Source organism: Oncorhynchus clarkii, chromosome 18 (assembly GCF_045791955.1).
Source record: "Oncorhynchus clarkii lewisi isolate Uvic-CL-2024 chromosome 18, UVic_Ocla_1.0, whole genome shotgun sequence".
NCBI lineage: Eukaryota > Metazoa > Chordata > Actinopteri > Salmoniformes > Salmonidae > Oncorhynchus > Oncorhynchus clarkii.
In genome coordinates this window covers 12,576,845-12,721,023 of record NC_092164.1, presented here as the reverse complement: position 1 = coordinate 12,721,023, position 144,179 = coordinate 12,576,845, and the positions used below count along the sequence as shown (strand labels likewise).

The 144,179-nt window shown below is 43.3% G+C and overlaps 2 protein-coding genes across 3 annotated transcripts; both read right to left on the bottom strand.

Moving 5' to 3' along the window:
• Window positions 1-28,224: 28,224 nt before the first annotated feature.
• On the bottom strand, window positions 28,225-33,008 carry LOC139372446 (uncharacterized). 2 transcript variants are annotated; one of them, XM_071112162.1, is made up of 5 exons: window positions 32,714-33,008; window positions 32,010-32,117; window positions 31,621-31,919; window positions 31,137-31,363; window positions 28,225-28,890 (listed from the first exon to the last, which is right to left on the bottom strand). In XM_071112162.1, exons 1-5 carry the CDS (start codon window positions 32,778-32,780, stop codon window positions 28,788-28,790), a joined length of 804 nt encoding a protein of 267 aa, XP_070968263.1. In that variant the 5' UTR covers window positions 32,781-33,008; the 3' UTR covers window positions 28,225-28,787. The 2 variants fall into 2 exon arrangements, with proteins under 2 accessions (XP_070968263.1, XP_070968264.1); XM_071112163.1 differs by having other exon boundaries at window positions 28,680-28,890; window positions 32,022-32,117; window positions 32,714-32,899.
• Window positions 33,009-38,190: 5,182 nt separating this feature from the next.
• Window positions 38,191-128,850, bottom strand: LOC139373007 (filamin A-interacting protein 1-like). Its single transcript, XM_071112955.1, has 6 exons — window positions 128,520-128,850; window positions 79,873-80,205; window positions 78,530-78,703; window positions 77,912-78,090; window positions 42,845-45,659; window positions 38,191-38,662 (listed from the first exon to the last, which is right to left on the bottom strand). Exons 2-6 carry the CDS (start codon window positions 80,191-80,193, stop codon window positions 38,462-38,464), a joined length of 3,690 nt encoding a protein of 1,229 aa, XP_070969056.1. The 5' UTR covers window positions 80,194-80,205; window positions 128,520-128,850; the 3' UTR covers window positions 38,191-38,461.
• Window positions 128,851-144,179: the final 15,329 nt, after the last annotated feature.

Sequence of the window (144,179 nt, the reverse complement as noted above, 5' to 3'; positions counted from 1 at the left end):
GTTTCACCTGTCCTTGTGCTTGTCTCCACCCCCTCCAGGTGTCGCTCATCATCCCCAGTGTTTTTTTACGTGTGTTTTCTGTCTCTCTGTGTCAGTACGTCTTGTTTGTCAAGTCAACCAGCGTTTATCTCCTAGCTCCTATTTTTCCCAGTCTCTGTTTTTCCTAGTCCTCCTGGTTTTGACCCTTGCCTGTCCTGACACCGAACCCGCCGGCCTGACCATTCTTACTGCCCTGACCTCGAGCATGCCTAATGCCTTGTACTGTTTTGGACTCGGACCTGGTTACTGAACCCCTCCTTACCTTTCCTGACCTCGAGCATCCCTAACACCTTGTAGTCTTTTGGACTCGGACCTGGTTACTGAACCCCTACCTATCCTGACCTCGAGCCTGTCTAACGCCCTGTACTGTTTGGACTCTGACCTGGTTTATGAACTCTCACCTGTACCCGACCTGCCTTTTGCCTACCCCTTGTGTTATAATAAATATCAGAGCTCAACCATCTGCCTCCCCTGTCTGCATATGGGCCTCGCCTTGTGTCCTTATACTGTTATTTCAAAACAGAGGTTATATTGTGCTGGGCATGACACAAGCACTATCAGTTTTCTACCCATAATACCCATGGTGACGTCTGGTTAACACCGTTATCTCCCTGAAGGAGACACATCAACAATCAGCATCATTAGTGTCTACTGGGTCTATATGAATGACCTACTGTATGTTGGGCTATACACTCACAAGAATCAATACGAATAATCCAAATGGAGTTGACATAACAGAGTATGGATAGCAGGCGTTCCCTATCTCCAATCTATTTCCAGCAGTAAATCATTCACCCACCGAGGCTACAAGCAACATTTACCACTTTGTAACAACATGGAAGGATAATGAAATAGAACATATAAATGTAGTTACACTGCGTGGATGGGAGGGAGATATCAATATCTCAGACCCTCCTGGTTGGTTTCTGCAGGAACACTCTCCTGTTCTCTATGGCTGGGAGTGAGGAGGTAGGTTCTCTATCTCTGCAATCATAATCAACATTGATTCGACTACACTACATGCACGCCAGCATGGATTCATCTGAAGGGAGACTACCTAGGTTTTCATCTTTTCTTATTTGGAATCTACCTGCAAAATGCAGACAGGATACGTGTGATCCCAGATTCATATTATTCAGGAAAATGTACAGTGTAGTAATCTACAACTTTCTTCAGGCTTGCAGTGACCTGTATCTACTTATTTGTGGTTGGTGGAAAAGGATTAGTGATAAGAAAACACATTAAAATGCTATAGGGTTACATCCTGCAGCTCAGGTGAAGAATAGAAAACTCCACAAAATACCCCAAGACTAATGTAGGTTTCTGAGTTTCCTGGAAGCCATAACTGAGATATACAACATGCCGCCAATGACCGTTCTCAGCTTGTAGTTGTCTCTAACTTACTCGTTTTACACCTCCAGTGTTAATTGTCACCTATTTTAGATTTAGTTTTAGGCTTAGTCTTTATGACTAAAACACTTTCTGATCTTAGTCACATTTTAGTCATTTCATCCTTCTTAGTTTAAGTTATGATGGGTCGTCAAAAACTCTGGACAATTTTTGTCTAGTTTTAGTCAGTCATTTTAGTACTATTTTAGTCATTGTAGCGTTCTTCTGTTTTGTTAAATAGTTCATACAAAGCTCTAAGTTAACTTCCACTCCCTTAGTCACAGCCATTTCAGTCACATAATAGTCAGTGCAATCTTTTCTATGAAATAATTAGGCTAATATTTAAGCTACCTGTATGTGCACATTCAGGTGGCCTTGTCCAACTAGGCCTACGATCCCCTTGTATACTTTAACTGGCAACATTGATATTGTGGCAGATTGTAACCAATGCCAGCCATAATTAACCATATAACACTCCCCATCGTAACCATCAAGGGGGTAAATAACTGGTTTTCTGAGAAAAGGGGAGAATTGAAGCTTCACAGAAATGGCAGAAATATTACTTGCACTCCTAATATTCAACAAATACCATTTGATTTTCCCAGAGGAAAAAAGCAACCTCAACCCGCATTTACGGACTGCAAGAGACCGCATCAATGAACAACAGCGCACATGGGAAAATAGAGCTTCTGATGAGATCAAAGCAAAAATAGCCTACATGAAAGTAAGAGGGAGAGTAATCATTATTGTTTCTAGTTCAGGTTAGTTACTCGTGAAGTGTCCTTGCTTTGCATCAGTTCAAAAGATTGATAAGTGACTGAAGAGACCGCCTGGGAGCTGTGTGGGAAAACCGCGTAGATCAGCTCAATCAGACCGCGCAACTGAAAGATCTTAATTAATGAGAGGATTGCATTACATTCTGCATGCTTGCTTATGATTGGACAAAACAGATGAAAAGGAGCATGTCCATTAGGAATTATCGTCTAGTCACATTTTCGACAACTAAAATGAAAAGTAATTTGTATTAGTTATCGTTTTTTTCCAGGGTCTCCTCTCATTATCATAATAGTTTTGGTCAGGAAAAAGAGGTGATTGACAAGTATTTTTTGTCGTAGTTATTGTCGACGAAATGATATCAAACTGTATCAAACTGACCGACTAAAGGTTACAAATACTTTAATTTACACAACAAACCCCCAGCAAGCTTAGTAATTAAAGCAGTGCAGTTGACAAAGCCCCCATGGTGGAGCTGAGGTCATTCTCACTGAGGTGGGATAGCTGATAAACACCTTAAAAGCCCAAACATTAAGCCTTTATTTATCTATCAGCTCTCACCATGAGAGAAGGTACAGACCCATATGCTGTGGCCCAGTGAGTTCTAGGTATGGAACCATAGGGCAGAGCATTCTCTCTAGCAGATGTACAGAGTGTAATTACTGTTCACAAAGGGGGTTCTAGCAGCACGCTATGGGCCTCAGGTCCTGTCCTACACAGCCTTTCTCTAGGAAGAGCCCTCTGGGAAAGAGCCCTGATGGGGTGGGTTGAGTCCCTGTGCCCCCTGTCACCCTCTGCCTCATGCTGTCAGATATGTAGATGACCTTTGACCCCCAAAACGGTCCCTAGATGGAAACAGGGCATATGTGCCACTACCATCATGTTCAGTAGCAGGGCCATGTTTTGTAACCGTATGCTGGATAACGTGGAAAGGCAGCAGAGGCAGTCAAGAGAGGCGATTTACAAGGTAATTGGGGTGCAATTTTAGGAGAACATGACAGATTTGTGAGTTTAATGATCATAGAATGTTCAGCATTTTAGTCTGTCATCTAATTTGAAATGGTTAGACATTATGTCCAAATTATTACAAGGCAATTGATTTAATGTGAAGCTGCAGAGCCAAAAGTCTGGTTTCTGACTACAAATGCATGGTGGTTGAAGCTGGTTTCACCATACATTTTTTTTTTTACTTCAACATAGCCTACATAACCATGAGTTATAGTCTATGGAACTACACACAACTTGGAGGCAGTTGAAGTAAAGACACATTTGAACTGTATCCTTTCAGTTTCTCTACTAGTATAACTTCCATTTTCATTAGGCACTTTTATGGCCCTGTTCCCAGGTGAAAACCCCAGTAAGGTATGGCTGTTTCCTCCCCTAGTTATTAATCAAACAACAATCCTTCTAAAAGAACCCATAGGGCGGAATGCTCTATTCCCCCGACTACGACACTCCACTGACCAATTTCCCATCAGGCACAGTGACTCACCCCCGTGTTCGTAGAAGCTGCAGCGAGACTTTATTACCTCAGCACAGGCAGACAGGGAGTCATAAAGCTGACAGGTGTGATAACTCGTCCCCACATTGTCAGGGTGGAGCGAGGGATGGGACAAAGGTGTGATGGGGAAGGGCAGGAAGTGATCATCTTTGGAGGTGCTGAATGGTGCTGAATGGTCCAGTGACACGCCGCTGCCATGCGCCAGCCAGGGTCTGATAGAGTGAGAGAGCCGTGGACAGTGATGGGTGACTGAAGGGGAAGCGTGACAGATCAGATCCGGCTGCTATGGGAATGTTCCAAATGGCACCCTATTCATTCTCTATATAGTGCACTACCATGGGCCCTGGACAAAAGTAGTGCACTAAATAGGGAAAAGGGAGCCATTTGGGATGCAAACCTATATCTCCCGTTGTTCCTCCTCTGTAGAGTACAACCGTCCTCTGGGTTGGCACTGGGGAAGCACACTCACAGGCCCTGTGCCAGGTTCTACCCATTCTACCCTCTGCCAAACCCCCATCTACAGTCTCAATGAAACTGTACAGCCACTGTGGGTTTGGCTACAGTTTTAAAAGGTAAAATTAGCCTAACATTTTGTCATCAATCTACTTCAACAATAACAAATGGATAGGTAATGTAGAAGCTTTGTGACTGTCTTCTTATAACTAACTAATGACGACCTTGAAAAGATAATCAACTAAAACCTTAAAGATGCACTATGAAGAAATTGTTCCGCCATTTCCTGATTTCTACAATTCAAATATTCGCCTAATTTCAGTTTATGTGACAAAACACGCAAGTCAAATCAAATCAAATCAAATTTATTTATATAGCCCTTCGTACATCAGCTGATATCTCAAAGTGCTGTACAGAAACCCAGCCTAAAACCCCAAACAGCAAGCAATGCAGGTGTAGAAGCACGGTGGCTAGGAAAAACTCCCTAGAAAGGCCAAAACCTAGGAAGAAACCTAGAGAGGAACCAGGCTATGTGGGGTGGCCAGTCCTCTTCTGGCTGTGCCGGGTGGAGATTATAACAAAACATGGTCAAGATGTTCAAATGTTCATAAATGACCAGCATGGTCGAATTATAATAAGGCAGAATAGTTGAAACTGGAGCAGCAGCACAGCCAGGTGGACTGGGGACAGCAAGGAGTCATCATGTCAGGTAGTCCTGGGGCATGGTCCTAGGGCTCAGGTCCTCCGAGAGAGAGAAAGAGAGAAGGAGAGAATTAGAGAACGCACACTTAGATTCACACAGGACACCGAATAGGACAGGAGAAGTACTCCAGATATAACAAACTGACCCTAGCCCCCCGACACATAAACTACTGCAGCATAAATACTGGAGGCTGAGACAGGAGGGGTCAGGAGACACTGTGGCCCCATCCGAGGACACCCCCGGACAGGGCCAAACAGGAAGGATATAAGTATAGTATAGTGTAGAGAATGATTGTACCATCTAAACCGCTGTGAAATATATTTTCTATAAGCAAAAATATTGTATTTTCAGCTGTTTGAAGCTGGTGTACAAAAAGGAAAGTAAAAGACGCAAAAACGAAACTAAAGAACGAGAAGCATAGAACTAGTGCACATAGAAAAGATCTACAGCTTCTTAGACTTGCTTTCAATAAGAATGACTGATCTATAACACACATTTCTATGTGAATTTGGTCAGGTTACATATTGCAGCTTCGACAACAGTCTTGGGGGCCGAGGTGGGTGGAAAAAAAGGTTGGATGACTTTGATAATCTCTTACATCTAGCCTACATACTTAACAAGCTATGCAACAAAGCAAAATGTCAAGTATATATTTTGATCTCTATCAGTTTATATTTATAAAACATTAATAGAAGTGCAAGGATTTACGGCAAGTGAACGTTTTTGATTTAAAGGTCATTCTACTGCCAAATGTCAAAATGGCCAATCGTTCCTGGGAGGCCATCATATCGTATTCATGGATCTCTGTATAACTTTGTGGCTGGGAGGCAGTACTGTCAACCAGAGCACAGACAATAACGTATTGCTGATGTAGATCACAGCCAGCCAGCACACAGCCACTGCCCTCTACATGAATATTTTATCTCATACATACAGTGGGGCAAAAAAGTATTTAGTCAGCCACCAATTGTGCAAGTTCTCCCATTTAAAAATGAGAGAGGCCTGTAATTTAAATCATAGGTACACTTCATGTCATGTTGTGTCTTGTCTCTGTCCTTTCCCTTCACCCTGTCTCCCTCTGCTGGTCGTTGTTAGGTTACCTTTTCTCCCCCGCTTTCTCCCAGCTGTTCCTTGTCTCCTCTAACTACCCATTCACCCCGTTTCCCACCTGTTCCCTTTTTCCCTCTGATTAGGTCCCTATATCTCTCTCTGTTTCTGTTCCTGTCCTTGTCGGATTCTTGTTTGTGTTTCATGCCTGAGCCAGACTATCGTCATGTTTGCTGTAACCTTGTCCTGTCCTGTCGGAATCTGCCGGTCTATCTGAGCCTACCTATGTTTGGTTATTAAAGAAGCTCTGTTAAGTTAGTTCGCTTTTGGGTCCTCATTCACTCACCATAACAGAAGAATCCGACCGCGAATGGACCCAGCGACTTCGGATCCTCTCCACTCAGCCGTCGGGATCCAGGGAGCGATGCTAGGCAGACACGAGCAGGAAGTGTCTGCTGCTCGACATGCCGTTGAGACCCTGGCCACCCAAGTCTCCAACCTCACAGAACAGGTTCACCATCTCCGCCTCGATCCACCGGCCACTTCCAGGGCTTTCGAATCTCCGGAGCCCAGAATCAATAACCCGCCGTGTTACTCTGGGGAGCCCACTGAATGCCGCTCGTTCCTCACCCAGTGTGATATTGTGTTTTCTCTCCAGCCCAACACTTACTCCAGGAGCACTGCTCGTGTCGCCTACGTCATATCTCTCCTTATTGGACGGGCTCGTGAGTGGGGCACGGCAATCTGGGAGGCAAGGGCTGAGTGTACTAACCAGTATCAGGACTTTAAGGAGGAGATGATACGGGTTTTTGATCGATCTGTTTTTGGGGAGGAGGCTTCCAGGGCCCTGTCTTCCCTATGTCAAGGTAATCGATCCATAACAGACTACTCTATTGAGTTTCGCACTCTTGCTGCCTCCAGTGGCTGGAACGAGCCGGCTTTGCTCGCTCGTTTTCTGGAGGGTCTCCGCGCCGAGGTAAAGGATGAGATTCTCTCCCGGGAGGTTCCTTCCAGCGTGGATTCCCTGATTGAACTCGCTATTCGCATTGAGCGACGGGTTGATCTGCGTCACCGAGCTCGTGGAAAGGAGCTCGCGTTCTCCGTTGCCCCCCTCTCCGCATCACTACCATCTTCCTCTGCCGGCTCGGGAGCTGAGCCTATGCAGCTGGGAGGTATCCGCATCTCGACTAAGGAGAGGGAACGGAGAATCACCAACCGCCTCTGTCTCTATTGCGGTTCTGCTGGTCATTTTGTCACTTCATGTCCAGTAAAAGCCAGAGCTCATCAGTAAGCGGAGGGCTACTGGTGAGCGCTACTACTCCTGTCTCTCCTTCAAGATCCTGCACTACCTTGTCGGTCCATCTACGCTGGACCGGTTCGTCAGCTTCCTGCAGTGCCTTAATAGACTCTGGGGCGGAGGGCTGTTTTATGGACGAGACCTGGGCTCGGGAACATGACATTCCTCTCAGACAGTTAAGGGAGTCCACGGCCTTGTTCGCCCTGGATGGTAGTCCTCTCCCCAGGATTCAGCGTGAGACGCTACCTTTAACCCTCACTGTTTCTGGTAATCATAGCGAAACCATTTCTTTTTTGATTTTTCGTTCACCTTTTACACCTGTTGTTTTGGGCCATCCCTGGCTAGTTTGTCATAATCCTTCCATTAATTGGTCTAGTAATTCTATCCTCTCCTGGAACGTCTCTTGTCATGTGAAATGTTTAATGTCTGCTATCCCTCCTGTTTCCTCTGTCTCTTCTTCACAGGAGGAGCCTGGTGATTTGACAGGGGTGCCGGAGGAATATCACGATCTGCGCACGGTGTTCAGTCGGTCCAGGGCCACCTCTCTTCCTCCACACCGGTCGTATGATTGTAGAATTGATCTCCTTCCGGGAACCACTCCCCCCCGGGGTAGACTATACTCTCTGTCGGCTCCCGAACGTAAGGCTCTCGAGGATTATTTGTCTGTAGCTCTTGACGCCGGTACCATAGTCCCCTCCTCCTCTCCCGCCGGAGCGGGGTTTTTTTTTGTCAAGAAGAAGGACGGGTCTCTGCGCCCCTGCATAGATTATCGAGGGCTGAATGACATAACAGTTAAGAATCGTTATCCGCTTCCTCTTATGTCTTCAGCCTTCGAGATCCTGCAGGGAGCCAGGTTTTTCACTAAGTTGGACCTTCGTAACGCTTACCATCTCGTGCGCATCAGGGAGGGGGACGAGTGGAAGACGGCGTTTAACACTCCGTTAGGGCACTTTGAATACCGGGTTCTTCCTTTCGGCCTTGCTAACGCTCCAGCTGTCTTTCAGGCATTAGTCAATGATGTCCTGAGAGACATGCTGAACATCTTTGTTTTCGTTTACCTTGACGATATCCTGATTTTTTCACCGTCACTCCAGATTCATGTTCAGCACGTTCGACGTGTCCTCCAGCGCCTTTTAGAGAATTGTCTTTTTGTGAAGGCTGAGAAGTGCACTTTTCATGCCTCCTCCGTCACATTTCTCGGTTCTGTTATTTCCGCTGAAGGCATTAAGATGGATCCCGCTAAAGTCCAAGCTGTCATTGATTGGCCCGTCCCTAAGTCACGCGTCGAGCTGCAGCGCTTTCTCGGCTTCGCGAACTTCTATCGTCGTTTCATCCGTAATTTCGGTCAGGTGGCCGCTCCTCTCACAGCCCTTACTTCTGTCAAGACGTGCTTTAAGTGGTCCGTTTCCGCCCAGGGAGCTTTTGATCTCCTCAAGAATCGTTTTACATCCGCTCCTATCCTTGTTACACCTGACGTCTCTAGACAGTTCGTTGTCGAGGTTGACGCGTCAGAGGTGGGCGTGGGAGCCATTCTTTCTCAGCGCTCCCTCTCTGACGACAAGGTCCACCCATGCGCGTATTTTTCTCATCGCCTGTCGCCGTCGGAACGTAACTATGATGTGGGTAACCGCGAACTGCTCGCCATCCGGTTAGCCCTAGGCGAATGGCGACAGTGGTTGGAGGGGGCGACCGTTCCTTTTGTCGTTTGGACTGACCATAGGAACCTTGAGTACATCCGTTCTGCCAAACGACTTAATGCGCGTCAGGCGCGTTGGGCGCTGTTTTTCGCTCGTTTCGAGTTCGTGATTTCTTATCGTCCGGGCTCTAAGAACACCAAGCCTGATGCTTTGTCTCGTCTCTTCAGTTCTTCAGTAGCCTCCACTGACCCCGAGGGGATTCTCCCTGAGGGGCGTGTTGTCGGGTTGACTGTCTGGGGAATTGAGAGGCAGGTAAAACAAGCGCTCACTCACACTCCGTCGCCGCGCGCTTGTCCTAGGAACCTTCTTTTCGTTCCCGTTCCTACTCGTCTGGCCGTTCTTCAGTGGGCTCACTCTGCCAAGTTAGCCGGCCACCCTGGCGTTCGGGGTACGCTTGCTTCCATTCGCCAGCGTTTTTGGTGGCCCACCCGGGAGCATGACACGCGTCGTTTCGTGGCTGCTTGTTCGGTCTGCGCGCAGACTAAGTCCGGTAACTCTCCTCCTGCCGGCCGTCTCAGGCCGCTTCCTATTCCCTCTCGACCGTGGTCTCACATCGCCTTAGATTTTGTCACCGGACTGCCTTCGTCAGCGGGGAAGACTGTTATTCTTACGGTTGTCGATAGGTTCTCTAAGGCGGCTCATTTCATTCCCCTTGCTAAGCTTCCTTCTGCTAAAGAGACGGCACAAATCATCATCGAGAATGTTTTCAGAATTCATGGCCTTCCGTCAGACGTCGTTTCGGACAGAGGTCCGCAATTCACGTCTCAATTTTGGAGGGAGTTTTGCCGTTTGATTGGGGCTTCCGTCAGTCTCTCTTCCGGCTTTCACCCCCAGTCTAACGGTCAAGCAGAACGGGCCAATCAGACTATTGGTCGCATCTTACGCAGTCTTTCTTTTCGCAACCCTGCGTCTTGGTCAGAACAGCTCCCCTGGGCAGAATACGCCCACAACTCGCTTCCTTCATCTGCGACCGGGCTATCTCCTTTTCAGAGTAGCCTCGGGTACCAGCCTCCGCTGTTCTCATCTCAGTTCGCCGAGTCCAGCGTCCCCTCCGCTCAGGCTTTTGTCCAACGTTGCGAGCGCACCTGGAAGAGGGTCAGGTCTGCACTTTGCCGTTATAGGGCGCAGACTGTGAGGGCTGCTAATAAGCGTAGAACTAAGAGTCCTAGATATTGTCGCGGTCAGAGAGTTTGGCTCTCCACTCAGAACCTTCCCCTTAAGACGGCTTCTCGCAAGTTGACCCCGCGGTTCATTGGTCCGTTCCGTATTTCTCGGGTCATTAATCCTGTCGCAGTTCGACTTCTTCTTCCGCGATACCTTCGTCGCGTCCACCCGGTCTTCCATGTCTCCTGTATTAAGCCCGTTCTTCGCGCCCCCGCTCGTCTTCCCCCCCCCCCCCCCCATCCTTGTCGAGGGCGCACCCATCTACAGGGTCCGCAGGATTTTGGACATGCGTCCTCGGGGCCGTGGTCACCAGTACCTTGTCGATTGGGAGGGGTACGGTCCTGAGGAGAGGAGTTGGGTTCCCTCTCGGGACGTGCTGGACCGTGCGCTGATCGAGGATTTCCTCCGTTGCCGCCAGGTTTCCTCCTCGAGTGCGCCAGGAGGCGCTCGGTGAGTGGGGGGGTACTGTCATGTTGTGTCTTGTCTCTGTCCTTTCCCTTCACCCTGTCTCCCTCTGCTGGTCGTTGTTAGGTTACCTTTTCTCCCCCGCTTTCTCCCAGCTGTTCCTTGTCTCCTCTAACTACCCATTCACCCCGTTTCCCACCTGTTCCCTTTTTCCCTCTGATTAGGTCCCTATATCTCTCTCTGTTTCTGTTCCTGTCCTTGTCGGATTCTTGTTTGTGTTTCATGCCTGAGCCAGACTATCGTCATGTTTGCTGTAACCTTGTCCTGTCCTGTCGGAATCTGCCGGTCTATCTGAGCCTACCTATGTTTGGTTATTAAAGAAGCTCTGTTAAGTTAGTTCGCTTTTGGGTCCTCATTCACTCACCATAACACTTCAACTATGACAGACAAAATGAGGAAAAAAAATCCAGAAAATCACATTGTAGGATTTTCAATGAATTTATTTGCAAATTATGGTGGAAAATAAGTATTTGGTCAATAACAAAAGTTTATCTCAATACTTTGTTATATACCGTTTGTTGGCAATGACAGAGGTCAAACGTTTTCTGTAAGTCTTCACAAGGTTTTCACACAGGTTTTCACACTGTTGCTGGTATTTTGGCCCATTCTTCCATGCAGATCTCCTCTAGAGCAGTGATGTTTTGGGGCTGTTGCTGGGCAACACGGACTTTCAACTCCCTCCAAAGATTTTCTATGGGGTTGAGATCTGGAGACTGGCTAGGCCACTCCAGGACATTGAAATGCTTCTTACGAAGCCACTCCTTCGTTGCCCGGGCGGTGTGTTTGGGATCATCGTCATGCTGAAAGACCCAGCCATGTTTCATCTTCAATGCCCTTGCTGATGGAAGGAGGTTTTCACTCAAAATCTCACGATACATGGCCCCATTCATTCTTTCCTTTACATGGATCAGTCGCCCTGGTCCCTTTGCAGAAAAACAGCCCCAAAGCATGATGTTTCCACCCCCATGCTTCACAGTAGGTATGGTGTTCTTTGGATGCATTCTTTGTCCTCCAAACACGACGAGTTTAGTTTTTACCAAAAAGTTATATTTTGGTTTCATCTGACCGTATGACATTCTCCCAATCTTCTTCTGGATCATCCAAATGCTCTCTAGCAAACTTCAGACGGGCCTGGACATGTACTGGCTTAAGCAGGGGGACACGTCTGGCACTGCAGGATTTGAGTCCCTGGCGGCGTAGGGTGTTACTGATGGTAGGCTTTGTTACTTTGATCCCAGCTTTCTGCAGGTCATTCACTAGGTCCCCCTGTGTGGTTCTGGGATTTTTGCTCACCGTTCTTGTGATCATTTTGACCCCACGGGGTGAGATCTTGCGTGGAGCCCCAGATCGAGGGAGATTATCAGTGGTCTTGTATGTCTTCCATTTCCTAATAATTGCTCCCACAGTTGATTTCTTCAAACCAAGCTGCTTACCTATTGCAGATTCAGTATTCCCAGCCTGGTGCAGGTCTACAATTTTGTTTCTGGTGTCCTTTGACCGCTCTTTGGTCTTGGCCATAGTGGAGTTTGGAGTGTGACTGTTTGAGGTTGTGGACAGGTGTCTTTTATACTGATAACAAGTTCAAACAGGTGCCATTAATACAGGTAACGAGTAGAGGACAGAGGAGCCTCTTAAAGAAGAAGTTACAGGTCTGTGAGAGCCAGAAATCTTGCTTGTTTGTAGGTGACCAAATACTTATTTTCCACCATAATTTGCAAATAAATTCATTAAAAATGTGATTTTCTGGATTTTTTTTCCTAATTTTGTCTGTCATAGTTGAAGTGTACCTATGATGAGAATTACAGGCCTCTCTCATCTTTTTAAGTGGGAGAACTTGCACAATTGGTGGCTGACTAAATACTTTTCTGCCCCACTGTATATGCCACAGTGCCCTCAAACACATGATCTTCTTTCCTCTTGCCCTAGCAGTAACATATGAATTATGCCTCTGTCAGGAGATTTGGCTAAAGACCATATTTTTACCCACCAAGCACATACACTTACACGTAATAGCATACTATCATAATATCCAAATGCATGCAGGCTATATAGCCTTTATGTACAGTGTACCTCTCAGGGGGCACAGATAACTGCCTGCTTGTATCAGCACGAACGCCCCTAGCTCCGAGGCAGAGACAGATGACACACCTCCAGACCCACCGTCAGTTCATTTACCTCCAGAATAAAGATTCAGTACTCTATTTTGTTTCTGTGGTGTTTGCCAGAGGTCCTCTGTTTTGCTCAGGGTTAAATGAATTAAATGGGCGTATCGCCAAACCACTGTAGCTCCAAACCATAAGATATTTGCAGCCCCTTCCCTCCCAAGGCCTGGAGAAAGAGAGATATCGGGTTGTGTGAGTGTGTTTATCGCTTTGGCTGTCGGTGGCTCTGTGGGAAAAGTTTATCATGCCAAAAGAAGAGTAGTCTGCAAGGGCTTTCTTTGGATACTAAGAGGGTCAGTCTGCAAGGGCTTTCTTTGGATACTAAGAGGGTCAGTCTGCAAGGGCTTTCTTTGGATACTATTCTGTATGAACGGAGAAATAATATTAAGCAAGAAGCTATGTTTTTCTGATGAAACATGAAATAGTCTCTCATTAGAATCGTTCTAGTATAGAATAGTACATGATAGTACTATGCCTTAGTTATCGTTCCTCAGACATTTCCCCAAAGACATCATGGAGTTGAGATCAACATCCATGTAAAGAAGAAAGCAATGTTAACATCAATGTAAACAAGTCAGTTGACTAAAGTGCGTTCCAAATACACTGAGTCTACAAAACATTCTGAACAGGATGTGATTACCTTGTGAGTTAAGCAGGTGTGGGTCATAGTTGAGGAAGGGTATAGGCAGTATGGCTTTTGATTGAATAAAACATTACAAATGTATCCAGAGAAATGTGTCAAACAGTGACTAACAATATAGACTAGGGACACCTGCTCTTTCCATGACAGAGACTGACCATTTGAATCTTGGTGAAAGTGATGATCCCTTATTCATGTCACTTGTTAATTTCACTTCAATCAGTGTAGATGAAGGGGAGGAGACGGTTTAAATAATGATTTTTAAGCCTTGAGAGAATTGAGACATGGATTGTGTCTGTGTGTGATATTCAGAGGGGAATGGGCAAGACAAAACATTTAAGTGCCTTTGAACAGGGTATGGTAGTAGGTGCCAGGCGCACCGGTTAATGTGAAAAACTACAGACCTGCTGTATTTTTCATGCTCAACAGTTTGCCGTGTGTATAAAGAATCGTCCACCACCCAAAGGACATCCAGCCAACTTGACACAACTGTGGGAAGCATTGGAGTCAACATGGGCCAGCGTCCCTGTGGAATGCTTTCGACACCTTGTAGAGTCCATGCCCCAATTCAATGATCGTAATGTTTTGTACACTCAGTGTGTGGTTTTTCTACATTCAGTAACCTAACTACAAACGATTTATTTAATTGAAGAAAATCCATCAGAGCGCCTCATTCATAAAGATGTAGCAAACGTCCCTGTAAGTCATCAGACAGCAGCCAGTACAGTCAGTACCAGTGTGCCCATGAGCTGCATGACTGCCTCCGTCATGGGTGGCATACGGAGGCACTGCGTCCACCAGGTGGCCCACACATCTGGCTCATTACCTCTCAGCTACCACCATGACTCTCCACCGCTCTGACAGCCTGTTGGAATAATCTCATCAGGACCAAGGAGGCAGGGAGGGAGTCACACACTGTCATCGTAACATGCTGCTGTCTGAAATGTGCTGGAGCAGGACAGCGAAGGCAGCCATGTGCAGACCGTGCAGTGGGAATGAGTTTACATTCTTGTGACGTAAGAACGAGATGGACCTTAATCATACTTTTTCAGATAAGTGATACAATTAGGAAATAGCCATAATATGACTGATTTAATATGGCTTCCGACAGTCGTGGACTCAGAGCTCTAAAAGACAGGAGAAGAGGACGTTAGACGTTAATTGCTGTTGTCTGGCTGACTGTCACTGTCAGTACTATCAGGTACTATCTGATGATGATTTTCTGGAACAGGGATGGGCAACTTTGATATGTTTGGGGCCCACAAAAAATCTGAACTCGCGCTGCACACACACACACACACACACACACACACACACACACACACACACACACACACACACACACACACACACACACACACACACACACACACACACACACACACACACACACACACACACACACACACACACACTTCTGCTCTAGAAGGACTGTTACCAGGACTCCAGTCTATATATAACGTGATGATCCTCTAGAAGGACTGTCACCAGGACTCCAGTCTATATATAACATGATGATCCTCTAGGACTGTCACCAGGACTCCAGTCTATATATAACGTGATGATCCTCTAGAAGGACTGTCACCAGGACTCCAGTCTATATATAACATGATGATCCTCTAGGACTGTCACCAGGACTCCAGTCTATATATAACATGATGATCCTCTAGGACTGTCACCAGGACTCCAGTCTATATATAACATGATGATCCTCTAGGACTGTCACCAGGACTCCAGTCTATATATAACATGATGATCCTCTAGGACTGTCACCAGGACTCCAGTCTATCTATAACGTGATACTCCTCTAGGACTGTCACCAGCACTCCAGTCTATGTATAACGTGATAATCCTCTAGGACTGTCACCAGGACTCCAGTCTATATATACCACAATGTGCTTCTGACCGAGGTCAGCCTTGTTAGCTTATTAGCTCTAAGCACTAACCTCATTAAGGACAGAGTCCTCTGCCTTTACCTTCCAGCACCCTCTGCTGACTCTCCGGTCACCCTAAGGGGACGCGATGGCCCCAAGTGCCGCCAATCCAACCTGCGTTTTCTATCCACCATAGTTACAGCGTTGAGGCAAAACTGCTGTCACGGCAGATTTTTCATGCATACAATATTCCAGCTACAGCCACTGCCTTTAATCCCAGAGAGAGCGAGAGGGCAAGAGGAATTCTGATGATGGATTACCACTTCCTGTCATATACTGTAGTACTAACTAGACCCTGGCTATGAGCACGAGCAACAATTTCAAACAAAGGCACTCAGTGAATACAGAATACAGCATACAAGACGAATGTGACTGGAATATCTGGAATACACTCCTACTACTACTACAGATCCCTGCTGGTTTCCTGAAATAGCCTGGTTTATTTCAATGTCAACAGAGTTATGCCTCCCTATGAAGATTGACACTGTCGACTCCAAAATGTCACACCCCTGATATGTTTAACACAACTTCTACATCCTTTGAAATCAATAAAACACTTTAATTAACTGAAAATCTAATATTGACTTCCCATACAAGCCATAATTCAGAAATGATGAGGACCGTATTCCAGCATGCATGCTTTTCCTTCTCTGTATGCACAGAAAGCTAAACCTGGAACATCAAACATTCAGCATATCAACACGGTATGTGGCGACTGCACCTCATTCCTGTGTATACCCTCATTTAGGGCCGTAATTCGATGTTTGATCAATTGCATAATCCTATCAGAACACAGCAGGACGGGCTAGTACAGCAGGGCGAATGTGACAACAACAATGGTGTCAAGCGCCAGTACGATGACAGATCCTCTATTTATCACAGAGATAGAAAGAGAGAGATGAGGTGAAATGGGAATGTTGTTGTTCCGTCCCTGGCTGTCTCCCCAGCCCCAGCTTCACTCCCCTTGCTTCAGCCTCTGTGTCTGTCCATGCCCTCCTGGCTCCTGTTTAAACTGGACTGCTTTTGTCCTTAAATGACAGGAGCTGCTGATGAAGCTGCTCCTAAATAAAGAACGACTAGTGTAATGAATGCTGGGCCTCCTCCTTCCAAAAACTGCATTACAGGCTCTAATGCGCTCCCTTGTCTGAATCAGTCTATCAGCTAACCTGTTCTCAGAGAGTGAATTAAAGATCCAGAGAAGAATTAAAGATGATATTGGAGGAGAAGGGGTTAGTCGGAATGAGGGAGGGAAGAAAAGCCAATGAGAGAAGCATCGAGACTCACCCAGGGCAGGTACACGACCCACGACCCCGGCCATGACCTTTTAAAGCCTTTGAAATGAGAGGCGAACAGCACTCCCTCTATGTTGAATGGTTCATTTCTCTGTCAGCAGGAGAAATCAGCAAGATGGTGATAGTCAGAGAGATCCCTGCTTCCACAGACTCCAAAACAATCTTGAATGTTCTCAACTTATTTATTAATTAATTAATTTGCCAGGGTCCATGTACAACATGTCATTGCACCAGATTTAGCTTGATAGCTCATTTTCATCTGTAATCCCTGGGCAGAAAGCAATCAGCATCAATACATCATTACAATGCTACAATACACTGAGTGTACAAAACATTAAGAACACCTGCTCTTTCCATGACATGGACTGAACAGGTGAATCCAGGTGAAATCTATGATCCCATATTGATGTCACTTGTTAAATCCACTTCAATCAGTGTAGACGAAGGGGAAGAGACAGGTTAAATAAGGATTTTTAAGCCTTGAGACAATTGTGATGGATTGTGTATGTGTGCCATTCACAGAGTGAATGAGCAAGACAAAACTGCAAGTGCCTTTGAATGGAACGGGGTATGCTAGTGGGTGCCAGGCGCACTGGTTTGTGTCAAGAACTGCAACGCTGCAGGGTTTTTCACACTCTGTATCAAGAATGGTCCACCACCCAAAGGACATCCAGCCAATTTGACACAACTGTGGGAAGCATTGGAGTCAACATGGGCCAGCATCCCTGTGGAAAGCTTTCAACAATTTGTAGAGTCCATGCCCTGACGAATTGAGGCTGTTCTGAGGGCAAAATGGGGGGATGCAACTCAATATTAGGAAGGTGTTCCTAATGTTTGATATAGTCAATGTATATATATCTAAATATATAAGAATAGCAATACCTAGGGAAGACAATTTAGTGTGAATGCAATTATATTTTTGTGAAAATAGATTATTCATCTCATCTGAAACCATGCATTTTCTACTCAGACTAGGCTGTAGACATACCATAAATCTTTCACAGACTCCAAAACAATGTCTACACAATGTTCTCAGCTTAGTGACGCCTGATGAAGACAATTGGGACAAAATGTGGACCAGAACTAGTATCTCTTGTTGTTGATATAACTCAGACAGTTTTATTGGGTCCTTCAGACACCAACTAAAGTACTGTTTTCAAACCAGGTCATCTTGCAATGAGAAAACAGGCCTATAATAGGAAAATGAGCAATGGTGAATTGTTAATTCATTATCCCAATGAATTAGTGATTGAGAGAGGGTGAGATACATGAGGCACATGAAGAAGAGGGGCTGCAGATGCTCCCTAGTGCTCAGGGGGCTCAGAGCAAAACAAACACACGCGGTTCTCACACACACACACAACCCATGTCACAAAACCAACCTCTCCCACTCCATTTCAGAACACTTTTCTTTGTGTAGGGCACCAGGTTACTAGATGTCTTTCACCAACACATGTGTAAGCCCAGTGATATAACTCTGGATGCATCACACAAATAACCATATGCATATTAAATCCCTTCTTCTATCCATATGACGTTTGTACTCTTAGCGAGATATTGTCCGTTTCAAGTTTAATCTTTGAATTTCAACTTGAATATATCAACTTCCTTCCATCTCTGCAGGGCAAACATACAAGCAGGAGCCGGGAGAATACTGTACATTTAGAAAATAAAAATGTATTCTGGGAAGTGTGTTTTCTCCCCCTCAAGGAACGAAGCAAAAGTCTTTAAAAAGACATCCCAGGATTATCTGGACAGGCCACAAAGAAATGTCTCTGGAGTGAGAATATTGGGCATCCTGTCTTCTGACACACAATACTGCCAAGGGAAGGAGAGGAGTCTGACAGTGGCAATAAGAGCGCATCTCCTCCTTCTGCTATCAATATGTACAGCTGGTAAAAAAATAAAAACGTGTTTATGCTTTGACAATAACACTAGGATTGGAAACCGCAGAGCATTTTGTAAAAAAAAAAAAGCAACTGCAAGAAGTGCAAGTTTTTATTTCATTATTTAGGCACACAGACTCTGATATGGAACTGGGTTTCTATGGATAATGATGTATGTGGCTTTTTGCACCTCCAATAAAAAATGTATTGCTCTTCAATACAAGAATACATCAAACCTGACGCACAGGTCAATGCTAGATATAATGTCCTCCGTAAATGTCTTCCTTACCTTTAACAACATCAGCATAACAAATACATGATGTAAATTCGATAAATAATGAATGATTATCAAACAGCAGTGGTGGAAAAAGTAGCCAATTGTCATACTTGAGTAAAAGTAAAGATACCTTAATAGAAAACGACTCAAGTAAAAGTGAGTCACCCAATAAAATACTACTTGAGTAAAAGTCTAAAAGTATTTGGTTTTAAATGTGTTTAAGTTTCAAAAGTTAATGTAATTGCTAAAATATACTTAAGTATCAAAAGTAAAAGTATAAATCATTTCAAATTCCTTATATTAGCCAAACCAGACGGCACGATGTTCTATTTTTACTTATTTACGGATAGCCAGGGGCACTCTCCAACACTCAGACATAAATGATAAACAAAGCACAAACTAAAAAATACATTTTTAACATGTTTTTCAAAATAAAAACACAAGTAAAAGAGAATTATAATTACAAAATGTAAAAAAGCATTTGCGTTTAGTGAGTCAGCCAGATCAGGTAGTAGGGATGACCAGGGATTTTCTCTTGATAAGTGCGTGAATTGGACCATTTTACTGTCCTGCTAAGCATTCAACATGTAATGAGTACTTTTGGGTGTCAGAGAAAATGTATGGAGTAAAGAGTACATTATTTTCTTTAGGAATGTAGTGGAGTAAAAGTAAAAGCTGTCAAAAATAGAAATAATACAGTACAGATACCCCAAAAAACGAATTAAGTAGGACTTTAAAGTATTTTTACTTTATGTACTTTACACCACTGTCAAGCAGTGCATTAGCCAATAACAGCTGTCAATTGGGGCTGCATGATTATGTGGAATTAAGGAGGAATTTTACCTCCGTCGCTAAGCACGTCCATTCACCAGCTGACTCGGGCCTTGTTTGGTTTGCTATTAGTTGAAAATCTTCCTTAACTCAGCACAGGTTGTGTGGAGCATACCGAAGAGACTGCCTCCATCTGTGAATAACAGTACTGGACACACAAAGGCTGGTACGTACGTTCACATAGTACAGTAATAATTGGATATTAAACTGATTATGGCAGAAGGCCGAGTATGGCAATAGTCACCTTACTCTGCTTTTCTTAATCGTCGTATGGTCAAAATCGAAGTAAGCATACGACGACTAAAATACCTGGTTTTCTGATCAATTTTTCAAATTATTAGGACAAACAAACACTAATCGGCGTTCCAGCGGTTTGATCTGCGCATATGCTAGAATCAGACAAGCGCTCTCTAGGGCGAATGAAGTGAGTTCGGAACAACTGAATGTATGAGTCTTAGAAGTAGTTTTCACATACACGCTATATATGTCCGAACTCAGAATCAAATATGCTTCCCAAAAATAGCATGGACGCTGTGGTAAAACGTTTATTTTGATATGGCGATTTTCTGCATTTATCAGTGCCATCATTTAGCCTTATTTCAGATGTGTCCATTTAAACAAGATTATTAGGGATTTTTTTTCTTGCAAGCATGTAAACGTTTTAATCGAACTATTATATGAATCTGACTATCCACAATAATTGCATTATTGTGTGCATGTTACGGTACTCGGTAAATCCTCCTCGTATATATGTAACAAGTATCCCTTTTGGTAATCTCTTGTGGACAGACTACGCAAACATAAATGGTACCGTAGATATGTCATGATACAACGGGATGCGCGCAATAAAGAGCAGCATTAGTTCCGATCCTTAGATTTTCGTCACTGGTTATTTGGAGAAATCCCGATTTCGCAGGCATTAGCATCTTTTGAATTAAGGAAAGGGTTCCGATGTTCTTTCTCTCTCTTCTCTTAACACGTATGGACCCAGAATTTAATCGAGCATCGGACCAATTACGCAATACTTTCGTTCTAGGTTCATTTAGGCAACATGCACTTCTTCCTCAACTAGATGGGATGGCTGGAGGAGACGCGTGTTATTCTGCGGTAGTTTGGTACCACAGATGGGACCGATCTGTCCTAATCAGATGCCTGAGCTGGATTGACTGTACATCTCTGGTGTTTGTTGTTAACATGCGGCACAGGCCTGCACGAGCACACTTGCACACAAAACACAGCCTGCAGTACGGGAGGCAGTGCACGTGCACACTCAATGTGACGTTCTCACAAATCTACCAATGTGGATGAGAAGAAAAAATAACTGAAAAAGCATTTCTAAAGGGTATTCTTCTGAATCCAACCAGCCTTTATAGATTAATGATATCAAATGTGCCATACTCTTGACATCAGACATCAATCTATGTCAAGTCTAATGAATCCCAGTCTATAATTATACTGCATGTTATATTCAGAAAGCCAAAACACAGAAACCAAAGTCTTGAAATAAAATTTAAATCAAGGCGAACAAATACAATCTCATGCAATTCCTTGTAAACTTCTCAATATATCTAAGAGTACCCTCTTATCCACAGCAAATCATCAGTGCATTCAGTACAAGTTCTTCACAGCATTAACAATAGTGCACTAGCAGTGCAGAAGTTCTTCATGTTAAATACCTAAAGTCATAACTTAAATTGTTATTTTATCTTTCTTTTTTGATAGACATTTCCTAATTTCCGCAGTTGACATGAATTAGCATGCTATCTAATATCCTCGTCATCACATTAAGCTGTCTGAGCTTGATTTGTTGAAAAATGACACACTCATGTCAGATCAGTGTCACAGATGAGCAGCTAGCGTTGCCTTACTCCCCACGGTAGAGCAGAGCCAAGTAACAAAACATACTTGTGTGTTAAGAGTAAACCCATGGAAGAAAGACTGACTGCCAGACATCACTGATTGTTTGGCTTGTATTCATGTTATCCTCCTGATGGCACTGACACGGATAGAGAATCAGCTGCCAGCCCCCTCTCTCTCTCTCTCTCTCCCTCTTCCTCTCTTCTGAGGAGTAGGCACTGATCTGCCAGAGGACCCTGTACCTCTCTCCGTTTATCTGACAGTTGATCCTCTTCCTCTGGGCACTGCCGCTACTGCCTTCCATCTGTGGAGGCCACCGTCAGGACAGGACAGACATGTCACTGTGGCATGGCGACTGGGGAGGTCCCGTGCAGAGCTGCTTGTGATTTAGAAACTTGGCCTTGCCAGAAACCCTCCTCCTCACATTAATTTGTCATGCACAAGTTCACCACTCAATGCACACACACATACACCCCCCCCCCCCCAAAAAAAAAGGAGATCTCAAGAAATTATAAGCAAAATGGAAAAATACAGGAAGCACAAATGATTGCCCAACAGGGAGAGAACGATAATCCTAATCAATATACTACTCTCCTCCACCCACCCAAATCACTAAGCTATAATCGTCACACTTGCCCGTATCATTCAGCCAGCACTGGATGGTGATATGATGTAATATCACCAAGGGAAATTCAGATTCTTCCCTGATTCTTTTGTCGGTTCTGATAGGAGGCTACGTCAGGGAGAGAGGACTTCCATGTAGACGGAGAGTAAACAAAACCTTACGACTGAAACACAGTGACTCTGTCTGTCGGTCTGTCTCCAGGGCTTTGGTCACAGTCACTTTTCTCATTTCTAACTTGTCAGACTCGACTTCATCTTTTTTTATCGCCATTGAAATCCCCATTCGCACCACGAGGCGCTGGAGCAACTTGACAGTGCAAATATGACAGTAACACATTTGGACCGAAGAGCAAAGAGAATGTATACAGACACCACCACCAAGGCCTACTGAGACTGTAGACACTGGAGCCTACTACAGCACATATTTAATAGACACTATATCAGTGTTCTATATCTATGCTGTCTGTTACTACATATAAGCTTCAAGAAGTGAGAAAGTAATCCACCTATGCCATGTTGTATAGAGGCTAAATCACAATCTCCATCTTGGCCCATGGGGCAGTAATATAGAATGAGGGTTTATTTCTGTGTCACTGCGGTCGGGTGAGACTGAGTAAGTACACCTTTCTTTCTTCCGTGCAGGTGAGTGTGTGATAATAGTTTGTGCAATCCAAGGCTGCTGGAGATAATGCCTGCAGGACCCTGGTTAATTTGCTGTTGCCAGTGATGTGTTAAATGGCCATCTGTGAAAAGGTGAGAGCCTCAGTAATGACTTCCTGTATGGATGAGAAGGAACGGTGGAGTTTGGGGGGGGGGTATCACACTTGATGTTCCTGGTAAACTGGTATCATACTCACTGTATAGGGCAAGTTGAAACTGCATGCATTTGTGCCACTGGCGCTACACAACCAGAACTGTCAGTCAGACTTACTTCCATTGATATGGCTTCATGGGGAATTTGAGAGTGAGTTTTCTGTGTTTTCTGGTTCACTAGCCACATTCTTTAATGATGGTTAGTTTATACAAATATATGCAGCATATCTATTTATGATTTAGAGCTCAGCAAAAATTCAGCAAGTAATTTAACCATTTCCAAAATCCCAGAACTAGATCAAATGCATAGTGAGGAGTTATTACTGCACATGTTTTACTGGCCTTACCTCACCAAGTATAGTATAGATTGAAAGGGCCACATCAGCCATACTCAGGCACTGCAGTTCAACTCCAGCCCTGTATTTAAGGGTATTATGCTGGTCACCTCTGAAATAGAGTTCTCCCACCTTAGAGAACATTCACCAGTGGATAATTATCCCTAATCATCGCCTCAACAAGCCTACTGTGTAATTTTACAGTAGTTACTTTGGACAGCTACAGCTAGCTAGCATTCTGCTTTCAGTTTGATCAGCAATTCTCTGTGCAGGTTTGGTCACAGCAAGGTCACACCAGATCAGCTTCAGTATTCAACGTTTGTCCAAGTCCCCAGGACGTTGGGAGATGCCTTTAATGCATCCACTAGGGGCAACGTGAGCGCCTATTACCATCTGGTACAATGGTTGCCAACTCCAGTACTCATGTACCCCCAACAGTACACATTTCTATTGTAGCTCCGGACAAGCACACCTGATTCAACTAGTCAACAAGCCCTCATTTAATATATATATATATTTTTTATTAAAACCTATTGTTTTTATTTCATCTTTGGTCATGCTGCTGCTCCCCCTATGATCATTCCACTCCACCTCCTCAACAGTCGTCACTCTGCCTCCACACCCAATGAAATCAAATCAAATTTATTTATATAGCCCTTCGTACATCAGCTGATATCTCAAAGTGCTGTACAGAAACCCAGCCTAAAACCCCAAACAGCAAGCAATGCAGGTGTAGAAGCACGGTGGCTAGGAAAAACTCCCTAGAAAGGCCAAAACCTAGGAAGAAACCTAGAGAGGAACCAGGCTATGTGGGGTGGCCAGTCCTCTTCTGGCTGTGCCGGGTGGAGATTATAACAGAACATGGCCAAGATGTTCAAATGTTCATAAACGACCAGCGTGGTCAAATAATAATAAGGCAGAACAGTTGAAACTGGAGCAGCAGCACAGTCAGGTGGACTGGGGACAGCAAGGAGTCATCATGTCAGGTATTCCTGGGGCATGGTCCTAGGGCTCAGGTCCTCCGAGAGAGAGAAAGAAAGAGAGAATTAGAGAGAGCATATGTGGGATGGCCAGTCCTCTTCTGGCTGTGCCGGGTGGAGATTATAACAGAACATGGCCAAGATGTTCAAATGTTCATAAATGACCAGCATGGTCGAATAATAATAAGGCAGAACAGTTGAAACTGGAGCAGCAGCACAGCCAGGTGGACTGGGGACAGGAAGGAGTCATCATGTCAGGTAGTCCTGGGGCATGGTCCTAGGGCTCAGGTCCTCCGAGAGAGAGAAGGAGAGAATTAGAGAACGCACACTTAGATTCACACAGGACACCGAATAGGACAGGAGAACTACTCCAGATATAACAAACTGACCCTAGCCCCCCGACACATAAACTACTGCAGCGTAAATACTGGAGGCTGAGACAGGAGGGGTCAGGAGACAACAGGCCCTCACACCACTGGACATTTATTTGCCACAGTTATTATTATGTACATAGTGCTATTTCTATTGTGTGTTACGACCATTTTCATGATTTTATTTAACTTAGTCCTGCATGTTGGAGCTTCAAATTTAAGATTTTCACTCTACCCTGCAACCCTGTACATGTGACTATTCAATCATCTGAATCAATGAGTTGTCTGGGGGCTACAACAACAATGTGTGCAGTTGGAGATACTGGAGTTGGGAACCACTGGTCTAGTAGTCTCAGAGGATTGCAGGTTCAATCCCAGGGCTGGAGTTGAGAACCACTGGTCTAGTCGTCTCAGAGGATTGCAGGTTCAATCCCAGGACTGGAGTTGAGAACCACTGGTCTAGTCGTCTGAGGATTGCAGGTTCAATCCCAGGGCTGGAGTTGAGAACCACTGGTCTAGTAGTCTCAGAGGATTGCAGGTTCAATCCCAGGGCTAGAGTTGAGAACCACTGATCTAGTAGTCTCAGGGGATTGCAGGTTCAATCCCAGGACTGGAGTTGGGAACCACTGGCCTCAGAGAATCACAGGTTCAATCCCAGGGCAGGGCACTCGTTTTCATTTTTTCTGTTTCTAACCTATCCCAAACCTTAATCAGTCGGAATGAATGTCTAAACTTAACTCCCAGACAAACATTGAATACTGAAGTGAGATCTTATTGGTAATTTACCTTCCACTCAACCAAATCCTTCATGTGATGTGCCTGATATAAATTTAAATGGAAAATGGCACTTGCTGATTTATTGAGAATACAAAGTGTGTTTGACTGATTGGGTTTCTACCTTGTTCCGTTTGATGGTGCGATTTCATTGAAACTAAATTGATAATTGAAAAGTTGGACTGTAAGAAGCAAACAAAATATAACCGTATGGGATCCTGCTTATCTGCCTCAATTGTTCAATACAGAACATGACCTCTGAATCAGAATCTAGCATGGGAGTGTTTGAGTCAGAGTAATGACATTGTAGTCCCAGGGGGGAAATTCTGGGTTGATGCATGAACTAATTACATGCTTATAACACTATTTTACAAGGGAAATATTTTACAGCACCTGATTGCAAAGCGAATAACGAATAACATTTTTTCAAAACAGTCCAAAAATCTGTAAAAAAGGCTTTAACATGCAAGTGTTGATTTCTAGATCATTCAGCACAAATCTTTCTAAGGAGCGTTGTCACTCAGCTCGAGTGTGTGTGAGAGAGAGAAGGGGACTGCTGCCCGTACTGTGTTTTGTTCGATGGGCCACTCTCCTGGAGAGAGGAAAAGTGAGGACACACTCGCCAAAAGCGTTGTCCCCAGTCAGCCATGAAAACAGCATCAGTGTTCCTGCTGCTAAGCTGCCAGCGCTGAAATGAGACTGTCTAATGACACAATGCCATAGGAAGGCTCAGGTCAGCAGCCCTGCCTAGGCCCTCACAAAGGGCAGCCTGCCGTGTCACTTCAGCTGGCCGACCCACCCTCCACACAGGGACAAATGTGAAAGGACTGAGAATGTCCCCATAATCATCTCTACCTCTCAGAGTGGGTGTTATTACTCAACAGGGACCAGTTTCTGTTTCTGAAAAGAACTGCATGGGCAGGTAATGATCAAATGTCTTCATTATTTTTTACCAATATAAGACAAAGTAACAAAATATCATGAAGGCAATGGTCTGAGCTCTAAACCCAACCGTCAAGCTCCAAAACATTCCAAAATAGTTTTTGATGTTTAACATGCAGTCTAACTTTGTTTGCTCCCCAGGTCAAATAAGCCAGGTGCTCATTAATATAGAAGGAATTAAAGATGCGAGAAGTTATTATTTACAAGTTGGAGATTTTTAACAAGGTTATTCTTTCGTTTTGCTTTCCAGTCAGAAACACGGCTGTCAGATCGTCTCCAGTTCTCTCTCCCCAGGTGGCCCTGAGGGCTGGATACTCAGACAGCAACAAGAGCCCTCACAATTCATCCAAATGCAACAGTCAGCCATGGTTCTCAAAAAGGAAGGTTGGTACAGGACTGTACATGGTTCATAAACACAGGTCAATGTTGAATGTGAAAAGGGCAGAACGATAATGAAATGAAAACTGCACTTTAAAAAAATCTACTCATTGTTCCATTTTACTTACTGACAGGAGTAAACAAATTATGTAGCAAGATTACATTTTCCAGTAGATGGCCAGTTAGAATCAAACTCCCAGACAGGAAATGTACATTTTTCTGTATCACCAGTGTGCATTGAAGAGCGCTCTCTCTATCCCCCCATCCCAGCTTCATACAACCAGCGCATGGCTGTCTCATTGGGAACGCCAATTAGAGTTAAACTGAAATGTTCTGTTAGGAGGGTATTGTGATCAAGGCTGCAAACAATGGATAAATAGCCATCTCCACATGATTGGCTGTCAAACTGATTTATAAGGAATTCGTAAAGAAAATCCCCCCCATGCTCATCCCGATGTCATTATTTACTTCTTAAACCCTTAATGATTAATTAATGTACTTATTTCTTGGTTCAAAAATGCTCCTCTAGACTTTACCACAGAGATATAATATGAGATGGATATAATGGAATTACATTGTGAAGGAATACATAGAAGTGAAATAGCAGCAATGCTGCAGAGTACTTGGGTTGTCTGAAAACACAAGCCACCAAATCCTTGCTTCCTCAGTCCTTACCTCAATATACTTCTCAAAGCAAATGAGGGGGCGCTCCTGCTCCTCCCCAGAGCTTGGAGGAAACAAGGATTTAGGACAGCTAGGAACATTTTCAGACACTATTATGGATGCTGAGGAAACGAGTGTTCTGATAATTAAGCAGTTGCCAAGGACACTGATAACACACTGCAGAGATGGCAACACCCTCCTGTGTCCTGCGATGTACACTAATCACAGTGTTTGAGAGTGTGAACACAAGGCTTCATCTGCTGCAGGATAGAATCATCTTCCTTCAGATTGCGCTTCCAAAAAGCAATGAATGTTACTGCTAGAACTGGATGTACTGCCACACATCTGGTGATGAAGCTTTTCATGTAAGAGTGTAAACGAATTAGCGGGCAAGGCTAGATTTCATTCCTCATTTGTTCAGCATTAACCATTGGGTATTTCTGAATGCCAGTGTACTGTGCTGGGTTTAAACAAGAGGTTGGAGCTCAGGATAAATCATGTAACATTGGCTCCACACAGTGGTGGCACAGGGAACAGGAAAATCAGACAGTCACTGAGTAAAGGGCAACCAACTATCTCGCAGTGCTCAGCAGAAAACATTGAGGAACATTCTGATGGAAATATATGAAGTTAATTAGAACAAGGTCCCAGTGGCGTGCAGACTGAGGAATCATGAATAGAACTGACGTGTCGCTGTCCCACTTCTATTGCGAGGAAGTATCGCTAATGTTGATGAGATGCCTTCAGTCAAAACAAGAAGAAAATGTTATTCCCCTCACATGCTTGCACTGAACTTCTTCTGTCCTCTGAATGAGACAAAATGCAAGGGGAGAACCGGCGAATTAATTCAGTGACAAAGCAGGTCTTCAATGTCTCAAAACGGTAAATCAGTGTCATGTGTTTTAGAGGAGACAAAACCAGTAATTCACAACAGAATGTTGAAAAAGTAGAATTTTATTAAATTAGATTCTATTTTATCAAAATGTCAAGTTTCCAGGATGAAGAAAACAGTGCAACAGTTACTTTAGACAAATATTTACAAAACAGGTAGCATTCAGCCAAGTTGAAATAAGGCAGCTGTTTCATGTATCTTGACATTTTTCAACACATCCACAAAAACATCCCCCACATAAAACATCTTGGTGAAAAGGACAGTTCATCATTTCTCTGACAGCCTTTCACATTTTAAAGGCCATTTCATAATTTCCTTGTGATAACATTCAATAGTTCAATGGCAATAAACACATTTTACAAAACAACTTAAATACAAAAAGCTTAAATTCATATTTTAAAAAACAGCGTACCAAAATGCATCAAAGCTTTCTCTTATATTTACTGTAGGGAATACTGTAGGCAAGGCAAGGGGGAATAGCGCAACACAAGGCAAGGATACCAAACATAGTTGAATGGCAACCACTGATATACGCTGTTCAATAGTGCAACCCCCTAGACTTGGAAGCCGTGCTGATTGTTGTCAGCTGATCTTAGTGTTGGCCATTTCAGCGGGTGTTCATGGAACAAACCTGTGCTTCGCCGAGGCTTCTCTCCAGCTCCTGAATAAAAGGAGAGATCAACTGACTGTGCAGCTGTGCCATTTTAAACCTGAAGGAAAGAGTTATAGAAAATAAGAGTTGAAAGGAGCAGTATTCCCACTGATTTCTCTTCACAGTTGGCAAGAAAAAGTATACGAACCCTTTGGAATTGGTCATCAAATTTGATTTAATCTTCATCTAAGTCACAACAATAGACAGTGTGCTTAAACTAATATACACATTGTTTCTTGTCTATATTGAATACATCATTTAAACATTCAGTGTAGGTTAGAAAAAGTATGTGAACCCCTAGGCTAATGACTTCTCCAAAAGCAAATTGTTGTCAGGAGTTGGCTAATCTGGAGTCCGATCAATGAGACGATTGGAGATGTTGGTTAGAGCTGCCTTGTCCTATAAAAACAGACAATTTGAGTTTGCTATTCACAAGAAGCATTGCCTGACGTGAACCATGCCTCAAACAAAAGAGATATCAGAAGACCTAAGATTAAGAATTGTTGACTTGCATAAAGGTGGAAAGGGTTACAAAAGTATATCTAAAAGCCTTGATGTTCATCGGTCCACAGGAACACAAATTGTCTATAAATGAAGTGCAGCACTGTTGCTACTCTCATTTGGAGTGGCCGTCCTGCAATTATGACTGCAAGAGCACAGCGCAGAATGCTCAGTGAGGTTAAGAAGAATCAGCTAGACTTACAGAAATCTCTGGAACATGCTAATATCTCATCTGTTGATTTGTCTACAATACGTAAAACAAGAATGGTGTTCATGGGAGGACGAAGCTACCGCTGTCCAAAAAAAACATTGCTGCACGTCTGAGGTTTGCAAAAGTGCACCTGGATGTTCCACAGCGCTACTGGCAAAATATTCTGTGGACAGATGAAGCTACAGTTGAGTTGTTTGGAAGGAACACACAACACTATGTGTGGAGGGGGGGGAACTCATCCCAACTGTAAAGTATGGTGTAGGGAGCGCCATGGTTTGGGGCTGCCTAGCTGCCTCAGGGACTGGACAGCTTGCTATTATCGCCGGAAAAATTAATTCCCAAGTTTTATCAAGACATTTTGCAGGAGAATGTAAGGCTCTGTCCACCAATTGAAGCTCAACAGAAGTTGGGTGATGCAACAGGACAATGACCCAAAACACAGAAGTAAATCAACAATAAATCAACAACAGAATGGCTTCAACAGTAGAAAACACAGCTTTTGGAGAGTCCTCACCTCAACCCAATTGAGATGCTGTGGCATGACCTCAAGAGAGAGCTTCACACCAGACATCAATAATATTGCTGAACTGAAACAGTTTTGTAAAGAGGAATGGTCCAAAATTCCTCCTGACCGTTGTGCAGGTCTGATCCGCAACTACAGAAAACATTTGGTTGAGGTTATTGCTGCCAAAGGGTCAACCAGTTAATAAATTCAAGGGTTCACATACATTTCCCACCCTGCACTGTGAATGTTTACAAAGTGTGTTAAATACAGACATGAAAACATAATCGTTTGTGTGTGATTAGTTTTAGCAGAGTGTTTGTCTATTGTTGTGACCGAGATGAACATTTTATGACCAATTTATGCAGAAATCCAGGTATTTCCAAAGGGTTCACATACTTTTTCTTGCCACTGTAGGTGTACTTTACTCCCGGTGTTTCCATTAGAAAAAGTTGTGCTGGTCAAATGTCCAAACATATTTCAATTTGCCAGACTGTGATGCCAATGTGCAGTTTCTCTAGAGAAAAATCAGATCAAGCACAGGCTGGGCGATGTAGTAGGAGGTTGTAATTTCCAACAGGCCAAATTCTACATAGTTCTGTGCAGAAAACGTGGTGATTAACTACAATGAGCATAATCCATTTGTCCGGTCTGCGTTTTTACACGAGGTAATAAAACTAGAATCCATAATGTTTCTAGGCGCACTGGTGTTTCTAAATTAGAATTCCAGGCCGCACAGCAGAATATTTAGGGGCATATGTGAGTAAAATGGTCACACTGTGGAGCCTTGAACCAGTATCAGGTAATACAGTGTTGCAAGTTTGCTATAGCAAGAGGTCAAGAGGTAACAGGCAGAGTTGACAGACTAGAGATACGATAAATAAAAAAAAACAGAACCAACCTCCATGCATAGCCAAAGTGATTTTATAGAGCATATTTATTTTTAAAAATGTTTTTATTTATCTGGTTTTATGCATTTTTACCATCCAAACGCTGCCAATTCTCAGTCAACGGAAACAGTTTAAACTCAATAGTGTTAACAATTCAAGCATGACCTGTGAAAAGGTTCCAAAGAAAGGAGGACTCTTACCTCCTGTGCAGCTCTATGGCTTTGCTGAGGTCTGGGCAGTAGTGCTGTAGAGCTGTGATGCAGTGTGCTGCCAGCATGCTGTAACACTGTTCCCTCACCAAATTGTGGCTGCTGGTGTCCCACTGTGGCAGCTCACTGGTGTACCTCCACGCCACTAGGGCGTGCTCCAGAGCAGACTCCCACTCCTCGTTCTGCAGCAGCAGCTGACCCCACTCCTGGCAGGAAACCTGGGAGGAAAAAGACAAGGTTCGTTAAAACACACAGCAGGTGATGCAGGTAGTACCAATCACCATGACAACCCAGAATTTCTAGCTATTAAACCATCTTAAAAGCACTTTAGTCAAACAATCAGCTTGAATAAGAGTGTAAATCTTAAATGAAGTATATTATTTACTGCAAGGGGATTCAACATCAGGTCAATTAACTGAGTTACATTCACATAAGGGCAACTTAAAGAGCATCAAACAAAAATGTTGATACTCACTTTAAACACCATCAGGTGTGGATATGCCTTTCTGTAACAGTGTGCGTCTCTGTTGGACCCCAGGCGTGAGTAGGGTATAGATCTGTAGACATTGGTCTTTTTCAGGTGCAAGTCCTCCTGTAACGGCTTCAGGTCTGTAGTGAGGGCTCTGGGCTCCTGCCTTTGCCCCTGTTCTACTAGGATGAAAGATCTTATGAGCTGCACAAGCTGCTGGTTGGACAGGGGTGTCTGGTTGTCTTCCATTCTCTCACTTTGGGCCTCACTCCGACTACTCCCTGTTCTGTATATGGCTGGGTCCACTGCAAAACATACACCACCGTATTGGTCACAGGCCAACTAATATAAGACTAGAAACTGAATGACATGATCCATTTAATTTGCTTACTAACATGAATGCCCACGTTTTGAGTTGCTGGTCAGGTTTCTGCCTCTAGAAGTGGTTGAGAATGGAGCTATGCGTGAACTTAGAACCTCCAGGTAGGACCTTCTCATTCGAGCTGCAAAAAAACATTTGGCATAACTTTAGAGTGCATTTGTGTCTACTAACGTTACAGGATCATAGTTAACCCAGTTACAATATTCTTCTAGTTGTACTAGAAAGGAAGGCAGATTCAATGTTTTGGTACTTGCATAAAACAAAACTGGTAATGTCTTGCTGAATTAATAACTACAAACAGCTCACCCACAATCTTTATTACTTAGCTAAATGTCCAATATCAGCTCGTTAACGAGTTATAACTAGGTAAAGTTGTTAGCAAAAGCTAACAATGGGTACCATGTTGTGTCAATGCAATTGCTAACTCAAAGCTGGCTAACTAGCTAGTTGCCCACATAAGTTAAAATTCACTTATTTCCAATATTAGCAAATTGACACAATTGGTTTGTTCAGACTGTGTTTTATTGGACTTTACTGGCTGACTTCATTGTTATGATTCAACATATTTAGAAAATAAGGTAGCCGCTACTTAGGCACATTTTTTCCTGGCGCGCGCTTACTTTACCAAGGACAGCTGTTGTGATGCTGCAGTGGAGGGAAATGTAGCTGGCTAGCCAGCTAACGTGACCTACTTAATGAAGTTGAAGTCAGACGTACCTGCAATTTTCGGCTGTGGAGCTGGGATTTCCATCAGGGCACGTCTTGAGTGACACATAGTTGCCATATTAGATACTTTGGGTCAAAATGACAGACCTCTTGCAAAAAGTTTGCCAGTTATGTTGTTAGCTGTCTAGCTAGCTAGGAAACTATCTAGTAGTGTGCAGCCAACAAAATGTGAAGGTTGTACTAATAACACGCAGCTACCGCATGCCAAGTACCTAAAATAAATGCCATAAAAATTAAATAGCTGCTGACAAAACTTTGCAAGGCTGTTCTCCCGCGAATGTATGACAAAATACTGCCGCAAGAATTTAGCGCGCGGACGTGGTTCATTACCCATCAACCTGATTGGTCAATGTAGAAACAGGCGCATGCATTTTTATTGGCGAATGGGATCTTGAATTGCACTGTGTTGAAATACCAAAAATAATAACTGCTTGAATACAGTAGGCCGACACATGTACTGTTGTGAAATAGGATTTACGTATCCTTTTGTGAAGTGGTTGAAGTCTGACATATCGGCAATTTTTGGCTGGAGGATAGTAAGCTAGCTACTTTATAGCAAAAATACATAGACTTGCAAACATTTGACCAGTTCTGTTGTGGGCGACCATTGATGCACTTTATTTTAATAACATACAGCTGCCAAGTAGCAAACAAATGACAAATGTATTACGGTAATAGTCATTGCTATGAATTTAAAACATATTCTGTTGGGTTTATCGGAGGTTGGCATCCAACGTTATGAAGCATTACCTCCACCTACTGTACTGGCCTCTTACGAAAAAAGATTGCAGTAAGAGTGCAGTATAACGGCAGTATGCAGCAAATACTGCATTCAAAAGAACAATATTTTTATACTGCAGTAATTTTGCAGTGGAACTGCAGTTAGAGTGCAGTATAACTGCAGTTCAACTGCAGTTCACTGCATTTATTCTGCAATTGCCCCGTCCAAAATACCACAGTCGACTGCAGTTACTGCACTTTTACTGCAGTTTCATAAATTCAATCTTTATTTGTAAGGGGCCTGTGGGCCAGAGGAACTAAATCCTACCTGCCAGGCCCTTTTCTCTTAAAAAAGATAACAAAATATTGGAGACTGTATATCTGCCACGCTGATCCTCAACACAGGGGCCCCTCATGGGTGTATGCTCAGATCCCTCCTGTACTCCCCATTCACCCATGACTGCATGGCCAAGCACGACTCCAACACCATCATTAAGTTTGCCGATGACACAACAGTGGTAGGTCTGATCACCGACAACGATGAGACAGGAAGGAGGTCAGAGACCTGGCAGTGTGATGCCAGGATAACAAACTCTCCCTCAACGTGACTAAGACAAAGGAGATGATTGTGGACTACAGAAAAAGAAGGACTGAGCACCCCCACCCCCAGAATGGGGGCCCCGACCCCCATTCTCATCAACGGGGCTGTAGTGGAGCAGGTTGAGAGCTTCAAGTTCCTTGGTGTCCACATCACGTACAAACAATTTACATTTTTTTTTATTTCACCTTTATTTAACCAGGTAGGCCAGTTGAGAACAAGTTCTCGTTTACAACTGCGACCTGGCCAAGATAAAGCAAAGCAGTTTGACACATACAACAACACAGAGTTACACATGGAATAAACAAACATACAGTTAATAATACAGTAGAAAAATTATATTTACAGTGTGTGCAAATGAGGTAAGATAAGGGAGGTAAGGCAATAAATAGGCCGTAGTGGCGAAGTAATTACAATATAGCAATTAAAGTTGGATGGACTATTTACAGATGGGCTATGTACAGTTGTAGTGATCTGTGAGCTGCTCTGACAGCTGGTGCTTAAAGTTAGTGAGAGAGATATGAGTCTCCAGCTTCAGTGATTTTTGCAGTTCGTTACAGTCATTGGCACCAGAGAACTGGAAGGAAAGGCGGCTAAAGTAGGATTTGGCTTTGGGGGTAACCAGCGAAATATACCTGCTGGAGCGTGTGCTACGGGTGGGTGCTGCTATGGTGACCAGTGAGCTGAGATAAGGCGGTGCTTTACCTAGTAAAGACTTGTAGATGACCTGGAGCCAGTGGGTTTGGCGACGAGTATGAAGCGAGGGCCAGCCAACGAGAGCATACAGGTCGCAGTTTTGGATAGTATATGGGGCTTTGGTGACAAAACGGATGGCACTGTGATAGACTGCATCCAATTTGTTAAGTAGAGTGCTGGAGGCTATTTTGTAAATGACATCGCCGAAGTCGAGGGTCGGTAGGTTTTACGTGGGTATGTTTGGCAGCATGAGTGAAGGATGCTTTGTTGCAAAATTGGAAAGCCAATTCTAGATTTAATTTTGGATTGTAGATGCTTAATGTGAGTCTGGAAGGAGAGTTTACAGTCTAACCAGACACCTAGGTATTTGTAGTTGTCCACATATTCTAAGTCAGAATCGTCCAGAGTAGTGATGCTGGACGGGCGGGCGGGCAGGTGCGGGCAGAGATCGGTTGAAGAGCATGCATTTAGTTTTACTTGCGTTTAAGAGCAGTTGGAGGCCACGGAAGGAGAGTTGTATGGCATTGAAGCTCGTCTGGAGGTTAGTTAACACAGTGTCCAAAGAAGGGCCAGAAGTATACAGAATGGTATCGTCTGCGTAGAGGTGGATCAGAGAATCACCAGCAGCAAGAGCGACATCATTGATGTATACAGAAAAGAGAGTCGGCCCGAGAATTGAACCGGGTGGCACGCCCATAGAGACTGCCAAAGGTCCGGACAATCATAGTTCAAACACACTAAGACAGTCATGAAGAGGGCACGACAACACCTATTCCTCCTTGGGAGACTGAAAAGATTTGGCATGGGTCCTCAGATCCTCAAAAAGTTCTACAGCTGCACCATCGATAGCATCTGGTTGCATCACCGCCTGGTATGGCAACTGCTCGGCCTCCGACCGCAAGGCACTACAGAGGGTAGTGCATACGGCCCAGTACATCACTGGGGCCAAGCTTCCTGCCATCCAGGACCTCTATACCAGGCGGTATTAGGGGCTTTGGTGACAAAACGGATGGCACTGTGATAGACTGTGACGCCAAGGACTCCAGCCACCCTAGTCATAGAATGATCTCTTTGCTACCGCACGGCAAGCGGTACCGGAGCGCCAAGTCTAGGTCTAAACGGCTTCTTAACAGCTTCTACCTCCAAGCCATAAGACTCATGAACAGTTAACCAAATGGCTACCCGGACTATTTGCATTGTCCCCACCCCACCCCCCATTTTTACGCTGCTGCTCCCCTGTGTTTATTATCCATGCATAGTCATTTTACCTCTACCTACATGTACATATTACCTCAATTACCTCGACTAACCGGTGCCCCCGCACATTGACTCTGTACCGGAACCACCTGTATATAGCCTTGCTACTGTTATTTTATTGTTGCTCCATAATTATTTGTTATATTTCTATATTTCTTTCTTAAAACGGCATTGTTGGTTAAGGGCTTGTAAGTAAGCATTTCACTGTAAGATCTACCTACACCTGTTGTATTCGGCACATGTAATAAATACAATTTGATTTGATTTTGTTTCTAATGATGTTCTACTGAGTATGCTCTTTAAACTCAATTCCTCTACCCCCTTCTCCCTCACACTGGATCTCTATTTCCCTCTCATACTGACCACACTATCAGTACATGCTCCACTATCTCTGTTTCCTGGCAGTAATCACACCTTCCTGTGGTTGGTGACTAGAGGGAGCAGGTTAGCAGAGCATTTGAGCTAAACCTAACCCTTTTTCTAACCTTAATCTAAGTCTTCCAACCTGCCACGTTAATTATCCTAACCTGCTGCGTAAATTATCCTAACCTGCTGGGTAAATTATCCTAACCTGCTTGGTAAATTATCCTAACCTGCTGGGTAAATTATCCTAACCTGCTACGTTAATTATCCTAACCTCCTGGGTAAATTATCCTAACCTGCTACGTTAATTATCCTAACCTGCTGGGTAAATTATCCTAACCTGCTACATTAATTATCCTAACCTCCTGGGTAAATTATCCTAACCTGCTACGTTAATTATCCTAACCTGCTGGGTAAATTATCCTAACCTCCTGGGTAAATTATCCTAACCTGCTACGTTAATTATCCTAACCTGCTGGGTAAATTATCCTAACCTGCTACGTTAATTGTCCTAACCTGCTGGGTAAATTATCCTAACCTGCTGGGTAAATTGTCCTAACCTGCCGGGTAAATTGTCCTAACTTGCCGGGTAAACCCCTTCCCCTTCCTATCACATTTAATGTCTTATTCAACCTGCAGTGTCCCACCCTTAGCCTTGTAAAGATGTCCTCCTCTCTTCTCTCTTCTTGCCGTCCTCCCCTCCCCAACTTTCCTTTGTACTTGGAATAGATGCCTGCCCTTAGTGTTGCTGTTCCACTGCTCCTGCCATCTCTGCACCACAACTGTCCTTATTACTCCCTTAAACCTCTTCCTTGCTAATCGGCACCTCCACATCCACCTCCTCTCTCCTAAGGGCCTGTTTAGCCAGCACATCTACTTCCTCATTCCCTTCCACCACCACACGGGCTGGGAACAAATCCAAACCTATCTGGATACCCATCTGTCTCACCCGGGCATGAATTTGGAGTACCTCATATAACAGGTTGGAGGCTACTGCTAAGAAAACTTCACAGATAATCTGCATCTCCCGCAAAGAATGAACCACGCAGGTGTGGTTTTCTGATCAGACTGCCCTTATTACTCCTGACCCATTAAAATGATTTGTCATCGTCGAAACAGGTGTGTGCTTTGCAATTGGAGGATCATTTACACAGTGGTGAAATTCTGTGATGGAATACTGTGAGAATTACCAATTTTTAAAAAACAATTATTAGCTTGCACAATTCATATTCCCACCAGATTGGGAGTTTTTTTTATGTCCCATATTTCAGGCAGAGCAAGCTGGGTTTCTTATATATAACATAAAATGTAAATGTGTATATATATATATGTAGGTATAAAAACAATATTTATTGATAACCAATTAATAGTCTGATCATTACATTTCAGAGATCATCACTGAGGAGGTCGCATTCAACATAAAATACCAATAATACACATGTACATTATTGAAACTGTTGATAGCATTCCTTTTTTTTGCCACTCATAGAATTAGACTAAATAAGTAGTGGATGTAAATTAGATAGGTCTACCACATTAAAATAGCAATACAGTTCATGTTTCAAGGGGATAATACACATTCATATTTTAATGGTATTAGTAAGAACAGTAGCCTAATATATATATATATATATATATTAGGCTACTGTTCTTACTAATACCATTAATACCATATATATATATCATAATTGATCAATTACTGCAATTACTGCTCACCAGGGGTGCAACTTTAGTTTTAGAGGTGGGGGGACATGATATATATATTTAATTTTTTATTTTTCCTACCCAACCACTCCGAGGCGTCCACATGGTCCTAAAGTACACCATTGCCTCGTTTTGTATCACGTTCCAATTATAAAACTGGGGACATTTCCCCGTCCCCCGTCCCCAGTAAAAGTTGCACCCCTGCTGCTTACACAGACAGATCAGTTAATTTTTATTTGTGAAACACGTATGCTAGTTAACCTAGGCCTACTCATCTTCCTATTTTGGTGTTTTCATTATCAATACCGAGGCACACAAAAGCAGAAGTCTTTGTAGCAACAGGAATACATCATAATTGAGATCATAATGTGATGATACATCCAAGTGTGTGACGTTATATTCTAGTGGGGCGGTTGACCACATTTAGGTTTTTGGCTGCACTCGTGAGTACCCTGCAGCGTCTTCTCTGAGGAGAGAGCTGTCTGGGGCTGTACTTTATTGCTCGGCCCTGGATTGACCGCACTGTTTGTTCCTTTTGTACTGTAGGCTTTGGGTTTGGGGATCCTGGTTGGACCTGGGCGTCGGAATGCTTCCAAGGGGATCTGAGAATAGACAGAGAGAAAAAAGGGATCAATATCCTTACGATATGTAACTGTAGGTTGTTTATCAAACTGACCACAAGATGGTGCCAAATTATGTTTTTTGGCATACAGTAGCAAATATCTAGCAATTTTTGACAAAACACATTACAAAATAAATCACGACATGCTTATTAAGACATGTACAGGCTCATGTATGCATGCAGAATAACAAGTAGACTAATAAAACAGTACTCTTTAAGTAATGCTTTGACCATTTTTTCAACACAACCGACCTCTGTAAAGAATGGAACTTAAGAAATCCATGATTCCCTTTCTGAAACCATCTTTGGAGTTTATAGAGTTATTCAGACACAAGTAATTGTTTTGCTCCCAACGAAGGCTTATAAGAGAGAGTGGGGAGGGAAAATGTTTGGAGACAGGTATTGGATGTGTTTTAGCACCAACTGCCAAAACAGTCACAGGAAATGTCTCCCATGGGGTTTGCATCACTGCATTGTTTACTGCACAATCAGCTTAAACTGTCAGCTAATGCTCCTAGCGCTCCGTCTCAGCTCTGCCAGAAGGTGATGTCACCATAGGAGCTCTTCATGTTTGTTATCGCTTTGCGTTTAGTTTAAACCCCTCTCTGCTCAGTCTAAACCCCTCTCTGCTCAGTCTACCCCACTCTCTACTCAGTCTAAACCCCCCCCTCTCTCACTTTGCTCAGTTTAAACCCCAGTTATTGCCCAGTTTAAACCCCTCTCTTTCTGTCCAGTTTAAACTCCTCTCTCTCTCTGCTTAGTTTAACCCCCGCTCTCTTTCTCTGCTCAGTTTAAACCTCTCTCTCTCTCTCTCTCTCTCTCTGCCTAGCTTAAACCCCACTCTCTCTCTGCTCAGTTTAAAAACCACTCTCTCTCGGCTCAGTTTAAGCCCTACTCTCTCTTTCTACTCAGTTTAAATCCCTCTCCCCTCTCTCTCTTTCTCTCTGCTCAGTTTAAACCCCCTCTCTCTCTGCTCAGTTTAAACCTCTCTCTCTCTCTCTCTCTCTTTCTCTCTGCTCAGTTTAAACCCCACTCTCTCTCTACTCAGTTTAAATCCCTCTCTACCTCTCTCATTCTCTTTCTCTGTGCTCAGTTTAAACCCCCCCTCTCTGCTCAGTTTAAACCTCTCTCTCTCTCTGCTCAGTTAAAAAAAACTCTCTCTTTCTCCTCTGGCTTTAATGTAACTGCATGTGAGACTAGAGGGATGATGATGAGGGCACCTAGAGCAAAGAAAGACAAGAAGGGGAATAGATGATGATGACTTCGTCCCAAATGGCACCCTATTCCTATGGGCCCTGGTCAAAAGTAGTGTGCTATATAGGGAATAGGGTGTCATTGGGGAGGCGGTTCATCATGCACATTAAGGCATTCTCCCAGACCTGTTGCGCAACATAGGTTATTATACTGTAGTTTTAAACGTTGCAGCTTATTTCATCACTCTTTCTTTCTCTGAGGGAGAGCTCTTGTGAGACACTCCAGTTACATGCCGAAAGCTATTGAGTGAATCTACCTAGTCCAAGGAGTGAGTGGTTAAACGCTGTTAAAGACCAACTGTAAGTGAGTGTGTTTAAGTGTTTTATGGTTTCAAAGATTAATTCTGAAACGTGCAATGAACCATGTCCTTAAATCCATGCAGGACATAAATTTGAAATGTGTTTTGAAAATGAGGTTAATGGACCAGAAAATCTGTGTGGGTCATGTCAGAGGGCCATGTTGATTTTACACGGAATGACCTTTAATTATAAGCCTCCTCCCTTTGGAGGCATGCAACAGGAGTACTAGAGTAAGCACTTCCTCTGCCACGGACAGACCAGCCTGCAGTTCACTAGCCCGGCCTGCATTCTGCAATACTGGCAAAGATGCACAGTTGTCTCCATGGCAACAAAACACAGGATTTGTTTGGTGCTTGGATTGTGGTGCGAGACACTATTTCACAGCACACTACTGAGCCTCAGTATCCTCTTTAGTTCACAATATGAGGCCTTTGTTTGAAATGGGCCCTGCCTTGTCCGTTTATTTTCCTCTCCTTGTTCATTGGGCCTATCGGTCAAGGTGTTTGGATACCATTGTGATGATGACCGTTATTGTAAACTACACATGAATCCCATCAACTCCTAAACTAGCCTGGGATAGGCCAATGCAGGGTCGCCAGAAACCGCTTTTCAGGGATACAATATTTTCAACCTAACTTCTGTTTCCCCTGAATAATGGATGTGGGAACTCCGCTCAGGCGTCTTTTTACGCCTGCTACATTAGGTTAACCTGTGATGTACACTGACGATTAGTCTCGCCTCTGATTGGCTACTGTACTTTCTGTATTGAAAAACAGCACAGTGGATGGATGGTGCTGTGTGATTGTATAGCTTACATAGACCTTAGATTTATCTGACATGCCAAAGGTCATGCGTCAAGTGAGATATAAAAAGGGAAAGGGTGTGTCAGACTATGAAGCCATCATCCATACTACTTGCACTTTGCTCTCAGTCGATATGGACTGTGATGTTATTTTTACATCAGAACATATGATCTGCCTGGCTCAAACAATGACCTCACTAGATGTGAATAAGTACGATCAGATAGATAATGACATGGAGGATATTTAAGGACACAGCTGCTCTGATCCCTTGAATGAATAGCATCTTGTTTAGCCTACAAATTATTCTTGGGCATTGAGAGATTGGGATCCTGTTTCCAAATGTCAATGCTCCCAGCCTGAATCGATTTAAAGCTTGACATAGACACCTCTTTATAGTGATACAGAGGGTATTTGGATTGGGTGTGCATTTTCACATGCATGAATGGATCTGACACATTTATGCTTCATTCAGGTGAGCTTTATATTACCAGTGTCACTCAGAAGTCTCTTCGTGATAAGCCAGTGCTTTGAGTGATGAGTGTGGTTTTTCTTCATTCCTCTACTGCAATCTATTTGCATTGTTGTGTAGGTTGCATGATAATTTGCCATTAAAACAACTGTATGTATTTGCAAAAGAATCATACAACACTATGATGAACGTAAAGAATATTGATTCTAATTGATGCAGAGAGTTGCAGCAAAGAAACATCCACTTGGAGAAGACCCTCAACAGTTAAAGCACCTCTCGTTCGTCCAAGCTGACCTACATGGACTTTCCATGGTATCATTAAAGAGGAACTTCAAATTCACTCATGCTAGTCTTTACTCTTGGTAACTGGGTTTTTGTGTTTGGGATAGAAGGAGAAGCTATGACATCACCAGCCTATGAATTTAACTCAGCCAAGAAAACACATGTCAGAATTCCCTGGCCTCCCCCCCCCCCCCCCGTTTTCTAATAAATTCTGGATGTTCACACAAGAGTTCTTCTGAAAGTCCTGCTAGTAAAAAACATAAATTAAGTGTCTCTAAAATGTCCTATTCATTGTATGTGTGTGTCTTGATGGTTGAAGGACAATGGACTGCTATCAGTAGTTGTATTGATTGAATACTATTTCAAATGGTTAAGGTAGCACTTGAAATTAGATCACAATGAACAAATAAAATATAAAAACTAGAAGTTAGAAAACATGCATAAATAAAAAACATTTAAATATATATTTTAACCTTGAAATATATTCCTAATTTTCATCATTCAGCATGCAGGGTTTACCACTTCTGAATGAGTAAATGAAATATGCAAGCATGGATGACAAACTAAAACATAACTTTTGCACACTTTAATATTTAGAAAATAAATCAGCTTAAACAAAATGCAAGTTGTGTAATATGAAGTTTAAACACAATTGAAACGGTCCATCAGTGAATAGTCTTAGTACATGATATATTTACCAAATAGCATATACAGTAAAGTTACCCCGGTGTTCAGTAAACGTTTCTTACTACAAGTGCCTTCAAAGGGTTATTGTTCTGTTTTGTATTTGAATGACAATTCATGCATGCAAACATCTTTCCAAACAGAACCGAACAAACAAACAAACCCCAATCACAAACAGAGAAGTGGTTAGGTAGGGCATCTCTTCATACAGATCAAGTAAAATGGAGGTGGATGGATCAAGATCGGATGACTAGGGACTGAGGAGGTTGGGTTGGGATAGGTGGTACTAATGGGAGACGGACAAACTAGGGTTTACTAATGGGGTGAGGTCTCTTGGGATGGGGAATCAGTCAATCATAGGCATTACTTACTGTAATTTGTGAAGGCTTTTTGATTGGGGTGGATGTTGGCTTTATAGTGATGCTACTTGTGATTTTGCTGTTGCCTTTGACAGGGGTACCATTGGATAATACAGGAGATCTCTGCTCCTGTCCAGGTGAGTAGCATGGGCTCACAGGCTGGGGTGTAGTGTTTAAGCTCTGAATGAAGGGGCTCCCTAAGTGAATGTGGATTTTGTTGTCCTCCGTGGTGATGACGTTGGGGCCGGAGCTGTTGGACCTTTGAACCTGCCAGCTGCTCTGCCTCTCTGGTGTCACCCTGAAGACTGCATGACCTCCCATGACCTCTACTGGCTCCGTGGACAGGGACCGGTCAGGAGTGCCTGTTGTGACCGACACGATCTGGATGGGTGACATAGCCCTGTCTGGTGTGACCGACCCAGAGGAGTCTGGGGTCATCGCTCTAGAGTATGTGGTCATGGTGAAGGGAGATATGGCTCGATCAGGAGTGCAGGGGGAACCATCTGACGAGGGGGACCTTTGAGCTTTGTTTCTGGTAGTCGGGGAGATGGATGCGTTCTGAATTATGGTGATTCTTTGTTTGGGTGGACCTCCGCTTGTGGGGATGACTGCAGTGCTGGTGTATGACTGGGTGTTTTCTGCGGTGGGGCTGGTGATTTCTAGCATGGCCATGTTATGCCCGTGGTCTGGGGTTACCTTGATGTGCAGTGGTTGCCCGGGGCTGTGTGTAAGAAACACGTCTCCTTGCTGCACATGGTTCCCATTCTGTCTGGGAACCTGCACTTTCCCATTGACTGGGTTGTGGCTTTCTTTGGTTTTGAGAAAGGGGACTCTCCTGATGTTGTTGTTGAGGTTGTTGACATTGTTGAAGAGGGAGGGGTTACATTGGGCGAGGGGCAGCTCATTGTTGTAGTTTGGATCGTCCTCAGAGTCACTCTCTTCGTACAGTTTTCCGTTCACCACGGCCCGCTCCAGTGGGGCGATGCTCTTGTAGTTGGGTCGAAGGTGGTCTGCTAGATCTGTCTGTACCTCCTTGGTGCACACCTGTAAGTCTGAGAAACGTCTGCCATTCATGCCTGGGCGGAGACTTTTGCTGAAGCGACGGTATCGCTCCAGCTCCCGATTGAGGGTCTCCATCTCTCTGGCCAGTTCTTTATTTTTCACCTCTTGCAGAGTCAGTTTTCTTTGCAAGGTGGAGTGATCGTTTTTCATGCGACAGATGTTTTCCTCTGTGCCCATATATTCATGGATCTTCTCTTTTAGGGCCGCCACCTCTCGGGTCAGATGACTGGACTTGGCCTCTTCCTCTTTCAGACGCCTGTAGAGGATGTGCTCCTGGTTGGACTCTTGCTTCTCTGCCAGTTGGTACTTTAAAAGCTCATTTCTGGATATTTCCAACTCCTCCATCAAGGCCTTTGCTCGCTCTTGTTCCCTGGAGTATCTCTTCTCCATGGACTCAAACTCATCCTCAGTCTTCAACAAGTCGTCTTCGACAACCTTCATATCTTTAAGTTTTCGCCTCAGGCGCTCAACTTCCTGCGTAAGGTCTTTGACTTTGTAGTCCTCTTGTTGGGAGCGGTTGGCGATGGGCGCCTTGATGTTTTCCTCTTTGGCTTTGTTCCTCAAGAATTCCCTCTCTGCAGCTTCCAGTGAATGCAACCTCTTCTTCATCATGGTAACTTTGGACTGCAGGTCGTTGCTCTTTTCCTCCTCGGCTTGGAGCTTGGCCTTGAGTTCATCCCTGTCCTTGGTGGCGCCACACATTTTCTCCTCAAGCTCAGCATTCGACCTTAGGGCTTTCTTGCTCTCCTCGATAAGCTTCTCTGTTACTGTTGTGACTTTGTCCTGCTCAGCTTGCAGTTTGCCAGTGCTGTTATGGTCCTTGTCCTCCATCGCTTTCAGTTTCTCCGCCATGGTCTTCCTTTCATCCACCAGCATGACCGTCAGCGTCTTCAGCTTGGTGAGGTCTTCCTTTAGTGTAAGCTCTGTCTTCTCCAGCTGAACCTCCACGGCCTCCAGTTCTTTGACCCTCGCTTTCAGGATGTCCATCTCCCTGGACAGAACATTTGACACTGTCCTCTCTTTGTCCAGATTGCATTTTAGCGCGTTGCACTCCTGTTTGCTCTTGCCGAACGCATCCTCTAGTTTCTCCAGCTCCATGATCCTGTGGTTCAGCTTGTCCACATCAGCCTTCAGGCTACGGCTTTGGCTGGCTTCCTTCTCCAGCTTCTTGTTGAGGTCCCTGCACTGGTCCTCCATTCTGACCAGCTCCTCGTCCTTCCCCTCCATCTCCAGAACCCTTTTCCGTAACTCCTCCACCTCATCCATGAGGCTGGAGTTGCCACATTCCCCACGGCTGATCTTGTCCCTCAGCTCCTGGAGCTCGTCCTCGGCCCTCCGGAGGGTCTTGTTGGTCTCCTCCAGTTCATCCAGCTGCCGGCTGAGTGTGGACAGTTTCTGCTTGAGCTGCCGGTTCTGGGCATCCTCGCTGGTCAGTTTGGCTGTCATGGTCTCCTGTTCCTGGTGAAAGCGACTGGATTGGTCGCCTAGCTCTGTCTCCAAGCGAAAAACTTTCTCCTCCCCCTCTTGCACCTTTGCATTAGCAGAGCTCAGCTCTTCCTGGGTGTGGGAGGCGTTGGCAGTCAGTTCCTGGACCTTAGCAGTCTGTTGGGTCAATTGCTCTGTGAGGCGCTGCTGCTCGTCCACGACCATCAACGCAAACGACTTCAGCTTGGTCAGCTCCTCCTTTAGGCTGGTGACCTTCTTGTTGTTCTCCTCCTCTTTCCTTTCCTGATAGGCCTTTTCCTGGTCAATGAGCAACTTCAGTCTGAAAGAAAAACACAAGAAGAAGAGAAAAAGTTTGAATAAAAAAGAATGTTGAACTTTTCACTGATACACACATTGGTCAACTGACACATGGGTGGAGAAGGTGATGGATGACACAGGGAGCAACATAACACGACATCAATAATATAACATAAACAATATACAGTGTATCAGCTTGGTAGAAAATTGTCATTCGTTGTTTGCTTGTGAAGTATCAAATGTGTCTAATTCTTATTCCCAAAGTGCCATCGGGCCTATTATTAGTAGGAATGCAGACACACCATAAACACTCATGGGTGTCACATTTGTCTGACCATACTGAATGGATTTCTGAAGGGGTTTGACATTTTATGTAATGGAAACTTTAACAAATCATAAATATAACTGTGCTAACTTTCCCAAGTCGGTAGCCTGACATACACTTGCAGTGTGTTCCTTTTAAGGTCCCCCGATAGCAGTTAACTCTCATATGGGTTGGAAACTCTACACGCCATAGTAAAAGTCCAAAATAGTACTTCTTACAGTCCATTTGTATAGGAATGACTATCTAGATTACCCTTATTAGGATTTGCATGACTGATTACTGATGTCCTGTATTGTTTATCTACTGTTACTTGAAAGAAGAAAAATAATAGAGAATGGACTAAATGCAGTGTTTGTACTGTGTGAGGATGTTCCCTCCAAATGCACTCTGATCTTTGGCTGTGGTGGCTAGACTTTTCTAGAATGCTGAATGTTTACCCTGACCCCTATCTGACAAGAATACTCCCATCAGTCCCCATCAAACTGTAGACTAAACCCGTATTCAACCACACTGCTGTTTTTGAAATGTCCCAGTGAATACAGCCCTCTTTCAAGCACCTACCCTGCTTAAAGAAACAACTAAGCTTATATTGCAGTTATTTTAACATCTAGAGTGATATTGAGTTCATAGTGTGTACTTGTGAGCATGTGTGTAGGTGTATGCCCAGTGTAAATGTACAGTCTACTGTATATACAGCATATGTAACAGAATCACGGGGGAAGCTGGGGTCACGGTAGCTGGCAGGGCATGCATCGCACCGGGCCAGTGTGCCTCCGCTCCAGGCAGTGTCGGAGGGGATGTTATGACTGCTGAATGTGCAGCTGCCAGCGTGCTAGCACAGATGTCGCATTGGCATGGAACAATCCCCTAATTAAGGGGTTCCTCTACTACCCCCTGCCTCCCTCTCTCTCTGGTTATATATTTAAAGGAATCCCCCCTGCTTCCAGAGGCAATTACAGCCTGGCTGGATAAACAGAGGGCCTCTCTCAGGGATCACTAATTACACCTAGTCTCCTGTAGAGGAACATGATGTCAGCATGGTCGCTGGTAGAACTGGGGCTAAGGCAGGTCCATGGTAGGGCTGGGGCTGTCCTATGCCCTATGATGTTAATCCCATGATGTTCCACATGTTCCACATGCTCCACTGTGCCAGAGATCTGATGATCAAAGCTGATCAGCTTGAAGTTGATGTACAGTAGGAAAGCATCAGATGGGGAGGAGTTTGTAAAGGCCTCTAGTGTCCCACTGAGAAAGTTCACAATGGGAATGTGTGGTAGTCAGTTCTACAATATTCTAAGACATGTCTTTCTGGCAGAAACGATCATTTAGAAAAAATCATCTAAATCATGATATTCTATTAACATTGCTGAGACGTCAGGGCAGAGCAGAGGAGTGGCAGCCATATAAAGGCCTGCAAATGTAGCTAGAATGTAGCTAGAGCTAGACTGCTTTATTTGTATCCTTGTTTACTCTAGCAGTTATCTGCGCTAGCCAGTTATGCTCCGTTTTCCCAGTGATGTAATCAAACCAGAACAGAATGTGAGCCGAGGTCCTGCACTTTAGACTCTGCTAGTTAGCACAAGTCATCCTGGTTTCCCCATTTTTAATCACAGAGGGTTACATTGTGAAGATACATTATGGAAACAGAAGATACATTCAGGGAAACTTCCATGTATAATTAATCAGGTGCTTGAGATCAGCCAAGACATTGTAGGCTATATGATGTCTCTGGAGAGGAAGTACATGTGTTCCCTAGGATCCTAATCGCTTGACATGAGAATACTGTGTCCCTCCTAAGGGACAGTCATTGGATTCTGTTTCCCATGGACTCAGAATTCTGCTGGACTAGTGGGACTTGACAATCGAATAACACAACTTGGGAGAGCAGAAGTTGAACTGCCAGTGAGTCAACTGTGACGATATGGTTGAAAGGGGAATACGAGGGGCTTGAAGGCTACCACTTGAAATTCTCAACGTTTGCCAATGAATGATGTACTAGTTTACCCAGTTCATCCTTATACGGCTTTACCATCAAACTTGGTTATACAAGATGTCAGCTGCAGAGAACAGCGACTTTTGACTCTGACTTTGATTACAAGGTACGGTAAAGGCCACACTTGATTGGACAATTTATTTTATCACTGCCAATTTTCCAAATAGAGTCAGTCTGTCTAAAACGGTACATTCCCATAAGGAGTTTCTATGTCATGGAAAATAGAGTGATGCCTTCTGCATGGTAAGCAGTTAAGAAATGGGTGTGGGTGCAGATGGCTATTAACCCAAAACCAACCATTCACCTACTGACCTCTTCTGAGCAACATCAGCATGCAGAGGGGAAAACACACACACACAGCCGGCAGCAGGATGTCACCATGCCCACCATTATGGCGAAGGCCACAGAGGGCTTTTCCTCACATTTAAATAAGCAGCTGTGGCCAGTGTCCTCAGAGCTGGAAACTATGGCTCAGACTCTGTAAACAGTGCTGCTGCTGAGATGATACAGGACATGCCAGTATTCTGTGTGTATGTTTTAGAAGTCAATGTCCAAGACAATGCCCTTGTTATAGGTCAATATCCTGCTCTTTCCCTTAAAACACCAGATTTGATTTGACATTTATATTAACAGGGAGTCTCATTGAGACCAAGGTTCTAGGCCTCTTTCACACAGGAGCATACACATAATTTACAAAAGACATTATAAAACAATGATCTGTTCATGTTAGTGTAAATAGATAGAAGCAGTCAGTTTGTTAGGAGGATTATTCCTGGAATGCTTTATGAAAGAGACATAGGAAGCTGGCCAGCATACGTCCAGCAGAGGGCAATCAGTAAGCAGTATGGGCTCATAAAATTATAGGCAATATTTGTATGCCTTCAGTTGAATGACTGTGCTAGTTAAATATTTTATTTTTAATAGTTACATTTTAGGGGTTTAGCTGGCTATGCTGTATGTTACACAATCAATAGCTCGTCAAAAAAAAAATATATATATTTTTCTGGTTTTTGAATTCATTATAATATCTGAGTTTATATTCAAACTTAACTTGTTGGATCATAAATGTATCACTCAGAAGTGATTCATTTTTCACAGGAGAGCAGGTTCAAATAACAATGACCATCTTTTTGATTTCACCATGCACATTTCCCCCGGATTCTCACAGACATTAGAGTGTTGTGTGAGTGTTGAGTGGCCCGTTCAACTACACTTAGGAAATGAACCACTGAATTACCCATAGCTTTAACTCACACACGGAATCAGCTTCTATCAATGTCCTCCCTCAATGGTACATTTGAAAATCACAATTAGGGAATAAACATTGTGCACAAATTGTTACAATATTTAGTTACTGTACTCGGCATCCGTTTAATTGTAATCACAGTTTCCAAAATACATTTTTTTCATGAACTTGTTGAATGAAACCATGATTTCCAATAGATTGCCTATAATTGTATCCCAAAAGACACAACTTTCCCAGAGTCAGATATCAATTCTTTACACTAACCCAACTGAATGTCAATATCAAAGCTGTACTTTCCCCCTTGCACTCAGTCACAGTGCTCCATAACGAGCCAACAGAGCAGCTAAGTCGAGTTAAAATTGCTTTGCCTCCTACCTGTTCCATAGGTCTGTCTGGTGGCAGCCTCAGTGATTGAAGCTCATTATGTTGCCGTACTCTCTCTGTCTCTCAGCTCTCACACAGCGGTCTGTGATGTGGACATTCCAGCAGGGAGACCAAACAATAAGATATGTCTCACTGCATGCTCCCTGCCTATGGAGCATTACATCATCAACATGCCCTTATATGGAACTTTGTGTTGTACAGCCTCCCTGCCTCTCAAAGGGGTGTGTACTCTAGTGTGTGTGTGTGTGTTGTACAGCCTCCCTGCCTCTCAAAGCGGTGTGTGTGCGTGTGAGAGAGAGAGATTCTTTGCATGTGGGCTTAAGCGTATGTGTGTGTGTGTGTTTGTCCACCTAGGTGTGGCGTGGGCCTTAAAACAAGAACAGAGAGGAAAAGTGTTGAGTGACGTCTGTAATGTGTGAAATATCTGCTCTCTCTGGTCTGTCTATACTCCAGAGGCAGAGGGTGAGGAGAGACAAGCGATTTAGGTTACAACTTTTCCTTCTGACTTTCCTCAGTAAGAGTGATTGATTCAACTGAAGAAAAAAAGCCTAAATTAACTTGACCGACAACCGTGTTTAGTAAGGAAATCTGTGTGTGTTTGGAATTTATTATTGTAATACACTATTAGAGCCGAACCAAATTAGAAACATGCCAAACATTTGCATGCAACACTTCACACAATCAACAACACAAACATACCGCAACAGTGTATGACACCACTAATCCATAATGTTGGATTGTCTGTAAGACTGTTATTAGGGACTGCTAATCGAGTGCTGTCTGGACTTTTATGGCCGGGATTTCAACATGACCGTTCATCTAGAAACGATCCTCACATTTACAGTACATCTCACAATTCACATTTACAGTACATCTCACAATTCACATTTACAGCCCTTGGTATTATCACAGACGGCTCATTGCTCAGTCTATTCTACAGTGTGCCTATCTTTCCCTTGATACCAAGACTCCTCTCTCCACACACAAGCAAAAGTATAGATTCACACTAAATAGCTGGCAGCGAACTACACTCAAACTAAGCTAGTACCCAACTGCATTAAGGTCAGCGGGCCAAAATACTGGATATAGCCTGCTAATAGTGATCATTGAGTAAATGATCCTCCCGTTTCGGTTCAATGTCCCTATTGTCGTCGGACAGAACATCAGCTGTTCGCTGAAACAATGGAGTTCACAGCATCAGCACGAACGTAACATGACATCAGTCATCCTCGTTAGGAGGAAACACTGGGACATTTCCTGTCCCAAAATCCTCTAAATCAGATGTCACAGCTTCACAATGGGCGCCAAAGCTTGGTTACCAAGCTGTAGGAAACGAGGAAATACTGCCAAGACAATATAGAATAGAGATGTCCATGGAAGGCCAGAGAGCAAGGAGCCAAACAACCCCCTCCCTCCTTGTTAGTGGTTTGAAAATGGCAGCAACCACAATGAAACAAATACGTCATTTGACACGGTGCGATCCAGTTTCATGAGAACATTTTGTGGTGATAACCCAGATTATACAACGGACCGAAGAACCAAATACTGATTACATTTCACTATGTCATGATCTTTCTAGAATTTTTGTAACAATTTGTTTGTTCTTGACGTAAACACATTCCTTCATTTAGAAAGCCCAATTAGGGTTTGTCTATTTCTGAATCTGTACATTTCCAACACATCCTAGACAGAGTGCTCCCAATCCCAGATGTTCTTCATTGAACATGAAAGTTGGCCACACAAATGTGTTCTATGTGAAGCATCTGCCAAATTATAAATAGTGGAAAAACAAATCCCCGTTTTATGTAATGTCTTGGTACATGAGTCTTCCTCTGATACTCCGAAATGGAATGTAGAGTATTATGAATCAGCTAGATTGAGAGAAAATGTGTGGTTTCAGAGAACATTTCCCATGAACACACAATCTTAGAGCTACATGTGTATCCACGGCTCCCAAAGTGTGTTGTCCTGTGTTGTCTATGACATTTTCGTATATACAGTACATGATTTGTAAATAATTTATGTAGGTATTTTAAAGGTAAAGGTCTTTATCAGGCCTTTGTAAGACATGATTGGTTCAAGTGACCTTCTCTTGAGACTTGCCAAGTGAATAAAACCAAGCCACAAGTTCTATACCATATAGGAAGAACCACCATGACCCACCATTTGGGAATCAAACCGTGCCCCGAGATGACAAATGGACTCTCTCTCTCCTGTTAGTGCTGTGGGAGTATGTAGACTGTTAGTGCTGTGGGAGTATGCAGACTGTTAGTGCTGTGGGAGTATGCAGACTGTTAGTGCTGTGGGAGTATGCAGACTGTTAGTGCTGTGGGAGTATGCAGATTGTTAGTGCTGTGGGAGTATGTAGACTGTTAGTGCTGTGGGAGTATGCAGACTGTTAGTGCTGTGGGAGTATGCAGACTGTTAGTGCTGTGGGAGTATGCAGACTGTTAGTGCTGTGGGAGTATGCAGACTGTTAGTGCTGTGGGAGTATGCAGACTGTTAGTGCTATGGGAGTATGCAGACTGTTAGTGCTGTGGGAGTATGCAGACTGTTAGTGCTGTGGGAGTATGCAGACTGTTAGTGCTGTAGGAGTATGCAGACTGTTAGTGCTGTGGGAGTATGCAGATTGTTAGTGCTGTGGGAGTATGTAGACTGTTAGTGCTGTGGGAGTATGCAGACTGTTAGTGCTGTGGGAGTATGCAGACTGTTAGTGCTGTGGGAGTATGCAGACTGTTAGTGCTGTGGGAGTATGCAGACTGTTAGTGCTGTGGGAGTATGCAGATTGTTAGTGCTGTGGGAGTATGTAGACTGTTAGTGCTGTGGGAGTATGCAGACTGTGAGTGCTGTGGGAGTATGCAGATTGTTAGTGCTATGGGAGTATGCAGACTGTTAGTGCTGTGGGAGTATGCAGACTGTTAGTGCTGTGGGAGTATGCAGACTGTTAGTGCTGTGGGAGTATGCAGACTGTTAGTGCTGTGGGAGTATGCAGACTGTTAGTGCTGTGGGAGTATGCAGACTGTTAGTGCTATGGGAGTATGTAGACTGTTAGTGCTGTGGGAGTATGTAGACTGTTAGTGCTGTGGGAGTATGCAGACTGTTAGTCCTGTGGGAGTATGCAGACTGTTAGTGCTGTGGGAGTATGCAGACTGTTAGTGCTGTGGGAGTATGCAGACTGTTAGTGCTGTGGGAGTATGCAGACTGTTAGTGCTGTGGGAGTATGCAGACTGTTAGTGCTATGGGAGTATGTAGACTGTTAGTGCTGTGGGAGTATGCAGACTGTTAGTGCTGTGGGAGTATGCAGACTGTTAGTGCTGTGGGAGTATGCAGACTGAGACACATGTTTGCGTAATACTCAATCCATGCCTGGGGCCTGAGTACCTGACACATATGACATCACTAGTCCCTTAATCAAATCCGTATGGCTACTATGGTCTGTCTGTCTGTCTGTCTGTCTGTCTGTCTGTCTGTCTGTCTGTGTCTGTCTGTTTGTGTCTGTCTGTTTGTGTCTGTCTGTCTGTCACGGCAGTTGGAATTAAAAAGCTTAAATTTGGACTCCAGACCAAAGCACAGATTTCCACCGGTCTAATGTCCATTGCTCATGTTTCTTGGCCCAAGCAAGTCTCTTCTTATTGGTGTCCTTTAGTAGTGGCTTCTTTGCAGCAATTCGACCATGAAGGCCTGATTCATGCAGTCTCCTCTGAACAACTGATGTTGAGATGTGTCTGTTACTTGAACTCTGTGAAGCATTTATTTGGGCTGCAATTTCTGAAGCTGGTAACTCTGATGAACTTATCCTCTGAAGCAGAGTTAACTCTGTGTCTTCCTTTCCTGTGGCGGTCCTCATGAGAGTAAGTTTCATCATAGCGCTTGATAGTTTTTGCGACTGCACTTGAAGAAACTTTCAAAGTTCTTGAAATTTTCCGGAGTGACTGATCTTCAAGTCTTAAAGTTAATGTCTTCTGTATACCACCCTTAACTTGTCACAACACAACTGATTGGCATTAAGACGCATTAAGACGGAAAGAAATTCCACAAATTAACTTTTAAAAAGGCACACCTGTTAATTGAAATGCATTCCAGGTGACTACCTCATGAAACTGGTTGAGAGAATGCTAAGAGTGTGCAAAGCTGTCATCAAGGCAAAGCGAGGCTACTTTGAAGAATCTCAAATATAAAACACTTTTTTTGGTTACTACATGATTCCATGTGTGTTATTTCATAGTTTTGATGTCTTCACTATTATTCTACAATGTAGAAAATAGTCCAAATGTGTGTGTGTGTGTGTGTGTGTGTGTGTGTGTGTGTGTGTGTGTGTGTGTGTGTGTGTGTGTGTGTGTGTGTGTGTGTGTGTGTGTGTGTGTGCGTGTGAATGTTCACATCAAATCAAATCACATTTTATTTGTCACATACAAATGGTTAGCAGATGTTAATGCGAGTGTATCGAAATGCTTGTGCTTCTAGTTCCGACAATGCAGTAATAACCACCTGTACTGACCTCGCCTTCTGGATGATAGCGGGGTGAACAGGCAGTGGCTCAGGTGGTTGTTGTCCTTGATGATCTTTATGGCCTTCCTGTGACATCGGGTGGTGTAGGTGTCCTGGAGGGCAGGTAGTTTGCCCCCGGTGATGCGTTGTGCAGACCTCACTACCCTCTGGAGAGCCTTACGGTTGTGGGCGGAGCAGTTGCCGTACCAGGCGGTGATACAGCCCGACAGGATGCTCTCGATTGTGCATCTGTAGAAGTTTGTGAGTGCTTTTGGTGACAAGCCAAATTTCTTCAGCCTCCTGAGGTTGAGGAGGCACTGCTGCGCCTTCTTCACGATGCTGTCTGTGTGGGTGGACCAATTCAGTTTGTCTGTGATGTGTACGCCGAGGAACTTAAAACTTACTACCCTCTCCACTACTGTTCCATCGATGTGGATAGGGGGTGTTCCCTCTGCTGTTTCCTGAAGTCCACAATCATCTCCTTAGTTTTGTTGACGTTGAGTGTGAGGTTATTTTCCTGACACCACACTCTGAGGGCCCTCACCTCCTCCCTGTAGGCCGTCTCGTTGTTGTTGGTAATCAAGCCTACCACTGTTGTGTCATCCGCAAACTTGATGATTGAGTTGGAGGCGTGCGTGGCCACGCAGTCGTGGGTGAACAGGGAGTACAGGAGAGGGCTCAGAACGCACCCTTGTGGGGCCCCAGTGTTGAGGATCAGCGGGGTGGAGATGTTGTTATCTACCCTCACCACCTGGGGGCGGCCCGTCAGGAAGTCCAGTACCCAGTTGCACAGGGCGGGGTCGAGACCCAGGGTCTCGAGCTTGATGACGAGTTTGGAGGGTACTATGGTGTTAAATGCTGAGCTGTAGTCGATGAACAGCATTCTCACATAGGTATTCCTCTTGTCCAGATGGGTTAGGGCAGTGTGCAGTGTGGTTGAGATTGCATCGTCTGTGGACCTATTTGGGCGGTAAGCAAATTGGAGTGGGTCTAGGGTGTCAGGTAGGGTGGAGGTGATATGGTCCTTGACTAGTCTCTCAAAGCACTTCATGATGACGGAAGTGAGTAGTTTAGCTCAGTTACCTTAGCTTTCTTGGGAACAGGAACAATGGTGGCCATCTTGAAGCATGTGGGAACAGCAGACTGGGATAGGGATTGATTGAATATGTTCGTAAACACACCAGCCAGCTGGTCTGCGCATGCTCTGAGGGCGCGGCTGGGGATGCCGTCTGGGCCTGCAGCCTTGCGAGGGTTAACACGTTTAAATGTTTTACTCACCTCGGCTGCAGTGAAGGAGAGTCCTCAAAGCGGACAATACAGTGCCACTGACACGGCCCGCAACCAAAACATGCGGACTCTCCTTCACTGCAGCCGAGGTGAGTAAAACATTTAAACATTAGAGTGTGTGTGTGTGCATGTGAATGCTCGCATTAGTGTATGTGTGTGTGTGTGTGTGTGTCTGTTGCCATTTCTGGGTGCAGGTAGCTGATAATAATTACCTCTCAAGTGTTTGGACTGATGCTGCTACTCTGGAGTGCTTTGGAGGAGGATGTTTCCAATGGCTGTTTCACAGGAAGCACAGAGGATTTCAATGCCTGGGTCCTGGGGCCATTACAGACATAGGTCCTGAGACCTGGGGCCATTAAAAGGTCCTGGGGCAGTTACGGACAGAGGTCCTGGGGCCATTGCAGACACAGGGCCTGGGGTCATTACAGACAGAGATCCTGGGGCCTGGGTTCATTACAGACAGAGGTCCTGGGGCCTGGGGCCATTACAAACAGAGGTCCTGGGGTCATTACAGACAAAGGTCCTGGGGTCATTACAGACAGAGGTCCTGAGGTCATTACAGACAGACGTCCTAGGGCCATTACAGACATACGTCCTGGTCCTCTTACATACAGATTAGTGAGGATCTGGCAGGAATAATAAGCCTTCCTCTGCACCCCAAATGTCACCCTATTCCCTATAAAGCAGAGTGCCCTGGTCAAAAGTAGTGCACTATATAAGGAATACACACTACAGATGGGCATGCCCCAAGTGTGGTCAGTCGGTTGAAGAGTACTTCAGCCACTAAGCAGCTATGGCTTCCTATGAGAGCACACTGCAGGGGAAAACACACTACTTAGGCTACATAACATGCTATTTTCCTATAGCTCTGGCTGGCCACAGTCTCTACTCCCTATCCTCAGCCAGTGATTAGCGCAGTGTCTGCTTTGCTCTGGCTTCTTAAACTGTATAGGAAGCACGGTAGCGATAAGCAGACATTACTAACAGATCTGGGTCTGCCTGGGCGATCCTTAGATCCAGATCAGCTGTGTCTAACTAGTTGCTCGATCGAATCCCCGAGCTGACAAGGTACAAATCTTTTCTTCTGCCCCTGAACAAGGCAGTTAACCCACTGTTCCTAGGTCGTCATTGTAAATAATATTTCCTCTTATCTGACTTTTCTAGTTAAATAAAGGATAAACATTTAAATATCTATTATTAATCCTTGGCCATATCCTCCTGGATTATCAGGAATCTCAGGTTATCACAGATCTAGGATCAGATTACACAACCCTAAATCCCAACCTTAACAATAAAGAGCATGAAATACAGTTCCCTCAGAAAGTATTCATACCCATTGACTAATTCCACATTTTGTTGTTAGTCTGAATTCAAAATGGATTAAAAAATATATATATATCACCCATCTACACACCCCATTGGCAAAGTGAAATCATGTTTTTTGGCATTTATGCACAATTAATGAAAATGAAATACAGAAATATCTAATTTACATATAGTGCCAGTCAAAAGTTGACACACCTACTCATTCCAGGGTTTTTCTTTATTTTTACTATTTTCTACATTGCAGAATAATAGTGAAGACATCAAAACTATGAAATAACACACATGGAATCATGTAGTAATCAAAACACTGTTAAAGAAATGAAAATATATTTTATATTTGCGATTCTTCAAAGTAGCCACCCTTTGCCTTGAGCTTTGCACACTCTTGGCATTCTCTCAACCAGCTTCATGAGGTAGTCACCTGGAATGCATTTCAATTAACAGGTGTTCCTCGTTAAAAGTTAATTTGTGGAATTTCTTTCCTTCTTAATGCGTTTGAGCCAATCAGTTGTGTTGTCATAAGGTAGGGGTGGCATACAGAAGATGGTCCTATTTGGTAAAATACCAAGTCCATATTATGGTAAGAACAGCTCAAATAAGCAAAGAGAAACGACAGTCCATAATTACATTAAGACATGAATGTCAGTCAATGCTGAAAATTTCAAGAACTTTGAAAGTTTCTTCCAATGCAGTCAAAACAACTATAAAGCGCTATGATGAAACTGGCTCTCATGAGGACTGCCACAGGAAAGGAAGACCCAGAGTTAACTCTGCTGTAGAGGATAAGTTCATTAGAGTTACCAGCCTCAGAAATTACAGCCCAAATAAATGCTTCACAGAGTTCCAGTAGCAGACATCTCAACATCAACTGTTCAGAGGAGACTGCGTGAATCAGACCTTCATGGTCGAATTGCTGCAAAGAAACCACTACTAAAGGACACTACTAAGAGGAAGAGACTTGCTTGGGCCAAGAAACACAAGCAATGGACATTAGACTGGTGGAAATCTGTGCTTTGGTCTGATGAGTCCAAATGTGAGCTTTTTGATTCCAACTGCCGTGTCTTTGTGAGACGCAGAGTAGGTGAACGGATGATCCTGCATGTGTGGTTCCCACCGTGAAGCATGGAGGAAGAGGTGGGATGGTGCTTTGCTGGTGACACTGGAATTGATTTAGAATTCAAGGCACACTTAACCAGCATGGCTACCACAGCATTCTGCAGTGATACACCATCCCAACTGGTTTGCGCTTAGTGGGACTATCATTTGTTTTTCAACAGGACAATGACCCAACACACCTCCAGGCTGTGTAAAGGCTATTTGACCAAGAAGGACAGTGATGGAGTGCTGCATCAGATGACCTGGCCTCCACAATCACCCGACCTTAACCCAATTGAGTTGGACCGCAGAGTGAAGGAAAAGCAGCCAACAAGTGCTCAGCATATGTGGGAACTCCTTCAAGACCGTTGGAAAAGCATTCCATGTGAAGCTGGTTGAGAGAATGCCAAGAGTGTGCAAAGCTATCATCAAGGCAAACGGTGGAAGAATCTAAAATATTTAATTTGTTTAACACTTTTTTGGTTACTACATAATTCTATGTGTTATTTAATAGTTTTGATGTCTTCACTATTATAGTAAAAATATTGTAAAAAATGTTTGTAAAAATAAAGAAAAACCCTTGAATGAGTAGGCGTGTCCAAACTTTTGAATAGTACGGTAAGTGTAATGGTCGTCGGTGGAAGAAGGTGAGGACCAAAGCGCAGCGTGGTAAGTGTTCATATATTTTAATTAAGTAATAGAACACTGAACAAAACAATAAACGACCAACGAACAGTCCCGTAAGGTGAATGACAAAAAACACTAAACAGGAAAATAATCACCCACAACTCAAAAGTGAAACCATGCCTAAGTATGGTTCTCAATCGGGTACAACGATTAACAGTTGGCTCTGATTGAGAACCATACCAGGCCATACACAGAAATCCCAAATCATAGAAAAAGGAACATAGACAACCCACCCAACTCACGCCCTGACCATACTAAACAAAGACATAACAAAAGAACTAAGGTTAGAACGTGAGAGTACCCCCCCCCCCCCCCCCCCCAAAGGTGCGGACTCCGGCCGCAAAACCTGAACCTATAGGGTGAGGGACTGGGTGGGTGTCTGTCCGCGGTGACGTGGACCCCACTCCACCATAGTCTTTTTCCGCCTCTTTAACCGCCTCCATGGCCCCTTTAGAGCGGCGAACCTCGCCGCCGACCTCGGACTGGGGACCCTAGCAATGGGTCCCGAATGGACGGGAGATTCCGGCAGCACCGGACAGGCGGGAGACTCCGACAGTTCCGGAGTGAAGGGTGATTCCGGCAGCTGACTGACCGGCGGCTCTGACAGCTCCTGACTGGCGGGCGGCTCTGGCAGCTCCTGACTGGCGGGCGGCTCTGGCAGCTCCTGACTGGCGGGCGGCTCTGGCAGCTCAGGACAGACGGGAGACTCTGGCAGCTCAGGACAGACGGGAGACTCTGGCAGCTCAGGACAGACGGGAGACTCTGGCAGCTCAGGACAGACGGGAGACTCTGGCAGCTCAGGACAGACGGGAGACTCTGGCAGCTCAGGACAGACGGGAGACTCTGGCAGCTCAGGACAGACGGGAGACTCTGGCAGCTCAGGACAGACGGGAGACTCTGGCAGCACTGGACAGGCAGGAGCACCTGTAGGGAGGATACGGAGAGACAGCCTGGTGCGGGGGACTGTCACCGGAGGGCTGGTGCGTGGAGGTGGCACCGGATAGACCGGACCGTGGAGGCGCACTGGAGGTCTCGAGCACCGAGCCTGCCCAACCCTACCTGGCTGGATGCTCCCTGTAGCCAGGCCAGTGCGGCGAGGTGGAATACCCCGCACTGGGCTGTGCTGACGAACCGGGGACACCATGCGTAGGGCTGGTGCCATGTACCCCGGCCCGAGGAGACGCACTAGAGACCAGATGCGCTGAGCCGGCTTCATGGCACCTGGCTGATGCCCACTCTAGCCCGGCCGATACGAGGCACTGCTATTTACCGCACCGGGCTATGCCTGCGCACCGGGGACACCGTGCGCCTCACGGCATAACACGGTGCCTGCCCTGTCCCCCTCTCTCCACGGTAAGCACGGGGAGTTGGCTCAGGTCTCCTACCTGACTTAGCCACACTCCCAGTGTGCCCCCCCCGATAAATTTTTCGGGCTGCCTCTCGGGCTTCCAACCGCGCTGCCGTGCTGCCTCCTCATACCACCGCCTCTCGGCTTTCGCTGCCTCGAGCTCTGCCTTGGGGCGGCGATACTCTCTCGGCTATACCCAGGGTCCCTTGCCATCCAGGATCTCCTCACATGTCCAGGAGTCTGGAGATCGCTGCTGCTGGCCGTTATCACGCTGCTTGGTCCTTTGGTGGTGGGTGATTCTGTAAAGGTCGTCGGTGGAAGAAGGTGATGACCAAAGCGCAGCGTGGTAAGTGTTCATATCTTTTAATTAAGTAATAGAACACTGAACAAAACAATAAACGACCAACGAACAGTCCCGTAAGATGAATGACATAAAACACTAAACAGGACAATAATCACCCACAACTCAAAAGTGAAACCAGGCTACCTAAGTATGGTTCTCAATCAGGGACAACGATTGACAGCTGCCTCTGATTGAAAACCATACCAGGCCAAACACAGAAATCCCAAATCATAGAAAAAAGAACATAGACAACCCACCCAACTCACGCCCTGACCATACTAAAACAAAGACATAACAAAATAACTAAGGTCAGAACGTGACAGTACTCAATACATGTTAGAATCATCTTTGGCAGCAATTACAGCCATGAGTCTTTCTGGGTAAGTCTAAGAGTTTTGCACACCTGGATTGCACAATATTTACACTATTATTTTTTTAATTCTTCAAGCTCTGTCAAGTTGGTTGTTGATCATTGTTAGACAGCCAATTGTAAGTCTTGCCATAGATTTTCAAGTTGATTTAACTCAAAACTAGGCCACTCAGGAACATTCAATGTCGTCTGCATAAGCAATTACAGTGTATATTTGGCCATTTGTTTTAGGTTATTGTCCTGCTTAAAAGGTACATTTCTCTGTCAGTGTCTGATGGAAAGCAGACTAAACCAGGTTTTCCTCTAGGATTTTGCCTTTGCTTAGCTCCATTCTGTTTCTTTTTATCCTAAAAAAAAACGCCTTAGTCCTTGCCGATGTCAAGCATACCCATAACATGATGCAGCCACCAACATGCTTGAAAATATGAAGAGTGGTACTCAGTGATGTGTTGTGCTGGATTTGCCCCAAACATAAGGCTTTGTATTCAGGACATAAAGTAAATTTCTTTGCCAAAATGTTTGCAGTTTTACTTTAGTGCCTTCTTATTTTGTACAGGCTTCCTTCTTTTCACTCTGTCATTTAGGTTAGTATTGTGGAGTAACTACAATGTTGTTGATCCATCCACAGTTTTCTCTAATCACAGCCATTAAACTGTAACTGTTTTAAAGTCAACATTGGCCTCATGGTAGAATCCCTGAGCGGTTTCCTACTTCTCCGTGAACTGAGGTAGGAAGGTCACATGTATATTTGTAGTGACTGAGTGCATTGATACACCATACAAAGTGTAATTAATAACTTCACCATTCCCAAAAGGGATAATCAATGTCTGTTTTTTTTACCCATCTACCAATAAGTGCCTTTATTCATGAAAACCTCCCTGGTCTTTGTGGTTGAATCTGTGTTTGAAATTCACTGCTTCACTGAGGGACCTTACAATTATCTGTATGTGTGGAGTACAGCGATGAAATAATCATTCAAAAATCATGTTAAACACTATTATAGCACACAGAGTGAGTCCATGCAACTTGTGTTCAAATCCCCGAGCTGACAAGGTACAAATCTGTCGTTCTGCCCCTGAACAGGCAGTTAACCCACTGTTCCTAGGCCGTCATTGAAAATAAGAATTTGTTCTTAACTGACTTGCTTAGTTGAATAAAGGTAAAATAAAAAAATAAAAAATGTGACTTGTTAAGAACATTTTTACCCCTGAACTTATTTAGGCTTGTCATAACAAAGGGGTTGAATACTTATTGACTCAAGACATTTCAGCTTTTCATGTTTAATTAATTAATCATGTTTAAAAAATGTGTATTGTGTGTATGCAAATTACCAAAAAACCTAAATGTAATCCACTTTAAATACAGGCTGTAACACAACAAAATGTTGAAAGAGTCAAGGAGTGTGTGTACTTTCCGAAGGCACTGTAGATCAGACTCTGGACCAGCACCTGCTACCATACACATGGTATAAAGGCTCTGATCATAAACGTATATGTTGTGTATCAACCTGCATTATTTAATAGTAGTCATGTATCACTCCAGAGACTTGTATTCCAGTCATCTTTCATACGCTCCAGATGGAAACTTCTATATGTCTGATATATGGAGATGACCTGCTCCTGAACCTCAATGTCTTTCCCTGGCTGTCCTATCCCCATGAATATGAACCCAGGACTGATATGCTAGGCCTAGCTACTGTAGGTAGAACGATAATTCAGTAAACCTCAAATATGCTGTTGCTAAGCGTTAAATCACTGGTTGCCTTTGTTATTTACGGTTTGGGAAAAGGTGCTAAGGAGGGGAAGCTGCTATTTAACTTGTACAGACACTCCCTTCCACCCCTACTGCTGTTCTAAGTGTCTAGTGTTCCTTCCAGCAAGGTCCCAGCTTGAAACAATACAGGGCTAGGATTAGTGCAATTAACATACCTGCACTTCAAAGTCGAAAAACACCGGAGCTGTGTTAGATTACAGCTAACATAAGCAACACTTGTTAAACGCAAGCGACCGGGGGCTGCAGCTGTAGCCTGGCACTAAAGTTGTTCTTAATATAGATATATCCGTCATTTCCCTCTGCACACATCATCTATAAACAGTGTTCAGTGATTATATACAGCGGAAATGGTTTCCTAATCCATGGTTTCATTATTTTGCGATGCAACGGTGGAAGAATCCACAGGCTATGTCCCCACTTAGGAAGTAAATATGCCCCCCGTGACACAACTTCATCGCGTAGCTATTTCAAAACAACCCTGGACCGTGGGGATACTTCTGTCTCTTCTCTGGAAACAATTCTATAATTAGATTTAAACATGACTTGTTCTACAGAAGAAGTAACCAGCATTAGAACAAGACTTTTACTTTAATCAGACACCCAAGAGAGAGCCAGGTCTCAAGAAAACAACCCTATTCTACTGTACATCTGTTATGACCCCGACAAGGTGGGGTCAGATTGTGGGCTGTTTCCCATGAATAGGCCTCTGATGGCACATTAAGGCACGTCAATGACAACCAAGGGATCGCTACAGCATCACTTCACATGCTTTATTACAGGACTTGTCCACTCCCTAATCCTCCCTAGACCCTGCCTTATCATTCAGCTGGCTAGTCAGGGTTTCCGTTACAGCAAGCCAACCAACTGCTAGCTGGAGCTCTGGGTTGAACCCACTGGCCTAGACAACAGATAAAGATGTGAGTCTGTGTGTTGACCAGGAATGTAAATGATGGTGATTGGGGCTTTAGCGACACTCACTGGAATTTACTTAGCAGAGACTCTTGACGGCAGATGACAGATTTCTTCTGTGGTGTGTGTGTATATATGTGTGTGTTTAGGTTGAGATTGTGGCTCATTGTGTCTGACTGAGAATGACATCATCCCCCGTCCTGGAGCTTCCATAAGGGATGAGAGGAAGGAGAGATGGGAGGATGGGAGGAGGAGTGATGGGAGGATAGGAGGGATAGGAGGATGGGAGGAGGGCTGTGGTTTGGGATCCTGGTTAGTTGGAGAGAGTTCACTCTATTGTCTAGTTGCTTCCTGTCCAGGCAGCTCAGCTCTCGTTGAGTGTCGGAAACACCCCCATCACCACGGCCATTATCTCTCCCTCATTGAATTCATCAAGCTTTCCTCAGCATGAGGCCTGTAGGCCTGATAAACAAGACATGGTGGACGTCACTACTACAGGCCCATGTCAGGGACTGGCTGACATAGACTTAGTGTTGACTTTAAATTAAATGAGAGCTTCCCTTGCACTCAACTCACACGGCCCATGTTGATGCCGTCATCGTCTGGGCCAAGACTGTTCTCACCTCAGCGACAAGACACAACAGATGGTTTGGATCTGTCTGAACCCTTGGGGTCTCTACAGTGGGACATCTTGGAGAGATGAGAGAGAGATTGTAGAGTGGCCAAACTAGCCCAGCCCAGCCTAGGCCATCTGGCCCCTCCCAAGTGTGAAGGAAGACGTATGGAGGAAGACATATAGAGGAAGACTTTCAGGTTTGATTTAAAGGTCTGCCATTGAGCCTAGAGCAGAGTTACCGTAGTCAAGTTAATGCACGTTGTCTACAAACAGTTATACCCACAATTTCAAATAGGATATTCAAGTTTGGACACTTCTACGGTGCGGCGGTGCCAAACGGAACCGAGCCAAAACTTTACCGGCAGTCACAGAGCCTAAAAGCTACATCAGATTTGGTCTTTGTTATTTTGGGTAATCATAAAACTGCCAGTAATACATGGGAGCTTGAAACGTGAGATCATTATGTTCTTTGTTTTAACAATGAGTGTGCTTTAAAATATGAGGTCATACTATACTTATATTAAATTAGAGATCCAGGCACAGTGTTTATGCACAGGGTTTTATTATCATGTGCTTGCTTGTCCACATCGTTCCTACCTTCTCTCTAGCTACATACTGAACGTTTATGAGTATTGGAAAAAAACCTTCCCTGCTGTCATCCTGAGGATATAGAACAGGGAGGAGCAGGTGGAGGAGGAATGATGTGTAATGTCCTCAGTCTAACCCTACACTTGTAAATATGATGATAATGTCTTGGTATGTGTGGTGCTAACTTGTTGCCATGGTTAAAACTACATCTGGATCCCAAGTTGCAGAAGTACTGTAGTATCTATGGTACATGGTAACAACAAACGTTACAATAGTGTTCTCTACGTTTCAGTTTACGGGCCTACATTTTGTGTCGATTGGAAGCATTTTCTTATGACTTGAGGGAGGCTGAAATATTGAATACAAGAAACACAAAAAAGTAACCAAAGACTGTAAACCCCTTGATATAACACCACTTCAACCAGCAGCATCCCTGATAGAGACTAACAGTGTCAGAACCTGACTTGTGTTCAGCCTCCTCACTCTGACATTGATCCTCTCCAGTTCACTCTCTCACTAAGCCAACTCTATGGCCTCTTCAACTCACTAGACTCCCGCATTAACTTCTTTTGAGCCCCCCCCCCCCCCCTAAAAGGCACCTCTTTTATTACCAGAGGATTACCTGGGGGGTGACCCCCACACATTTATCTCCAGATATTGGCTCCCTTTGCTCTTGCTGCTTGATACAGTCTGCCAATATGTTTTTCTGTGGAGGGAGAGAAAAGTAAAGTAAGGGGGGAGTTAATGGTACTGTAGATATCTGATCCTGTTCACTTCCCCCTGGCCTCATGTGCCGTTGCTGTATCCTTTAATGTTACACAAATTGCCCTCTCAGGTTTCTCTAAACCTGTGGTAAACTGTACCCCTCCGAAACGCTCATAACATCAAGAGAATAATATGAGATCTGCATCAAACACCGACATAATACGATAATCACACACAGTATGTTGCTTATTCGTTCATGTAGAAAGATAGAATGGCTGAGGGTAGAACAGGTACTTGATTATTCACTTGAAATGGTTGCTCAAAAGCAGTTGTGCCAAGGACGAATTTGCTAACCACCATTTTGTAATTAGATTATGTTTCTGGGGGGGATGTTGTTTTTCTATAGTGCTGCAGTTGATGGAAGTAGTCTTTCGAGTTGTGTGGCCTTTAAAACTACTATAATTAGCCGCTCCAGCCATTGGGCCTGCTGTATACTTGTTCAAATTGACTGAGAACTGGTCAAGTCTCTGGATTCCTGTCGTAAAAAGCCTGGATTTTGTTTTATGTTGAGCCATGGGTATTCACACGATTTGAATTACGTTTCTGTAATGTTCTCCAAGAAGCTTGGTGGGCTTGTAAAATGTTAACGTGTTTTAATTTAGTGCTTTTACACCTTGTCCACGTGGCTTTTGGCTTTTTTTTTTCTTCAGTTTTTGCTACATAGAGGAGTTTTGCCATTTTGAATATGGACGGATTTCACAATCGTCTTCATTCCTATGACCTTTAGAATAAATGGAAAAGGTCTTCATCAGTCTTCACAGACACCTGCATTGGGCCAGGCCAGGAGAAGAGGAGGGAGACATTTCAGACACTACAGAGTTTCTTATTTCCCTGGTTGAAACATCTCATCAAAGCCTCCAAGGTGCATTGTGACAGGGTGGTCCCTGTGACAGCTCTTCATTGTTTCCTGCCAAACACCAAGTCTAGTTTTACAGTTTGGTTTCTATATCATGACTTGACATCCGACCACCTTCAGTCTCGATAAGTTCTCCCAAGGCTTCAGGATATGGCCTTGAATTAATCTCTCCCATTTTAACCACAAACTATTAATCTGTCTTATTGTAACCACAAACTATTCATCTGTCCCATTGTAACCACAAACTATTCATCTGTCCCATTGTAACCACAAACTATTCATCTGTCCCATTGTAACCACAAACTATTCATCTGTCCCATTGTAACCACAAACTATTAATCTGTCCCATTGTAACCACAAACTATTAATCTGTCCCATTGTAACCACAAACTATTCATCTGTCCCATTGTAACCACAAACTATTCATCTGTCCCATTGTAACCACAAACTATTCATCTGTCCCATTGTAACCACAAACTATTCATCTGTCCCATTGTAACCACAAACTATTCATCTGTCCCATTTTAACCACAAACTATTCATCTGTCCCATTGTAACCACAAACTATTCATCTGTCCCATTGTAACCATAAACTATTCATCTGTCCCATTGTAACCACAAACGATTCATCTGTCCCATTGTAACCACAAACTATTCATCTGTCCCATTGTAACCACAAACTATTAATCTGTCCCATTGTAACCACAAACTATTTATCTGTCCCATTGTAACCACAAACTAATCATCTGTCCCATTGTAACCACAAACTATTCATCTGTCCCATTGTAACCATAAACTATTCATCTGTCCCATTGTAACCACAAACGATTCATCTGTCCCATTGTAACCACAAACGATTCATCTGTCCCATTGTAACCACAAACGATTCATCTGTCCCATTGTAACCACAAACTATTCATCTGTCCCATTGTAACCACAAACTATTCATCTGTCCCATTGTAACCACAAACTATTTATCTGTCCCATTGTAACCACAAACTATTCATCTGTCCCATTGTAACCACAAACTATTTATCTGTCCCATTGTAACCACAAACTATTTATCTGTCCCATTGTAACCACAAACTATCCATCTGTCCCATTGTAACCACAAACTCAACCCCTTGTCTCAGTTTCAGACAGTCTATTCTTCTTGGACTTGCTACATTTCAAAGTCGACACTTGTAAATTCCCTGTGTTAGTGAGGGTGGGTGGGGACATGTTAGATAACAGTTATTAGCAGACTGACCTAGCTTGCCTCTAACAAAGGGCTGCATTCACACCAAACAAGTAAACAAACTTGATGGCGGACCGTGTCGAGTCTGCGTCAGCAGCCGAATTCCCGTCAAGGAAAAGTAAATTGAACCTCCATCCCCATAAATGTTAGTAATGAACAGTTACCACCTCAAAATTAGCATTTTCCTAACTCTTTGCGCAAGTTACGAGGTCGACTTTAGATTTTACACAAAGTTAATAAAACTGCGTTTACACACAGTGTGTACACCACATTACCTTCCATGTTGATGGGAGAGCCCCATGAATAATAGCAGATACAAATCGAACTCTGACTCATTGAGGACGTAACACAACATGGTCTTGGAACGTTGCTCCTGGTATATGGTGAACGTTGCTCCTGGTATATGGTGAACGTTGCTCCTGGTATATGGTGAACGTTGCTCCTGGTATATGGTGAACGTTGCTCCTGGTATATGGTGAACGTTGCTCCTGGTATATGGTGAACGTTGCTCCTGGTATATGGTGAACGTTGCTCCTGGTATATGGTGAACGTTGCTCCTGGTATATGGTGAACGTTGCTCCTGGTATATGGTGAATGCTCACGTTTACATCTGTGGAATAGAAGTATGTCCAATGATCTGAAGTAAAACAAATCAAATCATATTTTATTTGTCACACGCGCCGAATACAACAGTGAAATGCTTACTTAAAAGCCCTTTCCTCTATTTTCTTAAAACTGCATTGTTGGTTAAGAAAATGTTTACTAAAAAAACTAAAGTAAAAAAATGAAATAAAAGTAACACAATTAAATAACAATGATGATATACAGGGTCAATGTGCGGGTGTACAGGTTAGTCCAGGTAATTTGTACATGTAGGTAGGGGTATGGCTTAGAATTCATTGGTGTTTGTAACAATACAGAGTTGTATTTTTTTTTTTTTTTTGTATTTAACTAGGCAAGTTCGTTAAGAACAAATTCTTATTTACAATGATGGCCTACACCGGCCAAACCCGGACGACACTAGGCCAATTGTGCGCGGCCCTATGGGACTCCCAATCACCGTCGGTTGTGTTACAGCCTGGAATCGAACTAGAGTGTCTGTAGTGACGCCTCAAGCAGTGCCTTAGACCGCTGTGCCAATCAAAATTAAGCAACACACAGCACTTGATATAAACCATTAGACCTTACATCAGGGGCAAGTCATGTCACAAGCCCCTTAACTCTGGTTGTTCTGAGAGATCCAGCCCCCTGGCTTGTACAAAACATGTTCGTGTCTCTTTTGGCATGTGTTGTTACTGACTGCTGAATGTCATTTGACATCATAGAACACAGAATGACACAAGATTGCAAATATAATTCCTCCGAAATGATTTGCATGAAATGCCACTGTGATTACGGTCAGATGCCATCAAAACACAAAGAATGTTTGTTTGCCACATCCCAGTTTGAATGAAACGTTTTCACAATTCAGCCAGACAGAGAGAGAGCCGTCCGGCCCGGAGAATGGAGAATGCATTCACCTCGACAAGAGATTTCAACTGGCAGCTCTGGGCTCCTTTCCCCCCATAATTCACTCACTATCTTGACACCATGTTGGCGGGAGAGCATGAGCAGCTCCAGCACATTGTACAGACAGACACAGCTGCTGCTGCCAGCCTCAGAGACGTCATGTTCAAGTCTACGTCCAAAAGGGCACCCTTTTCCCGTTATAGTGCAGTATACTTGGGACCAGGGTCCATAGGGCTCTGGTCATAATTAGTGCACTATATAGGGAATGGGGTGCCATTTGGGACGCAACAACCTTCAAGCTGTCAGTCGCTTCCTTCCAGCCTGACAATATGAAAAGAACTTCCTTTACCCGTGTCGTGCCAGCCATAATTTAAGAGGTACTGTGTAGGCTATCCACTCAAGCAACTGCTACAGAGAGAGAGAAATCAGATCGCTGGTAAAAGTATCCTCAACATGTAATTCCTGGCATTTTTGCTCCTCTGTTGTAAATGAAGACTCGTCTTTACTCATCAGATTCAATGGAGGCAGAACATGGGGAAGACATTTCAGGCTTACTGGTGTGTTAACTGCTAGATTTCCTTCTCAAAGTTCCATTTACTTTTTGGAATACCTCTGGGGGAGTGGAATGAAACCCTAATAGCTGGACACACTTACGCAAGGGAGGAATCCATTTATACAAGGGACAGTGACACAAACCTGGCAAATCATAACTGGGCTTAAATTCCCTGAAAGTTGGAGAGTTTTATACAGTACATCAAAATGCAGGAGGATAGGAGTGGGAGGCATCGTTCATTATGCAAAGCACTGATGTGCTTAATCATCCAAAGTAATACACTCTCTCTCTTTCTCTGTCTCACAGGGGGAAAATAGGAGCTGAGAGTAGAGTATGTACTCTGTGGTCTGCCAGGCTAATCACTGCATTCTGTCAGAGATATGTAATCACACGACGCCATACAATGACGGCTCCCGGACCTAATAGGCCCACACATTTACAGAGGTAACGGAGAAACGTCTGACAGCTCCGCACACTGAGAAAAGCACTTACATGTCGTAAAAATGGCCTTTAATCATTATGTCCAAGGTTTTAGTTATAGTTCACCTCCTAGACACATTACTGGTTGAGGTTCAGCTAGGTACTGTACTGTGGTAAAAATATGACCATCATTATAGATCTTGTGTATTGAGTACAGTGCACTAAAACTGTCCATTAGTTGTGCAGTGGGTTTTTTAACAGGCTTTCTCATCACACTATGTAACCTGGTGGGATCTGCTTCAGTTCTATTAGAGGCAGACCATAGTGGATCACACGGATCAAAGCGTTGGTCGTGAATTAGCGTGAATTATTATGTGGATTATAATTAAATTGACATTTTTTGTAGGGGTTGATGCATTTTTCTTAAGGGAAAATCAAGTCTGAAATTTCAAAGTGCAAATTACAAACTTTAGAATCCTCTTTAAACGTCCCCTGGTTTAGGTTTTAGGTTTGATTTATTCACACCAAAGAAAAGAAGTGAAAGACAAAACAGTAGAGATAAAACAAAACGGGTAAAAACGGTGTGCAGGTGAGGTATGAAGCCCAAAAGGGCTTATATGAAAACCACACCATAACTTTAAGTACAGCAAAAAAAGTTTGCAACAGGGTGATCAAATGAACTGTAAAGACAGAAAAGAAGAGAGAGAAGTGGATTTCCCCTTAGGTTCCATATTTAGTTGAGTTTGTAGCTTCAGCCACCTCAAGAGGATACGTTTCTACCTGAATACACACTGTATCATGTGAACTGCCATAAAACATATATACAGGCATTTCAAGTTCACACAAGAAAGTATTCAGAGAGGAAGTCATAAAACAAACCACATTAACTACAATAATCGTCTAACAAGTCTGGTTAGTAGGTATGGTCTTTTCGTACGAAAAAAAGCAGTATTCTTGTGAATGAGAGTTTACAGAGGATGAATCGTAGGACACTGACACAACTCTCACACTTGCAGAAATTCTGAATGCACTGAATCACTTAAGCCAAAATTTCCTCAGTCCCTATTTCCCAGTAGTGGAAGGTCAAAGATGTACTGACACAACCGGAGCCGAGTTCCAGCCCGTTTTGTTTGGACAAAGCACATCGAGGGGAGTCTGTGTCATCTGTGTGTTTAGAAGGAGTTGGTGAATATGTCATAGCTGTGTGATGATTCTGGACCTCACCACAGTTCCTGTGGTTGGGCCTTAGAGCACACTACTACACACATTTCAAACAATGTCTCCCCTTCAGACATGGAAAACAAAGTCATTGAGAGTTTGCTTACTGCAAGCGTGTGTGTGTCTCTGCTCTTCTCCTTTCCAAGTCCATGACCTCTATGTTTGCAACTCTTTCCACATCAAAAAGCAGAGATGAACGATCATAACATTTTTTACATTCCAATTAAAGATGGTTTCATGTTTCTTTTATCTTATTCCTTGCTGGGGATAAACATTTTGCTGGCAAGTCACAACATTCTGTCATGTTTTCTCTATACCTTCAGCTCTACACTGAAATTACAAACAGGAATGTACTGCATGCGTAAGTGTAGCAAAGCATCCTGGGAGCCGTGGCAATACAGGTGTGCTATTCCTTAATTAAAGTCATGACCAACTGTTAAGAGTCTAGGCTGGATGCTCTTTAATCTAATTGGTCAGCAACATATGATTCATCACTCTGCTGCCTCTAGTAGTTAATGAGAGAGTAATAGCATCTAAAATAGATAGTCAAGATGTGACAGGGGATCCTGCTTGTGCCTGTACCAGTAACAGCTGGATGATGACTTCTTAAAACATAGTCCTGGACATTTGTAGTCGATCCTACCCTGAAGGTGTAGTCATACTGAGAGAGGTATGCTGTTCCTGCTCATACATTATAATGGAAGCAGATCAAAAAGCCCCAATGTTATATCTTCGAGAACTGAGAAGGACATGCGTCCCAAATGTACCCTATTCCCTATAGAGTGCGCTACTTTTGACCAGAGCCCATTATGGGGTCCTGGTCAAAAGTAGTACCCTACATAGGGAACAGGGTGCCATTTGGGATGCAGGTAATAATAAGCATCACAAGGAATGATGGAATGGCAGTGGAATGTTCCAGATGCACCTGAATGATGTAATCATGACAGGGTCAGTGGACCGGCACACTGAGCCCCTGTGTGTGAGATGGGACTGTAGAGATGTAGAGAGAGAACACCTATCCATCTTACTAGGCTGTCAAACCAATGACCAGAGCGATACTTTTTCATGAGAAACAGCATTTCTGTCTAAAGGTATAGTCACCCACTAACAAGAAAATAAAAACATCCAGATTTGCATATTAACATATTAGTCAACCAAATTAACCTTTCACTTTTCAAACCCAAAAGAGACAGAGTGAGCTGAAGTGCCTCGGTGCTGTACATTACACACGTGTTGAAGTCATGTTTCAGGCAACATCTGCTGACGGTTAGAGTGCTCAGTGCTACTCTGCTCTCACACCCCACTACTGCCACACACAAACACACTGTACACTGTAGTGAGGTCCTCAGGCCTGGACATGACTCGATAGCCAATTAATCAGAGGGGGCTGCTTGACCTCTATCAACCCCCCCAAACCCTCTCTCCCCCTTAACTCCCAGATTAACGTGCTATATGAGCTTTCCAGGACCAGGAAGGGTCACCCAACAGTTGGAGGCTCAGTGCCAAAATAAAGAGGGAGAAAGAGACAATGAGAAATGAAATGAGAAAGAGAGGAGGAAATGTAGGGAGAGAGAGCGAGAGAGAGAGGAGAGAGAAGAGAGAAGGGGAGCTCTGGTGTCTCGTCTGTTCTTAAATCCCTACACATAGCCCTCGTAGTATGTAATCACACTCGCTGCTTGCCAGCAGGGTCCAGAAAGGAAATGACAGCATCCAGCGAAAATGCATCATACAACAATGGATTAACGGGCATGAAATGAAAAACTGGTGCTGCGCAGTGCTCTTCAAACGGGTGAGCTATGGCCAAGCTTTAGTGCTGAGATCACAGAGGCTATTGTCGCTCTCTTCAGACCAGTGATATTTGGTTTGTCCATCTACATTCTGTGTGTTCTTGCTGTTTTGTGTTTCTGCCCCCTGTGATTATTTTTGGGAATGGCTGTCTTCAAAACAGAAGCTGCCACACGACGTATCAGGTCCTGAAATGGGACAACTACTACAGTTACAGTATCTATTGAAATTGTTTTTTGCTGTAGACATCCAAGACAGTCGAAGAGAATGTTTCCATTTTGAGCAAAAAGGTTTATGATGGTTTAAAGAAGCCTTTTTACCCCCTGGTTCATGTCCATGTTTGGTCCAAATGGTAAACACAAGACAAGAAAGCAACACACATGACAGTCTGTGTACGTGCTGGTGGGCTGTTGAATGCCAATACCAAGTGACTCTACTGTTTCTTTGTCCAGGTCCAACTTTATTTAGTGATTTTGTTTGGCTTGAATAAACACTGTTCGTCATACATGCTACTTATTAAGTATTAAATGACACAGTCTTAATGGAACAGAGCCCTTCAGTAATCTTAAGGGTTGCTTACTCTCTAGACATTTGATAGTTTGTAACAGCATAGGATAATATCATAATTACCCAGAATTCAGCCATGTAAAAAGAATCAATCTTCTGAGGATAGTCTAGACCAGGTATTCCCAAACGGGGGTTCCGCGCAATGCCCCCGGGTTTAGGCCAAATACAAATGTGTTTCACATTTTTATTAAATTAGAATTGAAAACTCTTCACATTTTCAAACAGTCCATTTGTATTTTCCAATGGGGCTATACATTTGATTGAGGTTTTTTTCTCACCTGAGTAACCTCGTTTCACTGCCACAAATAAAATTAAACCACCTCGTGTTCAGCGAAATAACAACACAATGTCAAATACAGGTAGCCTAGTCAAATAATTAATATCCAATCACATTAACCGTTAGTCTCTCGCGGGAATTCCACTAACGGTCCGTATTAAGCCAAACGTAGCTGCTGCTCATTCTGTTTGCTCGAAAATGGATAAATGGTTAAAAAAGTAAGGCCCACGTCCATAGAGACACATACCAGCTCTACTAGTAGTACTGCTACTACCAGCAGTACTACACCTGCACCTGTCGACGACACAAGTTGTTCTGCTTCCACGAGCACATCCAAAGCTAGCATCAGTAATTCTATATTTGTTGTTAGCCCAGCTAGCATGGACACTGACAGTTGTGAATCTGATGCAGCCGAAGAGCTACTGCCTCCTTACCCGGGAAAGCACCGAACAACAGACCGGGACGTTGGACTATCGAAGAGGCGCAAATATGATGAGAAGTACAATGATTTGGGTTTAACGTATATTGGGAGTAGTGCCTTTCCTCAGCCACAGTGTGTTATATGTGCAAAGGTACTATCTCACAACTTGATGAAACCTTAACGCGCCGACATTTAGAAACAAAACATGCCAATTTGAAAAATAAGCCGCAGGAGTTTTTTGAGCGAGAATTAAGACAACTTTCAAGTAGTAAGACATGTATAAAAGCAACAGATACCATTAATAAGAAGGGGCTAGAAAAGTCTTATATGGTGAGCTACCGAGTGGCTAGGACAGGCAAGCCCCATACTATTGTGGACGACTTAATTCTTCCTGCTGCCGCGGGTATGGCTGGGACAATGCTGGGGGAAAAGCCCCCAAAACTATATTGACAATGTCCTCATCAAACAACACTGTTTCACGACACATCAGTGACATGGCAGGAGATGTTTTGAAACAAGCCAGCATACAAGCCAGTGAATTCTATGCGTTAGAGCTGGATGAGTCAGCATACGTGGCGGGCCTGGCACAGCTCCTGGTATATGTCCGTTACGTTTATGGGGGGGCAACTAAGGAAGACACCCTCTTCTACAAACCAGTAGAGGATATTTTTAAAGTACTGGACAGCTTTGTGACATCAATTGGACTTTGGTGGTCAAGATGTGTTGGTATCTGTAATGATGACTCAAAGCCATGACAGGAAGACATAGTGGCGTGGTAATGCGCGTGCAAGCAGTTGCTCCTGACACCACTTGGGTACACTGCAGCATCCACCGAGAGGCTCTTGCTGCCAAAGGAATGCCTGACAGCTTGAAAGACGTTTTGGACCCAGTGAAAATGGTTAACTTTGTTAAAGCAAAGCCCCTGAACTCTAGTGTATTTTCTGCACTATGCAATGATATGGGCAGTGACCATGTAATGCTTTTACAACATACAGAAGTGAGCTGGTTATCAAGGAGCAAAGTATTGACGCATTTTTTTACATTGAGAGACGAGCTTAAAGTTTTCTTTACTGACCATAATTTTCACTTGTCTGACCGCTTGCATGATGATGAGTTTCTCACACGACTGGCCTATCTGGGGGATGTTATTTCTCGCCTGAATGATCTGAATCTAGGATTACAGGGACTCTCCAAAACGATATTCAATGTGCGAGACAAAATTGAGGCTATGATTAAGAAGTTGGAGCTCTTCTCTGTCTGCATTAACAAGGACAACACACAGGTCTTTCCATCATTGTATGATTTCTTGTGTGCAAATGAACTCAAGCTTACGGACAATGTCAAATGTGATATAGCGAAGCACCTGAGTGTGTTGGGTGAGCAATTACGCAGGTACTTTCCTGAAACGGACGACACAAACAACTGGATTCCTTATCCCTTTCATGCCCTGCCTCCAGTCCACTTACCAATATCTGAAAAAGAGAGCCTCGTCGAAATTTCACCAAGCGGTTATGTGAAAATTTAATTTAATCAGAAGCCACTGCCAGATTTCTGGATTGGCTGCGCTCAGAGTATCCTGCCTTTGAAAATTGCGCTGTGAAGACATTGCCCTTTGCGTACCTATGTGAGAGTGGATTCTCGGCCCTCACTAACATGAAAACGAAATACAGGGACATACTCTGTGTGGAAAATGATTCCCACGAGCCGGGTTGTGACAAAAACTCACACTCATTCTTATGTTTAATAAATGCATTGTATAGCGTGTGTGTGGCAGGTTTACAACGATGGCAAAAAAACTACATTTGAGAGTGCGCTGACCCTGGTGCTAGAGGGGGTACGCAGCTGGAGGTTGAATGTTTGAAGGGGTAAGGGACTATAAAATGTTTGGGAACCACTGGTCTAGACAAACAACCAGGGATTAGATGAGGTAAAACAACACCTCAGAGACACCCACCTTTACTCTACCCTTGTTCCCCAAGCACTTCACTTGTTGCTCTAGTTCTGCTCCAGCCGGTCTCTGAGCGAAGACAGATGACGAAGGCAGACGTAGAAGAAAACTTTCAGCTTTACTTTCTTTACAGTTTACTCACTCAAACCCAAATCTGGATGTCCTCTAGTCTACAAAGCTATGGCCAAACTTTAGTCATTACCATGGCGACCTGACATCTTGTTGAACATGCAGTATGATTAATGCGCTTTTCCTCCTAGGCCATTGTGTTCTTTCTCTCACGTATAAATCTTTCACCTTGTTCTCACAGAGTAATTAACGTGAACCCTGGACGGAGGGATATTTATCATGGCACTTCAACACTTCCTGACACACTCCTCCGAACCGTGACTGAGCCCAGTGCTGCAGGCCCAGGCCGCCAAGCCAAACACACCGACCAACCCAGAGAGGTTCTGATAATGCGGTCATCATAATTAGGGCACCTCACTCTGGACCGGGCTGATGGCCAAATCTCTCTCTCTCTCTGAAGTGATTTGGTGGACGTGTGAATGAATCTGGCTGAGGCAGCAGGGGCGGCTAGAGGGAGAGATGGATGGAGGGAGGAGGTCATACTATACCTGTATGGTACAGTCTAGTCCGTTTTACACAGATTTACAATGATAGATGTCTCTACAGGAAGGCATAGCCTCAGTCAGAAGGTGAACTCCCTGTTAGGGCTTGAAAGTTCTCTGTCAGGGTGGATACACTTAAGCCAGATAAAGACATTACTATTGACACAGAGAATCTGACAGAGTACGTGTTTGCAGAGAGAGAGAGAGAGAGAGAGAGAGAGAGAGAGAGAGAGAGAGAGAGAGAGAGAGAGAGAGAGAGAGAGAGAGAGAGAGAGAGAGAGAGAGAGAGAGAGAGAGAGAGAGAGATGTTGCTTATAACAAGGGCAAAGGCAGTTTAATTTTGGGCCAAGTCATCGAATTTGACTTCAACACACCCGATCTGAACACTATGGTCGAGTTTCTAAGTACCAAAATGAGTCTGGGTCATGTTTGAGTTACGACACAATTAATGTCTATAATAGGGGACCTCTGTACTCTGTCCGATGGTCTGTTAATGTGTATAAAGTGTAATGTAGTGTTTTTTTTGGACCTCCTTGGCATGCCCATTCATTTGCTGTAATATTATACATAGAGTATATTACAGTTCAATTATCACAGTTGCAGAACCCTGGATGAAAGCTAAACGTGTGTAAAACGGGGAACCTTCAAGAAAGTGTTTCTCTGTATGTAACTACAGTCTGCTATTCATAATGTCCTTCTAAATTCCAGGTAAATACCAGCCAACCGTAAAGAACACGTATTACTCTAATATCTAGCCTACACAAACATCAGTAGGAGTCTGTCTATAGCAGCTATTCAGGGTTGGGTTATTGTTCTTTGGAAGCCAATGAGTAAAGTTTCTTCTGGCAGTATGCATCACTGTGTCGTCTTACGACAACATGTCTCAACACAACCTGGGTTATAATACAGCCACGTCATTTATAAGGGGATTACCAATCAAAGGCAACCTGATACTGATGTATTGAATTATTTATCAAGCGTTTGGTTTTAAGCCCCTCCTTTCTATGTGAAAACAGTAAATACAAACCATCCATAGAGGTTTTGGCATGTAGGTGTTCATTTCAAGATCATTCATTCAACACCTTGAGGAGCCTTTCTGAGGAGCGTGCTCAGCTCTTGAGTGTGTGTGTGTGTGTGTGTGTGTGTGTGTGTGTGTGTGTGTGTGTGTGTGTGTGTGTGTGTGTGTGTGTGTGTGTGTGTGTGTGTGTGTGTGTGTGCGGGTGTGTGTGCGTGCATCCGTGTGTGTGTGTATATGTGCATACATGCGTGTTTGCCTGCCTTTGCGCATGTATGTTTGTTAAGTGTTGAGAAACAGAGCAACAAACAGACCTTTCTCGTTCCTGCTCCAGCAGGTTGGTGAACTCGTCACTCTTCCTCATGAAGTCTCCATGGTTCCTCTTCTCGTCGTCCAGCTTGTACAGGGCGCGCTTGTGGGACTGCTCAGTCAGCAGCAGCTGCTCCAGCATGCGACGGTGGGTCTCCCTCTGCTTCTCCACCAGCTTGTCCAGCTAGGAGAGACCAGAGCGTTTACTGACCACTCCAAATACACTTCCTGTCACCTCTATGTGAGGTGATATCGGATGTATTAATGTATTTTCAAATGTGATTGTCCAGTCATGAGACAAAAACACAAAGTTGATCTTTGAACCTACAAAGTAGCTACTTCATATACATTTTAGCAGACTCTTATCCACAGCGACTTACAGGAGCAATTAGGGTTATGTGCCTTGCGCAAGGGCACATCAACAGATTTTTCACCTAGTCGGCTTGGGGATTCGAACCAGCGACCTTTCTGTTACTGGCCCAATGCTCTTAACCGCTAGGCTACCTGCCGCCCATTTACTGTAGCTGAAGTCTCAACACTTCCAAGTCGTCTTATCAGGGTGCTACACTTCACTGACCCCAGACTTTACTGAGCTGTTGTATTGAATGTTGAGACTGTGCTACCTCAGCCATGGGCCTCTCGTAGATGTCCTCCTGGAAGGTCTCAGCCTTGCTCTGGACGGTGTCTCTCTGCAGGGCCTGAAGGACCTTCTGTGGGGTAACGAACCCATACTGGGCCTCCAAGAGGGACAAGTCAATCTTCTCAGCCTTCAACACCGTGATCACCTCGTCTCTGGCCTGTGGTAGGGGGGAGAGAGAGAGGGAGAGAGAAGAGGACACAGTTCTATGAGCATGACAGCTCCACTACCCATGGTTTAGTATTACCAAAAACTAGACTACCCATGGTTTAGTATTACAGAGAAACCTGTCCTATATCTAGACTGCCCATGGTTTAGTATTACAAAGAAGCCTGTCCTATGGCTAGACTACCCATGGTTTAGTATTACAAAGAAGCCTGTCCTATATCTAGACTGCCCATGCTTTAGTATGACTGTACCAAGAAGCCTGTCCTATATCTAGACTGCCCATGGTTTAGTATTACCAAGAAGCCTGTCCTATAGCTAGACTATCCATGGTTTAGTATTACCAAGAAGCCTGTCCTATAGCTAGACTACCCATGGTTTAGTATTACCAAGAAGCCTGTCCTATAGCTAGACTACCCATGGTTTAGTATTACCAAGAAGCCTGTCCTATATCTAGACTACCCATGCTTTAGTATTACCAAGAAGACTGTCCTATAGCTAGACTACCCATGGTTTATTATTACCAATAAGTCTGTCCTATAGCTAGACTACCCATGGTTTAGTATGACTGTACCAAGAAGACTGTCCTATAGCTAGACTACCCATGGTTTAGTATTACCAATAAGCCTGTCCTATAGCTAGACTACCCATGGTTTAGTATTACCAATAAGCCTGTCCTATAGCTAGACTACCCATGGTTTAGTATGACTGTACCAAGAAGACTGTCCTATAGCTAGACTACCCATGGTTTAGTATTACCAATAAGCCTGTCCTATAGCTAGACTACCCATGGTTTAGTATTACCAATAAGCCTGTCCTAAAGCTAGACTACCCATGGTTTAGTATTACCAAGAAGCCTGCCCTATAGCTAGACTACCCATGGTTTAGTATTACCAATACGCCTGTCCTATAGCTAGACTACCCATGGTTTAGTAATACCAATACGCCTGTCCTATAGCTAGACTACCCATGGTTTAGTATTACCAAGAAGACTGTCCTATAGCTAGACTACCCATGGTTTATTATTACAAAGAAGCCAAGTGATCTGCCTCTCCTCACCAGATAACCCAGAACCAGCCAAACCCTTGCCAAGTCTCATAGTCTCTCCTCACCAAACAACCCAAAACCATCCAAACCCTGGCCAGTCCCACAGTCTCTCCTCACCTGCAGTTCTCCTTCTAGCATGGAGAGAAGGAACAGAAGGTCATCTCGGGAGAGGTCCCTGGTCTTCCCGCCTGCTGCCTTCTCCCTCCGACTGTTACTGCTGGCACTGCCACTCCCACTGCTGCCGCTGCCCTCCTTTTCCTTCCTCTGGACAGTGCCTGTGTTTGTGCCTGTGTCATCGGGGGGCTCCCTGTGCCTGGCCCGTCCTGCACCCCTGCCCTGGGGCTCCTCACGTTCTGTGGCCCGCCGCTGCGATCGTGCCTGGTGCTGAGCCAGCTTGGCCTTTGCTGTGTCCTCTAGGCTGTTGCTACGGGAACGCATGTTTTTTTTTACCTGCAGGGGGAGCAGGAAGGAACATAGTGGAAGGAGATTGATAGGTGGGTTGGGGTGGGGTTGGGTGTAGCCGTGGGGTAAAGGGTTGGTGGGTTGAAGGGAGTGATCTGTTCTATTCAGCCCCGAAGCTCAGTCGTCCAGGCTCTGTGTCATTGTATAAGACTGTGGTTTGGTTAAATCACTGACTCATGACAATGATGAAGCCATGAATGGTCTGACAGTCTTAAGCTCCATTCACAGTGTCATTTATCGTATTCTGCGTTATATAGTACCGGGAAAGGTAGACGTGCACCTTGATGAAAAAGTGATTGTGAATACAAATCCTTAATAGGCATAGGCCAATCTCTGTTCTGTGTGTTTGATCTGAGGATGAAAAGAAAAACGCCTTGAATCATTCATTACATCACCAGTTGTATTAGTGGCCTGGCTGACAGTTTATGAGTAAGAGGGATAGCTGTTTGACTGCATATGTACACATGCAAGGCACGGAATGATTCGGGGATGATGTCATCGCCGCAAGCAGCAGTCTGCTTGAACAGATCTAAACTCAGAGATCTGGGCTCCAGGCGAGAGCACAGAGCAGCCATATCCGTTAGTGAGGGTTTGCTTACACCATCACAATGCACTCGTCCCAGGAGGATAGCGTGTAATTCCGTAAACCTTCATCAGGGTTCTGTTGATGAGTAAACTGTGCCACAGTAGACACTAAAGCAATCAGGCCCTGTTTGGCCCTAATGGATTGCAGCTATTACTCACAGTTAGTCTTGCAACATTTGAGCTGTTCAAGCAGACAAAGGGCACAGCTGGGATCCAGGTCGACAAGGAGTTGGTTACGCAACACCTCTAAAGAGTTCAACCCGGGTCACTGTCTTTGGCTGTCCCCATAGGAGAACCCTTTGAAGAACCCTTTTTGGTTCCATGAAGAACCTTTTCCACAGAGAGTTCTACATGGAACCAAAAAGGGTTCTCCTATGCGGACAGCCGAAGAACCCTTTTTTCTAAGTGTGTAGTGAGTGTATAATAATATCTAACAATCTCTTTGATTGACTGTCATGAGAGCTCAGATATGCCCCAGTGTTCTCTGCTGTGCTGTGGTGTGAGACTGAAATAGAGCTGACTGGAGTGGAGCGTCTGGCATGTCTCCATATCAACTCTGGCTGTTGTTCGCTCACCTCCCTGACAAAGCTGTGTGTTTTGAGAGTAAACATTGCCGAGGGCCAACGCTACTGGTCAGTGTTGGGTTTGACAGTCACACAGGCTGTCCTGTTCCATGACTGTAATGGTTGGACGTAGGAGTGCTGGGAAACCTATACTGTGAGAGAACTATACTTCTGTTTAGAACCTCTCACTGGGAGAATCTAGGGTTCCAATCCTAGGCTGGATCACTCCCTTTGGCACATCTATAATGGCTTTGTACACTACTTTCAGAGGAATGTTGGTAACACTTTACTTTTTTAGAGCCTACTTTCCAATTGGAAGCTCTCACCCATTTCACTCCCTCCAGATCATGTAATAGTCCAACAATAAAGTAAACAAAAATTAACAAGAATGTGCAAAGAGAGACCTTTGCTGGAAAGTACCAGTTATTCAAGCAAGCCAAATGAAAGCACGGTTTGAGATGATGATGTTTTTGGAATTATCTCTGAACTTCTCAGAAGAGCACAAAACAAAAACACCAGTTATGGAACTGCTGATGTAGTCTATGTATGAACATGGTTTTTACTGTTGTGATGTAGTCTATGTATGAACATGGTTTTTACTGTTGTGATGTAGTCTATGTATGAACATGGTTTTACTGTTGTGATGTAGTCTATGTATGAACTGTGAACATGGTTTTTACTGTTGTGATGTAGTCTATGTACGAACTGTGAACATGGTTTTACTGTTGTGATGTAGTCTATGTATGAACTGTGAACATGGTTTTATTGTTGTGATGTAGTCTATGTATGAACTGTGAACATGGTTTTACTGTTGTGATGTAGTCTATGTATGAACATGGTTTTACTGTTGTGATGTAGTCTATGTATGAACATGGTTTTACTGTTGCTGATGTAGTCTATGTATGAACTGTGAACATGGTTTTTACTGTTGTGATGTAGTCTATGTATGAACATGGTTTTACTGTTGTGATGTAGTCTATGTATGAACTGTGAACATGGTTTTTATTGTTGTGATGTAGTCTATGTATGAACTGTGAACATGGTTTTTACTGTTGTGATGTAGTCTATGTATGAACATGGTTTTACTGTTGTGATGTAGTCTATGTATGAACATGGTTTTACTGTTGTGATGTAGTCTATGTATGAACATGGTTTTTATTGTTGTGATGTAGTCTATGTATGAACTGTGAACATGGTTTTTACTGTTGTGATGTAGTCTATGTATGAACATGGTTTTACTGTTGTGATGTAGTCTATGTATGAACATGGTTTTACTGTTGTGATGTAGTCTATGTATGAACATGGTTTTTACTGTTGTGATGTAGTCTATGTATGAACTGTGAACATGTTTTTTACTGTTGTGATGTAGTCTATGTATGAACATGGTTTTACTGTTGTGATGTAGTCTATGTATGAACATGGTTTTTACTGTTGTGATGTAGTCTATGTATGAACATGGTTTTACTGTTGTGATGTAGTCTATGTATGAACATGGTTTTACTGTTGTGATGTAGTCTATGTATGAACTGTGAACATGGTTTTTACTGTTGTGATGTAGTCTATGTATGAACTGTGAACATGGTTTTTACTGTTGTGATGTAGTCTATGTATGAACTGTGAACATGGTTTTTACTGTTGTGATGTAGTCTATGTATGAACTGTGAACATGGTTTTTACTGTTGTGATGTAGTCTATGTATGAACTGTGAACATGGTTTTTACTGTTGTGATGTAGTCTATGTATGAACATGGTTTTACTGTTGTGATGTAGTCTATGTATGAACTGTGAACATGGTTTTTTACTGTTGTGATGTAGTCTATGTATGAACATGGTTTTTACTGTTGTGATGTAGTCTATGTATGAACTGTGAACATGGTTTTTACTGTTGTGATGTAGTCTATGTATGAACTGTGAACATGGTTTTTTACTGTTGTGATGTAGTCTATGTATGCACTGTGAACATGGTTTTATTGTTGTGATGTAGTCTATGTATGAACTGTGAACATGGTTTTGACTGTTGTGATGTAGTCTATGTATGAACTGTGAACATGGTTTTTACTGTTGTGATGTAGTCTATGTATGAACATGGTTTTTACTGTTGTGATGTAGTCTATGTATGAACATGGTTTTACTGTTGTGATGTAGTCTATGTATGAACTGTGAACATGGTTTTACTGTTGTGATGTAGTCTATGTATGAACATGGTTTTACTGTTGTGATGTAGTCTATGTATGAACTGTGAACATGGTTTTACTGTTGTGATGTAGTCTATGTATGAACATGGTTTTACTGTTGTGATGTAGTCTATGTATGAACTGTGAACATGGTTTTACTGTTGTGATGTAGTCTATGTATGAACTGTGAACATGGTTTTACTGTTGTGATGTAGTCTATGTATGAACTGTGAACATGGTTTTTACTGTTGTGATGTAGTCTATGTATGAACTGTGAACTTGGTTTTACTGTTGCTGATGTAGTCTATGTATGAACTGTGAACATGGTTTTTACTGTTGTGATGTGGTCTATGTATGAACATGGTTTTACTGTTGTGATGTAGTCTATGTATGAACTGTGAACATGGTTTTACTGTTGTGATGTAGTCTATGTATGAACTGTGAACATGGTTTTTACTGTTGTGATGTAGTCTATGTATGAACATGGTTTTACTGTTGTGATGTAGTCTATGTATGAACTGTGAACATGGTTTTTACTGTTGTGATGTAGTCTATGTATGAACTGTGAACATGGTTTTTACTGTTGTGATGTAGTCTATGTATGAACTGTGAACTTGGTTTTACTGTTGCTGATGTAGTCTATGTATGAACTGTGAACATGGTTTTTACTGTTGTGATGTGGTCTATGTATGAACATGGTTTTACTGTTGTGATGTAGTCTATGTATGAACTGTGAACATGGTTTTATTGTTGTGATGTAGTCTATGTATGAACTGTGAACATGGTTTTACTGTTGTGATGTAGTCTATGTATGAACATGGTTTTACTGTTGTGATGTAGTCTATGTATGAACATGGTTTTACTGTTGCTGATGTAGTCTATGTATGAACTGTGAACATGGTTTTTACTGTTGTGATGTAGTCTATGTATGAACATGGTTTTACTGTTGTGATGTAGTCTATGTATGAACTGTGAACATGGTTTTTATTGTTGTGATGTAGTCTATGTATGAACTGTGAACATGGTTTTTACTGTTGTGATGTAGTCTATGTATGAACATGGTTTTACTGTTGTGATGTAGTCTATGTATGAACATGGTTTTACTGTTGTGATGTAGTCTATGTATGAACATGGTTTTTATTGTTGTGATGTAGTCTATGTATGAACTGTGAACATGGTTTTTACTGTTGTGATGTAGTCTATGTATGAACATGGTTTTACTGTTGTGATGTAGTCTATGTATGAACATGGTTTTACTGTTGTGATGTAGTCTATGTATGAACATGGTTTTTACTGTTGTGATGTAGTCTATGTATGAACTGTGAACATGTTTTTTACTGTTGTGATGTAGTCTATGTATGAACATGGTTTTACTGTTGTGATGTAGTCTATGTATGAACATGGTTTTTACTGTTGTGATGTAGTCTATGTATGAACATGGTTTTACTGTTGTGATGTAGTCTATGTATGAACATGGTTTTACTGTTGTGATGTAGTCTATGTATGAACTGTGAACATGGTTTTTACTGTTGTGATGTAGTCTATGTATGAACTGTGAACATGGTTTTTACTGTTGTGATGTAGTCTATGTATGAACTGTGAACATGGTTTTTACTGTTGTGATGTAGTCTATGTATGAACTGTGAACATGGTTTTTACTGTTGTGATGTAGTCTATGTATGAACTGTGAACATGGTTTTTACTGTTGTGATGTAGTCTATGTATGAACATGGTTTTACTGTTGTGATGTAGTCTATGTATGAACTGTGAACATGGTTTTTTACTGTTGTGATGTAGTCTATGTATGAACATGGTTTTTACTGTTGTGATGTAGTCTATGTATGAACTGTGAACATGGTTTTTACTGTTGTGATGTAGTCTATGTATGAACTGTGAACATGGTTTTTTACTGTTGTGATGTAGTCTATGTATGAACTGTGAACATGGTTTTATTGTTGTGATGTAGTCTATGTATGAACTGTGAACATGGTTTTGACTGTTGTGATGTAGTCTATGTATGAACTGTGAACATGGTTTTTACTGTTGTGATGTAGTCTATGTATGAACATGGTTTTTACTGTTGTGATGTAGTCTATGTATGAACATGGTTTTACTGTTGTGATGTAGTCTATGTATGAACTGTGAACATGGTTTTACTGTTGTGATGTAGTCTATGTATGAACATGGTTTTACTGTTGTGATGTAGTCTATGTATGAACTGTGAACATGGTTTTACTGTTGTGATGTAGTCTATGTATGAACATGGTTTTACTGTTGTGATGTAGTCTATGTATGAACTGTGAACATGGTTTTACTGTTGTGATGTAGTCTATGTATGAACTGTGAACATGGTTTTACTGTTGTGATGTAGTCTATGTATGAACTGTGAACATGGTTTTTACTGTTGTGATGTAGTCTATGTATGAACTGTGAACTTGGTTTTACTGTTGCTGATGTAGTCTATGTATGAACTGTGAACATGGTTTTTACTGTTGTGATGTGGTCTATGTATGAACATGGTTTTACTGTTGTGATGTAGTCTATGTATGAACTGTGAACATGGTTTTACTGTTGTGATGTAGTCTATGTATGAACTGTGAACATGGTTTTTACTGTTGTGATGTAGTCTATGTATGAACATGGTTTTACTGTTGTGATGTAGTCTATGTATGAACTGTGAACATGGTTTTTACTGTTGTGATGTAGTCTATGTATGAACTGTGAACATGGTTTTTTCTGTTGTGATGTAGTCTATGTATGAACTGTGAGCATGGTTTTATTGTTGTGATGTAGTCTATGTATGAACTGTGAACATGGTTTTTACTGTTGTGATGTAGTCTATGTATGAACTGTGAACATGGTTTTTACTGTTGTGATGTAGTCTATGTATGAACTGTGAACATGGTTTTACTGTTGTGATGTAGTCTATGTATGAACTGTGAACATGGTTTTATTGTTGTGATGTAGTCTATGTATGAACTGTGAACATGGTTTTTACTGTTGTGATGTAGTCTATGTATGAACTGTGAACATGGTTTTTACTGTTGTGATGTAGTCTATGTATGAACTGTGAACATGGTTTTACTGTTGTGATGTAGTCTATGTATGAACTGTGAACATGGTTTTACTGTTGTGATGTAGTCTATGTATGAACTGTGAACATGGTTTTTACTGTTGTGATGTAGTCTATGTATGAACTGTGAACTTGGTTTTACTGTTGCTGATGTAGTCTATGTATGAACTGTGAACATGGTTTTTACTGTTGTGATGTGGTCTATGTATGAACATGGTTTTACTGTTGTGATGTAGTCTATGTATGAACTGTGAACATGGTTTTACTGTTGTGATGTAGTCTATGTATGAACTGTGAACATGGTTTTTACTGTTGTGATGTAGTCTATGTATGAACATGGTTTTACTGTTGTGATGTAGTCTATGTATGAACTGTGAACATGGTTTTTACTGTTGTGATGTAGTCTATGTATGAACTGTGAACATGGTTTTTTCTGTTGTGATGTAGTCTATGTATGAACTGTGAGCATGGTTTTATTGTTGTGATGTAGTCTATGTATGAACTGTGAACATGGTTTTTACTGTTGTGATGTAGTCTATGTATGAACTGTGAACATGGTTTTTACTGTTGTGATGTAGTCTATGTATGAACTGTGAACATGGTTTTACTGTTGTGATGTAGTCTATGTATGAACTGTGAACATGGTTTTATTGTTGTGATGTAGTCTATGTATGAACTGTGAACATGGTTTTTACTGTTGTGATGTAGTCTATGTATGAACTGTGAACATGGTTGAACATTTACTGTTGTGATGTAGTCTATGTATGAACTGTGAACATGGTTTTACTGTTGTGATGTAGTCTATGTATGAACTGTGAACATGGTTTTACTGTTGTGATGTAGTCTATGTATGAACATGGTTTTACTGTTGTGATGTAGTCTATGTATGAACTGTGAACTTGGTTTTACTGTTGTGATGTAGTCTATGTATGAACTGTGAACATGGTTTTACTGTTGTGATGTAGTCTATGTATGAACTGTGAACATGGTTTTACTGTTGTGATGTAGTCTATGTATGAACTGTGAACATGGTTTTTACTGTTGTGATATAGTCTATGTATGAACATGGTTTTTACTGTTGTGATGTAGTCTATGTATGAACTGTGAACATGGTTTTTACTGTTGTGATGTAGTCTATGTATGAACATGGTTTTACTGTTGTGATGTAGTCTATGTATGAACTGTGAACATGGTTTTACTGTTGTGATGTAGTCTATGTATGAACTGTGAACATGGTTTTTACTGTTGTGATGTAGTCTATGTATGAACTGTGAACATGGTTTTTTACTGTTGTGATGTAGTCTATGTATGAACTGTGAACATGGTTTTATTGTTGTGATGTAGTCTATGTATGAACTGTGAACATGGTTTTGACTGTTGTGATGTAGTCTATGTATGAACTGTGAACATGGTTTTTACTGTTGTGATGTAGTCTATGTATGAACTGTGAACATGGTTTTTACTGTTGTGATGTAGTCTATGTATGAACATGGTTTTACTGTTGTGATGTAGTCTATGTATGAACTGTGAACATGGTTTTATTGTTGTGATGTAGTCTATGTATGAACTGTGAACATGGTTTTTACTGTTGTGATGTAGTCTATGTATGAACTGTGAACATGGTTTTTACTGTTGTGATGTAGTCTATGTATGAACTGTGAACATGGTTTTACTGTTGTGATGTAGTCTATGTATGAACTGTGAACATGGTTTTACTGTTGTGATGTAGTCTATGTATGAACATGGTTTTACTGTTGTGATGTAGTCTATGTATGAACTGTGAACTTGGTTTTACTGTTGTGATGTAGTCTATGTATGAACTGTGAACATGGTTTTACTGTTGTGATGTAGTCTATGTATGAACTGTGAACATGGTTTTACTGTTGTGATGTAGTCTATGTATGAACTGTGAACATGGTTTTTACTGTTGTGATATAGTCTATGTATGAACATGGTTTTTACTGTTGTGATGTAGTCTATGTATGGACTGTGAACATGGTTTTTACTGTTGTGATGTAGTCTATGTATGAACATGGTTTTACTGTTGTGATGTAGTCTATGTATGAACTGTGAACATGGTTTTACTGTTGTGATGTAGTCTATGTATGAACTGTGAACATGGTTTTTTACTGTTGTGATGTAGTCTATGTATGAACTGTGAACATGGTTTTATTGTTGTGATGTAGTCTATGTATGAACTGTGAACATGGTTTTTACTGTTGTGATGTAGTCTATGTATGAACATGGTTTTACTGTTGTGATGTAGTCTATGTATGAACTGTGAACATGGTTTTTACTGTTGTGATGTAGTCTATGTATGAACTGTGAACATGGTTTTTTACTGTTGTGATGTAGTCTATGTATGAACTGTGAACATGGTTTTATTGTTGTGATGTAGTCTATGTATGAACTGTGAACATGGTTTTGACTGTTGTGATGTAGTCTATGTATGAACTGTGAACATGGTTTTTACTGTTGTGATGTAGTCTATGTATGAACATGGTTTTTACTGTTGTGATGTAGTCTATGTATGAACATGGTTTTACTGTTGTGATGTAGTCTATGTATGAACTGTGAACATGGTTTTACTGTTGTGATGTAGTCTATGTATGAACATGGTTTTACTGTTGTGATGTAGTCTATGTATGAACTGTGAACATGGTTTTATTGTTGTGATGTAGTCTATGTATGAACTGTGAACATGGTTTTTACTGTTGTGATGTAGTCTATGTATGAACATGGTTTTTACTGTTGTGATGTAGTCTATGTATGAACTGTGAACATGGTTTTTACTGTTGCTGCGTACGCTAGGTACGAAACCACAAACATAGTTTGTCGATGAGCATACTTTGTTTTGCTGCCTGTCAGCTTGGCCAAGGTGAGAAGAGGAATCTGCCAGAACACAATTAGTTAATCACCATGAGGTAAGAGCCTTTGCATGGCCTCTTCTACTGCTAATGATGATGAGGTGCACCACAATGGTATTATTTTACCAGAACATTCCCTCCTCTATAGTGTTCTGAACAGCAAACAACAATCTTCACGTCAAGTATAATACTGGGGAGAGTTCATAACGATACATTCTGTAACATTGAAATGACCACTGAACAGATTCTAATCCCTAGAATGTACCTTTAAAGTCAACTCACCTACAATTGTATAAAGAAGGTGATTGTTATGAAATACTGATACACTACAGTAAACCCAATGGGCAAAACTGGTTGAATCAATGTTATTTCCATGTCGTTTCAACCAAAAACCTCTATGCAATGACGTTGAATCAACGTGGAAAACTGATTGGATTTGCAAAAAGTCATCAACGTAAGGGAATTTTGTCTTCTTTTTGTTTACCCACCTTTCAACCTAAATCCAATGATATGGTGAAATGTTTTGTTTAACTTACATTAGTTGACAACTCAACCTAATGTAAATCAAATCTCGATGTTGAACTGACGTCTGTGGCCAGTGGGAACACTGAAGAAAGCACAATGCCATGACAGTCTTCTCCCCTCCATGTAGTAAACTGACCAGACTAGTTTGACATTCATACTCTGTGACACTATGAATGAAAGAGTTTGTAACGTGTGTGAATCTGCCCAGAGAGATTACATTTAATCATGATTTGTTCTACTACTAATCTGGCCAGCTGAACATCACACAGGGTGAGTCCCAAATGGCCCCGTACTAACAACATAGTGCACTACCTTTGACCAGAGCCCAATAGGCCCCGGTCAAAAGTAGTGCAACGCATAGGGAATAGGTTACAATTTGGGAAGCAAACACAGTCATTGTGTCAAACCGGCTCAGGCCCTTTCACATGTCATTGTCTCAGTTTTCTACAGGTCCACAATAGGAGCAGGATCACAGCCAAAAGGTGATGTAATGATAAACAGCACTTCATACTGTTTGCAGAGGATTAGCTATTGCTTTGGCAGAGAGGACATTACCATATGCACGCAATATGGACTCATGCTTGTGCATGTCTATAGGACTATACCTTTTAAGTAATATCAGTACACACACACACACACACACACACACACACACACACACACACACACACACACACACACACACACACACGATACTACCTAGTACAGGTAGGTACTGTAGATACTGCCTCTATAGCCAGTACACAAAGCTTGCCTGAAAGACCTGTAACATATCTGCAACATACCTGTAACACAGTCATCATTCCTCAACACAGACTTAGTCTAAAATAGACTAGAAAATTGTTTGACAAGTATCCTGACATGCTGATGTGATTATTACTAGAGTAATGACCTAGGAAAGAGTCCTGTGAGTTTGGGGGGGATGTGAGGTTGGGTTTATAAGGCCGCACTGTGCCCTCGGCTTGATGAGGTCACAGACCTGGCAGAACTAGACTCAGGCTCTCTCTTACTGAATGGAAACAAAGTTTGTCAAAGGCGCCTGACCTTTACATTGATGACTTGCCTGCCTCTCACTCTCTCTCTGACGTGCTTAATCATCCAAAGTATTCTCTCTCTCTCTCTCTCTCTCTCTCTCTCTCTCTCTCTCTCTCTCTCTCTCTCTCTCTCTCTCTCTCTCTCTCTCTCTCAGGACAGGAGCTGCTGCTTGTAATTCAGACTGTAGTCTGCTCTTACATACAGTTGAAGTCAGGATGTTTACATACACTTTACACAGGTTGGAGTCTCGTTTTTCAACCACTCCACAAATTTCTTGTGAAACTATAGCTTTGGCAAGTCGGTTAGGACATCTACTTTGTGCATGACACAAGTCATTTTCCCAACAATAGTTTACAGACAGATTATTTCACTTATAATTCACTGTATCATAATTCCAGTGGGTCAGAAGTTTACATACACTAAGTTGACTGTGCCTTTAAAGAGCTTGGAAAATTCCAGGAAATTATGTCATGGCTTTAGGAGCTTCTGATAGGTTAATTGACATAATTTGAGTCAATTGGAGGTGAACCCGTGGATGTGTTTCAAGGCCTACCTTCAAACTCAGTGCCTCTTTGCTTGACATCATGGGAAAATCAAAAGAAATCAGCCAAGACCTGTAGATTGTAGATTGTAGACCTCAACAAGTCAGGTTCAACCTTGGGAGCAATCTCTCTCTCAGGACAGGAGCTGCTGCTTGTAATTCAGACTGTAGTCTGCTCTTACATACAGTTGAAGTCAGGATGTTTACATACACTTTACACAGGTTGGAGTCTCGTTTTTCAACCACTCCACAAATTTCTTGTGAAACTATAGCTTTGGCAAGTCGGTTAGGACATCTACTTTGTGCATGACACAAGTCATTTTCCCAACAATAGTTTACAGACAGATTATTTCACTTATAATTCACTGTATCATAATTCCAGTGGGTCAGAAGTTTACATACACTAAGTTGACTGTGCCTTTAAAGAGCTTGGAAAATTCCAGGAAATTATGTCATGGCTTTAGGAGCTTCTGATAGGTTAATTGACATAATTTGAGTCAATTGGAGGTGAACCCGTGGATGTGTTTCAAGGCCTACCTTCAAACTCAGTGCGTCTTTGCTTGACATCATGGGAAAATCAAAAGAAATCAGCCAAGACCTGTAGATTGTAGATTGTAGACCTCCACAAGTCTGGTTCAACCTTGGGAGCAATTTCCAAACGCCTGAAGGTATCACGTTCATCTGTACAAACAATAGTACGTAAGTATAAACACCATGGGACCACGTAGCTGTCATACCGCTCAGGAAGGAGACAAGTAACTTCAGTTAGTGCTAAATACGGCTGCTAGAATCCTGACTACAACCAAAAAATGTAATCACATTACTCAAGTGCTAGTCTCCCTACACTGGCTTCCTGTCAAGGCAAGGGCTGATTTCAAGGTTTTACTGCTAACCTACAAAGCATTACACTATCTCTCTGATTTGGTCCTGCCGTACATACCTACACGTACGCTACGGTCACAAGACGCAGGCCTTCTAATTGTCCCTAGAATTTCTAAGCAAACAGCTGGAGGCAGGGCTTTCTCCTATAGAGCTCAATTTTTATGGAATGGTCTGCCTACCCATGTGAGAGACGCAAACTCGGTCTCAACCTTTAAGTCTTTACTGAAGACTCATCTCTTCAGTGGGTCATATGATTGAGTGTAGTCTGGCCCAGGAGTGTGAAGGTGAACGGAAAGGCTCTGGAGCAACGAACCGCCCTTGCTGTCTCTGCCTGGCCGGTTCCCCTCTCTCCACTGGGATTCTCTGCCTCTAACCCTATTACAGGGGCTGAGTCACTGGCTTACTAGGGCTCTTTCATACTGTCCCTAGGAGGGGTGCGTCACTTGAGTGGTTTGAGTCACTGATGTGATCTTCCTGTCTGCGTTGACGCCCCCTTTGGGTTGTGCCGTGGCGGAGATCTTTGTGGGCTATACTCGGCCTTGTCTCAGGATGGTAAGTTGGTGGTTGAAGATATCCCTCTAGTGGTGTGGGGGCTGTGCTTTGGCAAAGTGGGTGGGGTTATATCCTTCCTGTTTGGCCCTGTCCGGGGGTGTCATCGGATGGGGCCACAGTGTCTCCTGACCCCTCCTGTCTCAGCCTCCAGTATTTATGCTGCAGTAGTTTATGTGTTGGGGGGCTGGGGTCAGTTTGTTATATCTGGTGTACTTCTCCTGTCCTATCCAGTGTCCTGTGTGAATTTAAGTATGCTCTCTCTAATTCTCTCTTTCTCTCTTTCTTTCTCTCTCTCTCGGAGGACCTGAGCCCTAGGACCATGCCTCAGGACTACCTGACATGATGACTCCTTGCTGTCCCCAGTCCACCTGGCCGTGCTGCTGCTCCAGTTTCAACTGTTCTGCCTGTGATTATTATTATTTGACCATGCTGGTCATTTATGAACATTTGAACATCTTGGCCATGTTCTGTTATAATCTCCACCCGGCACAGCCAGAAGAGGACTGGCCACCCCACATAGCCTGGTTCCTCTCTAGGTTTCTTCCTTGGTTTTGGCCTTTCTAGGGAGTTTTTCCTAGCCACCGTGCTTCTGTTTGGGGTTTTAGGCTGGGTTTCTGTACAGCACTTTGAGATATCAGCTGATGTACGAAGGGCTACATAAATACATTTGATTTGAAGTTCTGTCTCCTAAAGATGAACGTACTTTGGTGCGAAACGTGCAAATCAATCCCAGAACAACAGCAAAGGACCCTGTGAAGATGCTGGAGGAAACAGGTACAACAGTATTTATATCCACAGTAAAACAAGTCCTATATCGACATATCCTGAAAGGACGCTCAGCAAGGAAGAAGCCACTGCTCCAAAACCGCCATAAAAAAGCCAGACTACGGTTTGCAACTGCACATGGGGACAAAGATTGTACTTTTTGGAGAAATGTCCTCTGGTCCGTGAAGCACGGGATGGCAGCATCATGTTGTGGGGGTACTTTGCTCCAGGAGGGACTGGTGCACTTCACAAAACACATGGCATCATGAGGTAGGAAAATGATGTAGATATATTGAAGCAACATCTCAAGACATCAGTCAGGAAGTTAAAGCTTGGTGGGTCTTCCAAATGGACAATGACCGCAAGCATACTTCCAAAGTTGTGCCAAAATGGCTTAAGGACAACAAAGTCAAGGTATTGGAGTGGCCATCACAAATCCCTGACCTCAATCTTATTGAAAATATGTGGGCAGAACTGAAAAAGCGGTGTGCTAGCAAGGAGGCCTACAAACCTGACTCTACACCAGCTCTGTCAGGAGAAATGGACCCAAATTCACCCAATTTATGGTGGGAAGCTTGTGGAAGGCTACCCGAAATGTTTGACCCAAGTGAAACAATTTAAAGGCAATGCTACCAAATACTAATTGAGTATATGTAAACTTCTGACCCACTGGGAATGTGATGAAAGAAATAACATCTTAAATAAATCATTCTCTCTACTATTATTCTGACATTTCATATTCTTAAAATTGAGTTTAAATGTATTTGGTTAAGGTGTATGTAAACTTCCGACTTCAACTGTACATATCACTTGGTGACGATTAAATCTTGATTATACGCGACACACATAGTGGTCCTGGCAGACAAAACCCATCCTCCCATGACACTTCTCTGCTCTCCAGACCCTGACTGTGGGCCCTGTCCCACATGGACCCACACCACCTGAAACACTTGTAGGACCTGTCCCACATGGACCCACACCACCTGAAACACTTGTAGGCCCTGTCCCACATGGACCCACACCACCTGAAACACTTGTAGGACCTGTCCCACATGGACCCACACCACCTGAAACACTTGTAGGACCTGTCCCACATGGACCCACACCACCTGAAACACTTGTAGGACCTGTCCCACATGGACCCACACCACCTGAAACACTTGTAGGCCCTGTCCCACATGGACCCACACCACCTGAAACACTTGTAGGCCCTGTCCCACATGGACCCACACCACCTGAAACACTTGTAGGACCTGTCCCACATGGACCCACACCACCTGAAACACTTGTAGGACCTGTCCCACATGGACCCACACCACCTGAAACACTTGTAGGCCCTGTCCCACATGGACCCACACCACCTGAAACACTTGTAGGCCCTGTCCCACATGGACCCACACCACCTGAAACACTTGTAGGCCCTGTCCCACATGGACCCACACCACCTGAAACACTTGTAGGCCCTGTCCCACATGGACCCACACCACCTGAAACACTTGTAGGCCCTGTCCCACATGGACCCACACCACCTGAAACACTTGTAGGCCCTGTCCCACATGGACCCACACCACCTGAAACACTTGTAGGACCTGTCCCACATGGACCCACACCACCTGAAACACTTGTAGGACCTGTCCCACATGGACCCACACCACCTGAAACACTTGTAGGCCCTGTCCCACATGGACCCACACCACCTGAAACACTTGTAGGCCCTGTCCCACATGGACCCACACCACCTGAAACACTTGTAGGCCCTGTCCCACATGGACCCACACCACCTGAAACACTTGTAGGCCCTGTCCCACATGGACCCACACCACCTGAAACACTTGTTTGAGTAACACAGACAAATATTGTATTTCAATCCCACTCTACACATTCCATAGATTGCTATGTATTTACCATTAACTTATTACCAGAAGTCAGTCCATGGTCTTTAAAATGAGTATTTTCTGTCCCGGTATACAGATAGGGCTATGGTGATGACTTCACTTTACGTTCGTGGGGAGGAGGGTTGGCGGGACGGGGGAATGAAGGAGTGGAGAGGCTGTTAAACAGAGAGGTTGAAAGGTGAGGATGCAGGTGTGCTTTTAACACACTCCTCTTTTTCCCTTGCACACACATACAAACACACACACACACACACATAATATGCACACACACGTATGCAATGCACATACCAAGATGCACACAGACACTTAGACAATTTCCTCTTAGATCACTGAGATTCTCCTGATCTGTATTTATCTCTTTCATAATAATTATTTGTGTTTTTTGGATCAGACATGATGTATTTTAGCACAATTTCCACAAAACTCTCATTACCGCAACAGTTTTCAAAGTCCAAAAAAGATATAAACAAAGGGCTGTTGGAAAATAAGAACCTCATCCTGAAGGCATATAAGCATAAAACATTTTCTTAACTAAGGACTACTCCTCTAGATGACGCATCGTGGGGGAATAAAACTTTATTGAAAACTGATTGGAGATTTTACAGGAATTTGAAAAAGTGTTACGGTAATGAGACATGTTCACAAAACGCTGTGTTTGTACGTAATAAATATTATAGTTTTATGTACACTTCAGCTAGTATACAGTACCTTTATGATTTATAAACAAACTACAGCAACATATTTTGTGTTTTATTGATATAAATTACATTGTAGCTATAGGCTAGACTCTAATCCCTCTGTTTAGATATCCGGTGCTATAGGTTACCCTCTAATCCCTCTGTTTAGATACCTAGCTAGAGGTTACACTCCAATCCATCTGTTGAGATATCTGGAGGTGTAGGTTACCCTCTAATCCACCTGTTTAGGTATCTAGCTATAGGTTACCCTCTAATCCCTCTGTTTAGATATCTGATCATATAGGTTACCCTCTAATCCCTCTGTTTAGATATCTAGCTATAGGTTACCCTCTAATCCCTCTGTTTAGATATATGGTGCTATAGGTTAACCTCTAATCCCTCTGTTTAGATATCTGGTGCTATAGGTTACCCTCTAATCCCTCTGTTTAGATATCCATTGCTATAGGTGTCACGACTTCCGCCGAAGTCGGTCCCTCTCCTTGTTCGGGCGGTGTTCGGCGGTCGACGTCACCAACCTTTGAGCCATCACTGATCCATTTTTCATTTTCCATTGGTTTTGTCTTGTCTTCCTTCACACCTGGTTCCAATCCCATCAATTACATGTGTATTTAACCCTCTGTTTCCCCTCATGTCCTTGTCGAAGATTGTTTGATTGTATTATGTGTTGGTGCGCTTTTTTTGTACCCACTTTTTATTATTTTGTCATTTTGATTTTGGAGTTTTGTGAAGCACTGATTAAACAACTCCGTTTATACCAAGTTAGATTCTCCTGCGCCTGACTTCCCTGCCACCAACACGCACCCAATTACAATAGGTTACCCTCTAATCCCTCTGTTTAGATATCCATTATAATAGGTTACCCTCTAATCCATCTGTTTAGATATCCATTGCTATAGGTTACCCTCTAATCCATCTGTTTAGATATCCATTGCTATAGGTTACCCTCTAATCCATCTGTTTAGATATCCATTGCTATAGGTTACCCTCTAATCCATCTGTTTAGATATCCATTGCTATAGGTGACCCTCTAATCCATCTGTTTAGATATCCATTGCTATAAATTACCCTCTAATCCCTCTGTTTAGATATCTGATTATATAGGTTACCCTCTAATCCCTCTATTTAGATATCCATTGCTATAGGTTACCCTCTAATCCCTCTGTTTAGATATCTGATAATATAGGTTACCCTCTAATCCCTCTATTTAGATATCCATTGCTATAGGTTACCCTCTAATACATCTGTTTAGATATCTAACTATAGGCTACCCTCTAATCCATCTATTTAGATATCCATTGCTATAGGTTACCCTCTAATCCCTCTGTTTAGATATCCATTGCTATAGGTTACCCTCTAATCCATCTGTTTAGATAGCTGATCATATAGGTTACCCTCTAATCCATCTGTTTAGATATCTGGTGCTATAGGTTACCCTCTAATCCCTCTGTTTAGATATCTGATCATATAGGTTACCCTCTAATCCCTCTGTTTAGATATATGGTGCTTTAGGTTAACCTCTAATCCCTCTGTTTAGATATCTGGTGCTATAGGTTACCCTCTAATCCCTCTGTTTAGATATCTAGCTATAGGTTACCCTCTAATCCATCTGTTTAGATATCTAACTATAGGTTACCCTCTAATCCCTCTGTTTAGATATATGGTGCTTTAGGTTAACCTCTAATCCCTCTGTTTAGATATCTAGCTATAGGTTACCCTCTAATCCCTCTGTTTAGATATCTAGCTATAGGTAAACCTCTAATTCCTCTGTTTAGATATCCATTGATATAGGTGTCACGACTTCCGCCGAAGTCGGTCCCTCTCCTTGTTCGGGCGGTGTTCGGCGGTCGACGTCACCGACCTTCGAGCCATCACTGATCCATTTTTCATTTTCCATTGGTTTTGTCTTGTCTTCCTTCACACCTGGTTCCAATCCCATCAATTACATGTGTATTTAACCCTCTGTTTCCCCTCATGTCCTTGTCGAAGATTGTTTGATTGTATTATGTGTTGGTGCGCTTTTTTTGTACCCACTTTTTATTATTTTGTCATTTTGATTTTGGAGTTTTGTGAAGCACTGAGTAAACAACTCTGTTTATACCAAGTTAGATTCTCCTGCGCCTGACTTCCCTGCCACCAACACGCACCCAATTACAATAGGTTACCCTCTAATCCCTCTGTTTAGATATCCATTATAATAGGTTACCCTCTAATCCATCTGTTTAGATATCCATTGCTATAGGTTACCCTCTAATCCATCTGTTTAGATATCTAACTATAGGCTACCCTCTAATCCCTCTATTTAGATATCCATTGCTATAGGCTACCCTCTAATCCATCTGTTTAGATATCCATTGCTATAGGTTACCCTCTAATCCATCTGTTTAGATATCCATTGCTATAGGCTACCCTCTAATCCATCTGTTTAGATATCCATTGCTATAGGTTACCCTCTAATCCCTCTGTTTAGATTGCTGATGATATAGGTTACCCTCTAATCCATCTGTTTAGATATCTAACTATAGGTTACCCTCTAATCCATCTGTTTAGATATCTGGTGCTATAGGTTACCCTCTAATCCATCTGTTTAGATATCTGGTGCTATAGGCTACCCTCTAATCCCCCTGTTTAGATATCTGATCATAGAGGCTAGTCTCTAATCCCTCTGTTTAGATAACACACCACAGTCAACTGATCCTGAAATCTCTAAAACACAGTTGTCAAACTCATTCCACAGAGGACTGAGTGTGTGTGTTTTCGCTCCTCCCTTGTACATGATTGATGAATTAAGGTCACTAAATAATAAGGAACTCCCCACACCTTGTTGTCTAGGTCTTAATTGAAAGGGGGAAAAAAAAAACAGCAGACACTAGGCCCTCCATGGAATGAATTTGACACCCCTGATATAGGGGTGTCAGCTGATGGACACCATGATACATCCAACACACAGAGTTACATCACTTCTATCAGCCATTTCAGCACTTGCATTTGTACGCTTTAATTGCACATTCCAGTGTTCCATTTCCATAGTGTAGGCTATAGCATTTTTCTCAGGAGACATGATCAGGAACTAGAGAGGTCAAAGAATAGGACAGACAGTATGGTACACTACAACACAATGTACTGTAAGTCTAGGAAAGAGAGCACTAGAAAGTCACTGCGATTTAAAACCAGATCAGATTACTCTTCTCCCTCTCTTTCAGACTCAGAGCATTGTGTAAGAAGCCTGAATGCAGGCAGGGGTGGATAAATGATCATTCACGTCAGTTGTTCAACTATGTAATCGTAGATGACCTTTTTGTGCAATGATTTACGAGAGCTCTCTCTTATTTGTTACTGGATGTTATCCCTCCAGTCTAAATGCCAGAGGTAACAGATTCCCATCCTCAGTTTGTTAAGACTATTAGTATTCTCTGCTTCACATAGTATTGTTGTTTATCACAATGGGACAATGGGAGATTCATCCCTGCCTATCCTCTCTGACTTGACCTATGCACTGACACAGACAAACACAGACACCGGTGATACAGTACAGTTAGCAGCCAAGGCATAACCTAGTGATACAGTACAGTTAGCAGCCGATGTGTAACTTAGTGATACAGGAAAGTTAGCAGCCGATGTGTAACTTAGTTAAACATGACAGTTAACAGCCGATGTGTAACTTAGTGATACAGGAAAGTTAGCAGCCGATGTGTAACTTAGTTAAACAGGACAGTTAGCAGCCGATGTGTATCTTAGTGATACAGGAAAGTTAGCAGCCGATGTGTAATTTAGTTATACAGGAAAGTTAGCAGCCGATGTGTAATTTAGTGATACAGGACAGTTAGCAGCCGATGTGTAATTTAGTTATACAGGAAAGTTAGCAGCCGATGTGTAATTTAGTGATACAGGACAGTTAGCAGCCGATGTGTAATTTAGTGATACAGGACAGTTAGCAGCCGATGTGTAACTTAGTTAAACAGGACAGTTAGCAGCCGATGTGTAACTTAGTTAAACAGGACAGTTAGCAGCCGATGTGTAACTTAGTTAAACAGGACAGTTAGCAGCCGATGTGTAATTTAGTGATACAGGACAGTTAGCAGCCAATGTGTAATTTAGTGATACAGGAAAGTTAGCAGCCAATGTGTAATTTAGTGATACAGGAAAGTTAGCAGCCGATGTGTAATTTAGTGATACAGGACAGTTAGCAGCCGATGTGTAACTTAGTTAAACATGACAGTTAGCAGCCGATGTGTAACTTAGTTAAACATGACAGTTAGCAGCCGATGTGTAACTTAGTTAAACATGACAGTTAGCAGCCGATGTGTAACTTAGTGATACAGGAAAGTTAGCAGCCGATGTGTAACTTAGTTAAACATGACAGTTAGCAGCCGATGTGTAACTTAGTGATACAGGACAGTTAACAGCCGATGTGTAATTTAGTGATACAGGACAGTTAACAGCCGATGTGTAATTTAGTGATACAGGACAGTTAGCAGCCGATGTGTAATTTAGTGATACAGGACAGTTAGCAGCCGATGTGTAATTTAGTGATACAGGACAGTTAGCAGCCGATGTGTAATTTAGTGATACAGAACAGTTAGCAGCCGCGGCGTAACCTTGATGCCACCTTACTGTCCTTCTGTATTTGACCATCATCAATCATCCATAATGCTTTATACTCTACTCCATGACTCAGCTTTATCACTCTCCTAAAGTATTTCACACCAGCTCCTTGGCCCGGGACACTGTGCATACCACAGTCATGCACGGAGTACTACCTCCTAACTGTTTATAGCTGTGCCTATGGAGTTTCTTAATCATCTGGATATTCCCATCCTGAATTCCAACATGCCTACTATCTACACTTGTTATTATGTTAAAGTTAGTGTTAATATCAGTAAGTGTTTGTGCATGTGTGGTTACTAGCTTGTAGCGAATAAGGGCTACTTTTCTCTCCAAATACTGTGAACTTGAAAGTGGGAAAGGCCTACAGGCTTTTCTTTCCAGCGCCAGCCCCTAGAAAATGAATTGTTTACAAACAGCAGGGTGATCTCCTTGGTTACGGGCAGCGATCACAGTTCAGACTCTGAGGTGGATGGGGCGCCGCAATAAAACCGTTCCCCGAGTTTCCTGCTACAACAGAGAACTCATTTGGGAATTCCACAACTCTGAGATAAAGCAATTGCTGGGGACACACTGCTGTAATTCCTCCATACTGACCAGAGAGATGTTCAGGAGCGGGTCAGGCAAACAGGATGTTTTAGTACAGCCATAAAGTATGCTATTCTAAAACGCCTCTATATATGACGTTGTTGTAGACCTACATTTCCGTTGCTGTCGTGTGGGCCTATAGCAGGGAGTGTAAATACTAAGCCACAGTGCTTTGCAGTGCTCCAAGTGATGCAATCAAATCAACGTTAGTTATCTAGAGATAACCAAGTGTTGACTTTTGTTGTAATTTGCAGGAGTGCCTCTTGAGACTGTCATGAGTGAACTTTAACTTGAAGTATATTGCGTCATTACATTATAATTTCTGTCACCACACCTACAGTATAGCTCATTGAATTAAAACATAACCTTCAAGCCAGCATGGCTACAACTCATACCAAGAATGATCCCAACTTCATGAGCCCCAGAGTACTGAGTAGACACACAGTGACATATGACATGACACGTGCTGTAGCGCAACACAGTCCCAAGGGTCCCCAGAAAGAGAGAGGACGAGGGGTGAAACCTGATGATGAATTACAAGACACGTGAAAATACAACACAACCCTGTGCTGGATGCAAACATCCAGCCTCGTCGAACTCCCACGCAGCGGCCAAAACAAATAGAGGAATCTGTTTAGAGTCTCAGGCCTCGCTCAAGTAGCATGACACAAGCTGTTGACAGAGGGACGAAGGGCTACGTTCCCCTGGGAGAAGAGGAAAGACAGATCCTGTCTCTACACAGAGGTCCTGCCGGGTTTGGCTTGAGGGGCCTGTCTGGGAAGATGTCCATGCGTGCGTGTGTCAGTCTGTCTGCTTATGTTGAGGTGTAGTGGTTGCCATGGGGATTATATCACATGATCTCATGGTCTGGGCCAGATGCCAAACTCCATTCCCACTTTTTATGACCAACCAGGAATGCAGAAGGACCTAGGGTTGGTGTGTGTGTGTCTGTCTGTATGTTTGTTGGTATGTTTATTTATGTACTGCTCTGCTCTGTAATTTTCAGTTGAAAAAGTATAAACTTATTGCCTTGTACTGTACTTTTGAGCTTTGGTATTCATGAATCTGTCTCTTTCTATCTCTGTGAGTGTGCTCTTCCATACAGTATATTTGATACTGACTCTCGTGTTTCATTAGTTGGCAATGGGGGCAAACCGCAATATCATCTTTAGCAACACACTGTACCTTTTAATTTATGCAGGTGATTATGATGAGAGGTGTCAGGTAGTGACACCCACCACCCCCTGGTTTCACACCCTGCAGGCAGCTGACACCAGAGCCCAGGGATGAAGCTGCCAAACCCTCAGGAGTACTGACATAGACATATGTTCCTGGATTTTCCATGGATGTGTTTTTGTAGAGAGATGGGGAGACAGACACAGTATGTTTTCAGGTCATGGCCATTAATGTTGGGTCTCTTCTTACGGAATACGGTACAAAGAGCCTGGTCCCAGATCTGTATAGACTCTCTCTGTTATATTCGTTCATGGTGATGCCAAACATGACAACAGTAGTCAGAGCAGAGGACTTGGCTGAAGCACACTGTATATATCTGAGACAGATCTTGGACCAGGCTATATTACAATATTTGGCTGAAGCACATACAGTATTATCTGGGACCAGCAGGCTATGAAAGCGTGATGCATTCTCAGGGAAATATCCACTTCCACCGGCCCGGAGCGCTGGCATATCAACACAGCGGTTGGCGGTCGCAGACAAGACTCACTGGGTTCGGTGTGAATATCTGGGATGTTCGATCACCACATGGGCCACCCATCCCAAGGCAGAAGACACATCATGATGAACTTTACTGGTGCAGCCAGCCTGGTACTCTCCATTCCTTCCTCCATAGATAGTATGGTGCACTTACACTGCACTTGTTGCTGCCCTGTACATGAAACCTCACCTGGGACATGTTCTATGCTATCAAATCTAATTTTATTGGTCACATACACATTTTTAGAAAATGTTAATACAGGTGTAGAGAAATGCTTGTGTTCCTAGCTCCAGCAGTAGAGTAATATCTAACAATGAACAACAATACACACAGATCTAAAAGAATAGTGCATTCGGAAAGTATTCAGACTCCTCGACTTTTACCACATTTTGTTACGTTACAGCCTTATTTTAAAGATTTAAATATATTGTAACGGTTTTGACTTGAGGTTATTATTTATAGGGGTGCCAGGTAGGTTGTGCCTACCAGAGAAAACATTGGTTTCTCCTTTTGGTTTGGGAGGGAATGAGTCCCATTTGGTCCGTCAAGTCTACACCAATACAAAGGACTTATGTAAAAGTCAGGATGGAAATACACTTTTCATAAACCCTTAAAACATTGGAAAGAACTTTAAAAACATCTGTATTCTTTTGTGTGGGTTGCATTACCAACATAAATTATTACACACACATATAATAATATAACACAATGAGTTCTGGTTCCTCCAGAAATGACCTGTACCTCGAGGCCTAAAAAGAGCCCAGCCCGGTAAAGAAGTTCAGGGAACTCAAGTGACCTTTGTCACGCAATGTTTGTCTGTTCATTCAAGTGGAGTAAACCCAGTATTAATCATACAAGCAATATAACAATTATTTTACCACACAACTTTAAAGCGTATCAACTCTTACTAAATCCTCAACTACAACTAACTACACAAATCATCACAGTATACATCACATCAAAACAAATGAAATACCATATACAAAAAAGGTTGTAGTCAGTCGGTCAGTCAGACAATACAATCAGCCAACAGATCTCCAGCGGAGAAAGGCCACGAAGAACTGAGAGGTGTAGTCCACGGACGCAAAGAGTGGATCTGATCCTGGGTAAACTCTATTAGGCTACAAAACACACGTTTAAAGGCAACAAAACAAACGGAATAGAGAAGCTTCGGAACTGAGGGTTGAACACATCCTCATTCACGTCTCCATCACAACCCCACTTTTGCGCAGCTGATGCTGGCTATTTAATTGGGATTAATCAGAAAAATTCAGGGCCGTCACACACCCCCTCCCCTGGAAAGAGCCGACCATCGCACTGGAAGGCACATCTTGGTCGGGGAAACCAAGAAAGGTCTCATCACTTTCCTCTACAAAAATATGAATTACTTTTTGGCGCTCATGCTCCTCAGCTGAGGGATCACAGGCCTCAAGGTGTGAGACTTCTGGGTCTGGGAATCCGAGAAAAGTCTCCTCCCTTTCCTCTTCAAAGATATCCAGGACCTTGCCACGCTCAATCACCTCCAATTCCTCAGCCGAGGGGTAACAGGCTTTAAGGCATGAGACATGGACAACGCGCATATCTTCACCTGTGTCCTCTTTCACCACTCGGTAGTTCAAAAGGCCCATCTGCTCCACAATCCTATATGGTCCTTGCCATTTAGGAGCGAGCTTGGCCGAGAAGAATTGTTCAGCTTTCGAGTAAGGATGAGAGCGAAGCTTGAGTCGAGCCTGGATCATGTTCTTTGAGACAAGAGCTCTCAAGTCGTGGAGATGGACTACCTGGTCATAGCAAGCAGCGTCTGGAGTAAGCTGCTGGGGTTGTAGCACCATATCCAAGGGTCCTTGGAGGGGACCACTTAGGTTCAGCTCTGCAGGTGTGACTCCAGTGGACTCTTGCACAGCAGAATTCAGGGCAAATCGAAACTCATGAAGGTGCTTGTCCCAGTGTTTGTGCTGGGTCCCTACATAGGAAGCAATCATTGTCTTCAAGGTTCAATTTACCCTCTCAGTGAGGTTGGTCTGTGGGTGATAGGCTGTGGTCAACTTCTGTCTCAGGTTCCAACTTTGGCATGTCTCCTCAAAGAGATCAGAGACAAATTGGGAACCTCGATCAGACAGGATGTAATCAGGCACTCCCCAGCGAGTCAGGATCTCTTTCGTAAGGATGTTAGAGACGGTCCTCGCTGTGGCCTGACGCAGGGAAAAGAGCTCCACCCACTTTGAATAGTAATCAACAAAAACAAGCATGTAAACATTCTGATTGGAGTTTCTAGGAAATGGACCCATAAAATCCACTCCTAACATTTCCCAAGGTCGGGTAACCACCGTTTGCTGCAAGTTGCCAGCAGGCTTTCTACCTTCTGGTTTATACATTTGACAAACCTGACAGTTTTGGATGTGTGACTTCACATCCGTGCTCAGATGTGGCCAGTACAGTCATGCTTGCAACCGCATGTAGGTTTTGAACCTGCCCAAATGACCAGCTAATGGGTCTTCATGGAAATGTTGAAGCAGTTGAAGGCATAGAGTTTCAGGTATGTACATTTTGTAGAGGGTTCTGTGAGGTAGTTGTTCAACACGGTAGACTTTGTCTTCAGTGATGGTCAGCTTTGTGTTAGGATTGACCATCTTTTCTCCATCTTCCAGGACAGTCTGGTACAAAGCCTGTACTTCTGGATCATCCTGTTGGGCTTTCCATATGGCCTCATCAGAGATGGGAAAGTCCGTTTTGGGCGAGTCTCGACTGCTTGATAGGACAGTAGCACATGTAAGAGGAGGGCCACCGTTACCACAAGCAGGGGCTCTGGATAAGGCATCTGGAACAGTGTTGTATTTTCCTTTCCTGTATTCTACTGCACAGGTGAACTCTTGCAACCGTAGAGCCCATCTGATGAGTCTGGTACTTGGTTTGTTGGTCTTGAACACCCACACAAGGAAGGAATGGTCAGTGACCACAGTGAAGTGTCTTCCCTCCAGGTAATACCTCCACTTCTCCAAAGCCCAGACAACTGCAAGGCACTCTTGCTCGGTTGTGGAGTAGTTCCGTTCTGCTCCATTCAATGTCCGACTGGCGCTAGCACTTCTTCAGTGCCAAGTCCAGTCTGTTGGACTAGGACAGCACCAAGTCCAACATCACTTGCATCAGTGTAAACAACAAAATGGCAATCGAAGTTGGGATGACCTAAAATGAGAGGTGTGACGAGGTGTCGTTTCAGGGTTTCAAAGGAGGTCTGGCACTCTGCCGTCCATAGGAATTTTGCTCCTTTTCACTTCAACGGGTTGAGGGGTTCTGCTACCTGGGAGAAGTTCGACACAATCTGATGGTACCATCCAGCCATACCAAGGAACTGTTGAAGAGCCTTGAGTGTGGTTGGCACAGGGAAGTCTTGTACAACCTTTGTCTTTTCAGGATCCACATGAATGACGTCATAAGACACAATATGGCCAAGGAACTTCAGGGAGGTTTGGCAGAAGTTGCTCTTCTTCATATTCAAGGTCAGACCAGCTTCTCTTAGCTTGTCCAACACTGCTTGAAGATCTTGAAAGTGTTGTTCTCTGTTCTGGGAGTAGATAATTATATCGTCCAGGTAGACGAAACAGATCTTCCCTTTGAGCTCACCTAATGCAATCTCCATGAGTCTTTGGAAAGTGGCAGGTGCATTCTTTAATCCACAAGGCATCACCTTAAAGGAAAACAAGCCCTCAGCACAGACAAAAGCAGTCTTGTCCTTGCTTTCCTGGTCCATCTCAACCTGCCAATAGCCACTATTGAGGTCAAGGGTAGTGAACACAACAGCGCCAGACAATGACTCCAGGATCTTGTGGATGGTGGGAAGAGGATAGGCATCAGTTTGGGAAACATTGTTGGTCTTCCTATAGTCCACACAAAATCTAAGACCACCAGTGTTTTTTGGGATGAGGACAACAGGAGCAGCCCAGGGAGAGGAGGAACGTTCTATTATATCTTGTGTTAACATATCATTAATGAGTCCCTTTTGGATGATTAGCTTCGCTGGGGACAAACAATATGGCTTTTGCTTGATCGGCATTTCCCGTGTAAGGAATATTTTGTGCTTCAGGAGCCCGGTGCGTCCTAGCTTTGAAGTACATACATCAGCATTATTCTGCAGCTGTTCCAGCCTTAACTCCTCTGGCTGTTCCAGCTGAGGTCTTCTCACAGCCTGTAAAGACTGCAACACAGAGAAGACTGCCACATTTGAACCCCAATCATGTAACGTCGTAGCTTCTGATTGGAAGAAATGCTCCTTGCTCGGATTGTATGGAAACCAGTAGCAATTGTGTGCGATATCAATCTCGACACCACTGAAGTACATGAAATCAATTCCCAACACGACAGGAAAAGCAAGGTTCTTGGTTTGTAGGATAACAGAAGGAATCATATAGGAGCGGTTACACAGGTGGAACTCTACCTTACTCCATCCAAGGGGTTGTTTAGCCTCACCATCAGCCAGATAGAGTGGACCTTCTGTCCACTGCTTCAAGTTGTATTGTGGACCTTTAACCTCCTTCCACAGTTTCTCATTGAGCAGTGTGTAGGATGACCCGGTATCCAAGATGGCTCTTCCTGTCCATGGGCCTATGGACAGGGGTAACACCAGTTGGTGCGGTATTAACTGAAAGGAAGGGGATGTCGATGGGGGGGCGTAGGCAGTGACTCTTGGGGTTTCAGCTCTGGTTAAAGCACCCAGTGTAGGATGGTCATTCCTGCGAAGAGAGTTAGGTGTGTTGGCCTGTTGTGATTTGTGGTTTCTGGAAGGGTTTACTTGATACAGTCTTGGACATGTGGCTGAAGAATGTCCCTTTTGGCTACATCTCCAACAGAACATGAGAGGGGTCTTGGCTGGAGACTCTGGCTGTTGTTGATGGTCTGTCTTGGGTAACTGTTTGGGTGTCTTTCTTTCTTTGGTCATATTGCTGTTGGCATTCTCTGTCCATCTCAAACTGCTGTCCCAAACGAACCAGTCCATCGACAGTGGTGACTCTTTCTCTGAGTTGACTGGCTAGTAGTGGGTTGATGTTCTTCAAGATCAATTTAATGACCTCTTCCTCCTCAATGCCAGGTTTCCACCTTCTGCACAGGGAGTGGTAACCGTATGCAAATTCACAGATACTCTCTTTCTCTCTTTGCACTCGATTCCTGACTCTGTCTGCCAGCTCTTCTGTGTAGTCCTCAGACAGAAATGCAGAGGAAAACTTGGCCTCAAAGTCAGCCCAGGAGGTAGTGGTGAGATGTGCCACATCCCACCAGTCTTGAGCTGTCCCATTTAACACATTCCTCAGGGTGGCAAGGAGTTCCTTGTCAGCCAGGGGATTGAGGGCAAGAAAGTCACGACATCTTTCCAGATACATTAGCGGATGAGGAGTGTCATCCTTTTCCCCAAATGTGGGAAATTGCAATTTAATGGGCATCGCCCCCACATGACGTCTACTCAAATCACCATGAACAAACGAGCTAGGAGGGATTGAGGAAGTAGAGGGGGAGGGAGTTATTGGACCATCGAAATGAACACCAGGCTGCATGGTGGATTGCATCCTGCAAGGGGTGGCTGCAGCATGGCCTTGTCTTGGCTGTTCAGAGGTGCCAGCTTGGCCCTCCGTGGTCTGAACAGAAGTGGACACCAGAGAAACTCTGTGCAAGGAGTTGTGCCTAATGGAGGCCATGTCCACAGGCACGTCATCCAACATTTTAACACAATTAGAGAGTTCTGTCTGCAAGTGGTCTACAGTGTTAACCATGGGAGAAAAAACAGAACTAACGTCCTTGAGGACCTCAGTGTGATGATGTTGCAGGCGCCATTGGAGAGTGGCAGTGAGTTGGTTTCGCTGGTAGTCAAACTGCCTGTCCATGGCACCAGTAATTGCCCGTCTTCCACTCTCACTGAGCTCTGTCAGCGTGGGGTTTAGAGTGCTCAGTGAGTTTCTGAATTCCATGGCACTCTTGTTGCTCTTCACTCAGACATTTTAATTTATGGTGGATAAGAGTTTGGAGATGTTGTTGAGTCCGACGAATATCAAGGATGTCACCTTGAAGTTGTAAGACTACAACCTCTGGAGATAAACCAGACATTGGAGGAATGTTGGGTATCAGAGGGAGGGCTAGATCAGTACTTCCACACAGATCCATGTCAATAAGTGAATAACTGGTTAGACCTGTGGCCTGTGGTCCAGACCGAGCATTCAGATTCCCAGGGCTCTGGCCCAAATCAACTCCATTATCTCCATTCCCATTATGATTTGTATTGTCAGCTTGATAGTCGGAATGTCCCTGTGTATTCCCATTGAAAGGTATGACAAGGATGAGCACATTATCTTGGGGTGAATCCATTGTTTTAATTCCACACAAAATATTTACTTTGGTTAGTTCTCAATGTTGAGCTGTCCCATCTGGGGTGCCATTTTTTATGTAACGGTTTTGACTTGAGGTTATTATTTATAGGGGTGCCAGGTAGGTTGTGCCTACCAGAGAAAACATTGGTTTCTCCTTTTGGTTTGGGAGGGAATGAGTCCCATCTGGTCCGTCAAGTCTACACCAATACAAAGGACTTATGTAAAAGTCAGGATGGAAATACACTTTTCATAAACCCTTAAAACATTGGAAAGAACTTTAAAAACATCTGTATTCTTTTGCGTGGGTTGCATTACCAACATAAATAATTACACACACATATAATAATATAACACAATGAGTTCTGGTTCCTCCAGAAATGACCTGTACCTCGGGCCTAAAAAGAGTCCAGCCCGTAAAGAAGTTCAGGGAACTCAAGTGACCTTTGTCACGCAATGTTTGTCCGTTCATTCAAGTGTAGCGTAAACCCAGTATTAATCATACAATCAATATAACAATTATTTTACCACACAACTTTAAAGCGTATCAACGTAGACTAAGTCCTCAACTACAACTAACTACACTATTAGGCTACAAAACACACATTTAAAGGCAACAAAACAAACGGAATAGAGAAGCTTCGGGAACTGAGGGTTGAACACATCCTCATTCACGTCTCCATCACAACCCCACTTTTGCGCAGCTGATACTGGCTATTTAATTGGGAATTAAAGGGAAATCGCCCTATTGGAAGGAGAAGCACTGAGACGGTTTAGAAAATTCAGGGCCGTCACAATATATTTTCCCTAATCAATCTACACACAATACCCCATAATGATGAAGCAAAAACTGTTAGATTTTTTTCCAAATTTTTTCAAAATAAAAAACTATTACATAAGTATTCAGACCTTTTACTCAGTTCTTTGTTGACGCACCTTTGGCACAGATTACAGCCTCGAGTCTACTTGGGTATGACGCTACGAGCTTGGCACACCTGTATTTGGGGAGTTCTCCCATTCTTCTCTGAACAGCTTCTCAGCTATTTTCATGTCTCTCCAGAGATCGATTGGGTTCAAGTCTGGGTTCTGGCCACTCAAGGACATTCAGAGACTTGTCCCAAAGCCACTTCTGCGTTGTCTTGGCTGTGTGCTTAGGCTCGATGTCTTGTTGGAAGGTTAACCTTGGTATTCAGGCCAAAGAGTTCAAGCCTATGGGTTTGTAGCTTCAACCCTGCAGCACACACACACACCAATTGATTAATGGACTGCAGAATGTATCTTTTTTTCTCTTGCTTTGTTTGCTTTTTTCCATATAATGTCTATCTCTGATAAGCTACCCAGGAATGAGCTGAAAATAGCCCATATGAATATATGTATTAGAATTAATATTAGAAATATGGTTAATGAAATAAATAACTTGCTAACATCAGATAACATTCATATATTAGCCATTTCTGATACTCACTTAGATAATTAATTTGATGATACAGCAGTAGTAATACAAGGATATAACATCTATAGAAGAGACATACATGCTTATGGGGGAGGTGTTGCTGTATATATTCAGAGTCATATCCCTGTATTGCTTTGAGAAGATCTTATGCAGAGTGTTGTTGAAGTGTTGTGGTTGCAGGTTCACTTGGCACACCTAAAGCCTTTTCTTTTGGGGTGTTGCTATAGGCCACCAAGTGCTAACAGTCAGTATCTAAATAATATGTGTGAAAAGCTTGATAGTTTATGTGATGTAAACAGAGATGTCTACTTTCTTGGGGACCTGAATATTGACTAGTTTTCATCAAGCTGTCTGCTCAAGAGGAAGCTTCTCACTGTAACCAGTGTCTGTAATCTGGTTATTAATCAACCTACCAGAGTGTTTACCAACACTACAGTACCAAGATTATCCACATAATGTACTCATTGGATACAGTAATCACAATATAGTGGCTATATACAGGAAAGCCAAAGTTCCAAAAGCTGGGCCTAAAATAGTATATAAGAGATTTTGTGGACTCTTATGTGGATGATGTTAAAAATATTTGTTGGTCTGATGTGATTAATAAGGAGCATCCAGATGCTGCATTTGATTAATTTATGAAATTGCTTCTTCCAATTATTGATAAACATGCACCTGTTAAGAAACTAACTGTTAGAACTGTTAAGGTTCCATGGATTGATGAGGAATTGAAAAAATGTATGGTTGAAAGAGATGGGGCAAATGAGTGGCTAATAAGTCTGGCTGCACATCTGACTGTCTGACTTGCTTCAAATTGAGAAATGATGTGACTAAACTCAACAAAAATAAGCCAATATCAATGATATAAAGAATGATGGAAAAAACTTGAGTACTTTAAATTACATTATGGGCAGAAAGTCAAATTCAACTCCATCTTTCATTGAATCAGATGGCTTATTCATTATAAACCCATTTGATGTTGCCAATTATTTTAATGATTACTTCATTAGCAAAGTGGGAAAATTTAGGCAGGAATTGCCAACAACGAACAGTGAGCCATTGTACTCATGCATAAAAAAACAAATAATGAAAGAAAAGCATTGCAAGTTAGAATTTTGTGAAGTTAGTGTGGGAGAGGTGTAAAAATGATTGTTTTCGATCAATAATGATAAACCTCTTGGCATTGAAAACTTAGATGGAAAGCTACTGAGGATGGTAGCTGACTCTATAGCCACTTCTATTTGTCATATCTTTAATCTGAGCCTAGAGTAAAGTCTTTCTCTGGAGGGAAGCCAAAGTAATTTCGCTACCCAAGAGTGGTAAAGCGGCCTTTATTGGTTCTAACAGCAGACCTATAAGCTTGCTGCCAGCTCTTAGCAAACTGTTGGAAAAAATTGTGTTTGACCAAATACAATGATATTTCTCTGTAAACAAATTAACAACAGACTTTCAGCATGCTTATGGAGAAGGGCACTCAACATGTACTGCACTGACACAAATGACTGATGATTGGTTGAAAGAAATTGATAATAAGAAGATTGTGGGAGCTATACTGTTAGATTTCAGTGCAGCCGTTGATATTATTGACCATAACCTGCTGTTGAAAAACGTATGTGTCATGGCTTTTCAACCTCTGCCATATCATGGATTCTGAGCTATCTATCTAACAGAACTCAAAGTGTTTTCTTTAATGGAAGCTTCTCTAATGTCAAACATGTAAAATGTGGTGTACCGCAGGGCAGCTCCCTAGACCCTCTACTCTTTTCTATTTTTACCAATGACCTGCCACTGGCATAAAACAAAGAATGTGTATCCATGTATACTGATGATTCAACCATATATACTGTACATCAGCAACCACAGCTAATGAAGTCACTGAAACCATTAACAAAGAGTTGCAGTCTGTTTTGGAATGGGTGGCCAGTAACAAACCGGTCCTGAACATCTCTAAATCTAAAAGCATTGTATTTGGTACTAATCATTCCCTCAACTGAACCTGGTAATGAATGGTGTGGCTGTTGAACAAGTTGAGGGAGACTAAATTACTTGGCGTTACCTTAGATTGTAAACTGTCATGGTCAAAACATATAGATTCAATGGTTGTAAAGATGGGGAGAGGTCTGTAATAAAGAGATACTCTGCTTTTTTGACACCACACTCCAAAAAGTAAGTTCTGCAGGCTCTAGTTTAGTCTTATCTTGATTATTGTCCAGTTGTGTGGTCGAGTGCTGCAAGGAAATACCTAATTAATCTGCAGCTGGCCCAGAACAGAGCATCACGTCTTGCTCTTCATTGTAATCAGAGAGCTGATATAAATACTATGTATGCTAGTCACTCTTGGCTAAGAGTTGAGTAGAGACACTGCATCACTTCTTCTTTTAATAAGAAACATTAATGTGTTGAAAATCCCTAATTGTTTGCATAGTCAACTTACACACAGCTGACACACACACTTACCCCACCAGACATGGCACCAGGGGTATTTTCACAGTCCCCAAATCCAGAACAAATTAAAGAAAGTGTACAGTATAATATAGAGCCCTTATTGCATGGAACTCCGTTCCATCTCATATTGCTAAAATAAACAGCAAACCTGTTTACAGATAAACAGATAAAGCAACACCTCACGGCACAACGCATCTCCCCTATTTGACCTAGATAGTTTGTGTGTAGTTCTGTCATTGAGCTGTTGTCTATTAATGTTCTGTATTATGTCATGTTTCATGTTTTGTGTGGGCCCCAGGAAGAGTAGCTGCTGCTTTTGAAACACCTAATGGGGATCCTAATAAAATACTAAAATACCAATCTTGGTTTCATCAGACCAGAGAATCTTGTTTCTCATGGTCTGAGAGTCTTTATGTACTTTTTGGCAAACACCAAGTGAGCTGTCATGTGCCTTTTACTGAGGAGTGGCTTCTGTCAGGCCACTCTACCACAAAGGCCTGATTGGTGGAGTGTTGCAGAGATGGTTGTCCTTCTGGAAGATTCTCCCATCTCCACAGAGGAACTCTAGAACTCTGTCAAAGTGACCATCGGGTCACCCTGACCAAGGCCCTTCTCCCCCGATTTCTCAGTTTGGCCGGCGGCCAGCTCTAGGAAGAGTCTTGGCGGTTCCAAACTTCTTCCATTTAAGGCCACTGTGTTCTTGGGGACCTTCAATGCTGCAGAAATGTTTTGGTACTCTTCCCCAGATCTGTGCCTCAACACAATCCTGTCTCAGCTCTACGGACAATTCCTTCGACCTCATGGCTTGGTTTTTGCTCTGATATGCACTGTCAACTGTGGGACCTTTATATAGACAAGTGTGTGCCTTTCCAAATCATGTCCAATTAATTGACTTTACCACAGGTGGACTCCAATCAAGTTGTAGAAACATCTCAAGGATGCTCAATGGAAACAGGATGCACCTGAGCTCAGTTTCAAGTCTCATAGGGTCTGAATACTTATGTAAATAAGGTAGTTATGTTTTTTGTTATAAATTTGCAAAAAAAATCTAAAAACCTGTTTCGCTTTGTGATTATGGGGTATTGTGTGTAGATTGATAAGGGAAAAATACATTTTAGAATACGGCTGTAAAGTAACAAAATGTTGAAAAAAGTCAAGGGGTCTGAATACTGTGCGAATGCACTGTAAAATAATGGAATTAGAAATCTAACACAAAAAAACTTTCTGAGCTAATAATGTAAGAGATAACACAACATTTGTTTTACAATACTGCAAAGTTTCTTAGGAGCTAGAAGCAGAGCTGCCATGTCTGTTGGCGCCATCTCATATAGCTATAGAGATGTCACTAGGCTATGTTGAGCCAGCAATGGTTATGATCGCCTATCATAAATCGCCATGGTAAATGTTACTCTCGAATGTCTGACATACTGTAGGGCAACCTACAGGATAAACTTGAGTTGTAGCGTTCTCTATACTGTTTTCCCATGCAGGAAGAATAGTGCTCACTCCATAGGGTCCCCTGTGGAACAGTGGGTAGAGGATGCCGTTTGCAACTTTAGGGTTGTGGGTTCGACTCCCACGGGGGACCAGTACAAAAATGCCCCACTACAGTAAGTTGCTCTGGATAAGAGCCTGCTAAATTACTGAAACGTTTAAAAAAAATGCATTGGCATAAAGCTCTACATTCTGGTGAGGCTTTTTACAGGATAACCTGCAGAGGGCAGCAATTTGTAACTTTTGGGACTTTGTTCTTTATCCTGCACACAAGCGCAACAGCAGCACTGAGTAAGATAACATCATTCTTAAAGGCACGATGCAGGTATCATGACCCTCCTCCCAATGAGCCCATCCTCTTTGGCAGTTCTGGGCAGAAGGCACCTGTAAACACTGATTTAGGATTAGTGACTTTTCCCAAATTCTTACCTTCACCATAAGGGAAAGAAATGCAAAGCTGACCTTAGATCAGTGTCTCTGACAAAGGACTGACAAGAACGCAGAAATGGGTAATAGGGTCCATTAGGCTGGTCATCAGATTGCCAGTGTGTCTGATACAGCCTAGATCCCTCTGAATGGTGATTCCTCCTTTCACCACATCCTGTAACTGTTCATGTCTAGGCCTGACTCACCCTGACCTGTCTGAGAGATCAAATCAAATCAAAACATTTTTTTTTAGTCACATGCGCCGAGTACAACAGGTGTAGACCTAACAGTGAAATTCTTACTTATGAGCCCTAACCGACAGTGCAGTTTAAATTATTTAAAAAAACTAAAATACGAAATTAAAAGATACCTACCACTACGACCTTATGACGCCGAGTGACCTCACAACAAGTCAGTTGATTCCTTCTCATCGTCACACCAACTGAAGTATACACAACAATCCGTTTGCGGAGGTTGAAAATCCCTCTTTGTAGGGTTTTCTAATCTCTCAGTGTTTCTGGTTGACTCTTTCTGACTGTTCATCTATTGGAGAGGAGTGACACCACCTTGTAACCCTTCACAGTCTTGTCTGTTGTCTCCCCTTGAAAGATCCCATGTCCGTTTCTCTGGTCTATTTCTCCCATAAAAGCAGGTTATGCCTCTCTCCGCCTACGTTCAATCTTACAATGATAGCCTATCTATATATATCCTCAGGATTTTGGTGCTTCCGGCATCGTACGATATGGGACAATGAATGTAATGCATACTATGATCGCATACTATGATCCAATTAGTCCACTTGATGTCAAAAACTTTAAGTTCCATTTTTCAGACTTTAGCTTGCAGCTTTATGCCCCCTACTGGGGAAAGGGGAAGGAAACATGTAAATCAAGAAGTGGAGCTCCAGTATGGAAGAGGAGAGAAGTAATGGTGGAAATTCAGCTAGACCGCCATACCATACACCCTGCATACCATACACCCTGCATCCCATATACCCTGCATCCATCCTACTGCTGGCATGCCTCTGAAGCTAAGCAGGGTTGGTCCTAGTCGGTCCCTGAATGGGAGACCAGGTGGTGTTGGAGGGGCAGTAGGAGGCACACTTTCCTCTGGTCTAAAAGAATATCCTCGTGCCCCAGAGCAGTGATTGGGGACATTGCCCTATATAGGGTGCTGTCTTTCGGATGGGATGTTAAATGGGTGTCCTGTCTCTCTGTGGTTACTGAAGATCCCATGACACTTATTGTAAGAGTAGGGGTGGTAACCCTGGTGTCCTGGCTAAATTCCCAAACTGAGCCTCATACCATCATGACTATCTAATCATCCCCAGCTTCCAATTGGCTCATTCATCCTGCCTCCTTTCCCTTGTAACTATTCCCCAGGTCATTGCTGTAAATGAGAATGTGTTCTCAGTCAACATAACTGGTAAAATAAAGGTTTAAAAAAACACAGAACACATTGATGCTAGGAATGTAGACCAGTTATGTTATCAGGCAATCTTCACAGTTGAAAGGCTCATATGTGAAGAGGCCAACTAGGTTAAATTGCAAAGGTCACTTCCTTCTCAGTAAACACCAGGCGTATACAAAATACCCACAAGGGATTATAAAATATCACTGGATTCATTCTGCTCAGTAGGAGTCATGAAAGCCCCAAAAAAGAGAAATGGCTCCACAGAACTGTGAACCATCTCTATGCTTCGTCCTTAACATGTCCCACAGTTTATAGTCTGTTGAGCAAGACGCGGCTATGGCTATTAGCCATGCTGCTAATTCGGCCCTGCTAGCTGTTGGAGTGGGGGTAGCCTAGCCTGTGATGGCTGCTGCAGTGGGGCTAGCCTAGCCTGTGCTAGATGTTGGAGTGGGGCTAGCTGTTGCAGTGCTCGTGTTGCCGTTATTAAGCCTCTGTGCTTGCTGCTTTGCGTGATGTATTGTTGTCTCTACCTTCTTTCCCTTTGTGCTACTGTCTGTGCCCTATAATGTTTGTACCATATTTTGTGCTGCTACCATGTTGTGTTGCTACCGTGTTGTTGTCATGTTGTGTTGCTGCCTTGCTATGTTCTGTCTTAGGTCTCTCTTTATGTAGTGTTGTGTTGTCTCGTCCTGATGTGTGTTCTGTCCTATATTTATATGTAAATATATCTATATCTCTATATATGTATATGTATATATATCTATATCTATATATCTATATATATGTGTTTATTTATATACACTGTATATATATTTTTTTAAATCCCAGCCCCCGTCCCCGCAGGAGGCCTTTTGATAGGCAGTCATTGTAAATAAGATTTTGTTCTTAACTGACTTGCATAGTTAAATAAAGGTGTGTTTATGTGCCCAGACTTGAGGTGGGATGATCTCTCTGTAATCCACGCTTGCCCAACGGCCCGCTGCCTGCTATAATTAGGGCCACTCGATCCGCCCCACTACGGGGGGGGGGGTTAAATATATATATATAATATATTTAAATATATTGGGAAAATGTATTTATCATATATATAAATAAATAAAATATATGTACATTATTTGTAAATTGCATGTGTAAAATACACACCTCAGAGAATATTCTACCCCGATGATAATGTCGAGTCTCATTGACCTCTGGTACCTTAGCATTAGGTTTCCAAAGTTGCGTTTTCACTGATTGAAGTGGATTTAACAAGTGACATCAATAACCGACCATAGCTTTCACTTGGATTCACCTGGTCATGGAAAAAGCAGGTGTTATTAATGTTTTGTATACTCAGTCGATGTAGAAGTATATGAAAATGGCCAATTTTGTAATATGTCCATATATTTTTGTACATATATTTAAATATGTACATATCAGGTTTAAACATATATTTCGATATCTGTAATTTACATATATGTAAATACATGTAAATACATGTACATATACCAGCCTGACACTGTGATTGTAATCTTTTCTGTTTAATCCATGTGGTGTATTTAATCAAACTAAATGGTTCGCCACACAGTGAAAACATGCATAGTTGATTTATAACCAGTTTAGCTCACTGTTGCTCACGACAACAGACCCTCAAGGGTAGTTGTCTGTTTGTCTGTCTGTCTGTCAGACTGAAATCTCATGTATCTAAGAATTTGGACAGCTACAATATCAGTTCAATAAGCTTTGAACTCTTTACTAAGAATAACACATATTGTTATTTGCTAGCGCAGCAGGCTGAGGTAACCAATTAGGCCATTGACCAGCTGTCGAGGTCACAATTTATGTCCCCCTTGATGGTGATTAGTTAAGCATTAAGCATCTCCTCATTGATTGACTGGCTGGGAAAGAGGGAATTGATTGGCTATTTAAAACCACTCACTTGTATTGACCGTAATGTATTGACTAACACTGGCTGGAGTCTCCTGTTTGGAGATTTGAACCTTTACGCTAACAAATCTAAGATGGAAAACACCAGGGCCCGGTTTCCCAAAAGTATCGAAGGAGCATCCTTAAATCTCCGAGCTGTTTCCCAAAAACATCGTTATTAAAGTTGCACTTGAAAACGCTCTTAATCTAACGACCTCCTTAGACCACTAGTAGAAAAGCTAAGTCAAATCAAATCAAATGTATTGATAAAGCCCTTCTTACATCAGCTGATATCTCAAAGTGCTGTACAGAAACCCAGCCTAAAACCCCAAACAGCAAGCAATGCAGGTGTAGAAGCACGGTGGCTAGGAAAAACTCCCTAGAAAGGTCCAAACCTAGGAAGAAACCTAGAGAGGAACCAGGCTATGAGGGGTGGCCTGTCCTCTTCTGGCTGTGCCGGGTGGAGATTTTAACAGAACATAGCCAAGATGTTCCAATGTTCATAGATGACCAGCAGGGTTAAATAATAATAAGCACAGTGGTTGTCGAGGGTGCAACAGGTCATCCATCACCTCAGGAGTAAATGTCAGTTGGCTTTTCATAGCCGATCATTCAGAGTATCTCTACCGCTCCTGCTGTCTCTAGAGAAAACAGCAGGTCTGGGACAGGTAGCACGTCCGGTGAACAGTACGTCTCCCAAGTCACTTTATACACAGAATATCTCCGCTAAACATAGAATCCCATGTTTTATCTGTCTCTCTGTGACTGCTGATAACTTCACAACAAAGTTGACTACAAATACAAAGTTGCCTACGGTAGGCTATAGGCCTATGTAAATCATATTGCAATACATTTAACGTTCAATCAATTTAGTTCTATTTTGATACTTGTATGCTACTGTCTATAATTTGTCTCAATATATTTCATGATGTGTAACAACATGTGCGCAATGATGTGCCAAATCTTGATTTAGTGCATTATTAAAGAGTAAGCATTATAATAAGATGCCTAATAATTGCAGCGATAGGTGCAGCGATAGGTGATAATATCTTTCTATTAGCTGTCAGTACTGTGGAATAATTAGAATGTTAAGGTAAGATTTGAATAGAGAAAGCTGATCCGAGAGCAGCGTTGCCTTTCGATCCTATCAGTATCAACCCAGGCCTCAATGACGCACTTAGCGAACGTTCTCTCTGCGTGGTGTTTTGGGAAACCTATTTAACATCTTCAGCCGTTGTAGGAAAGATGCATCGTTAAAACGCTCGTAAGCCTAAATGCCAACACTTTTGGGAAACCGGGCCCAGGTTAATTATTCCTGGCAATGATTAGCTAGTGAAGCATGGCTGTAGATCTAAGTGATCTGTTGTGGTATTGATATAGCTGTGGACCCAAGGAAGAGTAGATGCTGCTTCTGCAAAGGCTAATGAGGATCCAAATAAACAAAACAGCTACCAACAGCGAGCCCCTAACTACCAAAACTACCTAGCAGGTCATTTGGAACACATTCAGGTAGACATGTCATAAAAAGAACTGACAAGATTCCTTACTCTACATGTAATAGAGCCATGTCTGTTCTACTAAATATATTTCTATCTGAGTGTTCCACACCACTGTGCCCTACTTCCTTTACTGGTATCCTGAGGGAAAGCCGATGTGGAGAAAAGCTGCAGTCTAAGAGAGATTGGACCATAGCTTAAGCCAGGCCTGTTATAAGGTCTAACTGGACTATATGGCAGACAGAAGGTGTACTGTACCCTCCTCACACCTCATGGGTAGCTCAGTACTGGGCCCCATGCCAGCCTGACACTGCACCATGCTGTATCCTGGAGGCCAGAGCTCATATCCAGTGCTGTGTGTGTAACATGCCTCAGTCAATCAGTAGCCTTAAATAAGAAGGGAACAGTTGAGGGGAACATGTTCTAGGGGGAGAAAATAGCCTGATAATTGCTCCTGACATTTGATGAGTTCCAGAGTGGCACAAGGTGTGGCTGTGACAAGATACGCTCTCTGTCATTTTTAGTATGACCGTCCCTAGCGACGTGATGTCATAGACGGGACAACAACAAGGGCCACTGCAACCAGTGGGGCCGTTTTTAACCAATTGGAACTCAATGACCTTTTATTCTTTCACTAGCTCACATTTAGCAGGGAACCCAGTACTTGTGCCGTCTTATCCAATCCTTCGACCTCATGGCTTGGTTTTTGCTCTGACAACTGTGGGACCTTATATAGACAGGTGTCTGCCTTTACAAACCATGTCAAATCAATTGAATTTACCCCATGTGGACTCCAATCAAGTTGTAGAAACATCTCAAGGATGATCAATGGAAACAGGATGCACCTGAGCTCAGTTTTGAATCTTATAGCAAAGGGTCTGAATACTTATGTAAATAACATATTTCTGTGTTTTTATTTTTTTATAAATTAGCAAAAATGTCTAAAAATCTATTTTTGCTTTGTCATTATGGGGTATTGTGTGTAGATTGATGAAGGGGGGAAAAACAATTTCATCAATTTTAGAATAAGGCTGTAATGTAACAAAATGTAGAAAAAGTGAAGGGGTCTGAATAGTTTCTGAATGCCCTGTATATGTTCAATCCAGAAATGGTTCATCCAATCAGCCTAAAACCTAATCCCTTCTTTATTCACTAGCTCACCAGCAATATGTCTCACACCAGGCTTAGTCTGGACCTCAGGCTGAGCAGGTCCAGCCTTCTCTGACAAGTTTAGAAGCTGGGGATTCACTCTGTAACACCCCAGCTATAGGATTCCACAGGAACGGCACTTTCAGACATTAAAATGAGGCCTTTTCATCTGCTGCTGAGTGTCTAATGCAGCACGGACGCTCATCCATCACTCCAGGCCTAATGTACTGTGTATAGACGCAGCGAGTGGCCAATGCTCCCCGCCTGCTCTGTGGCTTTAGGAGTCTGAGCAGAATACAATCAGACCAACCATTTAATGTGTATATTTGTTTACTTAAGCCCGATCACTACCACTACACCTACATACACCTGTCTCATCCTGAAATCTGTACACTCTTAGAAAAAAGGGTTCCAAAAGGGTTCTTCGGCTGTCCCCTTAGAAGAACCCTTTTTGGTTCCAGGTAAAACCCTATGCGGTTCCATGTAGAACCCTTTCCACAGAAGGTTCTAAATAGAACAGCATAGGGTTTTACCTGGAACCAAACTATAGGCCTATCAAAGGGTTCCCCTATGGGGACAGCCGAATAACCCTTTTAGGTTCTAGATAGCACACTTTTTTCTAAGAGTGTACCTATTTCTACCTGTCTGTGAGAGGAGTCGATCAGCTGTTTTTACAACGCACTACCCAAAGACCATTGTGTGATTTGACTTGATTGTAGGGAAAAAGGAATGTTGAACTGTGTAAATACTGCAGTGCAGACTTGTTTTGACAGAGCTCATGGTCACTCTGGTAGCTAGGCCAGAAGGTCTCAAGAGGGACTAGTAAACAACTCACTTCTCTGCCTCCCTACATATTCTCTAACTGGGGAGAGAAACGTCCCTACAGCTCTGAATTATCCTTCAACCCACAGATTCAACGACTGCAGTGCAGCTTGAAGCTATGCTGTGATTCTAAATGACAAATAGAGGATTAAAAATAAACATGCTGATATTTAGCCACGTACAACATTAGCATTTCTCTTCAGATATATATATATATATATGAGAGCGAGAGCTCTTTTCCCAGAGACTACACCAGTGGCATTCTGTGAGGAAACAGGATACCTGGTCTAAAAAGGAAGCAACCTCGCTGCTCTTTGGGGAGCTACATGTGCTTGGCTCGAGTCCCACTGGCACTGGTCAACCCCGCTACAGCCCCCATCTCAACCCCCTCTCTAGCCACTGTCTCTCTGACCATCCCCCATCTCAACCTCCTCTCTAGCCACTGTCTCTCTGACCATCCCCCATCTCAACCTCCTCTCTAGCCACTGTCTCTCTGACCATCCCCCATCTCAACCCCCTCTATAGCCACTGTCTCTTTGACCATCCCCCATCTCAACCCCCTCTCTAGCCCCCGTCTCTATGACCATCCCCCATCTCAACCCCCTCTCTAGACACTGTCTCTTTGACCATCCCCCATCTAAACCCCCTCTATAGCCACTGTCTCTTTGACCATCCACCATCTCAACCCCCTCTCTAGCCACTGTTTCTCTGACCATCCCCCATCTCAACCCCCTCTCTAGCCACTGTCTCTCTGACCATCCCCCATCTCAACCTCCTCTCTAGCCACTGTCTCTCTGACCATCCCCCATCTCAACCCCCTCTATAGCCACTGTCTCTTTGACCATCCCCCATCTCAACCCCCTCTCTAGCCACTGTCTCTTTGACCATCCCCCATCTCAACCCCCTCTCTAGATACTGTCTCTTTGACCATCCCCCATCTCAACCCCCTCTATAGCCACTGTCTCTTTGACCATCCCCCATCTCAACCCCCTCTCTAGCCACTGTTTCTCTGACCATCCTCCATCTCAACCCTGGCCCCTCTCTAGCCACTGTCTCTCTGACCATCCCCCATCTCAACCCCCTCTCTAGCCACTGTCTCTTTGACCATCCCCCATCTCAACCCCCTCTCTAGCCACTGTCTCTTTGACCATCCCCCATCTCAACCCCCTCTCTAGACACTGTCTCTCTGACCATCCCCATCTCAACCCCCTCTCTAGACAGTGTCTCTTTGACCATCCCCCATCTCAACCCCCTCTCTAGCCACTGTCTCTTTGACCATCCCCCATCTCAACCCTGGCCCCTCTCTAGCCACTGTCTCTTTGACCAGCCCCCATCTCAACCCTGGCACCTCTCTAGCCCCCATCTCTCTGACCAGCCCCCGTCTCAACCCTGGCCCCTCTCTAGCCCCCGTCTCTCTGACCAGCCCCCGTCTCAATCTTGGCCCCTTTCTAGCCCCTGTCTCTCTGACCAGCCCCCATCTCAACCCTGGCCCCTCTCTAGCCCCCATCTCTCTGACCAGCCCCCGTCTCAACCCTGGCCCCTCTCTAGCCCCCATCTCTCTGACCAGCCCCCATCTCAACCCTGGCCCCTCTCTAGCCCCCATCTCTCTGACCAGCCCCTGTCTCAACCCTGGCCCCTCTCTAGCCCCCGTCTCTCTGACCAGCCCCCGTCTCAATCTTGGCCCCTTTCTAGCCCCTGTCTCTCTGACCAGCCCCCTCCATGGCCCCCCTCAGACCACATGATGGACAAACCACAAGACCTGGTCCAGCACTAACACACTGGGTTCAGTGAGTCCAGGGCTTGGTGCTATTGGATTTATTGAAGTACAGTACCAGTCAAAAGTTTGGACACACCTACTCGTTCAAAGATTATTATTATTATTTTTTTAAACTATTTTCTACAATGTAGAATATTAGTGAAGACATCAAAATGATGAAATAACACATGGAATCATGTAGAAAATAGTAAAAATAAAGAAAAACCCTTGAATGAGTAGGTGTATCCAAACTTTTGACTGGTACTGTAGGTGTGGTTGTGGTTGTGCTGGGCTGGAACAAAAGCCTGCATGCACAGTATCAATGTCCACAGCAGTAGGAGGGGCAGCTTGTGGGGTATGTCGGTTTTAATGCAGTCAACACCTGTGTCAACTTTCTGAAGAAACTCCCTGTGTGGCTTTAGTTCATCTGCAATTGGGGCCAAAGAAGTATTACTGCAGAATCCAACTACTGTCATGAGGAGACAGATGAAGTGTTGATGAAGCCTGGCAAACACCCCGGCCAGCCCCCCTTAAACCCTTAGTGAAGGGATTTGGCTGAGGGGAAGAAGGGAGGAGTCTACAGCCGCTGTTGGTATTAGGGGCCACAGCCTCACAGTATGTTAATGAGACAGAATGATGGTGGCAGTAACGTGAAGATCTCACTGCCTGCAGACATGGCTTCATATCTGGCCTCACAGCAGCATCAGCTGTACCTGTTCATGTATTCATTTGATACCTGCACGGATGCGCACACACACACACACACACACACACACACACACACACACACACACACACACACACACACACACACAACTCTGAAGGTAAACAGATCACTAACTCAATTCCCCTCTAGTTCTAGACAGCAGGAGGTGTGACTAATGCTTGTCAGTCTGATGTACTGATTACTGCCCCACTTCCCCCAAACTGTCAATCACACTGAAGGAACCAGACAGCAGAGCATGTTGGTGCCAAACCAAGGTAACAATCTCTACGGTAACCATGGGGTCAACACTGCATCAGTACCCCATCCAATCCATCACTCTGCACAAATGGCCCAATGGAATTTATAAGCCCAAATCCCTGGGCTCTGCTGATTCAGCTGTTCCTTGATCCCTCTCTCCTCACCCCCCTGTCTCCCTTGTTCATTCCACACATACTGTACACTCCTACTGGGACTTCACATGTAACCTGGGCATACACCAGTGGAGGCTGGTGAGGGGAGTGCAGCTCATATTAATGACGGTTTGATACTGTTCCATTACTATGAGCCCGATCTTTGATTTAAAGTTTTACCAGCCACTGTCATACACAGACTGTCAGACCCTCCCTAGGACCTAGCTGTCTCACCACATCTACACACCCTCAGACCCTCCCTAGGCCCTAGCTGTCTCACCACATCCACACACCCTCAGACCCTCCCTAGGCCCTAGCTGTCTCACCACATCCCAGGCTTGCAGTCAGATTACAACGCCTGAGGAGGCAGGCACCACGGACAGGCCACGCCATGCCAGAAATACTTTAAGAAATGAGGAGATGGGAAACTCATTGGCCAATGAATAGAGGAAAGTACTATGCTGCCCCACCCAGCAGACTGTCAACCAATCAGGTTCATGTTGTCATGCAGTTTTTAAGCTAATCGTCAAGCATTCCCTTCTAAAAGGTGGTATGAAGGTATGAGTCGAGAAACCTGCCTATTGTCCTCAAAAGTATGAAATGTCACGATTTCAAAGCTATATGATATTACAGAGAACAAGTTAATTATCTCACATCTCAGAAAATATTTGTAATGTTGTGCTTCTTGTTCACGTAATTCATGCTAATGTTGGATTTTGGAGCTGGTGCCCAACTGACTCCCATTGACTCCTTGAAGGAGGGCACTCCTTATGGGATTGTACCCAGAATGCACCGCACGGTCCATTGACAACATACGGGCAACATACACAATGGTCATTAATATGAATCCAATGATGTTTCCCATCTCTTCATTTCTTTAAGTATTTCAGGTCAGGCCTGGTTGTATGTGTTAGCCTGTCGCTTGGACTCACAAACCACTCTGTTGGGTCTCAGGCCTTTTAAAAGTTCATATGGAGCATTGCTGGGTGTCCTTCTGTCAGGACAAATATTTGTTTACAGCACAGATTAGTGTTGGGTTTAGGTTTAGTGTTGGGCTTATCAGGGGCATGTCTAGAGAAGAGCATGGAGCTTCGGCAGGTTATAGATGAAGGAAGACAGACACAGACCATTCCTGTTTTATGCATGGTTTGATGACCTCTAATGTTCAGACTCAACACTAGAGGGATTGACATAATGTTCTGAACTACAGTTAGCAGGTTAGACGAGGGGAGAGGCAGTCACTGACTAACGCTATAGCTGTTTGTTTCCTGAATGCCTTGGTGACACTAAATGTTCAGACTTTAACACTAGAGGGATTGACATAATGTTCTGAACTACAGTTAGCAGGTTAGACGAGGGGAGAGGCAGTCACTGACTAACGCTATAGCTGTTTGTTTCCTGAATGCCTTGGTGACACTAAATGTTCAGACTTTAACACTAGAGGGATTGACATAAAGATCTGAACTACAGTTAGCAGGTTAGACGAGGGGAGAGGCAGTCACTGACTAACACTATAGCTGTTTGTTTCCTGAATGCCTTGGTGACACTAAATGTTCAGACTTTAACACTAGAGGGATTGACATAAAGATCTGAACTACAGTTAGCAGGTTAGACGAGGGGAGAGGCAGTCACTGACTAACACTATAGCTGTTTGTTTCCTGAATGCCTTGGTGACACTAAATGTTCAGACTTTAACACTAGAGGGATTGACATAAAGATCTGAACTACAGTTAGCAGGTTAGACGAGGGGAGAGGCAGTCACTGACTAACACTATAGCTGTTTGTTTCCTGAATGCCTTGGTGACACTAAATGTTCAGACTTTAACACTAGAGGGATTGACATAAAAGTCTGAACTATAGAAAGTATGTCCACGAGGAGAAAGGTAGGCGTTGACGCTGAATGAGGGATCAACCTAAAAGGTCTGTACTGTCACCGAAGATGATGTGGTCCTTTTCATGTTACACAAACATCCAATGTGCTTTACCACTGTAGGGTTGCCATGCCAAACCCTGGAGCCTCCTGGGAATTGATAACATAAATGTAAACAATGTTGAAGGAGTTCTAATGGTCTTTAGGTTAGGAACCCTGAACGACCGACTCCTCTTGGGTCACATATTGACCATACTGTACCCACTAAATGAGCTACTCTAAACGTGGGAATGATCTGCTCTAGCTTGAGAAATGACGACCAAACACAGAGGGGCTTGCTTTGGGCGCCATGTTTGCGGCAGTCTGATCCACAGCCAGAAGAATCTGGTCGCTGCTAAAATGTATTGATGACGGCCAGGCACCCGCCTCCCTCTCCCTGCTCTGGGACGAAACGTTCAAAACGGATCTGCTAGGTGAAGGCCTGATAACCCCATCTGGCTCGGCCCCTCCATATCCCCCACAGCCCCCTGGTGATATGAGACGCACAGGGCCCTGAGCCTGGACCCGCTGCCCTAGGAAATACCCTGCTGCTGTCACTGTACCACTTCAATGTAGAACATCCATAGGCCAGATTTGTTGATCTTTGTCTTGATGTGTGGTAAGGAAATTGACTAGAAGGTAATCAGAACTTAACGTAACTATTGCCCAGTGGACTAGGTGGTAAATACTTCCTGCACTTCTCAGTTGACAATGGATAAATATGTTCATATTAGCTGCAGTCAGTCACATGGGATTATGTTTGACTAGAAACTGATCTACACTCTTAGAAAAAAGGGTTCCAAAAGGGTTTTCCAGCTGTCCCCATTGGATAACCATTTTTGGTTCCAGGTAGAACCCTTTTGGGTTCCATGTAGAACCATCTGTGGAAAGGGTTCTAGATGGAACCCAAAAGGGTTACACCTGGAACCAAAAGGGTTCTTCAAAGGGTTATTTTGGGTTCCATGTAGAACCATCTGTGGAAAGGGTTCTAGATGGAACCCAAAAGTGTTACACCTGGAACCAAAAGGGTTCTTCATGCTATGTGGACAGCCAAAGAACCCTTTCGGTTCTAGACAGCACCTTTTTTTCAGTACAATATTGTATCCAGATACACAAACACAACATCAATACTCATGCAGATATGCACCCAAAACATCAGTAATGATGCAAAGATGTCAAATCAACAGGAGTCAAAAGGATTGATAGTGGATCTGTAAACCAACTCCCTCAGCTGACCTCACTGAGAATACAACAGTGAGCAGAGTGGTCTATGTGGTCACGACATGTTCCCTTCATGCAGTCTACCTGCCCTGTCTGATTAGCCACAACACCGTCACAGCAACACCCACTCAACACCAGCATGTCTCCATACACTGCAGAATGCACATGATAAACTGAATGAAATACTGTAGACAAAGAGGGTTGTCATGGGTACAGAGAGAGAAGTCCATGTAGTTCGACCTCCCTCTCTGGGTTTAGCTGCAGCGTGTAGCTGACAACCAGTCTTACCTCAGAGAGCGGTGAGTCAAAGCTGTAGTCCAGACCGCTGCTTGCTGCTACTGCTGCATTGTCACTGTGTTGCTCTGTAGCCCCCTGCCAGCAGAGGAAATGTTATCCAGTGTGTAGTGTTTCCACGTCTTTCTTCCCTGATCGAGCTCTTTTTCTCCTCTCCTGTGTCCTCAGCTTACAGTCTGTACAATCCAGTTAGAGCGATGGGGGAGGAGGAGGGGGGTGAATCACTATCCCGCCAATGCTGACGGAGAGAGGGAGCGTGCCTGGGAGAGAGAGAGACAGAAAGAGGGGGAATGAGACGCTGCTGTGATAGAGGACTGGATAGAAGGACAGTGTGGTGCAGTGGAGAGAAATTACTAGGGAGGGAGAGAAGGAGAGAGAGAGAGAGAGGGAGGGAAGGAGAGAGAGAGGGAGGGAGAGAAGGAGAGAGAGAGAGAGAGGGAGGGAGGGGGTAAAGGGACAGATAGGACCTGGCATGCAGATATCTGCCTCGCTGCTAAATTTAACCTACCCCTAATGACACACACACACACACACACACACACACACACACACACACACACACACACACACACACACACACACACACACACACACACACACACACACACACACACACACACACACACACACACACACTTGGCCAGATGGTCCTGTCAGGGAACTGATCCCTAAGGAGTCTGGGACTGTCCCCGTGGAGATAGAGAGAGAGGAAGGAAAGAGGAAGAAGAGAGGGGGGGGAGGGGGGTGTAACTTGTTTCAAGTGCCCAGGGGAGGTTAGTCAGTTTGGGATTGGTTGATTGTTGTTTTATGAAGAGAGGGACAGTTCCCAAGTTGAAAGAGATTGGCCAGTAAGACCCTAATAGCATCTACCATACACATCCTCTAGTTCTATATGTCATTCTATGGAATCTACCTTCATCAGGACAGCTTTGGAAAGCTGATCCCTACATGTAGTCAGGAACTTAGTTTTACTGAGGACACTGATACCCACATCACCCACAGCTTAAACAATAGGTGACACAAGGTGACAGAGTAAAATGCATTGTAGGTTTAATTTGACTCAGGTGGTCTATTCTGGATGAAAGAATCAAAGAATCACTGAATTTCACAGCATGTTTTTCCCCTTTAAAACCCAGCATTATATTCCAGAAGTATACTGTTCTTCGCTTGGACCTTCACTGAGGCATGCTCTCCTGTGGGACTGTTTTCTATCCGACCACGGCAACCACGGGACTACATCTCAGACTCCTTTCAATGTGTCCTTGGCTCCGTGCGGGTCTGTGTTTTCCATCAGTGAGCAGTGTGGTGTGTGTGTGGGTGGGAAGGCTTTTCCTCTGGCCTTCTCCTGAGTAGCAGTGGTGTCAATGTTTCAGTGTCTGGAAGTGTGTCTGGACTGACACAAACTGCGTGTGTGGTGAGGTAAAGGCACATTCGAGGCTTCCATTGTGTCAGTCCCCAGCTGTCATCGGAACTTCTCCTTGACACATACACATACATCTTGCCAGAAACAGACTAAAAGGTGGGCCTCACAGTGCCTGCTAGGGGAGGTAGAAAATATCCCCTTATAGATTTAGATCTCAATGGGCTCCCATCAACTCTGACCTTATCTACAATGTGCTGGGGGTTGTCATGGAGACGCGGCGTGGCCTGTACTATCAGATCCACCTGTTGTCCTACTCAGGAGAACAATAACGCAGGACAGCATGACAATACACACTCAGTCCCCACTGTAAAATAAACTGTTGGAATACAGGAAAATAGATTATATAGCCAGGCTAACTTTTTCCAGAGAGTTGAGAGGAGTCTCTTTGTAGTGTGTGCAGTTCAAAAACACATTGAGTTGCCAACTACACACATCATTCATCAACTCACCATGAACTCTGAGGGACGTTCCTGTGTAGCCTGACTCCCAACTCTGTTTGTGCTGTCTTGTGCAACTTTGGCGTGACGTTGACATAGCGGTTGTCAAGACAGCACAAACAGACGAGGGACTCAGGCTAGTTCCTGTGCCCTCAGATATAACTAGTTCATCGTTGGCCTTGCGGCCAGTCACTGTGGCATGATGGATGTGATCTGCCTCCTGGGGAGGCTGTGCTGAATGCCTGCGCTGATGTTTTTAATTGACAGCTATGTCAGCCATTTTGAGAGTGACGTACTATCATTATATCTCAGCTAGGTTTATTTACGATACTTATCCTAGCAATTTAACATCCTCTCTAATTGACAACGTGAAGTAAGGAAGTTCATATAGCCATCAGTTACTTTCAGGAAGAAATCAGTAAGAAATAGTCAACTGGAGAAAAATGGCTTAACTTCTATAAAAGGGAGCCGGATAGAATATTGACATTGAAGCATCTCAGACCTGGGACGATAAACTGAAAATGATCGACACCGGCCAAACTGACCACTTATTGTGGACATTTTGCTGATATCGTTCATTATGATAAATAACCCATAGGGCCGTACTAGAGAAATGTGTAGTTTGAAATTAAATAAGTTTGCTAATATGATTGATTGTTGAGGCTTAACTTAACCCTGCCCACAAATCACAAGCATCACAAAATGAACCTCACTGACAGCTCCCAGCGTGGTCCAGCTGAATGTGCAGGGCTAGAAGTTTCCACCTGCTCATCATCTTTCATGGTCACCCGGCCCGCCGGGAGCCTTGCAGGAGGGGGAAGGCTATTCCCATCACACCTTGCAGGAGGGGGAAGGCTATTCCCGTCACACCTTACAGGAGGGGGAAGGCTATTCCCGTCACACCTTGCAGAAGGGGGAAGGCTATTCCCATCACACCTTGCAGGAGGGGGAAGGCTATTCCCATCACACCTTGCAGGAGGGGGAAGGCTATTCCCATCACACCTTGCAGGAGGTGGAAGGCTATTCCCATCACACCTTGCAGGAGGGGGAAGGCTATTCCCATCACACCTTGCAGGAGGGGGAAGGCTATTCCCGCCACACCTTGCAGGAGGGGGAAGGCTATTCCCGTCACATCCCTGATCTGTGCCGTGATCCATCCCACTGAGTATATGTATATATACTGTAACACCTCCACCTGGAGAGAAAGGGAGAGAGAAAGAGGGAGAGAGAGGGAGGGAGGAAGGAGTGAGGGGGAGAGAGAGAGGGAGGAGGGAGCGAGGGGGAGAGAGAGAGGGAGAGAGTGGAAGGGAGGAGGGAGCGAGGGGGAGAGAGAGAGGGAGGAGGGAGCGAGGGGGAGAGAGAGAGGGAGAGAGAGGAAGGGAGGAGGGAGCGAGGGGGAGAGAGAGAGGGAGAGAGAGAGGGAGAGCGGGAGAGGATTCCAGAAATAGACTCCAATACCAAAGACTGGTAACCAGAGAGGGGCCTGCTCCTCAAGCGTACCATGGGTCAGTCCGGATAGAGCATACTTATGATGAAAGCTGAAGGATGTATGGGTCATTCAACCCCACACAGGTCTAGACCACTGACCTTTATACTAGGGTACTCTGGGTAATGAGGCACAACATCTAGCTCCTATCCCCTATAGGCTAGATCTTTAAGGACTCATCCTCTCTCCATCTCTCCCATTTTGTTGTCCATCACTTAATGGCTGCTGAGCTTCACAATGCTATGCCTTTGACCTCCGCCAAAGTTAAGTGCTTTTCATTGTACCTGCCAGACATGACGTTGCCTAGTGCTCCATCCCAAAATGACTCAAACAGTACACACACACACACGCACACCTACACGCAGACACACACACACACACACACACACACACACACACACACACACACACACACAAACACACACACACACACACACACACACACACACACACACACACACACACACAATAACAAATGGGCCATTATCGCTAATAAAAGGCTCTCTGGTGCAAAGATGCTTCCCAGAAAGACCCTTCACAGCTGCTCTCTCCAGCCAGTGTTAGCTGTGGTAAAATAACCCTATGGAGACTACCTTTTTACCCTACTGTCTATTCCCAATGTGATGTCTGTTTAATGCACTTTTTAGGACATCACTTTCAATTATTTTTAAATTGTTTCTTTTTTTCACCTTTATTTAACCAGGTAGGCTAGTTGAGAACAAGTTCTCATTTACAATTGTGACCTGGCCAAGATAAAGCAAAGCAGTTCGACACATACAACAGCACAGAGTTACACATGGAGTAAAACAAACATACAGTCAATAATACAGTATAAACAAGTCTATATACGATGTGAGCAAATGAGGTGAGATAAGGGAGGTAAAGGCAAAAAAAGGCCATGGTGGCAAAGTAAATACAATATAGCAAGTAAAACACTGGAATGGTAGATTTGCAGTGGAAGAATGTGCAAAGTAGAAATGAAAATAATGGGGTGCAAAAGAGCAAAATAAATAAATAAAATAAATACAGTAGGGAAAGAGGTAGTTGTTTGGGCTAAATTATAGGTGGGCTATGTACAGGTGCAGTAATCTGTGAGCTGCTCTGACAGTTGGTGCTTAAAGCTAGTGAGGGAGATAAGTGTTTCCAGTTTCAGAGATTTTTGTAGTTTGTTCCAGTCATTGGCAGCAGAGAACTGGAAGGAGAGGCGGCCAAAGAAATAATTGGTTTTGGGGGTGACCAGAGAGATATACCTGCTGGAGCGCGTGCTACAGGTGGGTGATGCTATGGTGACCAGCGAGCTGAGATAAGGGGGGACTTTACCTAGCAGGGTCTTGTAGATGACATGGAGCCAGTGGGTTTGGCGATGAGTATGAAGCGAGGGCCAGCCAACGAGAGCGTACAGGTCGCAATGGTGGGTAGTATATGGGGCTTTGGTGACAAAACGGATTGCACTGTGATAGACTTCATCCAATTTGTTGAGTAGGGTATTGGAGGCTATTTTGTAAATGACATCGCCGAAGTCGAGGATTGGTAGGATGGTCAGTTTTACAAGGGTATGTTTGGCAGCATGAGAGAAGGATGCTTTGTTGCGAAATAGGAAGCCAATTCTAGATTTAACTTTGGATTGGAGATGTTTGATGTGGGTCTGGAAGGAGAGTTTACAGTCTAACCAGACACCTAGGTAATTGTAGTTGTCCGCGTATTCTAAGTCAGAGCCGTCCAGAGTAGTGATGTTGGACAGGCGGGCAGGTGCAGGCAGCGATCGGTTGAAGAGCATGCATTTAGTTTTACTTGTATTTAAGAGCAATTGGAGGCCACGGAAGGAGAGTTGTATGGCATTGAAGCCTGGAGGGTTGTTAACACAGTGTCCAAAGAAGGGCCAGAAGTATACAGGATGGTGTCGTCTGTGTAGAGGTGGATCAGAGACTCACCAGCAGCAAGAGTGACATCATTGATGTATACAGAGAAGAGAGTCGGTCCAAGAATTGAACCCTGTGGCACCCCCATAGAGACTGCCAGAGGTCCGGACAGCAGACCCTCCGATTTTACACACTGAACTCTATCAGAGAAGTAGTTGGTGATCCAGGCGAGGCAATCATTTGAGAACCTAAGGCTGTTGAGTCTGCCGATGATGATGTGGTGATTGACAGAGTCGAAAGCCTTGGCCAGATCAATGAATACGGCTGCACAGTAATGTTTCTTATCGATGGCGGTTAAGATATAGTTTAGGACCTTGAGCGGACCAATCTGGTTTCAAGGACCTTGAGGTGCACCCATGACCAGCTCTGAAACCAGATTGCATAGCAGAGAAGGTATGGTGAGATTCGAAATGGTCGGTAATCTGTTTGTTGAATTGGCTTTCGAAGACCTTAGAAAGGCAGGATAGGTCTGTAGCAGTTTGGGTCAAGAGTGTCCCCCCCTTTGAAGAGACTTTGACTGCCTGGGTCTCAAAAGCATTGCTGATAGTGGAATCAGCCACTGTGTGCTATTGACAGAATGAGCTATAGATGCTTGGTGAGGAAAAAATAAAAAACACATTGACAGTTTATTTGTTAAGCTATTGATCATCCTGCAAACATGCAATACCATCTGGAATTTCCAACTTCCCAACTAGTGCTAAAATGTATATTTTGTTTCTTTGCCTATATATATATATTTCTGCTTCACAGAATTTTTGAAACACAAACTTCTCAGTGTCTAGAGGAAGAACTAAAGGACTTTAGAGGGAGAACTAAGGGGCTTGTTCCCAGGGGGAGAACTACAGGGCTTGTTCCCAGGGGTAGAACTAATGGGCTAGTTCCCAGGGGGAGAACTACAGGGCTTGTTCCCAGGGGAAGAACTACAGGGCTTGTTCCCAGGGGGAGAACTACAGGGCTTGTTCCCAGGTGTAGAACTAATGGGCTAGTTCCCAGGGGGAGAACTACATAGCTTGTTCCCAGGGGGAGAACTACAGGACTTGTTCCCAGGGGGAGAACTACAGGGCTTGTTCCCAGGTGTAGAACTAATGGGCTAGTTCCCAGGGGGAGAACTACATAGCTTGTTCCCAGGGGGAGAACTACAGGACTTGTTCCCAGGGGGAGAACTACAGGGCTTGTTCCCAGGTGTAGAACTAATGGGCTAGTTCCCAGGGGGAGAACTACAGGGCTTGTTCCCATGGGGAGAACTAAGGGGCTTGTTCCCAGGGGAAGAACTAAGGGGCTTGCTCCCAGGGGAAGAACTAAGGGGCTTGTTCCCAGGGAAGAACTAAGGGGCTTGTTCCCAGGGAAGAACTAAGGGGCTTGTTCCCAGGGGAATAACTAAGGGGCTTGTTCCCAGGGGAATAACTAAGGGGCTTGTTCCCAGGGGAAGAACTAAGGGGCTTGTTCCCAGGGGAATAACTAAGGTGCTTGCTCCCAGGGGAAGAGTAGATGGGTGTAAAGCCATGTGACTCTCCTTCTCCTCCCTTGGCCCTAACCTCCTGGGAAGCAAGTGTTGTAAAGCTCAGATTTACACCCCCGTTCTCTTCCTCAGTGTGATAGACCCGGTCGGACAGTTTAAAAACAGAAGTATTTATGACTCAGCATTCACTCTCATCTTCCATTCCTGGAGCTCTCTTGAGCATGTGCCTCAGCCTCTGCCTGGCCGGACGGACGACAAGAAGAGCAGGTTTAAACTTAGCTGTCAGTTCTGCTTGGCTATACAGAGCTTTCGGAAAGTATTCAGACCACTTGACTTTGTCCACATTTTGTTACGTTACAGCCTTATTCTAAAATTGATTAAATTAAATACATTTGTCATCAATCTACACCAAATACCCCATAATGACAAAGTGAAAAGAGGTTTTTAGACATTTTTGCATATGTATTACTTATTTACATAGGTATTAAGACCCTTTTCTATGAGACTTGAAATTGATCTCAGATGCATCCTGTTTCTATGGATCATCCTTGACTGTGGTTTGTCATTATGGGAAATTGTGTGTAGATGGATGAGCGAAAAAAAAAACAATTTAATCAATTTTAGAATAACACTGTAACATAACAAAATGTGGAAAAAGTGGTCTGAATACTTCCCAAATGCACTGTATATGTTCCCTTACAGCTTGTGTTTCGGTGGAAACACGCGGTGTGTGTGTTATAGTATGAAATGCATAGTATGAAATGTACTTTTATTTAGAATTGTATATAAAGGTCTCCTCAAAGTGTTTGATATTGCTGCTTCAGGTCATAAGCAGATTGTGGCTGTCTGCTACTGATGGTGTCTGAGCACTAAGTCCAGGTACACATCACTGTCCCATTGTTGTGGCACAGGGCTCTGATGTGGACAAGGAGGAGAGGGCAGATCTGGCTTCAAAGGACAACTCCTGTAGAAACTGTTGACACTGCGTTATGCTATTTTGATACCTGAGCAGACTAGGTGAAAAATATGTTGATGTTGTTGAGCAAGGCACTTACCTCTAATTTGCTCCAGGGGCGCCATACTACTATGGCTGACCCTGTAAAACAACACATATCACTGTCTGCACCTATCCGGTGTTTGTGACAATAAAACATTGTTTGTTTGATTTCTTTCACTCCCTGAGCACTAGTTGATGACGTGGACGTGAAATGTGGCACCTCGATAACGACAGTACTGATGATTCCTCAATGCAGGTGCAACCTCTTGTCTCCCTCTACTGGTCATACACTACTAGTACATGTTCTCATGATGCGGTACAGAGCTCAATTCAGCCTCTGCCCCGCTATTGCGTCTCAGACCACATTTTCGGATCAAGCATAAATTGGCTCTTAGCCACGGCCTCGCGAGCGTTACAGGTGCGCGCCAACAGGTGATTTTGATTCGATTGTCACAAAACGCCTAGTTTAGGTTTCAACACAACAAGAAAAATGGATCTCTCAAAGATTTCCGTTGCAAACAGGAGAAACAGAAATGCAACCAAAGGGGAAAAAGCTACTCACAAGTCAAATGTTTCACCGGCGATCAGTAGACTCTTTCAAGACCCTTCAAATCATATTCCATTGGGACGACAACTTCAGAGGACGCCGCCAACGTCAGAGTTGAAAATAACTTGGCCTTTGAGCTTTGAAACACAAGCGGTAGGCCGAATCCCTTTCACCACACTTCTGCCGTTCTTTGTGAGGCATTGGAAAACCTCTCTGGTCTTTGTGGTAGATTCTGTATTTGAAATTAACTTCTCGACTGGGGGACATTACAGATAAAGTAATTGTATGGGTGGGGTACAGAGATTAGGTAGTCATTGAAAAGTAATGTTAAACACTATTATTGCACTGAGTCCATGCAATTTATGTGACTTAAGCACATTTTTACTCATGAACTTATCTAGGCTTGCCATAACAAAGCAGTTGAATACTTATTGACTAAAGGAATCAGCTTTTAATTAATTTGTGAAAATTCCTAAAAACATCATGATTCCACTTTGACATTATAGGGTATTGTGTGTAAGCCAGGGACAAAATTGCGGCTGTAACAACTAAATGTAGGAAAAGTCTAGGGGTGAATACTTTCTGAAGGCACTAAAACCCCAGTGCGCCTAGACAGGGCACCTATTGGTAAACGGGTTAAACATGTAAAAAGTAGATGTTGAATATCCCTTTGAGCATGGTGAAGGTATTAATTACACTTTGGATGGTGCGTCAATACACCCAGTCACTACAAAGGTACAGGCGTCCTTCCTAACTCCGTTGCCGGAGAGGAAGGAAACTGCTCAAGGTTTTCACCATGAGCTCAAAGGCTACTTTTAAAACAGTTTGAGTTGAATGGCTGTGATAGGAGAACTGAGGATGGATCAACAACATTGTAATTACTCCAATAGTAACCAAGGTGAAAAGAACAGAATACAACAAGTGACTAAAGTAATACTGCAAAATATGTGGCAAAGCAATTTAACTTTTTGTCCTCAATACAAAGTGTTATGTTTGGGTCCAATCCAATAAAAAAACATGAGCTGGCGCACACCCAGAAAAAATGATTTAGTTTAAAGGCGCTGACTTAGGGAGAATAAACTGTAAGCTATAAAAACAGTCACACACTGTTTATAACCTCCCAGTAATTTGTAGGTAAAAAAAAAACACAAACGTTTCGGCATCACTGTGCCTTCTTCAGGGTGGGGCAAATCCAATACAACACATTACTGAATACCACTCTCCATATTTTTTCAAGCATAGTGGTGGCTACATCATGTTATGGGTATGCTTGTAATTGTTAAGGACTGGGGAGTTTTTCCGGATTAAAAAAAAATGGAACGCAGGTAAGTACAGGCAAAATCCTATTGGAAAACCTGGTTGTCTGCTTTCCACCAGACACTGGGAGATGAATTCATCTTTCAGCGGGACTGTAACCTAAAACACAATGCCAAATCGACACTGGAGTTGCTTACCAAGAAAAGTGAATGTTCCTGAGTGCCTGAGTTAGTTTTGACTTAAATCTGCTTGAAAATCTATAGAAAGACCTGAAAATGGTTGTCTAGCAATGATCAACAACCCATTTCACAGAGCTTGAAGAATTTTGAAGAGGAATGGGCAAATGTAGAACAATCCAGGAGTGGAAAGCTCATCCAGAAATACTCACAGGTGTAATTGATGAAGGTGATTCTAATGTTTCGACTCTGGGTTTTAATACTTATCTAATCAAGATATATAAGTGTTTTTATTTGTTGTACATTTTTTACAAATGTTATAATTTTTCTTCCCCTTTGAGTATTTTGTGTCTGGTTGACAAATGTCAATTAAATACATTTTAATCCAAATTTTATCACAACAAACTGTAAAATCAAGGGGTGTGAATAATTTATGAAGGCACTGTAGTTTGTAGGCTAACTTAAGCCAATTATTGTGGAGGGTAGGCCTAGCCAACAAATGAATTTCTATCCGTTACCATTTTGTCTTTCCATCCAGATTGAAACCACCCCTGAGCCCTTGTCTCCCGCGTTAAATATGACCATGGACCTTTACACAATCGAGCCTGCAGAAACTGAAACATGCCGACGGTCTCGCATCACTTCAAGCACACGTGGGTGTTTCCTATATCGTTCACAATCCTATAGCTGTATATTTGCACCAATATGTGGTTTGATATGTCTGAGGTGACAAACATAAACACACACGGGTGTCGTGCACCCCCAAAATCTTAGGGGCCACAAAGTACGTGAGAATTGGAGGGTGGTCTGGAGGGGGGCTAGGCCCCATCTGCAAGTTGGAGAATTTAGCCTGAAATGGCTTTTTCCTGCAATTTAGAGCCATAATCATTATGCTTAATTCTATGTGGAAAAATGTATATTTTTCTGCATATGTAACCATACTAGAGGTCGACCGATTAATCGGAATGGGCGATTAATTATGGCCGATTTCAAGTTTTCATAACAATCGGAAATCTATTTTTGAGCGCCGATTTGCCAATTAAAAAATATATATATATATTTTGTTTTTTTTATACCTTTATTTAACTAGGCAAGTCAGTTAAGAACACATTCTTATTTTCAATGACGGCCTAGGAACGGTGGGTTAACTGCCTTGTTCAGGGGCAGAACAACAGATTTTCACCTTGTCAGCTCGGGGGATCCAATCTTGCAACCTTACAGTTAACTAGTCCAACGCAATAACGACCTGCCTCTCTCTCGATGCACTCCACAAGGAGACTGCCTGTTACGCGAATGCAGTAAGCCAAGGTAAGTTGCTAGCTAGCATTAAACTTATCTTCTAAGAAACAATCAATCATAATCACTAGTTAACTGCACATGGTTGATGATATTACTAGATATTATCTAGCGTGTCCTGCATTGCATATAATCTGATTGAGCATACAAGTATCTGACTGAGCGGTGGTAGGCAGAAGAAGGCGCGTAAACATTCATTCAAACAGCACATGCATGCGTTTTGCCAGCAGCTCTTCGTTGTGCGTCAAGCATTGCACTGTTTATGACTTCAAGCCTATCAACTCCCGAGATGAGGCTGGTGTAACCGAAGTGAAATGGCTAGCTAGTTAGCTTGCGCCAATAGCGTTGCAAACGTCACTCACTCTGAGCCTTCTAGTAGTTGTTCCCCTTGCTCTGCATGGGTAACGCTGCTTCCTGGAAATCGAAATGGCTTCAGTTTTAAGTCTTTTGTAAGGAACATTTGTATGAACAATATTTTGCAGTTTACAGACAACGGCTGTTGTCGTTGTGTTGCTGGTTCGAGCCCAGGGAGGAGCGAGGAGAGGGACGGAAGCTATACTGTTACACTGGCAATACTAAAGTACCTATAAGAACATCCAATAGTCAAAGGTTAATGAAATACAAATGGTATAGAGGGAAATAGTCCTATAATTCCTATAATAACTACAACCTAAAACTTCTTACCTGGGAATATTGAAGACTCATGTTAAAAGGAACCACCAGCTTTCATGTGTTCTCATGTTCTGAGCAAGGAACTGAAACGTTAGCTTTCTTACATGGCACATATTGCACTTTTACTTTCTTCTCCAACACTTTGTTTTTGCATTATTTAAACCAAATTGAACATGTTTCATTATTTGCTTGAGGCTAAATAGATTTTATTGATGTATTATATTAAGTTAAAATAAGTGTTCATTCAGTATTGCTGTAATTGTCATTATTACAAATGAATAAATAAAAATCGGCCGATTAATTGGTATCGGCTCTTTTGGTCCTACAATAATTGGCGTTGAAAAATCATAATCGGTCGACCTCTAAACCATACCTCTTGAGCTGTCTGTATCCTCTTGACTTTTGGTTCTTTTTTTGCTAATATCTGGGTAAAATATTGAAAGGAATTGACTCTTATTCAGTTCATTTAGTAATTGCTTGTTTTCCTAAAGTCTTCCAAGCTTGCCAGCAGGCATGCCAAATATTTCTGTAGTTGTTACATGTTCTGAATACAACGTGTTTAGACTTCTGTGAAATGCTAAGATGGTTAAACAAGCTAGCTACTCTAACTTGATTTAGTAGCCTGAAATGGCTTCTTGGTAGCTAGTTATGAGGTTGGGAGATTGAGAACATTTCTGGCCTAGCTAAAACCAACTTCATAAAATTGCTAGGTGGCTAGTAGTATTTCAGAGAAACGACAACTATATATATATAGTTGAAGTTTACATACACTTATGTTGAAGTCATTAAAACTCGTTTTTCAACCACTCCACACATTTATTGTTAACAAACTATAGTTTTAGCAAGTCGATTAGGACATCTACTTTGTGCATGACACACAACTTCTCCAACAATTGTTTACAGACAGATTATTAAACTTATAATTCACTGTATCACAATTCCAGTGGGTCAGAAGTTTACATCCACAAAGTTGACTGTGCCTTTAAAGAGCTTGGAAAATTCCAGAAAATGTCATGGCTTTAGAAGCTTCTGTTAGGCTAATTGACATAATTTGAGTTAAATGGAGGTGTACCTGTGGATGTATTTCAAGGCCTACCTTCAAACTCAGTCTCCCTTTGCTTGACATCATGGGAAAATCAAAATAAATCAGCCAAGACCTCAGAAAAGCAATTTCCAAATGCCTGAAGGTACCACGTTCATCTGTACAAACAATAGTATGCAACTATTAACACCATTTGACCACGCAGCCGTCATACTGCTCAGGAAGGAGACGTGTTCTGTCTCCTAGAGATGAATGTTCTTTGGTGCGAGAAGTGCAAATCAATCCCAGAACAACAGCAAAGGACCTAGTGAAGATGCTGGAGGAAACGGGTACAAAAGTATCTATATCCACAGTGAAACGAGTCCTATAATCGACATATTCTGAAAGGCCGCTCAGCAAGGAAGAAGCCACTGCTCCAAAACCACCATAAAAAAGCCAGACTACGGTTTGCAACTGCATATGGTGACAAAGATTGTACTTTTTGGAGAAATGTCCTCTGGTCTGATGAAACAAAAAATAGAACCGTTTGGCCATAATGTCCAGTCGTTATGTTTGGAGGAAAAAGGGGGAGGCTTGCAAGGCAAAGAACACCATCCCAACCATGAAGCACGGGGGTGGCAGCATCATGTTGTGGGGATGCTTTGCTTCAGGAGGGACTGGTGCACTTCACAAAATAGATGATTAGAAATTTGTGGGCAGAACTGAAAAAGTGTGTGCCAGCAAGGAGGCCTACAAACCTGACTCAAATCTGACCAGCTCTGTCAGGAGGAATGTGCCAAAATTCTCCCAACTTATTGTGGAAGGCTACCCAAAACGTTTGACCCAAGTGAAACAATTTAAAGGCAATGCTACCAAATACTAATTGAGTGTATGTAAACTTCTGACCCACTGGGAATGTGATGAAATAAATAAAAGCTGAAATAAATCCTTCTCTCTGCTATTATTCTGACATATCACATTCTTAAAATAAAGTGGTGATCCTAACTGACCTAAGACGGGGAATTTTTACTATGATTAAATGTCAGGAATTGTGAAAAACTGAGTTTAAATGTATTTGGCTAAGGTGTATGTAAACTTCCAACTTCAACTATATATATTAATTAACAGGACAGATCTGAGGGGGCACGTGCACCTGTGTCCTCTGAACACACATTTTCATTGAATATCCAATTCTTATCTATTTTAATATAGTCATGTCACATGATACTACTGTAGGTCTATAAATCTCAATGTTTAATGCTTTGGTTTATGATGGTGCAGAAGCTTGTAATGAAAATGTATGCATGTATGTATCAATGTACATGTTCAGTCTGTTCAGGCAGTGTGCTGGAAGAGGACCCCTACTCATTGATAAGAGGCATGCAGGGCTATGAGGTTACCCCAGCAGACCTTGTATTCCTGAAGAGAGCCAGGCAGGAGAGGCAAATCAACGCCTTACAGGTGAAATCCATATATCTGATGGTGAAAACACCCACTTGATTATTTTAATGACTGATGCTCATGGTACCTCAAATTGAAATTACGCATCCATTTTGTGCTGCTTTGATCACACGTGTTCTTTATTCGCGCAGATAGCAAAATGTTCCGTTTGCGTTTTCTCCAGTTTGGTTCAGTTTGCAACTAACAATGTTTTGCAATGATAACGAATGTTTCTATTGGACAAATTCAGGTAGGTTTGGTTCCATTTGGTTCCTAGTGAATACACCCCATTAGGGCCTTCTTGATACAGTTGAATGATGTTATGTTCAAGGCTGTCATGGTGTTTCCTATGCAGAGAGAGCTGGATGAGTTACTGAGGCAGCGGAGGAACCAGATGCTGGCCAGGGATCTGTCCTTGGCCTCCAGAGAGAAGATCCAAACTGACCTTGATGAGGTGAGGCCACGTGTTACTGTACAGTACTGTAGCTACTAGGGATGTGACAAATGTACAATTGTTCTTAACTTTTAAACTGCCGTTATGTTTATACGCTAAGAACTCAGATATGGTCCTTCGTATGACCCTGTGAGTGTCATCTTTTAGCTAGGCAGGACTGAGGTAGACTGAACTGCATTGCCCCCTAGTGGTCATACCAATGTTTTTTTTCTTTCTATATATATATATATATATATATGTATGTATATATATATATATATATATATATATATATATATATATATATATATATATATATATATATATATATATATATATATATATATATATATATATATATATAGATATGTATATATATATATATATATATATAGATATGTATATATCTATATATCTATATCTATATATATCTATATATATATAGATAGATAGATAGATAGATAGATAGATAGATAGATAGAAAAAAAACATTGGAATGACCACTAGGGGGCAATGCAGTTCAGTCTACCTCAGTCCTGCCTAGCTAATAGACGCCACTCATCTTACTGCTGTCTCCCACCCACTCAGCAACAATGATAGTTAATGCCGTTTTTTAATGCCATGTTTTCAGGACTTTGCTACTGTCGCTTCCTGTCTCTCTCTGACATTTCTCCAACTGTTAAATATGATGACGTGCGGAGTGCTTTTATATCCGTGACTAATCATTTGAAAGATTCATAATTCCTAATAACGTTACAACATTGTTGTTAGGTATTTGTTACATTTGTATTTTTCTCTTTGATGATGATGGGGATCTGTTAGTGGTAGTTTTGTGATAACTACACTGAAGGTTATTCCGTTAGGGATTTTCTCCTTTAAATGTTCACACCACTACTAGATACTGTCCTATGCTGAATGTCATGTTGTCAACCTCTGAAGTTATGACCTTGAGTTAACACTGCCTCTTAACTTTACTCTTATCATTTATCTATACAAATGTTTATATATTGATGATTTTCACACACTCATATTCGTAATGTTTGTGGATATGTCGCCGCATTCGCTGAAAATTGTTCTGTTGGACATCACGT

What these genes read in the sequence shown, in the direction of transcription:
- LOC139373007 (XM_071112955.1), bottom strand. Translation starts at nt 80,193, where the DNA reads ATGCGTTCCCGTAGCAACAGCCTAGAGGACACAGCAAAGGCCAAGCTG. An exon ending in TGCTAGAAGGAGAACTGCAG is followed by an intron (nt 78,704 to 79,872) that starts GTGAGGAGAGAC and finishes CCCCTACCACAG; the next exon opens with GCCAGAGACGAGGTGATCAC. An exon ending in CTGGAGCAGGAACGAGAAAG is followed by an intron (nt 45,660 to 77,911) that starts GTCTGTTTGTTG and finishes TTTTTCTTTCAG; the next exon opens with ACTGAAGTTGCTCATTGACC.
- LOC139372446 (XM_071112162.1), bottom strand. Translation starts at nt 32,780, where the DNA reads ATGGCAACTATGTGTCACTCAAGACGTGCCCTGATGGAAATCCCAGCT. An exon ending in TCCACAGCCGAAAATTGCAG is followed by an intron (nt 32,118 to 32,713) that starts GTACGTCTGACT and finishes GTTTTTTTGCAG; the next exon opens with CTCGAATGAGAAGGTCCTAC. An exon ending in CACACCTGATGGTGTTTAAA is followed by an intron (nt 31,364 to 31,620) that starts GTGAGTATCAAC and finishes TTTTCCTCCCAG; the next exon opens with GTTTCCTGCCAGGAGTGGGG.